At 42.3% G+C, this 142,162-nt stretch overlaps 2 protein-coding genes and 1 long non-coding RNA gene across 3 annotated transcripts; 1 reads left to right on the forward strand and 2 right to left on the reverse strand.

The window, feature by feature from the left end:
* Positions 1-1,483: 1,483 nt before the first annotated feature.
* On the reverse strand, positions 1,484-5,953 carry LOC115593818 (serine/threonine-protein kinase pim-1-like). The gene is made up of 9 exons (XM_030437507.1): positions 5,793-5,953; positions 5,383-5,667; positions 4,329-4,700; positions 4,121-4,215; positions 3,938-3,985; positions 3,641-3,838; positions 2,874-3,054; positions 2,597-2,767; positions 1,484-2,475 (listed from the first exon to the last, which is right to left on the reverse strand). The coding sequence occupies exons 1-9, from the start codon at positions 5,830-5,832 to the stop codon at positions 2,384-2,386; spliced, it is 1,482 nt and encodes a 493-aa protein (XP_030293367.1). The 5' UTR covers positions 5,833-5,953; the 3' UTR covers positions 1,484-2,383.
* A 4,597-nt stretch (positions 5,954-10,550) lies between these two features.
* Positions 10,551-86,922, reverse strand: LOC115593816 (polypeptide N-acetylgalactosaminyltransferase 10-like). Its single transcript, XM_030437505.1, has 14 exons — positions 86,654-86,922; positions 65,712-65,814; positions 61,174-61,312; positions 57,586-57,752; positions 34,940-35,125; positions 31,542-31,725; positions 25,726-25,843; positions 19,379-19,486; positions 16,125-16,346; positions 13,317-13,433; positions 12,803-12,952; positions 11,428-11,661; positions 11,097-11,255; positions 10,551-11,001 (listed from the first exon to the last, which is right to left on the reverse strand). The coding sequence occupies exons 1-12, from the start codon at positions 86,810-86,812 to the stop codon at positions 11,497-11,499; spliced, it is 1,818 nt and encodes a 605-aa protein (XP_030293365.1). The 5' UTR covers positions 86,813-86,922; the 3' UTR covers positions 10,551-11,001; positions 11,097-11,255; positions 11,428-11,496.
* Positions 86,923-88,114: 1,192 nt separating this feature from the next.
* On the forward strand, positions 88,115-112,211 carry LOC115594555 (uncharacterized). Its single transcript, XR_003986516.1, has 3 exons — positions 88,115-88,314; positions 88,788-88,829; positions 110,229-112,211. It is a non-coding gene; the product is annotated as an uncharacterized LOC115594555 (long non-coding RNA).
* Positions 112,212-142,162: the final 29,951 nt, after the last annotated feature.

A 142,162-nucleotide genomic window follows, 5' to 3' on the forward strand; every position in this document is an offset into this window, starting at 1 on the left:
CTGGAGCCAAGTCCCGAGTGGTACAGTGCTGGAGCGGAAAGCATGTGTGATAATTCAGAAAATATTATAAACCTTTGTTTCACGATCATCTGAATGTATTAGCTCTGGATGACATTGATCTTCAGCTCTTATCCAATTTGGATTTGATTCTTTTAGAACTTTAACTCCGGACTTGATTTTTTACAGAGTTATTTACTTGATTAACTGTTACGCAACTTTTTTCAAAGAACAAAATGCTCTTTGGTAATCTGACAGCCAAAAATCTGCAATATTTGGTGTGCTGTGAAAGACTACAGCTGTAAAGAGGTGATAGAAGATAGAAGAGGCTTCTCAGGATTCTCAGAGTGTCGCACCACTTTGAATCTCTTTCTCCTTCACTGTCGATGGGAGTGAAAATGACTCATCTTACTCACCTCAGGTTCTTTCACAAAGACTATGTTGGTGGTACATGTGCATCATTAGCTGCTTAATTCTCCCCTGTGTTCACCGGGTGGTCTCTAATTGTGTCTTTATGCTGCTTGGTTCCTATCTACATTAGGTTTTCTCCAATGAGAGCTGCTTCCTATTGCAACCTAAAGTGCCCTCAGAGTGGAGATTGAACCAAAGCCGTAAGAGTTGTGGGTTTTACAGTTGAACAATAACCTGACGCTCTCCTTATAGGTCTGCAAAAACCGAGAGGCATCTGCAAATTCAGGTGATTTCTCTCTTTAGGTTCATCACTACAAGTGAGCCCTTTCACATTTTCAGTGTTATTGTCTTGTCACACTGTTAAATCCTGTGATGAACATGATAATCATCAGCTGTCTGTCCATCTTTGAAACCCACTGTCCCATACAGAAGGAGGAAACTCTAGATTGCTTAACATGAGCGTGGCTCTCAAGATTGACTCAGGGCCCCAGAGTGCTTTATGCACTCATTTTTGATTCTATTAACCAACTATACACTGCATTATCTATGTTCATTGTCTATTTGTTACTGTTACTGTATGTAAAACAGAGTCAACTCCTAGTATCCTTTCAGGTATAGTGGTCCTTTAGAATATTTTGGCATTAAGAGACGATTTAATTGTTCCCTCGCAGAAAGGCCTTGAGGTCAGATGGCGGTTCTCCTTGCAGAGTTTCCACAATTCCTCTAGTAGCGTTTCTTCTTGGTCTGACTGACACATGTTGCTAATAGCATTTAAGCTAGTGTTAGCAGGGCAAGATGGTCTGCATTGTTTATCGTCTTTTTCCTTTGAAATGTCTTGTCTGTTAGAGCCTCTATGTCTCGCAGACGAAGTAGAAGTTTTAATAGTTACGCTGTTTTTATTTTTTATCTGACAGTGCTCCGTTTTTATGCTGTTCTGAAAATCTTGATTATTCAAAACTATAATGTCAAAAACTTATCTTGCATGCCTTCCACTGTAATGGAAACAAAAGCCTGGAGGTAGATAAAAACCCTTATATTGACAACTCAGCAATGCAATGAGAAAAAGAGTCAGAAGAGTTCTCTATGGTCATTTAAATTAATTCATTTGGCGACATATTGGGCTTTATGAGACCATATCAGCAGCGGCTCCTGACCCAGCCCAAGCTCTCTATGGAGATGAGGTAAAACTCCCTGGAAGGAAGAAACCTCAGGAAAGGCACTTCAAAAAGAGATCCCCTCTCCTCGGATGGCTGGGTGTTGTACAGGACCTGCAGGTGGGAAAAAAAAGGCAGATCAGAGACGTATCTATAACCACTTGCCCTTGAAAGGTAAGCAGGGAGACTAGGGGCAGTTTAGAGGCCAAAACTAACCCAATGTGCATGTTTTTGAACTGTGGGAGGAAACCGGAGCACCCGGTGTAAACCCACGCAGGCACGGGGAGAATATGCAAACTCCACACAGGAAGGCCCTGAACAGTCGCCCGCCAGAGCCTTCCTGCTGTGGCTCAACAGTGCTAACCACTGTGCCACCGTGCTGCCCTCAATATGTACATATACATTTTTTTTAAAAGTCTCATCTAGTTAGCCCAGTTAGATGACTCCAACTATCATCCCTCCTGTAATGTAAAGGAGAGGAGCATTAGTACTTGTATGGCGTGTATGTGTGTGTGGATTTGACTTATACCACTTTTGGGACACACACCAAACTAATGCCTAGCTTCCATATACATTTGTAGGTAGATCCGTAATACCTACGGATAAGTGTCCAACGCGATGAAATGCGTTTCATTACGGATGGACAGAAACTACCTGTTTGTCATTGGGAGAAAGGCTAATTCTGTCTGTTTTTTGCCACCCTGTCCTGTGGAACATGAGGTTGGAGCACTACAGGGTAAAGTCTCTAGGGTTGGAGTCGGGGATAGGAGTAAGGGCTGTATCAGGGTCAGGGTGTGTGAGTATGTGTGTGTGTGTGTGGTTTAGTTAAGCCATGGGTGAAGCCGGAGCTGATCCAGGGTCGGGCGCTGCTTTGGAGCCTTGGTCAAACAACTTTGCAAGAAATCCTGGCAGTCTGGAGAGAAAGCAGTACAAGAAAGGTGAATCTGACGGCTACAGCGATACATCGGAATGCGAAATGACATCAACAGATTTGTGTCTGCTGATAAGTGTGCATATGAGCATGTTTCTCTTACCTTTGGACAGCTCATTTTTGATTCTCAGCTTCTTTCTTAGGAACTTGGTGGTCTCAAAAGCTACTCCGTGTAACGAGTCAAACAGGACCACTCCCATCTGCCACACCGTGGAGGTGCCGGCCCTGTAGGTGTAATGACTCTTCCACTCTGGTGGGACGTGATCAGTGGTGCCTAAAGTGTGCACGCATATAAAAAACATAAGGATGAGGAAAGGCTCTATTTAAAGTCACAGCTAGGTAAATTAGTGAAGAATATAAGCAGGAGCTCGAGATCTTACCATAGAATACGCGGTAAAGTGATCCTTTCTTGACAAAACAGCCAAGTCCAAAGTCAATGAGGCGAACACGCGGGACATCCGAGCCAGTCTCAATCAGGATATTTTCCACCTTGATGTCCCGGTGGAAGACGTGTCTCTCCTCAAGATCTTTCGCTGCATCAACCAACTGTTTCAGTATGATCTGTGGACGGAAAAAGAGAGGTGAGGATCTCTGAGATGGTATTTTGACATTTTTGTATTGCTGTAACTCAAAGCAAGAAGTGTAAGATGCAAAGTTTATAACCCCTAAATTCAGATCCTCTGGCACTGAAATACTGATGGTTGTAATAAGAGTTTTCTTTTCCAAACCAGTTTGTTCTAATTGCCTTCAATGCTTGTTTTTTTGCTCCATCAGAAGTCTTCCCAGAGATATCAACTTGTTCCCAAATTTCAGCAATTACTTTGGTGAGTGCAATCTTATTGAATTCAATAAGAATGAGAACCGAAAACAAGCAAAACAAGACCTTCTTTTCAAACAAAGATCCCTCTTTAACTGCACACTGAACTCTTTTCCACTCCAGGAGTTCAAACCATAATCTGGAGCTTTCCATAACTAAAAGTTTTAAGAAAATAAATGGCTTAAGATCCATGTTGCCTTCAGTTTCCACCATGCATTTATACATAATTAATAAAGATAGCACTGCTTTGAATACCAGGGCAAAATGGAGTGCTCAATGTTGATCATGTAATGGTAATGGCTCCATTACAAGGATGCTCCTGCAGCTTACCTTGGCCTTTTCCTCCGACAGGGAGCCTCCGTTGACCTCGATGTAATCAGAGAGATCTATGGCAGGGACTGGTCTCTCCATCACCAGGACCAGCTCCAGGTCAAGATCATACCAGTCGAGCAGTGAAACGGGCGCTGAAGTCCCCTCGAGTTTCATCATGATGGCCACTTCCACAGAGAGCTGCTTCCCGTTCTTGTCCTGAAACGTCACGACCAAATAGGGGATGAAAAATTGAAGCTCCACAGATTCATAGATAACCATAATCCATCTATAAAATACTCATACTCATACTCATACCACATGTTTGCACAGCACCATGTCCTTTGGAATGTATTTAATGGCAACCTTCAAGACACAAATAAGACTTTGGTTAGGGTGAGGGTTAGGGTTAGGTATGTATGTTTTAGCGTGCGTGAATTGGTTTAAGAATGTGTGTGTGTGTGTGTGCGTGTGTGTGTCTGTGTCTGTGTGTACACTCACAGGTAATTGATCTGCTCTGCGATAGCCGGCAAACACAGATCCACAGCCTCCTGCTCCGAGCAGATCCTGCTGTTGGTATTTGGCCTGAAATTCATCTACAAAGACAAACACACATATGTTGTTTAACAACCTTTGTAAAGGAACATAAATTGCATATTACCAAAGCTCTAACAATGCCAAAAGCCCACATAAATTACTACCATCTGACCTCTTAGTGCATCTTCTCTCAAATCCTGTTTGCTCTCCTTTATGGTCTGCTTTACAGTCTTATTTGTGGTCTCCTTTGTGATCCCCTTTTTAGTCTCCTTTACGGTCTCCTTTATGGTCTCCTTTTTTGTCTCCTTTATGGTCTTCTTTTTGGTCTCCTTTTTGATCTCTTTTTTGATCTCCTTTATGATCTCCTTTTTGGTCGCCTTCGTGATCACCTTTACGGTTTCCTTCTTAGTCTCCGTTCTGGTCACCTTCAGGTATGATCTCCTCGTTCGCATACCGTGTGGTCCAGCTCCAGCAGCAATAGCCTTCCTCTTGCTCGCATCATCCTGAGATGTGTTGTAGCTGTCAGACAGGTTGCTGCTGCTCTCTACAGATGAGAAAAACCCAGAGGAACATCAGCTTACGGACAGTCAAAGTCTACCTTTGTTCAGCGCCTTTCAAAATTAAACATATTATTCATTTATGCTCAACCATCTCTGAGTTTGTGCTGATATTAAAAATACATATTTTAACCCAAAGCTGTCGTGCTGTGTCCATTTAGATTGTTTTGGTGGGAGTTCCAAAGTTGGACTTTGCTTGCGGCAGTCAACGCGCCAGAAAAATCACATTTAAAAAAAGTCATCGGCAACATCTCTCTCCAGAAATTAGGACCCCTTTTTTCAAGATAATCCACAGACCTCGTTGTGAGCAGTTGTGTGTAAAACCTATTTTCTTTATTCTGAATGACATTCACCAATAAAGAAGACTATTTAATTTAAGTTGTATAAGCTAAAAAGATTGAACAACTTGGAATTATTATTCTACCTGACTTGACATTCACCTCCATTGAACTGAGATGAAAGCAAATGTCTCAAAGACAGACCCAACTCATGTCTGGACACAAAAATCCTAAACTATCGGTCACTGGATAGCACTAGAGTTAAGTGAGAATTTGTTTTCTCTGGTTCATTTAGTCGAAGTAAAGTCGGTTTAGATCAAAATGCAAATACCCCAGTTAATTGACATTTCTATGCTTTAAAGGATCCTAAAAAATTGAACAATCAACTTACCACCGCTGGTGTCCGCTGAGGAGGACGATGATTCCTTGACATCCTCGTATAAGATCCTCTTTCTCTTTCTTGATGGCTGTCCTTCCCGGTCTTCTCTGAGATTCCTCTCCGATAATCTGCTGCAGAGATTCTCCTCGTGATAGTTTTGCGGTCCAGGTTCAGACACTTTTGTCCTTTTCCTGGGGGACGTCTCATCAGAACTGGCCTTCCTTTTAGTTCTTTTAGTCCTTCCTCTGCCATCCTCTGCAGGCAATTCATTTTGCTGTGTCATGCTGTTATTACTCTCTAGAAATTAGAAAAAAGACAGGGGACATCAATTTGTTGTGAATTTTCACTTAATGCCAGAAATTTCCCTTTAAAAAAACATCTCACAATAAAGACTCTGATCACATAGAACATTTCTCACTTACCCCTATCTTTCCTAACAGCTGGAGAACGGTGTGTGTTCATCTTCCGTACGGATTCTTTGCTAATGAGGGTGCTAAAGTAGTTTTCAGATTCGATAACTTCACAAAAAACAAGTGAGTGTTGATCCAACAGGTGTCTTGAGTGACTGAGCTGTCCTTAGTGGGTGTGCTCTTATGGTCTGGAGAATGGAACACGGTTGCCGGGGCTCACATAGCAACGGCTGCTTTGATGGAAGATGTAAGGTGTTTAAAATTCTTCTGAAATATTTGTTGATTTTTAAATTTTTTAGTTTTTAATTGATTTATACCAAGGTCTACAGAGACAATATCATCATTCACAGGGCTTAATATCCCCACCTATAAGTGCCTTTATGTCAATAACATTTAAACAGAGGTGAATACAACCAAGTTAAAATGGATGATACCTTTGCCATGGCCCAACAGTCCCCTTTAAGTCCACTTGTAATTAGATATGTAACAGTCACTATTACAAGAAAAACAATGCAGATGAAATCTAATTCTCAATTGGTTCATAAAAGGTATGAAACAAAATAACTAGAAAAATAAATTGCATTTCCTGCGGAAATACAGTGTGAATGCTGATGGCTGAAGTAATTTTGTAAAAATGGCTGAATATACTGGATAATACTTGCCTGAAATAAATGAAACTATAATGCTTTGCACTACACTTTTTCCATGCAGATATTATAAAAAAAAACATTTGAATGTAATGCTGTAAAACTGAACAATGCCACAAAGGTTTGCCGGTTTATGATTCTCAGCAACTGATAGTTAAGAGTTGACTGTTAAACTATCAAAAGTTGTAATATAATAACTTTTAATATCTTAGACCACCATTGATAGTGGATATATTCATCTTGGTTTCTTTTTTTTTTATCAATACTTATTGTTTAGCTGGTAAAATGTCAATAAAATGACAATATTTTTATATTTCAAAGCATCACTGTGTAATTTTGGCCACTAATAAGCGCATGGCAGCAAACTCTCCCAGGAAACAATGAATCAAGACGTTTCAAGAAAATCGGCTTTAAGCAACAAAAGTCTATTTGCTGTGTAGACTGACTTGCAGACTTTAAAATGACAGGTGGCAAAAAACATTAGAAATGTCTAACTACAGAAGAGGCATCAACTGTCAACTGTGATCTGAACGCCTCTAAATATAAGCTTAATTTACATTCACGTTTTAGGCGGCTAGTTAACTTTGACTGGCACATTTTGACAGTGACATGAACATTGACTAAAGGCTAATTGGAATACATAAATTCCATATGCTGATAAAAAATAATTGATGATTAATTGATGAGCCTATTTGTAGTCATTGTTATAGTAGATTGCAGTGAGTGCAGTTATTCTTGCCACAGAACGTTAGCCAACCAGCTAAAGTAAGAAAGCTAAGTTATATCAGCCTAAAGCTAGCTTGTGGAGAAGCGATGGCAAGTCTTCAATAAAATTCACTGCCTGGACTGTTTTTTTCACAACTGTAATCTTCACGTAGCGTTACAAAGATTGTTTCATTTTGCACTACGAACCGGTTTCGTGTACAACATAATTTGACAGACCGGGGGGCGTGCGTGTGATTCCGCGGTAATAAAATTATAGCAGTTGTCCACTCACCGTCCCCGCAGCTGCAGTTCAGCCACTTTAACAGCCAACTTCAATACAGTTGTCTACCTCCCTCTTCTTCCATCTCATCTTTGGGCCTTTTCCTTTTTTCTTTGCAAAGTAGCTCTCCGAAGACGTTTGTTTTCCACTCATCTCAGCTAGCTTGATTTTTTTAGGGTATACTGGTCCGTGACTGAAACAGGTACGTGTCAAGCGCGCCAAGAGGAACGGACAGATGTTGTTAAAAGAGAATCTGTTTTTCAAAATAAAACAACTATCCGAGTATGATCGTCAATATAACGGAAACAAAATCACGTATTTATTCTTTCTCTGCGGCCCGGTGGTTGGGGACCACTGATTTAAACTGTACGAACTGCACATAATCAAGATAAAGATTTTTGTCCTCAACAAGTCATCTAAAATGGATGAGACAGCTGATAGAAGACATTTTGTGTGTCGATACTAATTTCCCCTTGCATTTGGTGAGGATTGTTCAAGTGCAGTAGCTATATGCATTTTTCAGCAATTATTTTTGCTGATAAAATATGAGCCCATAAAAAGCACAAGATAAGCCATTGCAACAATGAAAATCAATGTGATGTATTGCATTAGTCTGCAATAAATCCAGCATTTGTGTAAAACAGCCATTCTATACATTATCCCGCTTATTACATGGCTACTTGCCAACACAAACAAAAAACTTAACAAAGTGTGTCTTTTTACAATTTATTTGTTACCATTCATAGTGTTTTTCAGCAGAGAAATATAGTTCGCCAAACCGACAACAAAGACGACAAAGACATTCTTTAGAACACAGCAGAGAAAATGTCTGCTGAGATTCAAGTCCTCTAACCAGTCTTTTAAAACTGACATGGCCCATACCGTGCTCTTTTTTTGTGTTCAGTTTGTGTTGATCCTCTTCAATTTTATCAATGTCTCTGTCATCCAAAACTTTGTGCCGTTTCGCTTCTCCCTCTTTGCTGCTTTCCTCTCTTTTTCTTTTCTTGACCGGTGACGACAACTCAGCCTTTTGCCAAGACTCGAAATCAGAGTATTTTCCAAAAATATTAAAGTTAATGCGAAACTCATCCATACTAGTGGCCGAGGAGTACTTTTTTTCCGATACGAAGTAGACTACAGGTTAGCTGACGTCGCTTAGCGACCGAATACGCTGGGGTGAAAAGTGACCGGACTACTTGCGGAGCAAAGATTTTAGAGTGCGCAGTGCTACGAAATACGTGAATCAGAGGCAAAAAGGCCACTTTCATTGACAACGGTCAAATATGCTTAGCAACGGTCAATTATACGAAAATAATTGACCGCCGAACGTTGGGAAGGCCCATTCAAGTGAATGGAGCATTCTATAGCATTAACTATGTAATGTAATAAGGGTTAATATACACCAGTGACACTCAAGTCCAACAAAAGTTTGATGATTGATGACTATATTTTTGACTTATGGACTGCTAGAATAAAAAAAACAACAACTCCTCGAGCAGTAGACTTTCTATCACCAATAAGCTTTTTGCTTTTTGGCGGTGATGTTTTCACGGTGACTCATCGGGCACCAATATGGTGGAGCAATTTTATATATTTTCAAGGGGGAAGATTCCTCTCACGTTTAGAGAAAAACCTGAAAATCCTGGTGCATGAGATCCTGCAGACCCGCCATCGTCCGCTCGATGTTCAGGAGCTCACTCCGAGTGATAGCAGCCTCTAGATATATAAGTGAGTTCCTGCGCTGTCAAAATTATTGAAAAAACATTTTTCAGAGTGTGAAAATTCACATGAATGACCTCAGAGTTGGAGAAAATGTTGGCACAACACATCTTGTCATGCATTTGTCTAAAATGTGTCTTTTTTCTTTTCTAATCTCTCATTTGAGTCGCTCCTCGTTTGCTCTTGCTGAGTCTTTCTGTATCTGAATGAAGGGATGAAGGACAGACAGTGTGGTATGCTGAGCAGATTGTAAAACCAGTTGAGGCAAGTAGTGATGTGTGATTCTGGGAAGAATAAATAAAATTGACTTGACACGAAAAAAAAAAAAAAAAACCTTTCTGGTGAGTAACTGATGTCATAAAAGGAGACATCTTCTCATTAAGTGCTGCACCATCTTTCTACGTCCTTTATGTTTACTTTTGAAAAGTAAAACTCTTTCACTGAATGGATGAAGTCAACAGGGTTCATCAAGACGCCTCCTAATGGGGTCTTCGCTGTCAAATAACAGCCGCCATGTACGGCTCTTTCTTTGGATCTCAGGAAAGATGTTTGGACTTTTTCTTCTATTCAATGTAATGATAAAGCACAAAGATGCGTTTTTCTGTTTTTCAACCTTGAAAAAAAAATAAAAAATTCTTTTACACATTAGGTGAGTGAGTGCAACCCATACTGATAGCTTTAAGTCTAAGAAAAAAAAAGCTGAAAATCCTGGTGCATGAGATCCTGCAGACCCGCCATCGTCCGCTCCATGTTCAGGAGTTGACTCTGAGTGAAAGCAGCCTCTAGATATATGAGTGAGTTCCTGCGCTGTCAAAATTATTGAAAAAACATTTTTCTGACTGTGAAGATTCACATGAATGTCCTCAGAGTAGGAGAAAATGGTGGCACATAAATTGCCAAGTTGACGTGTAATAATGCTGAAACATGGCGGACGACAGTAAACACTGGCCTGGCGGAAAGAAACCTTTAACGCCTCGTGTTGTAGAGTCGTTGTATCGTTTCCTTTACGCTCCCTTGTCACTCAAATCCTGGAGACAGCTGTCAATGTGTTGTTGTACTGTAGTTGACCTTGTAAAATTGGAAGCACTTACATTCGCTGTCTGTACCTTTGCACCAATGTGGAAAGGTGATCCTGGTTGTAATGAAATTAAATGTAAAATGCTGCCGCCATGTAAAAAAAGAAGCCCTTTTAAAATACGCTTGCAACTGCAAGTTACACGCTGGAACAAAACACTCAGTTTTACTTTGCATTCAGTTCTCACATGTAGAATATCCCTACTAAAGAAACATATTTCCCACAATACTTTAAGGAATATATTTAATCAAAGTGTGAAGGTGTTTTACCTGTAACTCGTGAGATGGCACAAAACACTCCAAGCATTGAAGTGAAAAACTTGAGACAGCATCATGAGACAGAAGGAGACTTGTGTCATTACGTCACTTTATTACTCAGTAGAAAAATATATGTACTATGTATATTTACACTTTAAAGATAATTTTGTACAGGATTTTTGATCCGTCAGTAAAAGGCAAATCCTTGCAATGCATCAGCGCACTGTACAGAAATAATGTTTTCTTAACAGCTCCCAAAAAAGTCCAACATACGGCGTTGTCAGCATATTGTGTTTTGGTACCTCAGATGAACAGATACAGCAGGTTATTTTCCCATCGCTGGAATTGATAAGGCAACAGTTGAAAAAGACATGAAGGTAAGAGGCAAAAAGGGGAGAGAATCCGTTGAATCCAGCAGAGTTTGTTTGGCAGATTTAAACTGACAACGAAAGGCAGGAGCGTCTTGGCATTCTTCAAAGTTCTTGACGTCCAAGCTTCAGTCTGTAAGAGCTTCAGATTTCACCGCGATTCTCCCTCCCTGCGAAAGAACAACATAGGCAGGGTGAATTAAATCGGCGTTTTGAAGAAAAGCAAACTTCAGTCGCTGCTCAGGCTGGCATGTCTTTTGTTTACCTCCGTCCTCATCACGAGCTCACGCTGTACGATTGGATTCCGGATGTTGTCGTGTGGTCCGACCAACTCTTCAGCTCTCACAGCCAGCGCACTGGATCACTGCTGTACCACGGGGGAATGTTTTCACAAGCAGCACGTTTTTCACTTGTTGCTCTTTATCTGGACAACAGAGGAACAGCGGCCAAGTCAGTGGACAGCTTACAGCAGCTCAGACAAAGCGAGGTTTGTTCTATTAATATAATAATGCCACGATGCATTTGACATCAAATTAAGGCCCAATTCTGTTCCTGACAAAACAGGCTAAAATTAACATGAGTACTGTATTATTCACCTCATCAAAGGTGACCATTGGTTCATGATCTGTTTCTTTGGAAGACGCCGAAGTCACCGTCCAGTGGCCTCAGTTGGCGCCCTGGTTGAAGTGATCCAGCACGGTGGAGTTGGTTCTCTCAAACAGCCACTGCTGGCTGAGAGAGGACGGGTCGCACGTGTTCATGAAGACCCGCCGCTCGCTCGGGCTGCTGTCGATACAGCTGTTACTGACCGGGTGATACAGACTCTTGTCCTGCAGGAAACGGAGTAAAGAGACATTGGAGACATTTTCTTCTTGATACAAGTTTACACTCTTGATAAAGAATAAGAAAGAACAAAAAAAAACGATTTCACACTTATTTCTAAAACCTGATCATTTTGAATTTGACAAGAATCTGCATGGGGAAATGTCATGAGGTCAAGATTTAACTTATACATTTTCCATTTTGTGCCAAAAGTCCATTTAAAAGGTTCCCTCCTGATTCCTGATTATCATGGACAAAAAAAAAAACATTCTAAGTTGGATTTGATTTGGATGTCTTTGCATCTCACTCTACAGTCTTCAAAAACCAACACATCTCGTCATGCATTTGTCTAAAATGTGTCTTTTTTTCTTTTCTAATCTCTCATTTGAGTCGCTCCTCGTTTGCTCTTGCTGAGTCTTTCTGTATCTGAATGAAGGGATGAAGGACAGACAGTGTGGTATGCTGAGCAGATTGTAAAACCAGTTGAGGCAAATAGTGATGTCTGTTTCTGGGAAGAATAAATAAAATTGACTTGACATGAGAAAAAAAACAAAACCTTTCTGGTGAGTAACTGATGTCATAAAAGGAGACATCTTTTCATTAAGTGCTGCACCATCTTTCTGCGTCCTTTATGTTTACTTTTGAAAAGTAAAACTCTTTCACTGAATGGATGAAGTCAACAGGGTTCATCAAGACGCCTCCTAATGGGGTCTTCGCTTTCAAATAACAGCCGCCATGTACGGCTCTTTCTTTGGATCTCAGGAAAGATGTTTGGACTTTTTCTTCTATTCAATGTAATGATAAAGCACAAGGATGCGTTTTTTCTGTTTTTCAACCTTGGAAAAAAAAATAAAATGTCTTTCATACATTAGGTGAGCGAGTAGCCTTAAGTCTAAGAAAAGTCTGTGTTTTATACCGTGCAACGTCTGTGCATGCATCCCTCAATACTCCCTCAAATTCATTTCATTAGATTTTCAACAGATGGTCACCGTTATGTTAAAATGAATCATAATTTGCCTCAGATGATGACGCCGACCAGAGAAATCAAAACAGCAGCGCAACCGTACGGCTGAAAAGAGGAAGCAGCCGCAAAGACCGCCACTTTCTACACGTCGTGAGCTCCCAACTCTCCGCTTTCCGCCACCGTACCTTCCTGTAGCGCCACAGCTGGTTCCCCTTCATGCCGTGACAGTCGTACAGGGTGACGAGGCTGTTGTGGGACACGGCATCGAAGCACACCTTCCTCGTGTGCATGGGGTCGCCCACCCGGATATCCTCCCTCCAGCCGAACGTTAACACCTGCAGAGAGGGTGCCGACTTTAACACGCATCGCACCTTTAAACCTCCTCCTGCTCTTCCTGAAGTTTCTATCATTTTTGTGCCATCAAAGAGTTTCAATGTGGAGCCCTCCTTTTTCAGATTCAGGGTACGAGGCAAATGTAAAACCGTAAATGTACGGTTATGAAACAACTGGCTGATGGGAAAACCATTAACCTCTGTTTGAGCAGGGTCATGTGTCACGCTCCTTTCAGATGAAACATATTCAGCACAGCACTCCAGCCATAAAGCATGAAGGCGGTGTTGTACAAAAGACCTCCCACGTGGGGCTATTGAGAGCTCAGGGTGACATTTTACTGGAGAAAATGTGACGGATGACCCTCACCTGTCCATGACTCCAGGCCACCTCGCCCCGTCCTTTCACGCAGCTCTCCAGGCGGATGGGGCTCCCGGACACAAAGTGTTTGATCTCCATGCACATCCCGCTCCCCACGTTCCTTATCTACAGAACACGCACATTAAAAAAAAAAAAAAGGACATGGAGTCACAAAAACAGGGAGTCTTTGACAGTTGAAGTGCATGCCCCATCAGATATTGCATAATTCATGGCCGGATGAAAAGCCTTCAAGAGCTGCAAATCTGAAATCGTATGTATTGTGACCTAGATTTAAATTTCTGTTGCTTGCGACTGTACAACTTATTTGTCCACCCTGGCCTACTGTAGACAAATGGCCGTGCAACAATGCAGAATGAGCATTTCAGGCTGCATCCAAATCTCCACCCTCCTCCTCAGTCTTCAGGCTTTGTGACGTGATGCGTTCACTGTCATCACAAGTGTGTGAGACTGCAAGGCAAATATATAAGCTACTGAAGGGCGGGCCTAAAGAATACACTAATGCAATATATCTCATTACCTCTGTAACCTTTACTCCCACATATTTCTGTATAATGATGTGCTTATTATGAATATTATTTCTGGCCTCCACGATTCAAGTAAGGTCTTGTTTTACACATTCATTATAAGTTGTACAACGTTCACGACCGTATCAGGATGAATGTTGCATAAGTAAATCAGTAAAGTCTGCAGAAAGTCCACTTGAGAGCCCCTGTGGACTGGATAAATTGTGGGTTTGGACCGCCCTCAAGACTCTCCATCTTCCTGCGAAGTCTGCCGGTCTACAAGCGCGCTGAAGTGCGGACAATTTGAACGCAACCTTTAATTTACAGAGCGATTTAATCTAAGGACACGAAGCTGCGATGATTCTTTCTTTCAGGCAATTATACACTAACATTACATACATGCTGAACACTACATTTCTGCCCATAAATCCAACACGCTGGACCTTTACTGCACATCTGAACAGCTCCATTTCATATCGGTTGGCTGTTTGATCCCACAGCAGTTCAGTGTTTTCGGTTTGTCCCCTTGGCGTGCACCCCATGCAGGAGGAGAAGCCAAAACACCCTGTTATTGCCAACATGTTTCATCATGGTTTCTGTTCTGTTGCTTCCACTGGGGATTACGATCTCCAGCTCCGTGCACACACCTCCCAGATATTTGACGTATTAAAAATGAAACACCAGTCTGAGCTTTGGAAGCTGAAATCGGTGTTGAATTGAACATGACATTGTCACCTTTGTATCAAGATCCCTTTATAACATCATTCAGTGTTGGTGCTACGTACACATCGCCGCACAACTTGTTCCAATCCACTCGATCCATTGTCTTGGCACATAATGTAGCCTTGAATATGATTCATACGGGCAATTTTATCAATGATTATACAATTGCGATGCATGACCCATTGACACACGCATAGATCTGTGAATGCTGTGCTCCCATGCCTGGGTTCTGAATATATTAATGATAATATCACAAAGAATGGCTCATTTCAACCTGTTTCGTTGAGTTGTTGAAGGAGCCTTCAGGCAATATAGAAGTTTTTCAGAGACTTTGAGAGGAAACGGAAACCGCTGACATTCAAACAAAGGATGGAAACACTGTTTAAACATTGGTTAAGGAGCTGAAGAGCAGTCGCTTTTTTTCAATTCCCGCTCCTCTTCCTTTGATAATTTTATTCCTCTCACTTTTCTTTCAACAGTTTTCATTATTTCTTATATAAAAAGTAGGTAGGACCTTTATAAGTGGGTGAAACTCGAGTTCATCACCTTTTTTTTTTATCAGATTTCTTCGTTCTTCCGTGCGCCTGTCAGTCAGGTGTGAATCAGAGCACATACACTACATCTCTGAAATGATTAAATGCGCTGGGCGAATAACTTTTGGTTTTCTGATGTGGTTCAAGATATAACATCAAAGTTCTGTGCATTAAAATGTCTAAAAATACAAGACCTTTCTTATCCATATATTTTTGAGTTGTGTTTTTACATTTTCCCGAAACTGTCTCGGGGGAGAGAGCCAGAGAGTGAGGACGGACGTATATCATGTGACATATCATGCATAAACTGTCAAACCATCAGCTTGTGTGTGAATATTTGTGCTGTAATCATGTCACAGTGTTTCCACAACCAGCAAAGCAGATTCCACCAATTAGCAGTTGGACCATGGGATAATTTGTGTTACTTTATTTAACATTCACTTTGCACTAGCGAGCGGTGTTTTTTTATGTTTTCAACTTAAGTCGATTACTAAACTCAGCACTCAGCAGAGACTCTGGTGCTCTCTCTTCTTCTTCCCGTCTCCTCTCTGTAACGTGACGTTCATGAAGTAAAGTACATTTCGGGGGTCAACATCACAGAACACAAACACCCGACGATGGAGGTCATCTCCGCGGACCACTGCCGCAGTCAGGTTGATAAACAGGAGTGAAGATACATCCACTGTTGAACCCCAAAAGTTAAAAAGTCATCTCTGAGCTCTCCGCCTGTCGGTAAACTGCTCCAGATCGGAGCAGAAACATTCAGGACTCCAGGTGTTTATTCCTCCAGAAGGTCCGGCTCCCATCGGTGCATTCAAAAACCAAGGTCTGATCCATGTAGCATCATTTTTGTATTGACAAGTAAGAATAATATAACAAGGTAACATGTTTTTTTGCTGTTTGTTTACTGTTGTTATGGGTGCACATAAACATTTTCAAATCTGTGTATAACTCTCATATCTTCTGTCGAAATGCGAATCTATGACGGACCTAATCTCCCCACACTTATCAAAACAATTCCATGAACCGGTCCTTACCTCTCCCCACGCTGCAGCGGGAGGCTCCACCGGCGGGTAGTGTTTGGGCAGATCCCAGGCCACCTCGCTCATGAACCACTTGAAGTTCTTGCAGTTGAGGCGGTTCCTCAGCTCCTTCTGGGCCGTCATGTCTCCCGCCGACAGGTGGCGGTACTCGGGTCGACGCTGGTAGACGTACTCGGCGTATTCGTCCATCCACACCTCCGCCACGCGCTTCAGATTCTGAAAGCAAATTCAAGGAAAGAGGCTCAGCCGGATAGTCTCGTCCAGCTTGCATTTGTTAAGTCTCCCAGAATGCCTATGAGCCTCCGTCAAATAAACACAATATCCCGCACTCAGTTGCTGGCAGTGAGGGTGATCTTGTTGAACCACGATGGACCAGTGTGTGAACGTGAACGTGAACATTGTCTGTTGGTAGTGCCACAGATTGATCTCAGCCAGCAAGAGCATCAAGATTTACCAAACACAAAAGCAACACGATCTTGATCTCCATGAACGCCGTTTCAGTTGGAGTGCTGAAGCTCCTCAGTAAAAAGAGAGAAAGGTAAAAACCACGATAATGAAACCGCCATTTCGATTACGCGCAGAGAACAGGGACGTTTATGCAAACTCCCTCCTTTATCTGCACAATCAGGCCGATTCAGAGCCATCAGCATTCCTCCGAGGTCCTGTTTAAAGACTGCTGGTGTGAATAAAAAATCAAACAAAGGACGGCGCCTTTTCAAACGCACACTGATCCAAACCGAGCCAGCTTTCAGGCTGAGGCAGAGGCATACATAATCAATGGGCGCTCAGCTTCTCACCAGGTGATTTAGCGCTTTGGACAATTTCTCATTCCATGTAGGCACTTTTGAAGAATACAAGGAACAAAGAATCTTAAGCTCATTCCTCAAAGTAACACCTGCAAAGACTATAAGTCGCAGGTAGCGGATAGGCTGCGTTGTGCTGCCTCTCGTCCGGTGGTCCTTTTGTTGGTGGAGGCTGAGCTGACTGTAAAGTGCCCCAGTGCATAGAGGAGAAAGAGGAGAGTACTTAGTGGAGGACGCGGGAAACAAAAATGCTGCAATTTGTTATACTGCACCACTTAAAGACCAGCAACGATGACGCTCGGGTGCGTGTAACTGTACAGTGTGTGTGTGTGTGTGTGTGCATGTGGTGTTTATGTGGGTTTGTCTATTTATGAGCCTGTGCCTATCAAGACAGAAGTTCACCCACTCTTCCTCGTTAGCCGATGCATTCAGTCACACACAGTGCTGTCACAGTTCAAGGACGCACAAGTTGTTTTCCTGTGTGCGTTTGTGTGTGTCGGCGTGTGCATGTATATGCAGGAAACAGACGACAACTCTCCGTCCTCCTGTGGCTTAATATTTCCAGAGCTGAAATTCATTCAAGCCATATTTCAAGTGAGCAGGAAAGCAAAACATGCTTTTGTTTTTACCGTGATTTAAATGCTGGGGAGCCCGATGTGTAATTACTACCGAATACTAATAAAGTTAAACCAGTTTGGCTTATAAGATGTCATTTTGCAACAGCGTAATTGGATTTTGCTTCACTTATTGGTTGTTTAATCAAGAAATGTGACTAATAAGAGCTTTTTTTAAAGAGCGATGCAATTAAGAGGAACTACTGATGTAGTATATATATACGATGCGATGTGTTGTCGTCCTGGAGGAGCTCTGCAGTTCCAGTAAAAGCCGAATGAAGCAGTCGAGTAACATCTCACAGGGAGGTTTATGTTGCTCCAGATTTAAGTAATTTGATACTGACTGCTGTATATCACATGTTCCCACCTGTCTGTGTGTGTCAGGCGTTCTCATCCATTTTTGGATAATTGTGACAAAAGGGACAATATTGGAATGCATAACAGGAAGTGGAAGATCCCGTGGAATGTCTGAACCTTTGTGGTATTAGTTTTGACTGTCACAAGGGTCACAATTCTCCTGTGTTTCAAAAAACGCCTCTTTGATTTAGCACAACTGGTTTCTGGCACCGTGCAGCCTGTACTGTACTTTTGTGCCTCGTCCTCAGTGAGTGACACGAGTTTTGTAAAATCTGCCAAATCAACCTTTCTGTACATATCGCGGTGGTCGCAACGACATCACTCATCAACATAAAAATGTTATTGCAGCGAACTTCACTTATTTGTTATTTACATTATTTAACAGTCACCAGAAAGCAGGACACAGATCCTTGAAACTTATTTTTTTTTTCTGGACCCTCAGTCGTTGAAGTGCATTATGAAGATGCTGGTATATTCTTAGATCCATCCGACTGTAGCGGACATGGAATATAAAACTAATAGTCGTTGCTTTTTAATTAAGTGGTTTCCGGTCACATTTTGTACAGTGTTATATACAGGGCTCGTACACTTTTTTCAAGGTCAAATTCAAGCACTTCTCAAGCACTTTTAAGGTTTCATTTTAAAGATTTTCCAGCACCTTATTGCTGGGGTGAAATACGTATCTAAGGGAATATATATACTTGTGATTTTTTTTCTTCACTTTTTATCACAGCTATGTACATTGTATCATGCTGTAAACATCTAAAATCATATTTTATAACAGCAAAAACTTCAGAAATTAATTATCCAGTCTGATCCCAATTTTGTGAAAGACACAGAGTTATAATGTCAAGCACTTTCAAGCACTTAAACTAAAATCCAAGCACTTTTCAGACCTTGAAAACACAACATTGAAATCCAAGCACTTTCAAGGATTTCAAGCACCCGTACGAACCCTGTATATAGTCCCAGTGTGGATCTTTGTGTGGTCTGGGTTTTGGCCTGTCTTCGTCCCATGATGCAACACTCTTTGTCTGATCAACCCAAACTGACACTGCTGTCGTTTGATTTATCCAGACCGCTGTCTGACATGTATTTGTCCTTTCTGATCTGTGGTTCACTCACTTCCCTCGCTGTGCATCAAACACTGTTTCTGGTGGAGCTCACAGGACCGGTGGACAGCAGATGTACAATCTGTACGTGATTACAGCGCATATGATCTGCCTTTGAACAGCAAAAACAGATCTATTATTCTCTGATCGGACCCGCTGTCAGTCTCACTGATTCCTATTTACTTCCAATATCATGTAATTCATTGTTGTGTTGCGACTCCGATGTGACACAGGTGATGTGACAGCACAGTCCTGACACTGAACCCCTGTGTCAGACTGCTGAAGAATACAGAAAATCCGTGACTGATCTGCTGCATTGTGCTTCGCCATGAACCGTAAAGGCACACGGCGTGAAGAATTACCTTTGCCAGGCTGATCCCACCGGGGACCTTGTAGGGGACGTACTTCCTGTAGATGTGTCCTACCCTGGAGCAAGGGATGTCCTCCATCCGACCACCGCACATCCACACCTGCAGAGAGACACACACACAGAGAGAGAGAGGGAGAGGGTTACTTTAAAGGATGAATCTCTTTTGCATTTAGAAGCTTTTGTCTGTCTTAACATTCAAAGGCAGAAAAGTTGTGGGAAGGTGAAGTAAGGAGACGATCAAGGAGATGAGCAGGAGGCTGATGATTAGGGGGAAAAAAGAGGCATGAAGTGCGATGGTTCTAACAGGCTTAGAAATCCTCTGAGACTAAGAGGAGAAAGGAGTGGATGCAGAGGGAAAGGCAATAAAGAGGAAATGGCAGAAAAGTGGGGGAAGAAGAGAAGACACCAACAGCTTATTATGGTACGACGGTGACCCGACTTCACCTGAGCAGCGGTGTCAGTCAGAGACAAACCGAGCTGCTCGGTTAACTCATTAGCACGGTTTCTTTAAACAACTGCTAAATCTTTCCAGGAAAATAAGGTGAGCCGTCCTTTGAAATCCTGAACTCGCAGGAGATTTAAACACACTGTGAGGCGCCCTAATGTGCCTGTGTTAAATGAAAATAAACCTTCCTTCATAGCGGTTGCATCTCTTTTTTTTTTCCCCCTGCCCCTGTCTATCTCACATAACAGAGCAGCGGCTCCTCATTTTTAATCCCTCAACTATAATGAATACAACAGTCATGATTCTCTTTCTTGGCTCGCCGTGTTGAAAAATAAACCTCGAGAAGGAACGGGAGGCGCTGAGGAGGATGTGGAAGAAAGGGGAAGACTTAGAGACAGCAGGCGAGATGGAAAAAAGAGGTTTTTGTTTTGAAGACAATGGCAAAATGAAAAGAGGGGGGAAATGAAAAGCTGGATTTAAACATGAAAACAAACAAGCCAAGTACGGGGAAGAAAGAAAGCGCGGGCTTCTAAATTATTTCTGTTAGGTCCTTTAATATTCTGCTGTTTGACGGTGAGAGGCAGGCTGAAGCTGCTGAGACAAGACGATCGGGACATGAAATCCTCATACGTGACTCAAGGCTGTAAACAGACAGTGGCAGAAAGGCAGTTCGGCCTGCTATGACCTGACTTCATGCTACAGTATCCGTACTGTTACAGGAACAACTCACCGCAGGGGAATAATTTCAAGCACCAACGGACATTCAGCGATTAAACCATCCAGACGTAACCAGCCAACCAAGTCCTCATGACCCCGTGTTGACATCATTGTCACTGCAGCACAACCTCCGTCTCTCTGGTCTGCTGCAGATGACTCAGGTCCCGCGAGTATACACAGCTCAGCTGATGGAGAAAAACTGCCGAACAACACAATTCACTCCAGCTGCGTGAATAAAACATGGCTGCAAGACAAAAACCCAGTATCGACTGAAAGTGCAACCAAAGCTGGAGTTGTTTTCTATTGGTGCTCTTTCGATAAATAAAACAGAAATGCAAACCGTTCAGTATGAAGTGTGTGTCAGTGGCTCCGGTCATGTGTTTGCTGCCAGTACACGAATAACAATGGCGCAACCAAAGGCCGGCAGCCATAAATGTCCAGACGCAACATGGACTTAATGTTTTTAATGTTACTATCGGCTCCCACATCAATCTTTAAACAACAGATACATATACAGTATCAACCAGGGGGGTGAACTATTTCACCAGGGCATGAAGATAACCCAGTACAGCACCTGCAGTTACAGTATCTCGCTTGTTCTACAAAAATCTACAGACAGTAAATCAATCAAATGCATTGCACCAGCTCAAGGGGCGTACACAAACATCAGTATGCAGGGGTCGCCAACAAAGTATTCTAGAGCAAAACTCCAAGCAAGTCAGAACCACACACACACACAACACCAGCAGAGCATTATTCACTCTCAAACACAGATCCACACAATGCTGCACCAGAAACAGAGATACTATCAACTCTATCTGTGGCTCAGGGGTAGAGCCAGCGTCTTGTTATCGGAAGGGCACTGGTTCGATTCCCATCGTCTGCATGTCCTCGGGCAGAAACCCCAAACTGCTCCTGATGTGCTGGTCGGTACCTTGCATGGCACCATCAGTGTATGAATGTATGCATGAATTACCGTAAGGTGCTTTGGACAAAAGCACCTGCTAAATGCCCTAAATGTAAATGTATGGAGTCACATATGTAGGCCTACATCTGGCCAACAGTAAAGGATTAACTCATCCAATAATCCACATTTAGTCCAAGAGAAACAATAAATCAACGACTGACTAAAAAGCTTAAGTTGGAGTCGCTCCTATCTTTTCAAAAAAGTGAGGCAAAAGACTTCTGACGTAGAATTAATGCAGTCTCATACAGAAACACTGAGGGTACCCTGCTGGAAAAATCAGCATAGCATAAGTCACCAGCAAGACCGGCATATGTTGTGTTTTGGTGCTGGTCTATGCTGGTTTTTCCAGCAGAGTAACCAGGTATGGCTCGTAAATGAGCCAGTTAGCTAGCTATGTACATTAATCTACACTGTCTATACCGCGACCCAGGTGAACTTGGCCTTGAAGTGACGGGAGTGAAAACACGAGTTCTGCAGGAATGAGTCCTAAAACCCAGACCACCAGCAATTTTGCACATCCAGTTTTTGAATGTTTTTTTTTGGTTCCAGTTGAGTTATTTCCTGTTGAAAGCGTCTCACATTTTGTTCGCTTGTTCACTTTTGTGCGTTTGTCTTTTTGCTACCTTTTATTACCGTTCAACTGTGTTCAATTTGTCAATCAGTCCCAGAGTCTCGAAGTTTAGCGTCTCCCCTCATTCTGTTCCTCAGTCCTGTCTCTGTTCTTGGGTGTTGCGTATTAGTTTGCGCTCTGTGTTCCTCGTGTTAACCTGGTTTGTAGTTTAGTGTTTGGCTCTTTATTTCTTGAGTTCAGCTTGGTGATTGCAGCTTATGTTTTGTTCCTGCCGCAGCCTGTTTCTCTCTGTGTCTGCATTTGGTTCCTTAACAAAAGAGATGTTCACGTTTCCCATTCTGTTGTTTTAACCTCTTTTCCCCAAATCTCCCCTGTAGCTTGAACCATGAGATGGTTTACATTTATATTTTATTTGCACTAATCATACAGTTAGTTTTCTTTGGCCATAGGGTGTTTGATCCCAGTGCATTATCATGGGAGCACCAGCAATATTCTGAATTCTACAGCAATTATTAAAAAAATTCTTCTTTATGTATGCTTTAATAAAAGTTCTCCTCTGCCAACTGTTTGCCAGTTACCTAACTTTTACTTGGAATAAGTCCATCCATGGAGGTTTAATTATTTCTGCCTCCAGAGCAGCTCTGTCTCTGGGAAATGTTTGCATAACTGGAACCCCAATCTGCCGGAGCAATAAAAGGAAAATCTGCCATCAGCTTTAAGCCTCGCACTGTCCTCTCTCTCTCTGTATGAGGGGTCATATTGCCTCTCTGTGCCTGAATGTGCTGACATTATTTCGCTGTGTGAGCTGGAAATGCCTGATGTTCTCACACCAGTGCGACCAGGATGGAGCTTTAGACCGACTGTACCAGTGGATGAAGTGATTGTGTTTCACATGCGAGCAGGGCCTGGCTGTCTGTGGGAGCAGCAGTTTGGTCGTAGGGATTAGTATGAGAGCCCGTTAATCTTCTCACCTCAGGAGACTGGCAGTCTGCGCTGTATCAGCTAATGGGGATCTTAATAAAAGGGAAACTAAATTGAATATCTCAGGGAATAAAGTAGACTTAAGAGGCACAGCTAGGCACACGCCGATAGCAAAATTTAATAGTATGATAATCTCAGCCAAAATAATAACCTTGGTACGGGATATTATCTCAGTAATTACTTAAATCAGATGAAAAGCGTCAAAACAGTATTAAAACATAAGAGGTCCTCGTGCCGGGCTGAGCCCTCGGTCGTGACCGGGTAAGTCGAGGTCTGTCACTCAAAGATTTCAATGTCAGACATCGTCACCTTTTTGCCCCAAATCCCTCACACTTCAGGGTAAAGGTGGAATAACAACTCTGCATCACGATGTGTAACGGTGCTGTCGCAAACGCCTCTGATGTAGGAGCTGATTTACAGGCAGAAGTGTCAAACAATCTTATATCTTAAAAAAGATTTTTTTTTGGCAACAGGGGCCAGTGCCCCCGTAACTCTGAGTCTGGACCCCCCTGTGGCCCCCCCTACAGGGAGTCTGCATCAGTAAAGATTTTGTTTTGAAGGGAAAGGCAGAAATAAAGTGTCTCAGCAGTTTACTACCCAATCAAAATTGCTGAAATTGTAAACACTGTTTTGTCTGAATGAGGGATTTATCTTTTTTTCCAGGTTGTATGTGCCCCCTAACAAAAAAGGCGGCCCCAACCCTGGCTCCCCTATTAAAACTGGTCTAGAACCGCCACTGCCATTACAGCTCGTTATGTCAGCAGTTAATGGAAGCTAATGTCCTATGTACTTCAGGCGAAAGCTATGGATGATAGCTAGACAAGCGCAAATATGTGTGAGTTTCTCAAAGCAATGGCAGACGAGTGGGGAATAGAGAAACACGCCCTGGTTCTCGTCACCAACAATGCTTCTAACATGAGTCCGGCTGCTGAGCTTGGCAGCTTTCTTTCAACAGTGAAACACTACATTTGAAACAAATTAAAACATAATAATTTTGATATTACAGTTACACTATACAATATTGAAGGCGCTGTGAGGTGTTACTCAAAAGATAAGTAAAATAATTCAGCAGCTGACTGATGTTAAATGGAAGATCAATAATCGTTAATAATTGAAAATCGAATCGATAATCGTTAATAATCGAAAATCGATTTGTAATCGAATCGAGACTTCAATAATCGGAATCGAATCGGGAAATTGGGCCGATGAACCACCCCTAACGTCAAGTCAACTTACATGATGTCTGTGCCATTTTCAATCACAGCCAGCATCAGAACAACCAGCCCACCCTCATCAGAAAATCAACAAATAGGTCGACTGTGAAAGCAGCTTATAAAGTGACCTCTAGTGACTGTGAATTATTTCAGAGGCAAAGGAGTGCAGTAAGGTGTAGTAGTATAAAGAGAAACAAAATATTACTATATAGAGGAGGTCAGGTTGGACGGTCAGGTTACCAACTGTTCGCATCCAGTGTGGATCCAAAGGTTAACTGTGAGCTACTTTAACTTACTAACGTAGTAAAGATACGTCACGTGAATAACAGAACTTAAGTTACAGAGATAAGGCAGATGTTTAAACCGAAACCACAATGTTTGTCTGAACCTCACCAAACTGTGAGTGTATGATGAAGGTCCGGTACGCCTGCAATGCAACTGTACTTTTGTTTCAGGGATGGTGAGTTATTGATTTGGGCGTCACTGGCAGTGGACCTATTCGTCGTTTATGTATGATGGCTTAAAAATGTGTTTACCTGTCACATCCGTCATATCACATAATTACAAGTTAGTATATATGTATAAGCTGCTTTTCATGTAAGTATGTGGAGCGGACGGTCAGCTAGGGGATATTGTTGCCAAGCCAGGGACCACTGTTCAAGACTGCATTTCAACATTTGAGCTGTTGGGACGTTTTCCAGCCATGTTTGTAGCGACAGGAGCAGGTATTTTAAGCAAAAACAGTATCTTTTGTGTTGTATTTTTTGTGTCTAAACAGAGCATAAGAGACATTTTCCTCTTAATCGTGGTTGCGCCGAAACCTACATTGTCAACATTTATTTTGTCGATTGGGTTCAATGGAGCCATATGAACATTTTCTGATCTAAAGCCCCAGCCAGGACACCACAATATTGTTTGTCACTGTCTTTAAATAGCTGTCAAGACAACAGTTAAACTATTTCATATGTCTGTAGTCTGATCTGCCGTTTTGCTAGGTTTAGGCACAAAAACTCAGAAAGATTGTGGTCATGGTTAATAGAAAACACAGTGAGGAAAAAGAAAGAAGAACATCCTTTCTCTATTTTCTCAAACTGCCCCTGCCTCCGTCTGTCAGTGGCTGTGACACTGAACCTGGAGGGATCCAGTCAGACGGGACCATTAATAACAGAGCAGGACTCTCAAAGACAAAAAAAAGAGAATGTCCTTGTTGTTTTAAAGAAATAAGGTCGTCCTGAGCGTAGATATTCATGATGCTCTCATGAGAATGTGACTGAAGCCAGAAGAAAAGGGTATGATGCCATTTCTTGGAAACAACATTAATTATCAAGGTGATATTTAATTAAAATGATGTGGGCGATCCTGAATAAAGACAAAGGGCTGAAAATGTGGCAGAAGGTGGCTCGTTACAGGAAATACAAGTGCAGCAAATTCCAAACATTTTTACCTTGAAGGAGATCTCGTACTGTTCTCCTCCCCAGATCTCCAGACCCGTGTCATATCCTCCCAGCTCCCAGAACCACTTCCTGTCCACAGCGAACAGTCCTCCTGCCATCACCGGTGACCTGTAGGACACACAGAACACACCGACTCACTGCTTGCAGAACATTTTTGTACAACCGCTTTAAACAAAACCATTCCCAGGAAGAGCTGCAGCGTTTATTTTTGTCTTCGCACCTGCAATGAAAGATTTACGCGCTTATTCACCAAAAAATGCGAGTTGTTGCACATCGTTCAGCTCTTAAGGGACGACAGATGGAGATGGAGAAACCAAGGTAACAACCACGAATCATCAATGGAAACATCAAAATATATAAAACATGAACTTTCTGTTCATCAAGAGAGAACTAAGATTACAGACCTGACGATTTGTGTTGGAAACGTCCGATTTCCTTTATGTGTCAAAACACTGTGGATGAAGCTTTTTCGCAAAGCTAAATATAACACACGTGTAAATGGGGTTTGAAGTAAAGCACCGCTTTGAGCATGGTGTGAAATAAAAAAAATGATTAATACACTGAAACGTATGCTTCTACCAATTAGTCAGAAGAAGAATTAGTAGATTATTATTATTAGAAATAGTCGGACTGGAAATTTTGAAAAATGTTTCATGAATATGAAAGAACAGAGAGATGTGAATGTTTCCCAATGACTGAAATGGTTGAAAAAGGAAAATCTCCAATAGACACTTTTCACGTTAACTGGGTCTATATCCACTAACTCAAATTCAACCTGAGAGCACACCGCTGATGAAACATTGGAATTTATTTACTGCCAAAAAGGATCAAAATGAATCACTCACAGGAGTTTCTCATATCACTCCTGAAGCAAAAATCTATTTCTACAAAGCATTTACATGACTTCTGTTTTGCTCCGCTGCCTCTTGAAAGCTCCGCTGGAAGTAACAAATAGGGGCTATATTAGCAAAGTGACAATTGTTGAAACAAATTGAAGATATTGAGCGAAGGTGGAAAAGTGGGTTATGCTGTAGAAGCGTACCCGCCAACTGATATTTGCAGGATTCTCCCAGTTCTTTCTCCTGCTGTGCTCCCCATTGGTAATTTATCCCGTCAATCTCCTGATCTTATAATTCGTGTGTGTCGTGGTGCCTGGAAACCAAACCCAGAGGTTGCCATGCAACATGCAGACGACCCGGCCGGATGTGCGTCTCATCACTGCACTCACTCGAGCCCTCCACTGGCTGAAACAGGTCCCAGGAAGAAGAAATAAGCTTCCACTTTCCCCTTTAATGACATTTTTCCTCCTGTCTCACTTGCTCGTCCTCTTGCCTCCACTCTGCAGACTGTAGTCCTGCATCATTTTACTGTTCTGCACTTCTTTAACGGTCCACCTGCCAATGATGGCACCTGAAAACACCCACATAAACACTTAAAGTATGTATACAACGGGGAACAAGGGGTGTCGCTCAGGTTTGGGAGCGGGGAGCATAAAAATCCACCGAGACGTTTTAGTGACTCACTGCAGATCTGCTGTCTGCTGTGATGCAGCTGGAGACTGTACATCAGTATGCGGGGATGCTTTCTATCGTCCAGAGGTAGAAGTTAGCCAGCAGTTTTGAGGGAAGATGGGGTTTTAAAGGTTGGCCATTCTATAGCCCCTGACAATCTCCATCGTTTACACTGGAAGGTATGCAGCAGTGGTTGGAGGGGCTTGGAGTTGTTTAGTATGACTCTGGGTCACAAGACTACAGCTGCTGTTCAAACATGAGAAAGCAATAAGCCTTCCGGGGCCACCTTATTAAAAACTGCAGGATAACAAAGTTGCAATGAGAACGAAAAAAAAAAATCAGAATAAGAACAAGCAATCTACGAACAGTAAGTCAGAGTTCATGCATTCGTGGTGGCACTTTTTCTTACCAGATAATGAAAGTGCTCTGAACAGCGCCAAACCAATTAACCTACTACAGAGCACTGTGGCTTCTGTCTGCTGTGACGGGCTCCTCGCTGCTGAGTGCAGGGCTTGTTAGCTGTTGTATTTGCTGATTGTAGCTGCAGCACACCTGAGGCAGAAAAATAAGGCCAGCAGGTGCAGACACGCATTTCTGTTCGATGTCTTGCAAGGAACAAACATTCTCCACCACGGGGCCTCACTTTAACCCCATAAATGTGACTCTGATGTTGGCAATCAATCAACAGCTCTTTTCATCCTCGAAAAAGAAATGTTTTGTTCCTAAGTGCAGAAATATCACAATCGCACTCGCGGGTCGTCACTGTTACGAGCTTTTCATCAGAAAGTCGGCGGCAGGCGGGCAGCCAGCAGGTAGTCTGCTCTCGCCAAAGTCGTCCCCGAGGAGGATCAATTAAAGGCAAACAGGGCAGCTACTGTACAGTCAGCGGTGAGAAACACTCTGGGGCTTCGCACGCCTCGTGAGCGGTGAGCACAGATGCGAGTCCCGCGGTGATAACAGGCCACTTTCTGCAGTGTTCCTTCTCCAAGGGTGAAAAGGATGAAATGAAACCGGCAGTGATTAAACAAACCTCTGTGCTCCTCTCTAACACCTTTTTTTTTTTTTTTTATTCTCACTCGTGAAGCTTTGTTTGCAGTGCATGTTGTTAGTTTCTCAATTAAAGTAAAAACTATTTGTGCGCAGTGATGAATATATTTATGTTTGGCGTGCCCTCTGTGGGCACTGTGTGCTGTATATTCAATATATGCTGATAAAAGACAAGTAAACATGATGTGGACAAAAGTATGTGGACATCTGAAGAGTAAACTCTGCTGCAAGAAAAGCCTCCACTCTTCTGGACTGACTCGCAAGATCTTAGAACGTGGCTGCGGTCAAGTTTGGCCTCTGATGTTGGGTGATTAGGATCGGACTCACTGCTGGTATTCCAGTTCAGTCAAAGTCGTTGGATGGGTTGAGGTCATGGCTCTGTGCAGGCCAGTCCACTTCTTCCTCTGCAAGCCATTTCTTTATAGATCTTGCTTTGTGCACGGGGGCAGAGGTTGATATAGTAGCAAGAGAACTGTACTCAAGTAACAGTTTTGTTGACTTTGCCAGAGAAAAAAAAAAAAAAGCCTAAATAAAAATGGGTCTTAATCTGTACCAGTATCAAATTGAGCACAAATGTTCAGTTTGAAACAGAACAGAAGAATAGATTGAATTAACATTTCAGCTTTCGTGCGTCGTCTTAATTAGGAATGTTCATATTGCAAATAAACACCTCATCGTGCCGGTTCGATCACCCTTGGAATTATATTACAGTCCAGTGTGAATGCAGAGAAAAAAAAAACAGACTTTAGCTGGAGACAGGAAGCGATGAGGAGCAGGCGAAGGACCTTTTGAGACATTTAATGTAATGTTTGTCTGCAACTCTGCGTTTGTAAGTCTACAATGTGCACGTTGAAATACTGATAACGGAAAAAAAAAACATCACAAAAGGGCATTTGGCACCTGTGTAGGTGTTACAGTGGGCCTGTAAGTAGGAGAAGCACTGAGCACCATGTTTAATTCATGTGTTGACACAGTCTCTACGGTCGGAAGAGCACTGCAGTGCACCAGTGAAGTGGCTGCTCAGGCGGGTTCGCCTGGTGTACGAGCACTTGGGATTTCCCCCCTGCAGGGCTCTCAGTAGAAAAGTGAAAAAGGCATGAAAGAGGGAATGGCATGAAATTTGAAAGACCACCACCCACACGATGAAACCGAATGACTTCAGTGCTCCCCTGACTCTTCCTTTAGCGCTATCAGCTGGTCCCGATGACACTTCTTTGGTGAAATATCTCAACTATGTCTAACAATCTCTTTGATGATTATGCGCACTAAAGGTTTCCAGACAATGAATCCAGATGATGCTCAGTGGAGGTTCAATCAGGAAGACTATCTCAATGTTTAACCTAATTGCTCTTTAAGCCCCTTTTTCAATTAAGTCTCTCCACATGAAGTTACTTTGTTGATCCCCTGACTATCCTCTTAGCGTCACCATGAGATTCACATATGTGTTGTGTTTTTTTTTTTTTTTTCAGTAAAGTGTCTCAACAACTATTGGACTGATCGCTGTAACATTTGGTACGCACATTTCTGTCAGACGCAAAGAAGAATTGTGGTAACTACGATGATCCATTGACTTTGCATCTAGCGCCACCATCAGGTCGACATCCCAATGTATGCAAAACTTTAGTTTATCACCAAATACCTACAAAACAAATATGACCACCAATGTCAGCTGTGCTATGTAAGGTTAGTTTGGTATCTGTTTTTTCCAGTCTGGTCACGTGTATGAGCTTCAAGTAGTTTGATGTTGTGCCAACAGAGAGAACTAGCAGCATGTGGCTAGTTAGCAAGAGCCTCGGGGATAGTAGATTAGCTCAACACCAGAGGTGCTTCTTATGTCTTGTCATGTTGTACTAGAAGTGAGAGTTGTGCACACAGCGTCACTATACTAGTCAGAATGAAGTCCACAAGAGAAAACTCTCGTCAGTAACGAGTTGGTGCAGGTTATGCTCATTTTGATCTGCGGCTCCCGTTTGCCCTGTTAAAGTAACTGCATCATGCTGTTAACACTTCCTGAATCTGTTTCAAATTAAAGCCCTCAGGCAACCCTTTGTTTCTTAACAAACCCTGTTACTGTGAGACATTAGCAGGGTTCATGACTACATAACTACTTGAATCGCTGCTACCATCTTCTCTCCAGTGTCACTCAGGTGAAAAGCTTTGGAAGAAAAGTTAAGTAGAAACACGACATGTAGCAGTTGCCCTCATGGACTGTACTGCTGCAACACTCTCATTCATGGGCTCTCATTATGTTACTCTTGGGAGCGGCTGAGTCTTGTGCGACACATAGTGTTGGAATTCGTTATCGCCAATCTAGTTTTTGTCCCTTTGATTTTATAATTGGCCCAGCGGTGTATTTACTCCTAATCAACAAATATAAGCATTCATATCTGGCTAAACTAAGATGGTGGTTAGGGTGAATATTAAACCTGCTCAACATCATGATTTTAATATTGCTGTTTTAGCCTGCTGAGAGCTAGCATTCAGCTCTTAGCACGGTTGTGCTATAGGGGAAACTTCAAACAGCAGCTACAAGTCTGATGGTGTGAAGAGCATCGCCACATTTCTTAGTATTAGGCACGTCGGGACACATGCACCCATTTTGTTTATGTAAACTTATGCTGAAACACATCAATATGTAAAAAATCCTATATCCTCCTAATCCTCCTATATTCCAGCGTCCACACGCCTCAACTGACAATCGCTCCTCTGCTCCCGTTACCGCATTGTGACAACTGTTTCTGTCAGATACCAACTGACATGCATAAAATGATGCAAAGCTAAAATATATGTTGTACCCATTGTGTGTTGCACCAAGGAGCATGAACTCCTCCAGAGGTTGACATATTAAGTCCGGACAGTTAGAATTAAATTGGTAAATTAAGCCATTTTACAAGGAAAACACTAACAGAAACATCAAGACAAAGAGCTGTGTGAATTCATCAAACAGAAGCCTTTAACAGATCTGAAGGGAAGATGATGCAGAATTAAAGCCTGTTTGAGAAGCATGTAAACAAAAGATGCCATAATTAAACTCAACCGGGCGTCTTGGCGTGTCGCTCTGTTTCGTCCAAAACAAAAATGCAGCTCTTATCATGATCAGTGAGTTAAAGAAAAACTTTAAAACTCTAAGGATGACATTGAAAACAAACAGCGTGAATGTTAATCTTCTCTTCAAGGAAAGAAAGTCAACTCTTCAAAGTGCAGATTCATCTTCAAGTTCGATGCAGTGAAAGTGTGTTGTGACTCACTCGAAGGGTTCGATGGGGTCGTCCCCCTGCAGCTCTGGAGGGATGGGGATCCGTTTGTAGTACATTTCCCAGTCAAACGCCCCTCGCATGGCGTCCCCCGCCTGAGTGTCGTAGCCGAAGTTGTCGTGGTCGATGACGTCGATCATCGGACACACGATTGTCTTCCTGTTCTGGGCGATTCGGTCTGAGAGACACAGAGAGAGGCAGATGTTTGATTGTTCCTCAGCTTTTCAGTGAAGAACCACAGAAAACAAAAAAAACAATCTTTTTATAACTGCAGGATTTAGATTTTGTATACTGTGTGTAGGAGTGTGTCCCTCAGGTAAAGAAGGAAGCGAAGAATATCTGTGTGTGTGTGTGTGTGTGTGTGTGTGTGTACTCTCTCTACTGAAGAAGGGTTGCAAGTGTGTTGACGCAGGTCACTCACTGACAACAAGTTTGACAAGCACCTGATGTAACGGCTCGTCTCCACTGCTCACCGTCAGAAACGGTCCTGCTGCAGCTTTTCTGCACGACTTATTTTTGGAGCGAACTGGAATTTTATGATACACCTTTTAAATAATTGCTAGAGTCAAAATGTTTTTGCCATCATTTTTCAGTTTGAAGTTTAGAAATCGACTTGTTTTGATCTACTTCCCCCACTCTGAATATATTCTTTCTATGGCAATGCGAGCCTGGTCTGCACGCTCATCTGTAACACAAAGTATGCACATGTTCAAGGTCATTTATGAGTGAGGGTGCAGCGCTGTAGATGGCATACAGATTAAGTCAACGTGTGATTTAAGTCATTACAGATTATCATATCGTTGTCATTTCAATGCCGATGTGCGAACCTGTATGTGTCAAAACTGCAACTAGGTCAGTGGCCTTAAAGGAGAACCTCGTGGATTTAAACATGCAGCTTCATTGTTCAAGCTACCCTTGACTTGCCAGTACCGAAGACGCGAACAAATTTGGTCCAACCATTACAGAGCTCCGTGAACGGAGATGTAGCATTGAACGCTAACAGCATGAGGTCAGAACTTTACACTGTGTTTTAAGCGTCTTAACATGCTCCACATCTCACACCAAAAGGTATGCAACATCAGCAGACACCTTAGCAACACAGCACTGTAGCATGTATGACTCAAACTGAATAAAAAAGTAGTTAAAACAGTGTGTTTGTGCAAGGAGCTACTTACCTGTTTGTTGACATCCGTGTGTTCCGGTAGCTAGACCAAACTAGCATATCCATCGAGTGTGCACTTAACAGGCTTAACAGGCTATTGTAAGGCTCATGGCTCATGACAGGCTGTAACATGGACATGTACATTATGAACATAAACACGAAAATGCTGGATTACGTTTCCGTCTCCGCCAGTGAGGGAGTAAGTGCACGCTCGACGGATTGACTAGTTTGGTCTAGCTACCGGAAGACGCCGATGTCAACGAACAGGTAGGTAGCTCCTTGCACAAACACACTGTTTTAACTACTTTTTTATTCAGTTTGAGTCATACACGCTACAGTGCTGTGTTGAAAGGTGTCTGCTGATGTTGCATAACTTTTGGTGTGAGATGTGGAGCATGTTAAGACGCTTAAAACACAGTGTACAGTTCTGACCCCATGCTGTTAGCGTTCAATGCTAAATCTCCGTTCACGGAGCTCTGTAATGGCTGGACCAAATTTGTTCGCTTCTTCGGTATTGGCAAGTCAAGGGTAGCTTGAGCAATGAAGCTGCATGTTTAAATCGACCAAAGTTCTCCTTAAGCTTCAAACTATGTGGCTCTACCTACCGCGAAGGGCTCAAGTTAGCAATAATATGTTATATCCAACTTTCAGTTTGATACTCGACTTTTGGACTGCTACTGACGTTGTCAAGTGGTTGCAGTTTGGTTTGGGTTAGGTCAAAATAACTACGCTGAGTCTTGTAACGTAGGTTACATAAGTGACGTAACTGAGGTCACAAAACGCAAGTGACGGTAAGGTAAATAGGACGTGAAGTCTGGTCCCATCCAACCAGCCTCCCCGACTTGGACTTTAACTTTATACTCCTGCAGGGACGTTTCAAGAAGTCACACTAGAGCCGTACCTTCAGTGTCAAACTTAGAAGTGCGGGGTCGCGAACCAGGCTGCTGTATTTGACAGCAGAGTGAGAACAGGCTGAATGTCACGTATCATTTTTCAGCCTCCACACCTTCTCTCCTTTATTAACACTCCAACGTTCCACCGCGCTGTAATGAACACAGCGACAGCCTGTGTTTGTTCTACTCACAGGCACACACACATTACGTTTCCAGCTACTGTGGGAACAGCTTGACATGGAGGCAACGTGGGTCATAAAGTTTGTTGTGAAATGTTTCCATGTGGGACGGCGCCATGCTGGGAGACAGAGCTGAACATGGCTCCTTAATGGAAAAAGGGTAATTGAGAAAGTGAGACTGTTTGTGAGCAAGTCCATCAGCCAGAAGATGAGGTGCTCAGTCTCACAGCAGGGGTGCTGAGTGAGTGTGTGTGTGTGTGTGTGTGTGTGTGTGTGTGTGTGTGTGTGTGTGTGTGTGTGTGTGTGTGTGTGTGAGTGTGTGTGCTCTGCCACTTCAGCTATGAAGGCCCTCTGCAGTCCACTCAGTCATACACTACTACTAATACTCAGATTGAACAGGTTTTCCCTGTGATTTGTCAGTCCGCTGTATGTTCCGTCGATATTCGGTAAACCATCGCCCGACCTTGTATTTCTATTTTGAATCGCTTTGCTCCAGCAACATGTCTGTCATTTCTAGCTTGTTAAAGGTTTTATCGTGCACCTGATACTCGTCAGAGGGATCTTTGTCTCTTCCTGCACTTTCGGCAACAGTGCTTTGTTCCCTTTTTTTCTAAAACCTTAGTGCAAAATAACATCTATTTGTAAAGGCGACCTTCTGCAGCCTAAAAGCATAAAAGTCCACTCAAAAACAGAGTAGTCCACTCAGTCATCTGACTCTACCAAAAAGTTGGTGCAATTTAGTTTGGCCCAGACAGAAATGCTACAGATGCATTTTATGAGAATCCTGAAAGTGTTGAAATATCACCGACTGTTGCACAACAGGAACACAGCCAGCCGGTGTAATCTGTGAGGTTTTCAGTGAAACTCACAGGAACTATGTGCTTCTGAACGTCTCAAAAGCCAAAAAAAAAAAAATAAAAAGTAGAAAAATGAAAACGGACAAAAAAGCAGCCACTCCAGCTTCATGAAAGACCTTAGTTTTTTAGTTTTGTTTTGAAAGTGAGGACACTTCTTAACTCCTATTTAATGGTTGAGGTAAAGTTTAATGGGTTGTGGTTAGGGCCATTGGCTTGGTAATGTGTTATGTTAGCGAGGGCCCTCACAAGTAAAGACATACAAAAATGTGTGTGTGTGTGTGTGTGTGTGTGTGTTCCTCACCCAGCAGCGGAGGCAGCCAGTTGACGTTGGCCTCACAGTGGGAGTCCAGGAAGGTGATGACTTCTCCTTTAGCGGCGCCGGCACCCAGCAGGCGTGTCCTGATCAGCCCCTCCCTCTTCTTGGTCCTCAGGATGCGAACCTTCGGAAACCGCACCATGTACTCCTCCAGCGCCACCTTTAGGTGCTCTGCAGAGAAGGTGAGATGAATCAGTACCAGTGGTCTTGGTTTACCAAAAATACAGAGAATCAACCAACATGGAAGGGACTTTCAATCACACTGATATCCAAACATTTCTCCCTGAGAAATTAACAAAAGAAATCCTGGATCTGTCCCTTTAACTGGATCCAGGGAAAGTGACTGGGTTCCATTCTTGGCTGAGATTTAGTAGTTTTTGTGTTATACTGCTGACCAACCAACCAACCGACCGACTATTCATTATCCTACTACACATTCTTGTACCAATCCCAACATATACCATTTGAACCTGTCAACCCCAGAAAGCCCTGCAGGTCTCCCTTCTAGCTGAACCGTAAAAAGTAAAGCAGACCTGTAGCACATGCTGACCCACAGGTTTGTCCTGATCATCCGGGTCAGTTGGACCAACATTTCATTTTGTTTGGGCCTCATGCTCTTTGTGGCCGCTACTGTAATTCAAAGATCTCCTCGAAGATGAAAGACTTTGTTTGTTATGTGATCTAGACGAGGCCTCCGGTTCATTTTTAAATGTATGACCATGAAAACACTTGAGAGATGTTCTGGAGATAACTTTCTTCAAGGCAGGTTTTAGCAGACCTATTAAATGGCCTTTAGCGCTGAGTCGTAGGTTACATTCAGACAGGTATGTTTAACTTAAAAGCCAACGCGGGGGTGTGTATCTAAAGCCGATGCTTTTGTGAAAATGGCGAGGACTTATCGTGTCTCAATTAAAGAGGATGTCGCGGCTTCCTCTGATTTTTTTTTGAGGGTATGTGAAAATTGGATTTTTCTCACCCAAACCTCGTTCTTGAGGATAAGACCGCGAGCCCTGAGTGCTCTCAGTGGTTTGAATAGAAATCATTCGTGAAGCAGTCAAAACATGAAATGTAACTCTGACAGGTTCTTTAGAAAAAGCCACAGTGCTGCCTGTTGACGGGAGCCGAGGAGAGAGAGAGAGCGGAGGCTGTGAGGAGTTGAAAAGTTGACCTTTTAACTCCATCCGCTGGAAACTTTATTTACTTTCATGCCAATCGCAACTCCGGCTGAGCTGACAGCGAGGAAGAGAAACACAGAGAGAGAGAGAGAGAGAGAGAGGCTACCTCCTGAATACACATGTTGACGCACAACAGCAAAAGGAAAAATAACTTTTAATTCTTTTCTTTGTGTGAAAGTGTGAGGGAGGGAGAGCGATAACGGCCAGACAATCTTCAAAATTACAGGGAAGAGACAGGGATGGAACCAAAAAATGAATATTCCTCAACGTCAGGCCTTCTTGTCTCCATCCTCACTCCCTTCTGTTCCGTCTGTTTTTTTCTATCTGGATCCGCTGCGAATAAAACTGTATTTTGTTGTCACAGAGAACATAAAACACCTTTTACAGAATGAAGAACGGTCAGATCTACGAGCAACAGGGAGGATGTTTCTGTCTGCTTGTTGTCTGCTTATGAGATGTAACACTTGCTTCTGCCTTTGACGGACCCACTGCTTCCCTCTCACATGTCACTTATCTTCTCCGGTGTGCTGACGAGGTTGTCGAACGTCTGTTTTCAGACCCCCTCCATTTCAAGCTGGCTACTTCACATGTATTAGGACAGTAATGTAAATATTTTGAAACGGAAATTGATTTTGGGTTTCCACCAAACCCCAAAATGTTTCGATGGAAACGGGAAGTCAAGTCAGGAGGTCGTTCTCTCAGTGAGTCTGGTTGTTATTTTTTGAAAAGGTCGTCGATCGATGCGACCACCACGAGCGTAATATTCTGGCTCGTCCGCATCGTGAAAAGCACTGCTGCATTAGCTTCTATCAGTCCCTGTTTGCACTGTAACCATGGATGCACACACTGGGTGACTTTTGATGCGAAGGGAAAAAAAGTCAAAGTGATGTCTAAACAGGTTTATCCCCGACGGGCTTCAAAGTGGCACTGATCAAAGCGGTATTTGTACAACATCTCTGCGCTCTGATTCCACTGAGTTATGACTCAGGTCTGATTTTTGAAGCAAAATACATGAGACGTGTGCTTACAGCTAACGTGTGATTGTTTGGGGAAACGGCTGCTGTACTTCTCTCTCTGTACAACCTTTGTTTTTAACCACGGCATGCATGAGGATGCAGGTTTAAGTGTTGGAAACTGAAACAAGGCCTCAGTGCAGCAATCAGTTCTGCAAATACCCATCCAATACCTCATCCTAATCCCTCCCGAGATGAGTGTTTGTTTGAAGCCATGAACCTTTTTCGTCCTTTTCTATCTCCCTCTTTATCACCCCATCAAAAGTCTCCTAAATCTAATCTTCCCATCACCAGTTTTCAGATTTCTGTGGTGTCTTTGTCTCTCCTTCTCAAGATTCCAAATTCCAGTGAAGGTCAGCCATTTTTATTGTCTGTTTTTTGTGTGTTTACTGTGTTGCTCAGCAGGCTGACCTACGCGCTGTTAAGTGTGACATTGCAACAAGTGCGGAATGTCTCTGCGAGGTCGGCATCGGACTGCGAGGAAAAGGCGAGCAGTCCTCCTCGCGTGCTCCCGCAATAAACTCATGAAAGACTGACCGATAGGAGCCTGACTCTGGCTCTTTATAAACGCTCACCCAACACAAAGTGACGCTTACATCATCCTGCTAATGACAGGAAGCTAGAAAAATTAATGAGCGAACATTAGCCCCGCGTGTGAAGAGAGCGTGTATGAGGGGAGGTTCGGGGGGGGGGGGGGGGGAGTAAGATCAGAGCATTTAATTATGATTGGTTAATTTTCGCTGAATAAATTGCATTATAGCTCATAGTGTTTACAGACAGCAAGGAGGCAATTAATCACGCTAATGAGAGCGAGCTGATGTCGGCAAACACATTAGTCTTTATTAGGATGTGAAGCGGAGGAGATTGGGGGGCTAAGGCATCATGGATGTCGGGGGTCATTTTGAAGCGGGGAGCGAAGGGTTTGGTGGAAAATCAACCTTAACTCCCAGCGTACCATCCATCCCGTTCTGTTTGTCTACCTCCCTCTACTCCTTCACTCGCTTATTTCTCCTGCGGACGGTGCTGGAGCCGCCCAGCATCTTTCATCTGCTCACACGGGGCCTAACTCAAACACGAATTAGCGGTTAGCAGATGAAAAGCACGGCAGCCGGCCTCAGGCTCATGTCAAAGTGTCTGTGTGTATTTAAAATGGCATTGATAAAACGTACATGTGCTTGTAGCTTCTGCTTGTTGTCCCACTTTCATGCACGGCGTGTGGAACTACACACAGGAGTAGTAAGTCAATTCAGGTTTTCACGACTTCACAGAACCTTAACTGCGAATTCTTCCCCCTTAGCATGTCGTTTATACATGTGGGACCAACTCCTTTATATAAATTGAATTTCAGCTATTAAAACACTGATTCATTGAAATTGGATGATTTAGAACATTTAGAATATAGAGGCAAAGTCACGCTCCTTCTGGGGTCTTATCACATGAAAAATATATGGCCTGTGGAAGTGAATGGTGGGACACAGATGATCTTTTGATCCCGTTTGAAATGCGTCACGAATTATACACATGATGTTTTTTGAAAGAGATGATTTTTCAACTTGAGAAAATAGCAGTGTGACACAAAACTAATGGAATTAGGGCCGTGAAAATATATAATTAGACATGATCACACACCCACCAGTCAGTTAAGCGATGCTGTCTCATCTAACGTTCACCACAACCCATTACTGAAACCTTTTAGCGCTGGACCCGTATATTAGCTAGCTCGCGGAAATGACTATCCATTCACGTGACTGCAGTTGTCATTATGGCCATGTTTTATCATGGTTTTCACCTTTTTTAAGACCTTTTTTGTGTCGAGGGCGACGGCCATGTTGATGCTGGGAACGTATGTTGAGTAAGACGATAAAGTTCGCTGTTTAACACCAAACAAATCATATTCTACTATCTACACAACAAACTGAGACTTTCTTCACTTGCAAAATTATCTTAAAATGACAATCGTGTAAAAATGTTTAAAAAGAAATCATCAGTCTTTCCCCATTGACATCAACATCACCCTATGAAAAAAAAGTAATAAAATCTTTATGAATTAAATGTAATACAAGACTTATGTATTGAATATGTGAACATGTCTAACCCTGACATGAGCTGATTGCAACAGATCAACACAACCTTGCACACGATCATGCACACACGCACATGCACACACACACACACACACACACTTTTCCACCACAAACACCTCCAGCGATATCCTCCCTAATGCATTTTTTTAAAGAATTCAATTAGCGTTGACACAGAGGGGATCCAACATGGCACGCTGAGCTCTGTTTCCAGGGTGGTGGATTAATCCCAAAATGCTTTGGCACACCACCAAGGACTGAAGCTGCTTGTTTATTCCCTCAGCAAAATATCCCAACGGCCCTTTGAACTCCATCAGTTCACTATCAATTTTCTTCCTGTGCCAACTTGAATTTTTGCTGCTATTGTTAAAGAAAAGGGTCCTCAAGGGGAAGGACTGTGCTGCTTTGTCAGGGACAGGAAGTACAAGAACGTTGGGGACGTCTATGAAATCAAGCTGCAGCATACTTGCAGATAAACTACAGATTTGGTATTGTTTCTTCTACAGTCCAGTAACATCACACTGATGCTGATGAGACGACACTTCTAAACTCCCTCACATGAGGCAGCAACACATTTTAACCCGACGTGGGTAACTGTCACAGTTCCATGCAGCCCTGAAGACCTCGTATGCGACTGCTTTTAATTCAGTCTTGACACTCTGCTGCAAGCCTTCTCAGTAGGTGCTAAAGGTTACAAGTTGAGGAAGCCAACAGGATGACATCGTCTGCAAAAGCACAGATGTGGTCCTGAGCAACCAAACTGACGCCTGTCACTCTTTTGCTATGACAAAGACAAAAATCACAAACACACTCACGACAATACCTTAGAAAAAGTCCGGCATGTTAATGTTTTAAAAAACGAGAACTAGAACTTCATCAAGTATCATTTCACTCTCTCTCAAAATGAGGGGGCGAAAAGCTGAACTGTCAGTGATACATGTTGATCACGGCAGGAACAGATTTAATCAAGAAAGAATATTAATAGACTTCTTTGTGTACACACAGATAGCATTTAACTTGAGTGAGCTAACCTTCACCTGACACTGTGAGATAATAACAGTATATTTGAGACATGCCACCAACAGAATCACAAGAGAGATTGAGAAGCAGACAGTTTTCTATAAAAGAAAAAGTGAATTGAAGAATGCTGTCCTTCCAGAACACTGCAAGTTACTGGCTTTTTGTGAGACAGGATCTTTGATTACCGGTTGCCCTTGTACTGGAAAAGGCATAGAGTATGTAGTCCAAGGAACAATGACGAGACCTTTACAGGTCTGAACTAAGCGGGGAGACATGGTGGAACATCTTAGCTGTTATGAGTAGTTGTATTGTCCAAGTTTCAGCTCTCTTTGAAAAGAATTCTGCAGCCAAACGACCAAAAACATGTATCACACTTGATACAGAGCCAGGTTGAAGCCAGCCTTGCAAGCGTTAATCTCTGATAAGCTCCAGACATTGACAGTCTGTGGGGGCAGAAAGTCAGATTGTGTTCTCCAACTTCTCTACTCTGATCCTCTGATGTGTGCAAAACAAATAAGATGTGACATCTATCTGAAAAGCGCTGAAAACCAAGAGATGCTGCCCCAGATCATGTCAGAATGTAATCTCTATTACAGAGTCCAGAGTTCACACTTCAGATCAGTCGACATAATTAATTTCCCTCTGTTTGCTGATTTTTCTAAATACTTGGTCCACTGGGAGCTGTATGTGTAGTGAGTCTGGAGCTTTGGATGGTTTTCTAAAATGCTCCATGGAGTTAAAGCTGGTGTTTTCTAGTTATGAAATGCTACAAACCTTTCATAACGTCAAAGCCTAAATACGGAGATGATACATCATTCTTCATCAACTCATTTGCCCGCAGCACATTTTGCTAAACTTCCCAACATGAGGACAAAGGTTGTTAAAATTCAACTTGACCCTGGATGTTACACTGACACTAACATAGCAACATGTTTGTCTACAATAAACATTTTTATAATTGAGAATATGAATGTTATGTTCTATCAACCTGGTATCACGCCCAATCGTGTAACAGATAAGCCGGTCCACCATGTCAGTGTTGTGTTTGACCTCGCTTGACCATGAAAACAAAACATTTTCATTCAGTCTGTACTGGAAGTCAACAAGGAGTTATTTTAACTTACTAACATCGCATACATTACGTAAATGCAATTACGCAGGTGATGTAGGTTCTTTTGGAATTGAAGTTATATAAGTAACATACAGCAATCTTAATCCAAACCACAAAGTTTCCTGAACCTGTTGCCTAAACCTAACCAAATGGTGAGGGTACAACAAAGGTATGTTTGTCGCTGGTACGCTGCGACAGTCATGTATATCATTTTGGGATCATTACGGAGGATGTGTGGTCTTATTAAATTGTCAAGTTATCAATAACAAACATGCAACATTCAGTTACACTTTCAAAATAAAGGCTCCAAAAACTACTAGATTAAATTTAGGAAAACCTTGTTTTTTTCTTCACAGAACCACCTTTTTAAAATAATCACAATCAACTACCTCCTTCTCAGAGGACTTCAACTGGGTTGCCTGGGTGAACGTGCTATGAATGAGCCACTCCCTCCCATTGTGGGCTTTCTGCATTTGACAATGAGTTTGCAACATTACTGACTTACCACACTGCTGCACCCTGCACTGGATTTATGGTTGATTATGAAGGCAGCATTACATAAATTCAATTCAGCTCAATTCAGTTTTGTTTCCTCGTCAAATATCTATTGAAATGTTTTGTAACAGATTCAGAATTATTTTCCATGATGAAAAAACATTAAAAAGGTAAGGTCAGATCAGAGTAAGTAGTACATTTTCTGAGCTGCTTTTAAATGAAGTTTGAATTTTCTTTAAAAAAAACGTAATGTAGAGGCTAACATATACAATAACAAAGCTACAGTGGATGTTCTTTACTTTGCCCTAACACGGTACATGTGACTCATTTGGCCCTCACCTCATCAGAAAGACGTTTGGATCGATCAGCTCCCACTGACTGCTCAACATCTCTAAATGGCAACACTTAATTAGCTCCTTTTGTCCTCCGTTGTCTGTCTCCCTCTCAACCTCCCTCTTCATATCACCCTCTCCCTCGTCTCTCCGTCACACTTCAGTGAGCACCATTACCTCATTATCTCCCTACACCCTCAGTCACACACACAAACACACATACACACACTGACATGAATGAATAAACATGCTGAACCGTGTTCAGTCTTTCTGCATTGCAGCCTGTCTCTCCCCCTTCGCACTCGCCTCCATCGCTGCCTGTCCCACAAATCGTCTTCTATCTCCTCATCTCCGTCGCTTTCTCTCCCCACCTCTCCATCATGCAGATGGTTGTGCTGTTGGTGTCGATAAGACTGTTCCAAGTGGCTCTGCACTGCTGACAGCAGCTCTGTCAGGGAGCCAAAGCAACTAAACATTAATACATCTGCCCTGAAATTAAATTGGTCCATTAAGTGCTGATTAGAAACTCTGTTTAAACTGTTTTTGAAACATGTATGTTTATTTTCAGCTCAGTTGCCAGGATAGAGTGTTATCATGTAACGGTTCTGCAGACCACTAGGTATCGTAGTGACATGGCAACGAAATGTGCCTTATCATATCCACATTACATCTTTACCAGACTTTAATGTTGGGAGGTGCAGAGGACAGCCAAGCCAGTGACTGCAATTTCCAGTCTGCATTTCAGCATTTGTAAGTGTGAGACCCACTGGTTCTACTGGTAAGATTGTTATAGTATTTGCAATGAATATTGATAGTCCACAAAGGATAATTCTGATGAAGCAACGCCCTGTACCTATGACCTTCCACCACAACCAGGCAAACATTTCTCCCTGATCAAACAGATTTGACACAACTTGCAGAGGGTGTTCTTGGTCTCCAGAGGATGCATCCAGATGGATTTGGTCCTTTTATTACATTTCCTCTGTGGTTGCCACAGGGAAGGTTAACGAAAGGCCAAGGTTTTAAACTGCACTTTGAAAAATGTAATCTTAAAGGTCATTCCCAGAGGATGAACCCTCTCCATTTTAGACAGTCAAAATGAGATGCCCTACCTCACCCATTAAATATTTATAGAAGAATAAACAGATCATTTTGAGGTTCACATTGAAGGATAAAGCCTTGATAACAGTGATCTTATGGTCTTGCTTCTCCCGCCTCCCGAAGAAATATGATCATTTTAGCCAAACTGATGCTAAAAAAACAACTGATTTATCACATTGTTGTTGGCTGTTGATTTCACCCCAGTTAATTTGGCAATTATCTTGTCCAATCTCAAGATAAAATATGGAATCTTTATGTCGTTTTTGTTCTGTGTTATGTTCAGCAGCTTGATGTCAATGCTAGATCCAGAAGAAAATGCAAAACAGTAGGGCCTGAACAATGAGAACCCAAATACAACAGGATAAAAAAAGGCACCAATATCTGAAAATAAAAAAATAAAAGTGCTGTTGCAAAAATGTCCGTGGCTTCAGTCCACACGGAGCTGTGGTTGGCAGCACTGTGCACCAGCATTGGCAGGGGTAACAATTTCCCTTTCGAATACAATGACATATTTCTACACAATTAGCAGTGGACCTTTTGTTATCAGCCCTGTGGTGGCTCCAGGTTGGAAGCTTTGCTGATGCCTGCTGGGAGCTGTGCCGTTTGAGTGCCAAGCTGCCTCTATACCTTACTGAAAATACATCAAGTCACTCTGCATAAGAGCATCGCACAGGGTGCTCCTTATTTGGAATGAAGTATTGCAGCCGTTTGTTCAACTGATCCCATCAGGGAGCGGAAAGCAGGAAAGTAATTGGATGATCAATCTGCCAATGGCAGGTTTCCATCACAGAGTGGCTGATAGTGCAGAGTGCCACTGTACACCCACTGAGTAAATATAGTGCTGTGCCACTGGCTGTGATAACATGACACAAGTCCTTTTTAATTCTAAATAAAAGTCAATGTTATTGACGAGTGCAACAACAATATTAACACAAGCGCTGAACAAAATAATGGAGAGTTTTCGCCTAAATCTTATGTTTCACCATGGTCACTGAAGAATCTGGATTGAGTATTTGGCAATGTGAGCTCTGAAGCTCTTGTTTGATCAGGGTTTATTACTGTTGTATTAATAAAGAACCCTTAGCACCATGATCCAGAGTTTCCTAGATCAAAGTTAATATCAGTTTACCAAAAATGGTTGCCAATATTATACAACCATGGCAAGAAGATGCCCATTTTTATTTGATAGTCATGAAAAGGAAAGGGTAGTGAATCAACATATACTGGCAGATAATGATAGCCCTTGAAGGGCAGTCTTGTGTGAATAGATTTGTTCATACACATTACAAGTGATTTTAGAGAAGTTGTAACTTGACCTATTTTCTCATGTTTAGATTTTGCCCTTAGGTCGGGTTGGGTCTCTTTAAAAAATGTCATAACCGGTTTAATATGAGGCTTAATACTCAACCCGTAATATCGAATGTCACCAGTGGCTGTCGCACGTGACTCAGCTGCTCCCAATAAGAACATATTGAGACCCCATGAATGACTGCAGCACTACAGTCTATCATGCCAACTGTAACAAAAACTATTTAACGTAACTCCTATTATTTTAAAGTTTAACATCAAAATAACAAATAAAAAAGACCTCAGCTGAGTGAACATGGAGAAAAGACTAACGATGAAAGCTCGGACCAGACTGGCAAAACTGGAAACCCATCCGACTATACTTAGATACAGCACCAATACATTTTTTGCGTGGTCTAGACCTGTTGTGTGGTTATGTATACCCATTTCACACTGGCAAAACACCCCTAAACATCTGTTTTCAGTCAGTGTGTACAATTGACATTTAGTCCCGGGTTTTTACCGGCTCTAGCTCTGATTGGTGGTGATGAAAAACACAACACCCTGGTGAACAATCTTATTCTCATGACGTGTACTGAAGCCAAGGCAACTGGTTTGATGCGGTCTTCCCATTGGTCTCAGTTCAAGCAGCACCTGGACATTGTTCAGTTGAGTTTCAAAGAGAGACTGGTTTGTCACTGGCTGCTGTGCCGCTACACAAGCCTTGCCAGCTGCCTGATCCTTACTGCACATATACAGCTCTCAACAGAGATGTGAAAGAAGCAGGATGTGTCACTCTCTAGCAAATTCCTTCATCAGCGCCGGAAAATATGATGTCTCTAAATCAGAATGTTACGGATTAAAACAACTTTAACGTCATCTGGTAGCATCAGTTCTACATCATTTTCTGGTTAGCTGGTATTATCACAGTACTGTGTTATTGTAATTGTAATAAATAAATGATGCATTCTGCTGGCATGGCAAAGAAAAAATCCAACTTAAGGGATGAAAACAACATCAAACAACTCACTACAGACTTATACCAACTGTCAGCTGTAATCACAGAATAGCCCGCAGCAGACTTTCCAAATCAAGTGCAGTAGGAAATGTGTTAAAGAAACCAGTATTATCTCTTAATACTGTCTATAAAATATGCATGAGTCAAGACAAGGACAGTGTTTATGTATTTAAGCACTTGGCAGCACTTGTAAAAGCAAAGTTAACACACAGACTTACTCGAAGGCTTAAGCTCTAAATTAAGAGAAAGCCTTCTTTTCAGACGTTGTATTCCTCCACAGTTTTCAGAGAACAGTCACGAGTGGATTAAACACCAACACAAAAAAGCAAACCAACTATTTGGCAACTCATTTCAAACCTTTGAAGCCCCACTGCGGCATGGCCAGGGGAAATGAATGAATAACACCTTTCCCTGCATCATTAACTCCTGTCAGACTCCCGAACAAAGCCCCGCACTGCCCTACTGGGGCTGTTTATGTGCCAGTAGACCCAAGCTGTGGGCGTATACCGGCCAGCTCCCAGGTGTCAAGGTGTGAATGTGTACGACTCTCCCCCACAGCTATGGCTGTAAACGATGTGTTTGTTGCAAACTGGAATTCATTAATAAGTCCCAAAGTGAGTGTTCATGTGGTGTCATAACCCTGGTTGTGATAATGTGGAGGTGAAAGAAACTAAATTCCACCTATTGTTTTACCACAATGTTTGACACTCCTCTACCACCGGCACAGAAGTTGTAGGTTGGAGTGTGACTTTGATGTTTTTGGGCGTATAAAGCACTGGATTAAAATCAGATCAGCTGATTCAGTGTCTCAGTTTAAAAAGCTTTTAAAACACTTCTATACAGACAAGATTTAGATAGTATTCATTCAATACAAAATGTTATTTTGGTTTGTACTCTCTATGCCATTGTATTTCATAAAGCACCTTATAACTAATTTACTGAGCCCAGCGTTCACATTATGTTTCTCATATGTTGCTTCTTGCTTAAAGTCACGCTGGATTTTGAAAATATTTAACCAATATTTAATGACAATGTTTACCTAATTTCAAGCAACCATCATAACCATGGAAACAATAATTATCCTTAGGGGGAGTTTTTGTCCCTGCTGCCAGATCTAAGTTTAAAAAAAAAAAAAAAAGCTTTTTTTTCTTTCAAATGTGCCTGTTAGTACAGTAATTAGCTTTGTATTATGACTTCCATGAGTCAGTTAGTGTCAGGTGTTGTGTTATTTTTATAAGTGTAATCCAAGGTTCTGTCTTTCCATATATATATATTTTATTTTATTTTTTCCTTCTTCTTTCGGTCACTACTGTGTGTTAACAATGGGGTTTAATTCAATCTTAAATTAGGCGGTTGAGGTAAAGTTTCAGAACAAGCCAGGAGAGGATTGTAAAGGGAAACAAAATGTGACAGTGAACGTTCAGCAGATTCATTGATTACGAGCAGTATTTGGCACTGAGCAGATTGCAGATGCTTGGATATAAACATTTCCTTCTGGTGGCATTGTACCGAGATTCAAGATTCAAGTCTTTAATCTCACTGTGTGCGACAATGAAACAGCGAGGCGTCTCCCCGAGCTGCATAGTGCAGAATACGAGAGGATAGTTGCAGTAAAATAGTCACTGTAAAGTGGATACCAAAGAATATATTTTCTTCTAAGATTAAAATGGGCTTTGATCGTCAACACTTACAGGATGGCAGCTGTACTCAGAGCAGTTGCAGTGGATTTTAACAACAACACAGTTTTACTGTGAAAAAATTAGGATTTAAAAAATCTTCAGAATCTTGAAAGCACGAAAAGCTGTTTAGCGCCATGTATCTAGGTTGACTTCCATTTGTTACAAACAACAATACAATCATCTAACTGTGTTATAGTGACAAATGCAAGTTGCACATTTGGCCATTTAGTAAATAGACCAGCTGGTATTCAGCTTTACAGCAGAGCTTTGACGCCGTGCCAAATGTAGCAGAATTAGCAATTTATTGGCAAAGCGTTGAGCTTAAGGAAGTTACTGAACACACAACAATTATTTGAGAAGTTTCCCTGGATGTTTTGGTATTTTATTCCTGTGAAAATGGGTCCAAATCAAAATCCATGCTGGAAATCCGAGCTGACTACAGTTGCAGGAGTGGGGGCAGAGGTGAGGTTTAACGATATAAGCACTGAGTCCCTGCAGTGACTGAACTCATCCTAGTGGATCTGTGAGTCTCAGATTTAGGAGCTCTGTCGATCTGATCCAGGGAAAAGCTGACACGATGGAGCATATGAGGTTCCAGGAGGTACATCCTGCAACACACACACACACTCTTACAAGCGTTTCCCTCTCCTCGCCTCCCATGCACTATTTTTTCTCTCCCCTGATGTGCAGAAGAAGGAGGCGGCTTTCTGTCCTTTTTCTGTACGAGTTAGAGCTGCTTTCCCTGTCCTGTCTGGCCATGAATCCGTGAAATGACTTGCGCTCCACCAGCAGAATTCATTGCTCACGCTCATCCGCCAATGTTAAGCTGCCAGACACACACAACCGTTTACCCAGCTTTACACAGCGGAGAGGAGGCTACGGGAGTCAGTCTATTGTAATAATCACATTAGTAGAGTTAGGCTATGCTCACATATTCATGTCAACCTGATAATGTGATGACATTAGGGTTAGAGTAAGGGTTAACTCCTTTAAAGATATAACATGTTGGGATTCGGCATCAAACTGTTCTACAACGACTCAACCTCTGTTGTATCTTGTGTTAAGCTGTGTACTCACATCATCCCAAACATTTCCAACAGTGTTCAAACCGGAGAAATTCACAGAAATGTACTCTTGTGTTTGTTTGCATTACTCATGCAGTGTTTATCTGCCCCAAACAGCCAGTTTGCCTTATTGTATGCTAGCAGTAAGCTAATGTTAGCGAGCGACGGCACACACTGAGGGTGTCTCATGGTCCCGCCATTTCAGCTTCACTCTGTTAAGTGTTTTTTTTGTGTTTTCTGGGGTTTGCTGGCGTCTTTTGCTGCACTCCTCTCCCATTACCGGTATTTCACAAGCCCGTCAGCTTACACCTCTCTCCACCGGCACTTTAACCCCGACATTAGTTTAGTTTGTATTTAAATCTTTGTCAAATCATCGGCTGTGTTTCCAAGGTGTTCCTTGTGTCCTTCTGCCGGAAGATAAATCCACTTGTTAATCCCAAAACTTTAAAAGTAATCCCTGAGCTCTCCTCCCAGCCCTCCACACAAAACGTGGCGAACATCTAGAAGAGAGCCCTCGAACAGCAGAACTCACACATTGTAAGACTTAAAACTGATAAGATTTCATCTAGAAATTGAAGGTCACTAATAAATAATAGTCAAAAAAGGTTGTGGACGGCACTGGTCTTCTATATCTACAAAAGATCAGTTAAGTTAGCAATGCCACACATTTTAAGCTTACCTTTATCCAGTCATCCTTTATTCTGTTCTTCTCGCTAATGTGTGACGGACGGACAGATCCAACCGAAAACAGCAGACAGTTATGAAAACCGAGATTTCCTCTGACTTTAAATTAACCAATTTGCAAGTGAGGTCAGGTCCCGGTTTCTATGGTGAATGCCTTGAAGTTATGTAAACCTTCCTTGTTACCTGCTTGATATACTGACACCCAACTCATGTCAGCTCCGCCATTCATCCAATATTAAACGCCACATTAAGACAGCTTTATGTTTAAGCAGCAGAACGCTTCAAAGAGAAGTGAAATAAATGGAGGCAGTCGGTGTAAATCCGTGCAGCTACTGTTAGAGAGGCGCTATTTATGTCTCGGCAGCACGGTGGGATTGAGATATTTCTCGAATAAACCAATTTTCCACATCTATCGTAATGTGATATCAAATCTGGAAATGGCACATTCAGGAGACACATTGTATATCTGTGGATTTACTTTTTTTTTACTTCTCATATTGTAAATAGATGTGGGGCAAAGAAACGAGGGATGAGAGTGGGAACCGGGAGATATAAAAGAGCCGTTGTCAGCTCTGATAGCAACACTTGCTCACTGTGTGTAGCTCGGTGTCACGCTCGAGCTGCTGGCTGTAAATCAGAGCTGCCTCCCGGTCAGATGTGGTAACCGAGTGTGAGGGAGGCAGCATCAGAGCGAGGGATAAACAGGGAGGCAAAGACTGAATGCTGAGTGTCACGGTGAACTGACCCCAGCTGAAATTGTAATTAAAGAAATATGAGGGGAAGTGTGAAAAAGGGAGGACTGAGCGGCATTTATTATTTACTTTATAATAAAACCGAAGGGCTGTCGCATGTTGGAGAGGAAGGACAAGACGGTTTTGGTGCAACATCTGCAATCTGCCGCACAGGGTTAATTAAGAGAATACAAAGAAAATGAAGATGCTGCCCACAGTTCTCACACTGTGATCATACAGCAGGGGGTTAATTCATGGAAATCCTTGTTTTAGAAGAAACAGTTTGGGTTATTTGGAAAGTACCCGTGGCAAATAATGACAGTGACACAATCTCCAGCCCGCATCTAACTAAACTAAACCTAGAATGGAAATGTCACTGAGATGCAGGATGGAGATTAGAACCATCCATTATGCTTGTCACATACTGCTTTGATCAGCTGAGTTGCCCGTGGCGACGTACCAGACCAAACTTGTGGTATTACAGTAGGAATCATATGTGACTTATTGTCACACGGGCCAATCATTGACGGTGACAAACAAACCCCTCAACTATGGAAAGGTCGTAAAGTGACCTTCCACTGTTTTTCAGAAGAAGCAAAAAAAGAAATCGGAAAAGAAGAGCTACATGTGTGAGTAGAGAGAGAGAGATGGATGGATGGGTCAGTGAACGGAGGGACGAGAGGTTTCTCCCACAGCCACTTTTCCCACCATACCTTCAGGGCTCCTGTTGCTATGATACGTCCCCGGCATCATTGCCACCTGACAAACAGGATTTGTCATCTGCCGCTCGCTGTGAAACAGACGGCAGCTAAACCTGAAGTCAGCGACCGAACACATTTTTCTTTTCTTGGCAGGAATTTGGTAAATAAAGAGTTTTTCATATCACATGTTAAAAGTCGAAATCAATCACAGATGCCCTGCTTTATATTTCACCTACAAATCAGTATCAGGCCTAACGATGGCAAGAAAAAACATACATTTTAATTGTATTTTAGAGTTTCTAACTTCCCGGAAAACGATACTGGAGCGTATTCTAATTTTGCAACGAATAAAGGTTCTCTTAATTTTCATGACGCGGCCATGGATAGACGGAAAGACGGCCACGGCAGAGCGGAGGCTGCGTCTCACAGATTGACAACAACTTGTGTATCCACTGTTATGGGTGGGAACATTATGGCGTTCTGGACAGACAGCTTTACTTGTCGCTAAAGTAACTGCTAACTATTGTTAACCAGCAGTCTGCCAGCAGTACGTCCATCCCAGTCTGGCCGTGTTCACTGGGAGCTGCCGTTCTGGGCACAGTCAGTGGAACTAGCTCCGTAGCATATCGCCATAACACATTTAACTCTGTTCACTGAAATAGTAATCAACATCTGTGACATCAGCCGTGTCCTGTGTACTTTAATATGAGTGTTATAAATAGAATAATTAAATGATGAGCCTGGGGGTGGTGACGGTGGCGTTAAAGCAGACAAGGCAGAGAATCTTGCGATGCAATGAGAAGGGATCACCCCTCTTACAACCAAGAGGCCTGAATCCAGTCTACTGCTAACGGCCACACAGTCAGCGCCAATACAGGAAGGAAACCGTTATTTGTGCAAGACTGCAGAGACGAAGGATAGCGAGCTCGGCGGCTCCCTACAGAGGTCGAACTGCAGCAGCATCAATACAGTGATTACTGTCGCCTCTGAGCACCTATAGAAAGGTAAAGAAAGATCACAGGATGAGGCGTCGAGAGCCTCTTCAACCTCAACTGGAGGATATTATGTATGAAAGAGCTCCGGCTGAAAGGCACTGCTGACCCTGTAGAGATCAGCAATCAATGCACGCTATACATGCTATACACATACGTGCTCATTTATACCTATAGTAGGTAAACCAACTAGTCAAACCAACAACCTGCAGCTTTCTCAGGGATCTTTTATCACCTGTCTCTGATCATCAGTCCCTGTATTTAGTCGGTGTGTTTCCCTCTTCCAGCGGTCACTTCGTCTGCATTTGCTTCCTTTCGCCTTTTCAGTTTGTCTTTGGTTTACTTCTTTAATTGCATTTGAAGCCCTTTTTGCAAACCAAATGCCAGGAAAATAGTGAAAATACATCCATAATGTCCCGAAGCTCAAGGTGACATTTTCTGATTGACTATCTTGTCCATCCGACAGCCCTCAAAACCAAAGTTATTGAATTTTGCAATAATTTTAAACAGAAAATTTAGTTGTTTCTTTTTTATAAATGACTTAAATTGACCATGAGTTGATTGGGCAAGATAATAATTTTCCGTCAACCGATCGATCAAATAATCACTGTGTTGTTTCTGGACCTCCTCACATCTTTATCAATCAAATTTAGTCCATGAACAACTTAACAACACATCTCTGCAGTTTGGATTTAAACAGACATGGGGAATAAATGAATGAGGAGCGACATGAACGGGCAGTGAGGGGAACAGCTGCTTCATCTCAGCTTACTGTGTGTAAACAGATACAAACACCCACAGCAGGTTGATGCTGCAGAGAGCCGCTGATATGGAAAATAAACTTTGGGCAACACTGGAGGGGGGTCCTTTAACGGCCACATTAATAAAAACTGGAGGTCATTTCTATAATTACAACACGTGTAATCTTACTCACCTTGGAGGCAAACTTCGCAATGTCGGGAAAAAAAAAAAAGTGCCTCATCATGAGTTAATTTGCCCCGGGTTAACGGTTACAAGCAGTTCTGATGCATAATGAAGTGTTCTAAATATAACGGGGCATTAGTATGACCGTAGGCTCTGTGGATGTTAAACAGAGCGAGGTAACTCGGCGTCAGCAGAACTGCCTGGGAGGCCTCCTCGTCTGTGTGTCTGTCTCTGTGTGTGACTCACACATCGATTATGTTTTGTGAATAATAATTGGATCCCGAGCTGCTGAAGAATCATCATGTTTTATGTCAGCCGTCAGTGAAGAGGAGGTCGCGGCACAGCGCCACACAAAAAGCCACATTAAGCGCTGGTTTTTGTGAATGTTTGTGGTTAAGTTTGATTAGCTGTATTAGGCTAAATTAACGTATGTGTGTACTCTGTACCTAAACATGCAGTCCATGAACTGTATTCATTCCCACACTTTGACTTTCCAGCGCTGATGTGACAGAAGTTCGACCATGTAGAAGTGAGGTCAGAAGACGGTGCTCCCGCTCAATAAACTGACAAAGCGTACACGCTCATGTCGTAGTTTCCGGATCAATTCTGACCTGCGGAACATGTCCATTATAATGTAACATTTAAAGGACAAATTATGGACGTATGAGGCATTTAAGTCGATGTCAGAGGCGGGAAATGTCGAGGTGAACTTCCCCACTTCCAACCTCGAAGTGTTCTCAGGTGCACGATGTCAAAAGTTAACAAAAACTTGGCTGACCATCACAAAATGATGGTCAAAAACATCATCATATCTTAATATTCCATTTGTGAGCCTAATACGAATACTGTCCACTACAGATACTTCCTACCTCCTCCTCACGAGTGCTGCCACTGTTGTGTGATGTCAGACAGCTGCTCCCTCGTGAAGTTCTGGGTGGGTGGACTGAAGTTACAAGGAGCAATTACGACTGTAAGTGGCTTTAAATTGTACTTCTCTCAGTAAGAGGTCGAACATTTCAATTGTCCGGAACGCAGCGTTAGCCCGGCGTGTACTGACCGCGGATTTCACGAGGATTTATAGCATCATAGTCGAGGTAAAACCTGAAAATTGATTAATGAATTTTTAAAAAATACAAAAAAAAAATCTACAAAAACAAACAGCAACTGAACTAAAGTTGGAAGACAGATCCAAATGGACCCATTAAAGAAATTGCTGATGAGTTGCCTCCGTTTGTCCGAGGTCTTGTTTCTATAGCTCCTACTAACAAACAATTACACCTACACATAACGTGTGTTACATCTCAAGGTCTCGTCTACATATTACATGTGTTATATGTAGTGATCGCCTCCACCGCCAATCCGTCTTCTGCTCAGGTCGAAGGTGGACTAAACTACGCTGTTATGTATGTGACGTCTCCAGATTTCCTCAGATTCACTCTACTCTTTCCACTTCAACAGGTCAGCGTGCTGTTGTGTGTATGCATTGTCTTCTACTGTTTGTGTTTGCAGGAATCTTTAGGTACGTGATTTGTGTTTTAGGGCCCTTTTGTTTTCACAGCGTATTGATTAAAACCTCTGTGGTTATTTTTACGGGCTGTGTTCCCGCCCTGTAGCGAACACTACATTCACTTTGGTGGGAGAGGACTAAATCCTAATCTCCTCTGGTCGATTTTGAAGTAAGCCACAGCTACAGCGAGACACAAAAAATACAAATACACAGACTTATTCACACCCACATACAGCCGATCCATTTTCCTCCTCTTTCCACATTCTTACAGGAAATTATTTCTCAGCTTGCTAAATGAATGTGTGAACCAGAATGAAGCAGCAAGCTGTAAATCTGAACCACACTTTACAATAAATCACTTTTTCTCTCTTCTATAACACACTTGCTCGTTAATTTATTTCACAAGGGTTCAATGCCGAGCATTGATTTGTGGGACTCTGCACAGAAACTGTTCCGGATTATTCTCCCCGACACCGTAATACCAGCTACTCAACCAAAGACCAGAACTGATTGAAGTTCACTTTGTCCTCATGTCTCCGAAGCCTTAATTACAGCCGGGCTCATTTCTTATCAAAGGACAGTGCCACTGAGAGGAAGTGTTAGAGCAGACGGCCTGCGGAGGTTAAATCCCTCTCCTGCAGCTGTGTAATGTTCTCCCATCCATCCTGACGACAGAGGGCTCGGACCCGGCCCGGGTTCCAGGCTATTTTCACACCACCGAGTTGTTCTTTACTTCCACCCCGCGGGGCCTCGTGGCGCTGGAGGGGGCGGGATGATGTAAGAAAAAGACGGTTTCCTGTGTTCTCCGTCTGAATCATTACGGAAAAAGTTCACTTAATTGGGAGTTTGTCAGGGATTCATTTGCATCAATAGTGCGACACAAGCTCATACAGTTACGTTAATATATATTTTGATATCTATTGACTGGACTTTAGTTTGTGCATATCTAGATATATTAATGTTTGTTTTTTAATTGACCTTGCAACAGGTCATTTCCTATAAGTTCCTCCTTTTCTTTTAAAGTGGAATTGCCTGAAGAAGACCTGTTTTCTTCAAACTACAAAACAGTGGGATATCGATATTACGTTGACCAAGTGTCTTAAGGCACTGAGTAGAGCACAAATAGCTACCAATCCCCTTTTCTACTCATTCACTCATAGATACCAGCCACCTAAATAAGCCTGATAACTGTTTATATTCCTCAAGAAAATAACTGTAATGTCCAACAATGCCCTGTCTTGCAATGTTATTTGCCAAGACCCGATTTCCATCCAATTTTTTTATGGAAATCCAGTCAGTAGCAGTGTTTCCCCACCATTCAATGTGGGGAGCAGCGCACGTCGGCCGGCACAACGCCTAATGATACATGTGATCGGGAGGAAGATAAGTAAAAGAATATTACTCCTTTAGTTCAGTCGAAATTGACGATCTTCTGTGCTGTGCTACAGCACAACACGCACAGCGGCTCACTGCTGCCACTGTTACAACCATAGACATATGCATTGCATTATTCACGAGGACGTGGTGTCTGGAACATCTTTAGTGGATTTTTTTTTTTAGAATCTGTACAAACTTAACAAGATCGTTCGACTGTGAATTCTGTGGTTCTTAAATCTAGATTTTCGCCTTTTTTTTTTGTCTCCACTTTGTCTCTTAAAACGCTGCTCAGCCTCGGCAGCTGTGGGAGGGTTCTGGTCTCTGAGCTCTGATGGGTGTTAACCTCTAAATGAGTCTGAGGCGGCGGAACATCTCATTACCGTGGAGACGAGAGGTAAACACATCCTTCAACGAGGGACCGTGACAGGGAGCACTAATTAACAAGGAATTAAACACTTTCTTAAGAGGGGCTGGTGAAAAGAGAGTGAGAGGGAACGCAACACACAGACAGGTGCACGCAGGCGCACATGCACAAACACACACACACACACACAGACACACAAAGCTATACAACAATGGAAGGGAGAGGTTTGCTGTGAGGAGTCGCAAACAAAACCAAACCCGCACAGACCAGTCTTTTTGTTTAAAAAGAAAAATACAATTATGCTCCCATCATTCCTGTGCAAATTGGGCCGCCATCGTTAAATGACCACTTACTGCAGTCCTCAGCATCAGGAGACATGCTGCTAAAGCAAAGACGTGAGCCGCATCTGCCGACATCTTGATTGTCTCCGGGCTCTTTCCTCCGAAACTTTACTCGCTGGAAAATATCCGACTGGGCCGAGAAGTCGTTTTCTGTAGCTTGTGTGCATCCACGTCGGCCCTTGGTGGGTGATTCTGCTACTTAAAGAAGTTGTGGTCCAGAGAAGTCGAATTTTGCATTTACTTTCCCAACACTGGTTGTAACAGCAGGGACGGAGTTTTGACATCTGAACTTGTGACTTCCTGAGATTGTGTCTCGATGGTTTGTAGCCAGAAAGACATTCCGCCCTTGTAGAAACTGATTCTCATACTGCAAAATGACTTATTCATGACCATATATATATATACCCTCTTAATACAACCCAATACAAACAGGCTGGGAGAACACAAATAACGAGTTTTAGGGTTACCTGAGTTGTTGCTGAGCCCTCATTAAGACACTGAAGGTGTTTTGCCAGCTAAGCAGATAACTGGCAGTCTGCTTGTCAAGTTACTTGATGTAGTTAAGCCTGAGCAGATGCGAGGTAGATGCAGGTCGAGCCAATCTGTTGCGTGTGTGCTCTTTGCTCGGGCGGAGGAAGAATTAGAAGACAGTTTAAAGGTGTTTGATGGTTGCTGGCAGCTGATGCCAGCCCTTGATACGATCTGTGAGCTGCGACTTGCTTTTGTGTGCCAATAAAGACTGTGAGCTAAAACTTGTAGGCCTTGAGCCCATTCATCCAAGGCTTTTTTAAAGTTTTGCCTTGGTACTTTTTGGTTACAACTTATTGATCACAAGTCTGACTTCCAAAGAGCACCTGTAACGCTGCTTGTAATCTTTCGACAGGCCTCGCTTTAAGGAAAAGATCTGACTTTGCATCACCGTGAATAAACCTTACCTTCACCTGAGAGAACAAATGCAGCACTCGCTGGACAAGTCGGGTCAAAGCATGATGTTTCATTAAAAAGAAATTCGCATTGAGGTTCCTGCAAGAGGCTTAATTTGTATCTAATCTTTATAATATGTAGTTTAACCACAAGCTGACAGAGAGAGACCAGAGTGTCATAATTCCCAGACGTCAAATGACTGGGCTGGTTTTCAGTTGCTGAGTTTAGCCTTGTTCTTTTTGGAGGTTTTCCCATGTTAATATAACAGAAACACAGCCTGCACAGGGTTGGTTGGCTTTATGAGGCTGAGTGTAAGGAGGTCAGAGACGGACTGAGGATTGTTTAAAAACCCTCCCGGATGAAGAGTTCAGGAGCTCAGAGGCTTCAAAAGAGTTTTGTAAGCCACGATTCTCAACCCCTGGTCAGTGTGTCTCTGCTGTCGATCGATAACTTCACTTACCGACAACCGGTCTTTCTTTTTCATTGGTCGGACTCTCTTCAAGTGGTCTGACTGAGAACTTTACATTCAATATTTACCATGTTTTGTTGCATACTTGGGGATAAGAAAAGAAAAATGGCACCAAAAGATATCAAATAAGGCAACAATTAACCATAAAACAAATTTAGGTTATTGACTTCATTGACAGATGCACCATTTAGTTTAGTGGTGTGTGTGTGTGTGTGTGTGTGTGTGTGTGTGTCCTCCGTACCTTTGTCGCTGAAGTCGTCGACCAGGATGACCTCTGCTATGAGCTGTGGAGGAGAGCGGTTGAGCACGCTGTGAACGGTCCTCAGCAGCGACGACCAGCCCTCGTTGTGGAACGGGATGATGATGCTGGTGTTGGGCAGCTTCTCCGCGTACAGCTTCTGTTTACAGCTACACACAGACATACAGCGCTCAATACCATCCCTGATCTAGTTTTTGATCTCTGTTGTTGATGGAAGGAAGAAAGCGTCCAAGTCACATCCGTCATTTCTTTGTTTTGGTTAGATCTCGGGTCACCGAGGTCACGTATGGATCCAGAGCTCAGATAGATTTTGTTTGTGCCGACTGGAGGACACATCGTCTCTGAAACCATTAATCAGCCCATTTTCTATCATTTGTTGCTGTGGTGAAAATTGTATTTGCTTGCCTCTCAGAGAGAAATAAAAACAATTTAAAAACCCAATTACATTTCGTGCTCGCATCCACATAAATCACTGGTTCAAATTGTCTCCTTGTGCGTTGCATTAAGCACAGATGATCATTTTCTCGGGGAAAACAAAATGTTTTGTCGGCCAAGAATTTCAGTTGATGTTAAAAGGGATGGCGTAAAATCACATGAGGGCAATCATCTGTCGAAAAAAAAAACAAATCTTTGCTGTCTGCTGGCAGGACAGTATTGTTAGTCAGTGCTTTTTGGAACCATTACAACCGCCATTAAAGAATCACTTATATGGGTGTTAGGAGATATTACACCAAACACAGTACACAAACAATTACATTCACATGTTTTCTGATGACACAGCTATACTTGTTGGCAACCGATGCCTAGAAGAACAGCTCCTTCCCCCGGCGGGGCGAGAGTTGAGCGGGTAATAACGCACAAAGTACTTCTGTGTTCATTTTGATTCTCAGATACAATGGGCTCATCGTGTGGAGAACGTTATTTCCAGGATCAATTAGCGTCTGTGTTTTCTGCAAAGGCCCAGGGTCCTCCGAGTGGATACAAGCTTTTATGATGTTGTTTCTCAAGGCAGTCACTGAATCTTTTATTCAGCACGGCGTCACGACATGTTTTGGTAACAGGTCCGGTTAACTCAGACCACGACTCTGCTCCACGGCTGCCTCCGTGTTCTGCTCCGGAGATGAGTAAGGAGACAGTGAGGAACTAAAGCCTTAAAAACAAACTATAATAAAAAACTTTTAGAATGAAAGTAAACATACTATATACAGTAATTGTCCTTGTATGTAGAGAAAACAGTTTCTTTTACTCAAAACAGCACTTCCATAGTTTCTATTTGGACAAAAAAGAAGCAGCAACTTATAAAAATTCATCTCGCGGCCGCTGAACGGAGCTCAGTGCAGCTGCGTGCAGTGACACCTCTGGCATGTTCGTCCTGCACCAGAGACGCCTTTAATTTGATTATTTGCAGCACATACAGCTGTTATCAGCCGCAGACACGTGCTCCGATGGCGGGTTACAGCGATCACCTTGCACATGATCGTCGTAGCAAGCGGGCGGGAGCCTTGCAGAGGAGCTAATCACGGGAAGAGAGTCGTGTTCCCTCACTGATGGTGGGAGAGAGAGAGACAGAGAGTGAGAGAGGGAGAGAGAGCGCGTGCAGTGAACTGTGTCAGTCGATCAATGTCTGTGTTGAACATCAGCCGCCGTGTTATTCATTCAAATATGAACGCTGGGAGACAGGCAGCAGAGTGATCGACAGGCAGTCGGTTGGTTACTCTTAACAAACCCTGTCCAATTCCACAGGGGATGTAGGTTTGTGTGTGCGTGTGTGTGTGTGTGTGTGTTTGCTCCAATTAAATCTTGTCAGCGTGCAAAAATCGAATGTGTCAGTCGCAGGTCTGGGGCCGGTTTCCTCTGAGGCACAGACAACATGCCAATCATCAAGAGGCAGCCGCTGCCCACTGGGAGCACCGGGTGAAGGAAGTCATGGTGGAGGGGGGCGGGCGGCGTCTGGCCAGCGGGGAGTGCAAGTGTGTCCGTCTGATTGGTCGCAGCAGGGCGACAGGTGTCTGGCAGCGACGGGGGCTACATCAGTCCTCAACATGGTTTGTTTATTTCGCCTATTTACATGCTAATAATTCAATTACAGTCACACTAGAACACGACTGTGATTACAGCGGCTGTCATGTCAACATGTCAGCTGTCACACTTAAAGACAGCATCAGCAGATGAGAGCGCGGACATATCAATTATTTCCTTTTGCTCTTATATGCATACTGGAATACCTGACAAAAGATGGCCGTGGCACCAGGTAATAAAAAATGCTCATGAGTCATTTCAGAAGGCAGTCATGAGACATTAATTCTGTCATTTAGTTTGGAGGACTTTCCATACACATACAGAAATTTCAACCAATAGTGAACACAATGAAACTTCCAGGTCGATGACTTACATTAAGACAACGTTCTTTTTAAGTTTTGAAGATGAAATTATATGTTTAAATATGTCAATTGTAACTGCATTATGTTACCAATAATACCCTAATTTTCATAGATTGCTAGAACAGAAATCTAAACTTGTTTTATTTCGTGGGCATATTAGATTCAACGTTGTGTTAATACGTCAACGTATCAGATACAACGGCTGGGAGAAGGCGGCCCTAAAACCAGGATTCATATAGTTGCATGTGTCTACATCAGTCAGCTGTAGAACTGAAAAGGCCCAAAAAAAAAAAAAACTAGCTAACTATGTGTAAATGTTTTGAGATGCTGCATAGAGCACCTGTCAGTCAAGACGCGTCCTGGCAGGAGATGTATGAGGTCGACGAAGGCCTGTTTTCATAAACTATGAATAAAAGGCTCTGAGGACAGAGAGGCACACAGGAAGCGTTCTAAGCTGCTTTCCACATGAAAGGGAAGGGAAGGTCAAGTGTCACAGAAAAGTTCTTGTCAGGATAAAGAAAAGCTGTGATTAAAGGCCTTCTGCAGTGTCATCCTGAAATTGGAAAGGCGCGCACGGTTCACAGGAGTCTGGACAGGCGCTGGTTTCTGACAGTGAAATTCTAAATCTTAAAAAGAAAAAAAAAAGGTTTAGAGGTTGTTGGTTGCAGCGGCAGTAATCCTCGACAAATACTGAACCAAACGTGTCTGTGACCAGCTGCTGCCACCAATGTGAATACACAGAGACTCATAACTTCAGCTTCTCACTGAGTGAAGTTACAGTATTTACTTTACCACCAGATCAGGTTTAATCATAACTCTGAATATCACAGAGTTGATTGCAGGGATTGAAAAGACACGTTTGTGCAACTTCTATTATTACTACCATTACTTCTACTACTTTCAACGTGTTTCTTCATCTTGGCTCTGCATTTTCACCAGCTTCACTAGAGAATTGGAGAACTGACCTAAAAGAGATGCTGGCAGAAGACTAAAAGACACATCATGAGTGGAACATATGAATGAACATCTCTGAATTAAAATGTTGCATTCTTGCAATCTACCGAAATAATACAAATGTCTGGTGAAGTGTAACTCTGCCGCCGAGTCGGTGCTTTCAGTGTTGACTGGACATCACGCAGTACTTATGTGCAAGTACAAACACACACATACACACAGATACAGGACTCACTTTGGATGGCGGATGTCAGGGAGGGAGCGGTTGAGGGAGATCCGGTTGCTGATGTAAATGTTGAAGCCGTTCTCCCTGTAGGCCTGGTCCACCCGGTCCGTTTCTGTCAGAGGGAACGGCTTCCCCTGCTCACCGTTACCTGCGTCAAACACACACACACACACATCGAGGTCTGTAAGAAACACTAACTCTTCAACAGTATTTTATAAGCAAATTTAGACTCCAAAGTTAGGTATAGTGGGGGAACTAGGTTTGGAGCCTTGTGAGGCTTGCTGGAAGATTTTATAGTATAGTAGAGCAATCTGTTGCAGGCCAACTAGAAAGCTATGTATATGGGATGAACCAGGCAGACTACAGGCTGTTCAAGTCTGTGTTTTGCCATTTATAAGTGTGAATTACTGGATATTTTTAAGGAAACCTCCCAGTCCAAGCACTATATTTTGGACAGGTAGGCGGACCATCTACAGCCGTGTTTGCAACAACACAACCAGGTGTTTTTAACGAGAACTCAAGTCACTTCCAGCCAAGTTTGTGCTGAGTGAAACAGGCATTTTAAGCCAAAACATGATGTTTTTTCCAACCCTACCCAAACAAGTTGTTGTGCCTAAACCTGACTCACCTAATGAACCTAAAGAAATGTTGCAGCATAAAGAAAGTTTGAACTTATCGATGCTTTTTCAGAACGTACCTTGCTAACAATTATCTTGGGCTGTATAAAGACCAATGGGCCGATGATTTGTGGATTGAACCAAACCTGCGTTCATTCATTCAGCATGATGACATATGAATGTAGTACTGAGAATTATGTTGTATATAATTTGAAATGAAAAGATCCCTTTGTCCCAAGCTGATCTATTTCACAAATGTGCTGTTCGACTGATATCAAAAATGAGCTCCAATTTCTTTGCTACCTTTTATACTTGGAACATCGTTTAGTGGGCTGAAAGAAAAAAACACAGATATCGATCGTGTAAATATGGATGCTACACAAATATTGAGTCAGCTGGTCACACATGAAGAAGAAATGATTAGCTCGCTACTTGAGAGAGAAAACAAACCTCTTTAATCAGTGTAAATGTTGGTTATGCAGCAGTTTTTTTTTCAGTGAACAGCTCATTTTAAATTCATATGTTACTACATATTTGTATGGTCTGATATAATATGTTACGTGGAAGCACACAGAAGTAGTTTATAATATGGTAATCTTACTTTAAGCTTCACCCGACAGATAAAGCTGTTAGCTTCCATGTATGACACCCGATCGCAGAAAAAATAACAAATCTGAGCTCATTTCAGGAGAGTGCATCAAATAACAGCGTGCGGCATGTTTCATTAGCCACTCACCAATGCACTCCACACAAACACACAGAGATGCGTACGTGAGGCTGATCTATAGTCAAAGGAGAGCCTCAAATTAAAGTGCGCTGCCTTGTTCCATTAGGCAGAAATGATCCGTCTATATTCCTGAAGGTAATAACTGTGGAGAATAACTCCTCACTTTAATGGCTCATTTCAGAGATAAACTCTTCGACTTAATGTTGTACCTTTTTTTTTTTTTCCAGCATAATAAACCAGTTGTATAGATCACTTAAATCATGTTTTCTAGCCCTCCTCAGGCAAATATGAACCAAACATTTTTTTGAAAAATGGCTTACAGGATTTTTTCTGACTGAATTACAGATTTCCTCAGTGAATTAAGCGGCATCTGTAATCCCTCTCTGAAAACACACATTTCCTTCGCTGCTGGAGCTCTCATCATTTTGGACCGTGTACGCACATTTATATGAGCACACATTTCAACCCCTCATCAGTTTTGGGATGCACTGAGGTCTGAATGCCGCTCTGAAGCAGTGGGGGTCGCATGTGCTGAGTATTTTTTCAGAGATTTGGGCGCCGAGACCGACTCCCACGCTCTGTTTATGCGCTTAAGCCATTCAAACTCAGTCTGCTAAAACATGCAAACACAAGCTGTGTCTCAAATTCATTTGACGTATTTCTCAGCAGGTTTCGAGTGTGAAGTGTTTTCTGATTAACGTCTAACGGCACAAGTGTGTCATTTTGTGTTATAAATCAAATGAAACACAGCTATCAAGTTACAAAGTGGGCGGTGACGCTGGTTCAAGAAGTTTTTTTCCAAATCTGAATTCCAATTTGATCATCATTTATTTTATTTTTTTTATATGTGATTGTCAGTGTTTCTCAGCGTACTTACACATGACTGTCTTGGATGATTCATCAGTAATTTTGGTTTATATTATGGCTTTTTCAACTGTTTCTGAGAGATAATACTTTGCTTTCCTTAATTTAGCGTGGCAAATTTAGCGCGGGGGGCAGGAGGGCAGTTGCCCCCCCCCTCGTGGCCCAATTGTTGAAAAACGCGCGCTAAAGTGCCCTCCTGGGAGCCAAAACGTTTGCTAAAGTGCCTTCTTGGGAGCCAAAAAAGCGTGCCAAGGTGCCCTCTTGGTTAGTAAAACACACTAAACTGCCCCCTTGGCTGGTTAAAACATGATAAACTGCCCTCTTGGGGGCCAAAACAAGAGTGCCCTCTTGGGAGCCAAAACGCGTGATAAAGTGCCCTCTTGGGAGCCAAAACGTGCATTAAAGTGCCCTTCTTTTCGCCACTGCCCTTCAAAAAGTCTGTGCATGCCACTGCATTTAAATGTAATGAAATGCATGCCGTGCCCTAACTCAGCACTTAATATTATACCACCAAAACTTCATAATTTCTTTTACTATTGGATTTGTGTAAAACAACATGGACAAAAAGGTGTTTTGGGAGGTCAGAGTGACCTTGACCTTTGGCCACCCAATTTTAGTCAATTCATTCTTGAGTCATTGTGGGTGTTCGTACCAAATTTAAAGAAAGTCCCTCAGGGCATTCTTGAGATATAACATTCGCAATATTGGGACAGGCAGATGGACATTCAACTCGACAACATAATGCCTCTGGCCACAGTTATCACATAACATACAAGCATACAAGCATACATACAAAAAATAAGAAATCAATAAATCACCATGTAAGGGACTGCCTGGGGGTAAAAACTGTAAAATGTTGAAGGCGGCTGGTTGAGGTTCTGATGGTCTGTTAGTGTCTGCCTGAGGTGAGGAGTGTGAACATTATAATAATCTTTTTTATTGGTGACTCAACAAGGCGCTCCTTCACATGCACACGGTAGAAATGCTTTATTTGTAAGTCACCTATCTGTGAGTCACCTATCACTGTCAGCTGACAAGATGAATGAGACACTTACTTCTGGAACAAGTGGAGCCTTAAATAGCTCCCCTTGTTTCGCAACAATGCTCTCTAAATTTGGTTCCCTCAATGGTGCTCAAAAAAAAAAAAAAATGTTCTGTATGATCTTGTGGAGCAGCACAAACGAACATACTGTAGATTTCTTTTTTCTTTATGCCACAGTTTTGTTTCTTTAGGTTAAATTTTCTCTTCTCGCCGTGCTCATGCTCTGGTTGGGTTTAGGCACAAAACACATTTAGTTAGGTTTCAGAAAAGTCTACTTTTTAGCTTAAAAGACCTATTTTGCTCACCACAAATGTGGCGGGAGATGTTCCAAGTTCTTGTTAAAGACACTGTTTTGCCACAAGCACGGTTGAAGATGCTGCAAAGTCTTGTTAAGACACCCGGTTTGGTCGCCATGAACAGGACTGCAGTTGTCCCAAGGTCTCATTACAGACACATGGTTTTGTCACGACAGACACCACAGTAGACGGCCTGACTTTTAGAGAAAAATACATTGTTTTGTTCGCCACAAACACGACTCGAAACTGTGCTTAAAAATATGCTGCGGTTTCACAATTACAAAAGCCTAAGCATGGACTTGATCCGTTGTCATTGGCCCTGACGCCTCCAAGGTTTTGCAGATATCATCACTGTATGCAGCCTATGACACAAACGCATTTTAACGTATCTGTGGCTTGCTAACTTTTCCTCCTTTTTTTCTCCATTTTAGAAAGCATCCTCAAACAGATGTCAACTGAGCGATGTCACTCTGTCTTTGATGATGTGATATGTATGATAGACACTTAACATGTCCATGTTTTGCAGAAACAAACAATGGTAACATTTATTATGACAGCTAGTCTGTTTAGAGTCTCAAACCCCACTGCTACTCTCTCACAAATCAGCTCAATTTCCACTTAAGTACAACCTAATACCAAACAAAAGCCTGTTAAATCTGTTGCATTTGTAGTAAAAAGGCAGAGGTATGTTTCCCATTCGAGGCCTGGAGCTGAATCAATACTTATTGTAGAAGATTAACTGTGTTTAATTATGAACTCAGAACTATACACAGAGAATTGATCCACACTGCCTCAGAGAGAGAGAGAAATCCACTTGGTAGGAATTAAGAAACCAAAAAAAGACAAGGCTGAACTGCAGTGTGTGTGTGTGTGTGTGTGTGTGTGTGTGTGTGTGTGTGTGTGTGTGTGTGTGTGTCTGACCATATGCTGAAACAGAGCAGATGTTCTCAACAAACACCGGCCAAACAAAACAGCAGCATCAGCAGAGAGTCTGGACGAACCTGAGCGAGCGGCGTCCCTCCTCATCGCCTCGTAGTCGTGCCAGTCTGTCCGCCGCACGCCGTCCAGGCCCACCTGGGCGACCCTCCTCATCTGGTTCAACCCCTGCAGGAGCACACGGACAAAAGAAAATACAAACCATTAAGGCTTCCATCATGTCTTTATAATGGCTGTTGACTGTTAATTTGTGGAAATATACCATCGACCAAACACTCCAAAGTTTAGTCAGATCACATTATCTGGATATTAAGGTGTTAGAGCACGAGAAGCACCGGTGAAAACTTGAAGTATTGATGAAAATTAAGAACATTATTCTTTTATATTAGAGTTCTGAGTTATCTTGTGATGTTCCCTTGAAAGAAAACATCCTGATCCCAGGTAGTAAAATGTCTAAGAGAATATACTGTCACTGTCTTTGATATTAAAAAGTATCAATACAGGAAGACACCTGGATAATATAAACTTTATCCATGAGTGTTATCTATTCGAATTTTTTAATTCAACTGCCTGAATAAAAGATATAGCTCACAGTTGTAGATAAAAAAAAAAAGTCATCTTCCTCCTCGCTGTCAGTCAAAATCTGCAGGAGTGTCACTTTTCTTCCAGAAGTGTGCTGCTGACAGCCGGGCTACACACACATTTTATTTGTATGACATCTAGAAAATTCAATTCAATTCACATTCAATTTCACTGCCGTTAAGCACATGCACACACACACACACACACACACCCTCATCACCACAAGCTATTATTCTCTGCTCAGCATTAAAATGCAAAAAAAGCAGCCATTTATGAAATTCTCTGCGCTTGGAAATGACTTTCAGTGACTCAAGATATTATAGGATCGCTGCACAACGGTAAATTAATTAGCTCCATGGGAGGATACAATTAGTGGAATGTTGTTAATACAAATGACACGTCTGACTGCACAGAATGCTATTAACCAGGCCGTTAGCTGATACCACAGTACAGTCAAACAAACCACCGTGGCGAGCGATGAAAATGTGCGTGTTCATGTGAGTGTGTTCGTTCCTGCAGGAGCTGCTTCCAGCCTGTGACATTTCAGATATCATCCAATCCTGTATAAAACCAGAGTAAGATACTATGTCCACATCCCATAATACACTCTAATTGTATACAGTATATACTATATGCTGATCGTAATATTATACTGGTGTCTGAAGTGTTTTTCCAGTCAGCACATCTCCCTGTTTTACGATTAATACACTGACTGCACAATTCTGAAGTGTTGGATGGAAAACATTTAGTCAATGGTGCAAGTAACTAAATCAATTTACTCTGAGGTACTTTGACTTTACTTGAGGATTTCCAACAGTTTATTCAATAACCCAAAGTTTCAAACTCTGAGACACATGAAGGGGTTATGCGGTCAAGATAGCGGTTTTTTGACTGTTATCAACTTTATCAAACTGCTGTGGTTTGGTTAGGTTTAGGCACAAAAGCTACTTGGTAAGGTTTAGAAAATGATCAGACTGTGGGTTAAAAAAACAGCGCTCAGTCTCGTGACCTACACATGACATTACTCACTAACGTAAGTCACGACACATAAGTAAATTACTCACTTATACGTTACATCATTTATATCAAATATATCCTGACTTCAACAATTCGCTCTCAATAAGAGCACAAATAAGAGGCAAACCTCAAAAGCAAAGCCGAGCGTAAGATGTATTTTACGAATAAAGCATGTCAGAGTCATGTTTACCCTCAACTGTTGTATTCATTTAACTTCTGCAAAATGAGAATACACGCAACAATAAACACAACCGCAACAGGCAAACAAATTAAAATCAATTAATTCCTACGTATGTCAGCATCAGGAAAAGTAGTAGTTTGAAGAATTGCTGTAAGTTACAGCAGGATTTGTGTTTTCTAATGCCTGCTCTGGTGCACCCAGGTCAGTGAGTTCAACCACTCTCTGCCTCTCCAAGTTCAATTAATTGTGGAAACTCAGTCACCTGCCCTGACCTGTTCTGTGTCACCTACCACTAGCTAATTCTTCTGATTGGTGGTATCAGCAATGTGGTCATTTATAAATGATTTGTACGAGGAGGTCATTGAACATGAGCAGCAGAGTCCTGCGAGCTGAAATGAAGGATAGAGATTTATTCAGCATTGATTGCAGTCTGCAAGAACAACAGCTTACCTCAAAAGAATCGGCCTTGAAATGAGAGCCAAAGGTTGCCATCCTTTTATGTTGTTGTTAAACCTTTTAAGTTTTCTATTATCAGGTGAAGTGTTAGTACAACTGCCCTACAAGTTCATCCTTCTCTCCTCTCTTCTTGCATCATATTTCCTCTCAGTGTGTCACACTGGATCTGACGCGAAGCGAGAGTTCTTCTGTGTATTTCCGTGAAAAAGGAAGTGACTGTGCCAGCAGATGTAGAGGACCTTCCAGGGAACAAACAGCCGGGGGAATTTAACTCCCAGAAAAGCTGTCGTAATCACTCACCACTAATATGCACGAAATGAGACTGGACACCACATTAACCCAGCATTCTAGTGGAACATCCATTTCCTCCCCACCATAGAGGCACATTCATTTTCATTCAATTCATTTCACTCCAATTGAATTCAGTTCAATTCAGTTTTTCCTGTCATTCTGCATCACAGCAGTGCACAGCTAAAGGGAGAACTTTTTCTCTTGAGATTACAGTGGAAATCAAACGAGAGCTGATGAATATCAAGAAAATGCAGAACAAGAAATCCTGAAGCTTAATCGAAACCTCTCCACCAAAACTGTGCAGCACCTGACCTCCATTCATGCCCAGATTTGGAGGGCGGTTGCAAAGCCAGGTCTGATTATGCACATTGACCAAATCAGATCAATTTACAACGTCGATGTTTCGGTCTCAGTTGGGTATCAATTACAACATATCAATTACCAGAACTAGAATTTTATCTCAAACATACAGGAATCAATCATACAGCAGTAAATAAATGTATTGTTGAAAAGGTACAAACAAACCTTTTAACAAACCGAACCCTTATTTCTCTTGTGTGTCACAACGCCTCAACTACAGTAAGGGTTGTATAATGGAATATATATAAAAAGTCATAAAAAACCTGAAACTATTCACCACCTCAGCTCCACTGATGAAGACAGGTGAGTCTTTGCCTCCTTTTTTTTAGTTAGAATCAACAATCGGCTCCATGTTTTTTTCTGATGTTGAACAGTAGATTGTTCTCTGTGCACCACTCTGCTAGACTGACTCCCAAAATGAGCTCTCTGGACAATGATGCAGGTGTCATCTGCAAATGTCCCAACAGAGTTATCTTAATTTCTTAATGAGTGCAGTCATGGGTGTACAGTATGAACAGGAGGGGGCTGAGCACACAGCCCTGGGGTGCTCCGGTGCTGAGCAGCTGAGTGAAGGAGGTGCGACTGCCAATCCGAACTGTCTGGGGGTCTGTTTGTGAGGAAGTGAAGAAATATCCAGTTGCGGGGTTTTGTACTCAAGCCCAGAGTGCTAGTTTCCCAATACAATCAGTTTCATGGGGGAGAATGTCTTAAAGGCAGAGCTGAACTAAAAAAACAGCATTCTGATGTTGTTATTTTCAAGGTATGCGAAGACTGAGTGGAGGGCAATGGATATGGCCACCTCACTAAACAAAAGTTACCTTACCATTTCTCATCTGCTCAAACACTTGACACAAATCCAATTCAACAAGGCAGGTGCTCCAGGAAGTCAAATAAAAGAGTAAATTTACACTTCTGTGGGCATGTATTGTGTTGCATCAACCAGATCAACAATACCCACCTCATAAAAGAAGGTGTAAGTGGCACTTGCATTATACAAATAGGTAAAAACAAACAGTCAGCACAGCCATCTTTAGCGTTGTCTTTGTGCTTCCTCTGCCTCCCCGCTGTGTGCTCTGCTGCTTCCTTCCTAATGGCCATCATCACAGGACGAGACTTCACGCTGCCACAAACAAATTTCTGCTCCGGGCACTTTTCTACTCCGTTTCCATCAATATTCAAGGTGCAGCACAAACTAGCTAATAGGGCATGACAGGAGCTACACAGTCAGCCACGCAGCCCATGTTTTATCTCCATCAACTGTTCAATCATTAATTACAAAGCAGTGAGTCAGGTGAGTGACTGGCCTCGATGGAAATTCATATTTTTTTCGGGAAAAACACTCAGCTCAAGGCCGAGATAGAGAGAGAGGGAAAGAGAAAGAGAGGGGGAGAGGGAAGTGGACAATCTCACCTGTGTGAGTGATCACTAATTAACTTTCATGTAGCCTTTTAACAGCCTATTCATCTATTCATCTAATGTTTGCTGCTCACAAAGTATTTGTCCCGGGGTGGGGATAAACATTATGAAGTACACAATGAAGTCTCTTTATGGATTTGTGTGTGTGTGTGTATGTGTGTGTGTGTGTGTGTGTGTTAAAAAGAAAGTGACATACTGCCAAAACGCAGACTGGGTTTGTCTCTTTCAGCACCACGGACAGAGAAAGGACTATTTTTACAACTCTGTGTCCTCCAGACAGTGATTGTCCGATCATAGTTTGTAACCATTACTAGGCTTGGCGGTTTGGAGGATCATAACTTCCCATACTTCAAAACCTTTTGAAGACAGCAGCTGGCATTTAAAGGGAAAGTGAACGATTCTGGAGAAGGATAATGGTTGGTGAGCCTCATTTCCAGGTCATCAAATACAACTCAGCAATGAGACTCAACAGTCAATCTTTCCGTATTGGACAACGAAGCAAACTACATTGATTGCAAATCAGAAAGCAATTAAATTCTATAAACAAACATGATTTCAAATGTGCTGAAAAAATGTAACTGTTATCCATAAGCAGAACTAGCCTCAGTAACAGAGTATCAGTATCAGTTTTCAAGGCTTAAGAAGTGTTAGCCAAGTGGGCTAAGCTAATAGTGTTAGTAACAGGCTATTCACAAAAGTCGCTAAGCTAGATCTTAATGATTGAATCACATGCTGCACCACTCACTCTCAGAAAGAGGATTAGTTAATCCTGTTAACATGGAAAACATCCGTTCCAGTAAAGTGATGCCAGTTATTACTTATTGAACTTTACTTAATATATCGTGTTGGCAGCGTGTTAATCAATCAAAGTGATTTTTCATTTTCAAAGCCTGGAACATTATGAAGTCACCTTGAAGGGGTATTGTCACCAACTAATGAAGCCTCCATTAGCTTTAAGCTAGCTAACTCCAGCTGATAAAATGGGCCGTTGGGAGTTTCCTTTTCACCTGACAATATTTGCAGAAGTTACCTACAAATGAGAATCCTGCTGAAGTTTAGTTCACCTGTCGCCATAGTCAATATAAACTGCACAGGTAACATTCAGGAAGAGAAAGCTTGACGGGTGAAGCAACAGTAACTAGGTCTGGTGGAGCTGAGCGAACAATCAGCAACGCTTGAGTGTTAAAAATCTACCCTGTTGCACATTTTTCAACTCTTCTTCTGACCTCTTATTCTCAGCATGTCTGCCGGCCATTTTGTGCCGTCTCTCACTGGTTTCTGTAAATGTCTTACCACCTCACACCTGACCGAACTTGAAAAGGTCTTTAACACCTCAGGAACCAATGAAAGCCACAATGAATTGAAATGCCATGCTAACCTCTGAGGCATCACCTTTTTCTGAAAAGAGTCACCTTAGCCTGCTCTTTTCTCCAGTGGATGTACGGCGGAACAAGGGAGAAAACTTTCTCTCCTGAGAAAAGAGTGAGTGCAAAAGTGCCAGCGACCTCTGAGGTCTCACTTGTACCTTTTACATTTTCCATTCAAGCACTGTGGAGGCAGCTGAAGCCAGTTCAACACGGTCAGTCTCTCTGAATATATACCCCAGGGACACTGATTCTATTGTTCTCTGTACTTTATTTATCATATTTTTTTAAGCATTCCTCACTGTTACGCTTTATTACAGAAGAGTGAAGAGTATAACCAAACTGCCAAGTCAGCGATGTACTTTAAATGACAAAAGTACAACACTGAACAAGTTTGTGATTCTATTTGTGAAAGAGGAGATGCACAGTGTATGGTGGTGTTCAGAGTATAAGCCACAGCTGGCGCTATCTCCAGAGAACTGTCCACAAAGTGAAGCTCTGATTTCCTCTCGGCCTTGACATGACTTTACACTAAGTCGTTTTGTATCAGTCGTAAGTGGCATTAATAATACCTGAGATCCTGTCGGTTCAACGTCCAGCAGGAAAGCATGCAAGATGTATTCACTGACTGTACAAGTCTAATGAATACTGTATACACATTTTTTAGTATATCATTAAATTTATATTAGATTTGGCGCAGACATTCATTATCAACTATCAAATTTTTATCCTTGGCCCACGGGTCACACGCTTTTGCAAAATCACGTTTGAATTTCTTCAACTTTTTTTGATGAAATATGATTTATAATAATATTTCACCATTTCATTAGGTATGTTTTCCATCATACATGACTTATCACCCTTTTATCTTGTGCTAAAAAACATAAGACAGACTCTTCTCTCTTGGGGATAAATACTTTTGATTTAGGGAACAACGACGCGCCTTTTCCTCATCAAGCCCTCGTAATTAAACAATTAAACGTGTTGTTTGTTCACGCCTCTCTTGGATCAGCACGGCGCCATCATTTGTCTGTTCCTTCTAAAACTGCTACAAATTGTTGTTTTATTAAAAAAAAGAGCATTGTGGTGTGAAAGGTTTGGTTGGGTTCCGACGCAACAACGACACGGTTAGGATAGAGAAGAGATCATGGGTTTGTGTAGAAGTAAATACTTAAATAAAAACACTGTGGTTAAAATGGTCATCAGCTCAGTTTCTCGTTTGCTCCTGTCATAATTACTATGGCGACTAAAGAGCTTTATCACATGAACAGACGCACATTTTGTCACTGGTACCTGCCGTATGTGGCCAATGGTTGATCCTACATCCAGGACATGGTCACACCAAACGCCCCAGCCTGTCCACCTTGCTTGTTTGATGAAGTTGATGAACATTTGGGTTGTATTTGTATGATTAAACACACTTATTGTAGTCGCTTTGGATGAAATCAACTGCTAAATCAGTGGGATGAAAGGTTTTGGCGTGGTTTCTGAAACAACTGGAACCACCCACAGCAAAAAAACTAAACTATTTCTTGTCATTATCTGTGTTTACACTGAGATAATTTGGCTATTTATCAAATTGTGACACTGTTGCACAACAAATCAGAGAAAGAAAGTTTAAAAAAAATGGTTTAAAGGAAAACAGTTCTCGTTGCGAAAGCTGCTTGATATCTTTTTGACAGAAGCTGACGACTCACAATCCAAAGCAGCTCCAAAGGTTGTTGCACTTCTGCACGGCAGGATTTCTTTCTTCTTTGCAGCAACCAGCTCCGGAACAGACAACACTTTGTTTGTCTCCACCTGCTTTCCAATCAGTTATACTGAACAAAGAGGAGAGTGAACAAGGTGAGATAGAGGACTACTATTGGACTGGCTCTGTTTGGCATGGAGGAGAAGCCGGTATTACCAGCAGTGCAGAAAGTCTGATAAGAACAGAGAAGCCCATTCATTCTCGGAGGAGGATGAATCAGACCACCTTGGGTCAATACTTCCCTTTTCTGTTTCCTCTCCTCCTGCTGAGTGAGAAAAGGAAGCTTTTTCTGCTCTTTTTTCTTCCCCTTCCTGTTCTGTCAGATCATAGACAGATCCACCTCCAGCCCCAGAGACACAATTACCTGTCTTTTCTTTTCCACCTCATCCCCCTGCTTCACCTCCTCCTCAAACTTCAGACACTTCACAGACAAGTCAATCTGTGCTGGAGGCCCACAAATCCCTGTCTGCCTCTTCTAAGAACGAGAAACTTCAGCCTGCACTAACTGACCCACTCCTGCTTCAGTGCAGTGAGAGGCCAGGCCAGAGAGAAGTTTCAGGACAATTCATTAATATTCATTCACAACTCTGGCCAGAAAATGTTCTGTTTGCCGTGTAGAAAATCAGAAGAAGAATCAGTCATTGGTTTTATTATTTTGCCAAGAGATGGCAGAAGAAGTCCACAGAAGCTGAAATACACCAACATACTTTAATCTTTAAAAGTTGCTATGGCTAACAATTGTCAGCAAAGAATTATCTGCTTCCATTAAAGTCAGTCCCTACTATGTATCTCACCTAAATCTGTTTCATTACTTTTAGATCTTGCTGCACCTTTTCATACAGATTACGTAAGGGATAATGGCCGACGAGGTGTTCATTAACAGAAATGAATCGGACGACGCGGAGGCGTGAACCGCAAAAGTTCCGCGAAGTCCGATTCATTTCTGTTAATGGACACCTCGAAGGGCATTATCCCGTTTATACCATGGCCACTTGCCAAAGAAAAGAAATTCGGACCATTAATTTACATTTTCATGCGTTTTACAATCAAAATATAACGTTTTTCACAAGCCATAACTTAGTTTCCCTGGTAACGCCTGAGGGTTTGACTAATACCTGGAACACTCATTACTCTCCCGTAAGATTCTTACGCAACGGAAGCGTTGTTCACTCCTCCAGTAAATAGGACAGACCTTAGATCCGACTTGGCAACTGGAGATATTCTAGTCCGCTCAGCGATGAGCCAGAAAGCTAACGCTATGCTAGCAAGATTCAAGTCAATAACATTGCATACGGTTGACAAACAGTAAATATAATTTGACAGTATGCTAGCTAACATGAATAGCTAGCTAACCAGTCATGTCATTGTCCCCAAATCAATAGCAAGATTTCCACGAACAAATGACCCGCCGTGTGTAACGTTACTGTGGCCGCAGCCTGAAGCAGAGAGCTGAACAGCGAACGGGATGTGAGATTATTTGCATATCAGTAAGTTTAGAGGGGAAGTGAACTTTCTGCAGCTTGTGTGTTACAGTCGCCACCCTGTGGTGTTCAGAGGATAAGACACTGAAAGACTGAAAGACTGCACTCAGTGCTGGAAATAAAATATTCAGATTTGATAAGCCAGCTAGCTCATTGATTTACAGCGGTGAACAGTCAATTTGACTGGAACTACTTAGTAGGTGTCCGTATATCACTTTTTAACCTACACCCTGCAGCCAATCAGAATCGAGTATTCACCCAGACCATGGTATAACATGTGATCTTAATCGAACATCTTTAGCACTGGGTTGGTTGTTGGGGTACAGCTTCAGATTGTTTTTTATTGTATCTCTCTACAACTATGTGGCCATTGATGATTTTGGACCCTTCATTGTTCCTATGGAGTACCTCAGGGCTCAGTCCTCCACCCTTTTGTATTCCCTAACTATATGTTACCTCTCAGTCAAATCTTTTTAAAGGTAACAACACAAGTGTAGAAATTTCAGTATTGTCTTTGGTCAAACTTTTTTTTTTTTTTAAATCACTCATTCAATGTGCTTACTGCAACTTTGTAATTTCTTGAAATTTAGATAATATTGAAACTGTCAAAGATGCTTTCTGTACACCCTGCTTGGATTACTGTAACTGACTGTATTCTCCTGTCACTTAATACAACATTTCTGAACGTCAGCTAGTTAAAATTTCTGCAGCAAGCCTAACCATGCAGATCCTCCAAAAGAGCTCGAGAGTTAGATATTCCTAAGTCGAGGTTAAAAATCAGGGGAGATCGAGGCCTTTTGGAGTCAGGTCCCCATAACTGTGGACAACTCAGTCTCCAGGGAAAATGTGCAATATCTGTCATAACACATTCTCAGTACATGTTAATTGTATGACTTTCATATGAGAAGGTGGAGGACAAGTGTGAAACCACAGGATAATTTTTAGGACAATTTCCAGCCGTGTTTCTGGTGACAGAACCGGTTGTTTTTTTAACGAGACCTCTGGACATCTCCAGCCTTGCTTGTGGCAGCCAAAACACTTTTTTTCCTTAACCCAAATGAAATGGTTTTGTGCTTTTTTTTAGCTTTAGTTTTGCAGAAATGTACTTTGCCAACAGTTATTCTGGTAACTGGGTTGTATGTGTAACTGGTCAGTCCTGCATTTTGATCTGTTTTTAATGTTTTAGTAAATCACATATTACTGGTTTATTACTGTGCGAATCCTAATGGTGTAATCTGCCAATGCCTCTCTTTATTTCTGTCTTTGTAAAGCACTTGTTTATGAAAACTGCTACATAAAAATATAATTACCTTTATCACTAAACATTCTACTAGGCAGAGCAATAATATCAGCCCACGTGACTCATTAAACATACATAATGAGTCAGCTTCTGTGGATTCCTTCTGCCATAATGTTGGACGACACCTTCAGAGAAGCAGCACATATGAACGCTCTTCTGGGCTAAACTGGCCTGTTCTTTTGTAGATGCAAATCCCTCTAGACATCTGCTCTCCATCCTGTCTGAGCCAGACGTGAGCTCGAGGCGGAGGACCTCCACCCGGATGCTCCCGCAGCGAGGCACTCTAAACCCCCCTCAATGAGGAGCTCAGCGAGGCCACTGCACAGTCCATTATCTCCCAAAAGGAGTCATTATCAGGAGTCCTGCTGAGAGGGAGAGGGCAGGCAGAGAACCGGAGAGAGGCCTGAACTGGTGGAGTCCTCCGCCTCCTGCGCTCTCGCACTCTCTGCTCACAGACTGATGGATCGTGATGTGGACACCGGTGTCACAAAATGTTTGGACCACCTGCTGCTTCCGTGAAACGGCCAGAGATATGTCCAGACGTCAAGCCAAGTCAGTTTTATTTATGTATCCCAGAATCACAAACCAGAATGCACCTCAAGGGGGTTTTGCAATCTGTGCAGCAAATAACACCCTCCATCTGTGGACCTTTAGTTTAGACAAAGAGGGTGTCGAGATGAAGGATCCTGCTCCCTGCAAGTTCAACTATTAAATCACAGTAATGAGCTCAAGGATGCGACACAAGGACATTGCAGGGTGTGTTGTTGTTGTTGCTGTTGTTGTTTTTCCCTTAATAACACCGACAGCAATGAAAAAGTGCCACGAGGCAGTCAAAGTGCAGCTGTTCTGCTAAAAAAAAAAAGGTGCCGCACCCACTGGCTTTTTTTTTTTTTTTTTTTTTGGCAGCCCTTCTAGCGAAAGGTCTAACTTTCCAGAAGATGTCACATCCAACACTGTTTTTTTTTTTTTTTATCTCTTTCTGTCAATTACAAGAGAGGAAGAGGTTTCATGTTTTTGTACCAACAAGGACATATAGAGAGAAACTCCTTGTTGCAAAATGTGAATTGTGGTGTTCGTGTCATGGTCCTGTCATTTCAGTGTCATTTTTATTTATGTCTTGTGTGTTTTCTGGGGTTTTGTGGTGTCTTTTGTTGTTTCCCCGTTGTGTTCCTGCGCTCGTCACCAGCCTGATTTTCCCCTTCACACCTGTCTAACATCTGTCTCATTAGCTCTTCCCTGTTCCTAATGTTTTTTTTTTTCCCAGCCCATCATCTCCATCCCCACTGCCTGTTTCTCCCACTCATTGCCCTCACCTTTGTTTTCTCCACCTCTCTCCACCTGCACCTCACCTCTCGTTAGCTTATTCTGTACCCCGTCTTTAGGATAACACTTCATTCACTGCACTTCCTGCCTGCCGTCCTCCTCCTCTTTGTCCAGCTCCTCTGCACGCTCAATACAGTTCAGATCAGATTTCCACTACATTATCATGACGGCTAAACACCTTTACGATTACGCTATTTTCACTATCTCTAGAGATTTTTTTTTAAATGTCAGTCAAATTGATCTTTAACTTGGTTGACTGCATTTTGTGCCCCTCTTTTTGGCAAACAGGAGTGTTGGGATGTGGAAAGAGAGACTGTAACCATGACAGTAAAAACATTTTTGATAAAAAAAGCATACAAAGAGAACAAGAACACTTAATGAATAGCGGAGAGGAAACCACATGAACTAATACAGGAAAAATCGACGAGGCGTGACATCTGCACTGGATTATTATCAAGGCTATCGTCAAATATCTGTGTACGGGCGCGACCCAACTTTCAACACCGTCAATTCACCTCAAGGCTAGAGTCTGCTTGATATTCAATAAGTGTTTTATAACTTGTATCTGTTGACACAAATATAAACTGGCACACAAATGAAAGGCGAAGAAGACGGTCAAGGACACACTCGCCGAGCGGCACAACTCTAAGAGGGCAAACACACAGTCGGATGTGTTTGTGCACAAATAAAAAGAAAGGACCGCACTAACACACACACACCGAGGAGGGCGAGCTGCACACAAACACACCTCCAGCTGACAGCGGGCCTGCTATCACCTGCTGACAGACTGCACAGAGCGCCCAAACAGCTTAAAGGTTATTAATAACACTTGTTGGCGGATACGGAGCAGGAAACATGCAAATATCTGAGTTTACACTCAAATTACTGCTGCTGCACACTTTGATACACATTCCCACAGTTCCGCTTACAGACGGTTTGAGCTTTAAAAGCCTGCGGGCGGAATACTGCGAGGCTGACCTGAAGGTTCAGAGCGGTAGAGCTTCCTTCCTTGAACTTTTAAACGCACTGATTAAACTCAATGCTGAAGGACCGTGTTTTGAAGGTTTCATACGGGTACAATACGAAGAGAGGCTGAGACGAACTGTCCGTCCGACTGAACAACAGAAAGCTCTCATGTGTAGCCCGTCTGAGCCGCAGAGGGACGCTGCATTGTGTCAACTGGGCGCAAGGACAAGCGACAACGAGATGACAGTATTATTCGTGCTTATTATTAGAAGCCGCTTTCCACTATTTTCAAAAAGCACAATTCAGTTTCCCTTTATTGTGTCGGGGTCAGAGCGTGTGAGCGGAGCGGAGCGGCGAGAAATTCCGCTCCCCGCTTACGCGGGTGTTCGCTCCTTCGCTCCTTTGCTCCATCGCTCGAAGTTAAACCAGACAGCTCTGCTCAAAGACCGCTCTCCGCTCACCTAAAACTTCATTCAGCTCCGGTGAAATCGCTCCACGCTCGCTCAAATTTAAAAGAAGGAGCAATTCCTGACGTTGCACCTATATGACCTGTCTGTTTGCTTTTCAAATATTTTACAAACTCCATCTCTCAACAAATGACCTCCTTGAAGGCACACGTGAGTCTGTGTGGACTTGCGCATGCCCTAGACTCGTGGAGAGCGGTATCGGAGCGGAACTGGAGCGAAACGGAACCATCGCTCTGGCCTTTGGATTAAAACCCGCTCTGCGCTCCGACTATATTTCGCATGCTCCGCTCCCCGCACGCTCCGCTCCGCTCACATGCCCTGGTCGGGGTCAGGGTATTTGTGCCTCTCAGAACCTCAGCACATTAGAACCATCTGGGACGCTACAAGGCTTCACAGAAAAACGCTGGTTGAACAGAGCCTCCAAGTCAACCTCAAGGAGAACAACAAGGTGCACACTGCCTTCCCTGCCAACAAAGACTCGCACAAACACACATCACGAGCTATAAGCATGTTGTGATGGACCTGCAGGATCACAGCCTCCCGCTGGCACCGGTCCAAACCCAGCCGAGCTGCTCAAATAAGCTCTTTATTATCACGTCTGAGGGGGACGAGGACAGGGGAACGACGGGATGGAAATAGTGCACGGTGGCAATTAAGTGCTGAGCCGTTGTGCTGCCAGCTCAAAGAGAAGCTTCCCGTCTGTTCCCAGCGAGAGGCGAAGCCGACAGAGAGGCCGCAGCGCTCTGAGCCGGCTGCACAGGCCAGCAGACTTCAGTAACGCACAAAGCTTTTTAGAGGACTCATTTTAACTCCACGCTGGAGAAATCTGCGTTTTCATCCCCGCGAGTTTAGGACGTGCGAAAGGGGACGTCTTTCACTTCACACGCAGAGCTGGACGCGATTCAGCTTCACAGTGAATCAGCTTTTTTTTTTGTGGAAACGTGTTGTGTATTTCTTCAGGGGATGTGTTCCATTATTGCTGTTCTCTCAGAGTACGACATTTGGAAACATGTCCACCGCTGCAATATATCTAGAGTAGCGGATCAACAAAGTTCACTCTCTGCCTCCTGATTTGTTTAATGACACAAATGTTTTTCTTACATGGTGTATTTTTTTGTTGTTTAGACCTGAATAATACATACGGCAGATCAGAAAAAAAAACACTGTCCTCCCAAAAACAAAATCCAAAATCTGTTTACGCGGACATAAGAGAGACCTCGAGCAGCTGTAGGAATCCTGAGTATAATCTCTGTAAACTGACCCAAACCTCGGCCGTACAGCAACACCAGATCTGCTTTTTTTCGCTATTGCACCAGTGAATATTTCAAAGGTTTCAAGACACCAGCAAGACCAGCATATGTTGTGTTTTGGTGCTGGTCTATGCTGGTTCCCAGACAGTTTTTTTTATTTTTTATTTTTTTTGTGCAAGTCCTTGTGTGAGCACTTCTCCTTTGCCAGGATAATTCACCCACCTGACAGGTGTTGCATATCAAGGTGCTGGTTAACCAGCATGATTAGTGCGCAGGTGTGCCGTGGACTGCTCTCAGTAAAACACCTACCACGACTAAACAACTGATTTTAACAAACCTGTGCTCCAAATTTGACAGATATGATGATTTTGTGTCTCACATCTTTAAATTCGGCTCGAGCGTTCAGTTTATAACTCTTGTCGAGTGTCGCTGAGAAGGAGGGAAGTTACAAATGATGTATTTTGCCGTTGTTGCGATGATGACCTCGACCAACTGCGTCCCTTGCGTCAGTGTCATAGTTCGAGGGCTGCAAGTGAAGCTCAGAGTCACATGACAGGAAGTAGCAGTGGCAGTCCTGTCTGTCTGTCATCGTCCCTGCTTGGTGCTTCTTAGCTCTACTCAACGTGGGGCGACTACGGGACAATGTGGCGGACACTGACTCACCTAATCCTCCCTCAGCATCCCTCCATCCTGTACATCTCCCCATCTGCAGCAGACTGACTCGGCTCTGACTGACCGGAGTCGTGCTGCGTTGTGCCGAGGAGCCGGAGAGATGGGTCACTCCCTCCCTCCGCCCCGGCGATCAATGCTCAGTATGCTTAAGAGGAGCAAATAAATTGGTTGAACACAAAGAGCTGTCAGTGTGCTGCTGAAAGGCATTTAGCCGCACCGCTGTGTGCAATGTAGCCCGAGGCCATTTTCCTTTAAGTAAGAGCAGCTAAAAAAGGAAAAAAGAAGCTTTTTGCTTCCTCGCTTCTCACCTCGTCTCACAGCAAAACTTGGGGAAAATCTAATATTCGCAACATTATTATAAAAACAGCTCAGCTCTCGCACTGAATGCAGGAGAAGCGCTGCTGCGGGGCTCCATTCAGGCTGAAACGCGGAACAATTTCACACTTCTGGCTACATCTTAATCAGCCGACGGCTTCATTTCACTGATTGTGGGGTGTGGCGAGAAGTTCAACGTGCTCAACAATGAGAGCTTTTCATTCAGCTAATTATTCTTCCTCCCATCCTCGCTCCTCCATCCTGCAGCTCGATCCCACAAATCAGTTGAGGTCCAATTTCCTTGAATGAATCTCGGAGGAGATGAAGGAACGCGGAGAGAGGGCGGCCTCGGACGGAGACAGAGCCACAGGTGTCCCATCAGTCCGGTCGGTTCCGTCGGTGGTCTGATCTGATGGGTCAGCGAAAGGGATCCTGCTGACTATTCAAAAAGCAGACAATAGATCTACAACCGGTTATGCAACAGCAGTCGATACTAAATCATTTCTTCACATTAGCTGAGATGCCGTTCTTGGTGAGCGATGGCATCGCTCTCAAAACGACACGGAAGTGAGCGAGGACGTCTCACTTAGTAAATGCGTTTCCTCAATCCTTGAATCTCCCGCTCGCGTCTTCCTTTCACATTCCCAGTTGAGGGGGACGCACAGGAGGCTTCCTTTATGAGCCCACACTATTCAATCAGGCTTCTCAGGCTGATCGGCCCCGGCTCACCATTTTTTGCAGCGATGGTTTCAGGGTCTGTTCTATTTTCTCCACGCCGCAAGCAACCCTGGCAAGAAAATCCACTGATGATCTATTATAGTTCCAGAAATGATGTATTAAATGTGATATAAACGACCTGATTCTGATAACGGATGAAAAACATCCCACGCTTGCCGTCCTCTCCTTTCTTTTTCTCTCAGACTATTAAAACTTGCGTTAAAAAAAATAAGTTCATCAGCAACTCTCAGACAAACTGTGTCCCTCTCACTCCCTCTTACGTATTTTCAGTCTACGTAGAGCAGCTTTGTGCGAGGCGGTCACGCTCTCTCCAACCTCAACGTCCGCTGCAACATTTGCGTAGAAGGAATACTTCATTAAAACAAAATGTACAAAATAAGAACCCAGACGAGAGAAGGTGTGAGTTTCGCGAACCGCTTGGTTAGGGTCGGGAAAACGCCATGTTGTGTCTTAACATACCGGCTGGTTCTGTCAGCACAAACACAGCTGGAAATGTCCTGAATGGCAGTTTAATGTTGCTGCAAATATGACTGGCAATTGTTCCAGTTCTCCTTTTAAAATATCCTGCGGTGCGAGCAATTCAGATGTTGAAACGTCGTGGTCACTTGCTCAAAAATACAAAGTGGTTCGACACGCGGAAACGTTGACACGCAGTCTCAAACTGACGTCACTTGGTTCGGCAGATCGTTGTTTTGCGGATACATTTCTAAACGCCGGGCTTCAGAGCGTTGGAAGACGATGCATTTATCAATGACGGAGACTCTATGAGTTCCTGAACACGCCGAGCATGTGGGTCACTGGCGGATTAAGGAGTGGATTAAGCTGCAGGAGTAGTCTGACGAGTTTCAACGGATGTTTTCGGAAACTTTTTTGACACTCATCTGGCATGACAGGATGTTGTTGTTGGAATTCGTCGTACCTGCTGCGAATCCAGACCGACCCGCTGCCGGAGTTCGAGGGAGAATCGCAAATTGCAAAAATTCCTGGAGCTAAAAATGCTCCGGGGCAAAAAGCAGCAGAAAAAAAAAAAAGTGGTGAAAAAAAGTGCAACCATAAAAAACAAGTGCAGAAAAAAAGCCTCCTGCCTGAATTCCCCGCGGTGAATACATCTTTAAACAACATATTTATGAATGCCGCTCATTTATATTCCATTTCATCTAGCGCATCGGCGGCGGAGTTTTGTGCGTGAACGCGACCGCAGCTCATTCTGTTTGTATTTAATCCACTCTGATCTTATTCTGGTGGTTTAAGCGCTGTGACGTCTACAAGGCGAAGCAGCAGACAGAAAAACCAACCAGGGGAACAAAATATCCGCTCCAAATGTCTCTAACAAGACTTATGTGGGAAAAAGGCTGAATGGGATGAGGGTATTGATTTTTATCTACTTGAGTGAAGCCATAACAGCCCACAGGGAGCACTCAAACACAGAACACAAACACACATATTGTTTCTTCCCTTTTTCTCATTTCTCTCTCGTTTCATTCGTCTTCTGCTATTAAAAGTTTACAAGTGAAGAGAAAGAAAAAAACAAAACAGAGCGGGGAGATGAATGCTCGCGGTCTCCAGCCGCGTAAAAGAGGTTTAGTGTTGTATCAGAAGCTAAAAAAAAAACCAAACTGACAAATGTTAGCCTGGTGTGTAACCAATTTCCTACTTCACAACAATGACCAAGTCCAACCACTCAACATCCTCTGCTAGCTCCAATAAATACAACTTAACAGCTTCACAATGTGGTGTCAAGGTAATGAAATGCGAAATGAAAAAGATATTCACTGCTCCGGTTTTTCAATTTTCCTCCAGCCGATACAATCAATAACACGGTCGTCTTGATTCTGCCTGAAGGCTTTCAAGCCATTTTATTATACTCTGGTGTTGAAGCTGCTTGAACTCTCTTCTCTCATTTGAATCTACAGTACACAGTCCAGTTACGAGTGAACCTTGAATATCCATCACGTACACGCTAATGCTGGCGGAACCGCTTTCTGCATCTTTTCAATGGACTGAGCGCAAACTGTCCTCAAACTTTGGTGTTACGTTGGCGGTTTTGAACCTTTATATTGTGATTTAAGTCTTGTTTGTATATAAAGAAGCGTTGAAATAAGAAGAAGAAGAATTAAATAAATGCTTGTTAGTTTGTGGAACGATCGTGTTCATGCTTCAGCGTCGACTAAGAGCGACCATCGATGTGAAAAGTCATCGCGCCGTGATCTCATCCCAACATGGACGTCGTTGATGTTAAAAAAAGGCCTCCTGACTTCATTCCTCCTGCAGTTATTACTTCTGATGCTGCTGGAGGCTTTATCACTCAGACGTGAATGAAAAAGCTCTCACAGTCTCAAATATTTTCCCCCCAAAACATTGCATCAATCGGGCCCGGGAGAATTCTCTTCTGCAGCTCGAGTCTAATTACCAGAGATCCATCCATCACAGCGTCTGTATCAGGTGTGATCATGTTTTTCTCTCAGCAGTCTTCTGCACAGCCGGCGTACAAAGACGTAATAACACCGCTCGAAAAGGAGGCGACGCAGCATTCCGTCCTGTGTAAACCAGCTACGAAGCAAAACCCTCCGAATCAAACAACAGAATGTGATTTTTGTAATTAGCTCCACGGCGACATCAGTTGTCACAAATCGCTGTTATAAAATGATTAAGCTTTGGTTAAATTACAAACTTTCATCCAAAGCACTTCGCAATTTGCATCCTATTCACACAGCGGCGGCAGTGCGACGCCGTGCCAGCTGCTGGCCCGACCGCCGGGACTAATTTGAGGCTCAAAGTTTGGCCTGAAGAACATTTTGTCGCGCGGCGCAGGGGAGGAGCAAGGATTAAAACTGCCAAACCTGCAATTAGCCGACGACCCGCTCCACCTCCTCTCCAGCCACTTTGTTTGACTTCCTCTGCAGACGGCCGCGTTCAAAAATCACTTCATTCTTTTCACTTTGTTTCGTGAAAATCCTCCAGGAGTCTATAACCGCTACTGAAACACGATAAATACAAATATGATCTCACTCTCTTACCGTTCCAATTGTACGGAGAAACGAAAGACATATTACACAATTAGCCTTTTACGCAGTTGAGATCTCGGGGGATATTAAAAGCAATCTACGGGAAACGTTCTCTCCGGATGTTAAATGAAATTTGTTGCCCCCTTACGAAGCACCTGAGAGAACAACCGCAATGCAATTTCAATTTCTACGACACATAATAGTGCGGCACAAAGGTGTTCTTAGGAACGACTCTCATATTGGATAAATCAATATAAAACGAGCGAAAGGCTGTGGCTTTACTGATTGGCAGTGAGGAATGTTTTTTTTCCTTCTCCCGAAGATGCTGAATGCATTTCTTTACGAAACGGAGAAAACTTCTTGCATCAGGATCGAGCCTTGAAGACCTTAAATCAATCAGTCAGTTGTAGGCCTTATCAATCAATATGTCTCATCTGCTCGGCTCTGAGGGGGTACGCTGGCTGAATGACCCGCCTCCAGTGGTGTCCTTTTCATTTTAGACTGCTGAATCTGCATCCGGTCGCTCAGGCAAACTGAGACGGCGCAGCTCTTTATCATATTCAGCTCGTTTTAAAGTGCAACAAGTGGCTGTTTCACACTTCGGCTGCGAGTCAGAGTTGGCGTTTCTTCTCACACACATACAGTATAAAACAGACACCTGGCGACAACCTGCCGATGATGTCAGCGACCCCCAACCACCCCACCCACCCCGCCAGATGTGATATAAGGGTGTAAGAACGATGAATCACTGACGGTGGTTGAATCAGAGCATTCTTCTGCTGCAGGGAGACGCCGAAACACATCCAGTGGGCTGTAACATCCCAGTGATGGAACATCGATTTCTGCAGACTATCTGGAAGCTCTCTGCTCACTTTTAAACACCAACGACTGATCACGCACACGCGGTGCTCGAACCCCGACAAATATCCTCCACAACTCCTCCAACACTCGTAACTCGCGGCATCCTGAAAGTGCCAAAGTGAAAAAGAGGTATTCTTTTTTTATCAGAACTCGCTCACACACTTTGACTCACAGACAAACCAACAGAATCCAAATCTATTGTAAGGAGCATTGCATCACCGGCACAGTCAGAATGTAACACAAAAACTACTCTCCAGTCTAAAATAAGTCTGTTTTTTTTTCCTTTTTTCCCCCCCACAACTATCTGGCAACCCCCAAGTCATGACACAGTGGATTATACTCCCAGAATCTGGCTGCGGGGTTTTACTGTATTACAGTCGGTCCAGCAAAACAACCAGTCTGAAGTCTTGAGTTCGGGATGTGATAGAACTGCGATGGCCGTCTCTGGTTATCATCGATATTTCAGATCAATTAACCCCCTCAATCAATACTGCAAATAACCAGGGGCGGGCTTAGTTGATCCCCATGGCAACAGCTTCAGACCTGATGTTGGGAGGCTGTGCAGGAGCAGCCAAATGAAAGAGTTTACAGCCCGCTCCTCACGCAGGAGCATCAGAGATACTGAGACTAATTCAGCACACCCGGCAGCGACAGCTCACCCTGAGCGGAGCAGAACCCGTCAGCACAACTATAACACTCTCAACTCCTCACATTTTAATCGCCTCCAGCTGCTGGGGGGGAAAAAAAAAAAAGAAAAAATGTCCCAAATGCTTCTTTAATCCCTCCCAGAATTACACCACGAGTTATAGAAGAAGCAAGTAAACAACCGAGCTGTGATGAGTGAGTGACTGACAGCTCCGCGGCTCTCTGTGAGCTCAGCTCTCCAAACAAAGGGCGCCTGTCTGGGCTGAGCGCTCTCCGTGGTGCTGAACCCGCACTGACGCAGGAACAGCCTCCTTTAAAACACCTCTGCAGGTCTCACACTGTCCTTAATGTCACTTCTGAAGTCGCCTGGGTGAATGTCATGAATGTGTCGGGTGTCTCTGTGTTTGTCGAGTCCTGAGCAGAGGACAGTTGATTCAATTTAGAATAAAACAGGAAGATAAATCAGAAGAAAATGCGCTGCGAATGTGCGTTTTTTTGGTTTTTTTTTTCCTCAAGACAGCCTAAAGAGGACAGACAGCAGTTTGAGAGACGGGATCACACCCTGACCTGTATCTGGAGGATGCCGCCCGGTCCGTCCACTGTGCCGGGCGAGCTGTCGAACACTCGGTCCCGGTACAAAGACCACAGCCCGACGTTGGGGAAGAAGAGCAGAGCCGCTATGAGCAGCCCGGCGACCTGCAGCAGCCTCTTGTCCTTCCGCCTCATGTCTCCGGGAGGACGCGTGTGATCAGCGGCGGCGACGACCTGCGAGTCCAGACTCTCCGCCTCACCGAGCGGAGACAACTTTCACTGTGAGCCGGAGGACGGGCTGGTTTCAAGGCGGCTAAAGTACCGCGACAGACGCGACATCCGGTCATGACTTTCAGAATAAAACCTCATAGACTCTTGCTGCTTTAGTCTACTCCAAACCACTGGAAGCTGCCTATCACACTGCTCTTAGGTTGGTGTATCAAAGAGGTTACAGTCAGCTTTTGGGTTTTTTTCCTTTCCTTTATTGTGCATGTTAAAGGTAAAAAGCCCAAAGTCCACGGGACCAATGGGAGTTACTCTCTCCCACAGGAAACGCTGCTCCTGGAGTGCCTGAAGCACCTGGTCGAGCCTTTGCTTCCGTAACTTATGTGCTTCACAATGTAACATCTGTTATATAAACGTATATTTCTATATATGTATTTAACAATATATCGATGCAGTCAGTCAGCAGATGTACTGCTGTAGAGGCGTTATTTTAGATCACACTACCTTGTTCTGCATGACTCTCCCTACTCTGCCTGGTGAAGACGGACACTAAATGTCTGACGAAAATATAAGAAAATACAAACAAAAAACTGGTCAAGTGCATCACATAATTATTTATTTATTTTTTACTAATCCAGAAAGCAGACAACATGATTTAAAATAAGAAGTACAGAATCCAAAGATCAATAGATTCAAATGAAACATAAAAACAATGAAAAAAAATAACCTGTAACGAACTAAAATGTCTAAATCCTCCAAGCAGTATGTACTGACCATGTGAACAGCATAACATTTTTGATATATATAATGACTTACATATAAGTGTAAAATAAAACAAAGCAAATCTGCCGTACAGAAAGACCAAAGTCATGTAGAAGACCACACAACACAGCAGGCGGCTTTAAGACCACAGCCTCCAAAATGTCCTACCCAGCTGTGGAGGATGCAAACACCCCTAAATGCTGTAAATTAGAGCTTAGCTGGCACGAAAACCCTTGACCAAATTACACAGCGTGAACACTCAGTGCATCATGTGTATTTAGACAGTAGGAAGTCACAAAGACAATGTCTACAATTTGAAGGGACCCATACTGTCAGTCAGGGTTCTGTGCAGCTCCCATTGTGTAGACGTTTCTCACCTTTAGGCAGACTTTTAAAATGTTTTCTTTTATGTTTTTTCATTGAATTCATCGGATGTTTTACACGTACTGCATATCAGTACATTTATTATGCATTTAACCTTCTCTCTTGCAAAAAAAAAACAACCTAGAATTGATGCTTTTGTTTTGAAGGACACATCAACTTACTTCCTGAGAATTTCTGATCCTCTCCCTCAAGCTTGATGCAGTGTCTCAGTGTGAAAGAAGACTTGGAGGAGCAAACTTCTCTCTGAAATTGGTGCTTGCTTGAGCTCAACATGTTCCAGTAAATCCCAGTACAGAAGGTAGACAACACAGAGAAAAGAAAAGCGGGTGAGTTAATATTCCGGCTCCAGACTGATGTAAACCATTAAAGCCTGAGGGATTATCATGGCAGACATTTTTTTGTTTTCCCCTAAAACATGGGTTCAATTTCACCCCATCCGAGAACCCACTGCTTTCCATTAAACGATGGACTCTTTGAGCGTTTATAAAACACGGTAACCTTATGGAGAAATCACAAATAAAAGGCTAAAACGCAAATTAAGTATGTGTAGAAATGTGTTGACCTTGCATGGTTTAGTAGTGATGTATAGGTAAACTGCTAGACGCTGTGACATCACTATGGGATGGATGTAGTCAGAGGTCAAACAACCGTGTACGCAGAATAACACTCCTATCCAGCCTGGTGTTGAGGTGCTCTTTTAAAGGGAAACTGGAACGGACCAGTCGCGACAGTCATTTCGTTGCTGTCCTCATCTCAGAGTCTCTTTGTATTCACTCCTTTTTTTTTCATCTCTCTACAGAGAGCTGGAACTCTTTCTCAGATATCTCTCCATGCTGCCCTGGTGAGCATTTTGTTACATTTCTCTCTCTTGCCCTCTTCCACCGCCTCCCTTCCCTTTTTTCCTCTTGTGCAATTTCTCTCACGGCTACACTTGCAGACAGGGAATATAATTACTGCATTGTAAAGTGCATTGTCACTGTGATCCATACTCCTTACTTAATTAACACCACTGATGCTTGACTCTACTCGCTGCGCGTGAGCTTTTCGCCGTGTATTATTCCAAGTGGAAAGCCAGCAGAAGGTAAGTGTCTGCAGTGCCCTTGAGCAAGAAACCCTATCGCTGATCTCTTTTTTTAAAGGTTACAGTCTGAACTATTTTCCCCAGACGATCACAAACTCAGCAAACTCTGCTTCTGGCATTGATCTACAGGAGCCCACACTGAAATATTTATTCGTTTTTATTCCCGCCCGATACTTCTAATGTAGAAATAAGCCTGCAGATGACCTGTAACTGCCCCTACTGGCTGGAAAATACAAAGGGCCTACACTATATGCCTAAAATATCAAATTTAACAACAATCCGTCAGTATGTTTACATGCACAGCTTAGTCGGATTACAGCCATAGTTCGACTATGCCACTCAATCTGACAACTGCAATTGTCCGAGTATACATGCCTGTGAGAAAATCGAATTATTGGCCGGAGCATGTCATACCCCGGTACGCTAGGTGGTGCTGTACCCATTTCAACTAGTGGTAACAGAGCCACCTCCAGCTGACCTCATTACGTCACCATCAACAACAAACTCTGCCTCAGCATTCGAGGAAAGATGGTGTACGAAGAGTGACACGAAGCTACATATTTGTACATTTCGGTTATTTTCGGAGGAAAGACGCCACCACCGCAGTCCTTCTACTTCTGGCTCACGGCCCCGGGAAAAAAATCTCGAGCCTGCGCAGAACGCAGAAATCCGATCCGATCTGATGGAACGTATACATGCAGGAGTAATGCGACTATCAATCGAATAATCTAGGTGTTTTAATCCAACTATGAGGAATCCGATCCGGTCCGATTTGAGTCAGACTAAGGTGTATACATGCATCTTAAAGATCCGATCATAGTCGGACTAACACAGTAATTCGGTTTTCTCGAGTGTCATGCAAACGCACTGACTGAGAATGCACTCGCCACATGTTATGTATCCAGTCGCCCGTCAAAAAAAGGCCATTTTGTGACCTCAATATTCTCCAGCCTGAGAGAAACATCGGATTTGGATTCACTATTGAGACACCCAGACGCTTCGCTGGCGGGTTGCCAAAACCTTGTAAACGCTTCTTAGCAGGAATATGTCTTTGTTTGTTGCATATGTCTGCCTGATGTGGTTTTTAATCGTGAAATGGTTTTCATGAATGAAATCACAAGAATCCAAGCCGTCTAATGACATATGGCATGTTTGTCCAGAGGTGTGTTTGTATTGTTGTGCGAAGGAACCGGACGGCCATCGGAAAACAACGAGGAGAGAAAACGAGCTTCGCGCTCTCTCCCGGTCAAACGCTCTTTTCTCTTTTACGCCGTTATGAAAGTGCCTCACAAAACGTCTCCTCATTTGTCTGTGTTTCTGTTGTTCCTGTTAAAAAGTCTTGATGGAAACGTCGTGTTTACGACCTGTAGGAGCAGGTTTTACAGCTCAGCTCATCGAGACAGGATGACGCTTCAGTAATTGCTTATCAGGGGAGTCACGGCCCGGCCCGTTCTGGATGAGCCCTGCTAATGGCGTTCGGCACAGAGGAGTGAATCATCGCTCTGCCATCACGAGGATATTAATACAGGCAGTTCCTCTGCTTTGATGCTCCGCGAATTACCTTGATTTTTTTCTCTCTTTCCAACCTTTTTCAAATCCATACTGAGCCCGTGACACGAGCAGGAGCAGTTATAAAGCTTAAATCCCCACCACATTCAGAGGGTTGCGGGGTTCATCCATAATTCATGCGGGAGGACGCTGAACAGATTGAATTGTCACAACTCCGGCTGGTACAGATGGAGAGAACGGGAGAGGAATGAGCTGTTCCCTCTCTCTCTCTCTCTCTCAGAGCGTCCAGAGCAGGATTAGCAGGGGCGAGAGATTCCAACTCATCCTGGGTTCAAGCCCACTCTTTAAAAAATATGGCTAATCTTCATTTAACCCAAAGTCATTCTCACTCCATATATGCAGGCCTGTCAGATACAAGGGTTAGAGGAGATTAGGGAGATGCTTGACTTGGTTTAGACACGAGGATTTGTTCACTGAGTGTCAGAGGTTAGAGAGAAGAGGCAAATCAACTGCCACTAGAAACAATAAAGAGTCAGCGGGCAGTTTGAGGTTAAGAAGATGAGGTCAGCGTTTAACAGACTACGCAGCGATGTGAGTGAAAATTGCTTTTGCAAAACTTCATTTATGTCGATCGACAAGCAAAATGAAATGCAGCCGCCACCAAATCAACCCAGTCGACAGAATGAATCTTGGTTTACACGTTGGAACGTTTCATTTCTGTCCGTCAGATTTTCAGTTCGCCGTGCTAATGGTCTGGTCGGATTAAGGCACAAGAACCACTCGGTTAGGGTTCGGAAAAAGATGTTGTTTTGGCTTTAAAATATCCAGTTTTGTTTTCGAAAAATGCGTGAAATTAAAAAAAGGAGGTGTCTCCGGTTCTGCTGAATCGACTTTATTCATTTGCTTTTAAACGTTCCATAATGAGTCCATCAGTGTTGATAAAAGTGGAGGCAATTTATCAGATGAGACATGCAGCTTCCTTTTTCACAGATGCAGTAGACCTGCAAACGCACTTTAATGTGCACAGCTGGTGGAGTTAGCCTTCAAAGTTCTATCATGAAGAATGGGAAAGCCGACTGCTGTGACTGTCCACTTTTTCCTCCATTGTGTGTGAAGTTTGTTTTCACAGTTATGTTAAGTGGATGCTTGATATCTTCGTGCAGCTGGTTGTCTCCAGGCAGTCGATCCTGCACGTCAGATGGCTTTTGCATGAAGTAAAATCTCTGTGAAGCTGGGTGACTTCTCAAAAGTAGCTGTTACGATCGCAATCATTCGCATCCTGTCACATCTCCAGTATCTGAGTCTGTATGCGGCCATGGGGGGTTTTGTAATTAAGGATTTATTGACAACAGAAATTTATCCAGTTCTTGAGACAACAGCTAACAATTTTTTTTTAATAAGACATGACAGCACACGCCTGGTGTTAAGTTTGTAGTATACTGGCGCTAAATGCTGCATTGTCTTTCATTATGTCCATTTTGTGTCCGTTGTCAAGGAGACACAGATTTTTGCACTGGGATCAATTACAGGACTGTCTATACACACACACACACACACACACACACACACACACACACACATATATATATATACCTTAGTATTATTTCATTATGCCTACAGGTCTGAGACTGGAAGCTGGTGTGATTAGATTGTGAAGAAGCTTCTTTTTGTACCAACGAATAAAAACACATTGAGATGCTGCTTACATCATCACATTTACAGGGTTTTCTTTTGTAATAGTGCGTGTGAGATCATCGCAACACCTGAAATTATAAATACGCTTCGTTAACCTGCGCCATGTGCAAAATTATTTCTGTTCCTGCTTAACGCCACAATGCTGGTTTTAATTGAGCTGAACTGTGATTAGCTGAACATTACTGCTGGCATCGTTTTCCCGGAGACGTAACAGATGAATGTGTGCAATTATTTTTGCTCCAGCAGCTTCGGCCAAAACTCCCATCTCACCTTTCTGTAAATGGGAAACTGAAATTGTCCCTGTGGAGAATTAAGGATGATTCTCTCTGCCTCGCAGCATGAAATGACCATAATATACACTATCTGTGGGGATTTGATAAGGGTGTTGATCGAAAGCAATGACTCAAAAATCTGCTCCAGGTGGTAATTCATCCGCTCTCCATTCAGCCTCACTGCTCAGCCTGCAGACCCCGTCCTATTGTCAGGACGAATCAATGAGGCAGGGGGGCTACAAAATGCAATTTATTATCGATTGATCTCTTAATTATTATTTGGAATGACCGTCTAGTGAATAAAATGTCAACGAATGGTGAAAAATGCATACCGCAATTTCCAAACTCCCGAGATAATACCTTCAAATCAAATGTCTTCAACGTCCTACTAACAAGGCGGGAACCTGAAGGCATCCAACATGGAAATGATAAACATTCAAGAAGTTGGAACCCCGAAATATTTGGTGCTTTTGCTTGAAACAAGAACGTGAACTTCTAAAACCTTGTGAACGTAAAACAAAGCAGAATGTACTGATGACCTGTTGTCACAGTTTGGCCAAACGGACATCAAGCATCTCTGAGTGACGGACCAGTCTGACTTAAACCGACAAGACCAGAACTACTCAACCTTCTTTTAACCATGAGGGTTTAGAAAGAGAAGAGACTTCACACAGCTCAAACAGAGAGTGAGACACACAGGAGGAAGAAGATCAGCACAGAGGACAGAAAATCAATCAGTAACTAAAAGATAAAGATAAAAAGGGGGTCTGGAACCTCATTCCACCAATATAACTATCAACATATCATTTTAAATGATGTACAAAATGGTATAATGCATTGAAAAAACAAAACCCCCCTTCATATGCCTTACAGTGGTTTGGTCCACTGGCGACCAACCCCGCACCCCCACACACATTAACGTTTGCAAAAGTTAATCTAAAACAAAAGATTGGTCCGACACTTTTATTTACTTCTGCTCGACAGAATAAAACACATTTACAGTTCCAACCGGACTGCGTTTTGTTCGGTCCATTACCCCACAGATGAATCTTGTGCTCCAACACGGCCACAATATTGACACCTTGTTAACGCGCTGGTACCATCGTAAAAGTACCATAATTTAGTTTTAGCAATCAAAGTTTCATCTGTATACATTTAATACAACAGTAACTTCAGTGTCCCCTTCAGGAACGGCTCTTTTTTGAGAATTTTGTTTATCCCCCTTCAACAGTGGAACGATGCACACACCTTTGGGGTTGTATGACGTGTGTATAATGATTGATTTAAGTACATCAAGTTAAGTGCAAGACATTTGGAGTTTCTGGCCCCCATTTTCAAATGTCAGAGATGGCAAATTTGTGACTCTAAACACCCTCAGAATCAGCTGGACATGTTACAGGTTAATATTGACTCGAAGCCCCGGGGTTTGTGCACGCCTTCCAGCACACACTGTTACGTTTTAATGATTGTGCAGTGATGCTATTCAAATGCTGTATTACTGCCGGTGGTAAGCGCATTCAAGGTGGGAAAAAAATGCATTTAATCACTAATATAGCCCATAGCTGGAAAAAAACTCCCATAATAAAATCCCTATGCTGCCTTTGCTTTCTTTCTTCTGGTGATAAAGAGGCAGCAGGAACACTCTATACACAATTTATGTGTGAAAGTGCCCTTTCTTAATGCCAGCAAAGGTCAAGAAGTGGTAATTCAGCAGTGAAATTACCGTTGCACACGGCAATACGCAGTGAAATAATATCAGGCATGACTGGTAGGCTGAGGGGAGGAGTGGAACCGATGCTGAATTGTTTTATGGTTCCACTTCTCATCTGACGCTTTCTATATAATTGCACAGCTTTTCTGGCTAAATCTGTAACAGAGCAATCTATCATATGAGAGAGCAATGTGGAGAGTTCAGGAAGGGAGAATCATCCCCAAAGAGGAAGCCATCAAACCTCTACAGGCTCCAAACAGGGCTACTCGGTGTGAAACTGAGTACCTATCTAACTCTTCAGATCCATTCTAAACAAGCTGAAGTTGTCCTGTGAGTCAGCCAACAAAGGAAGCATCAAACAGCTGGATATTTTTATCAAGCGCAGGACATTTTCCAGCCGAGTCTGAAGCAACAAAACCGGATATTTGTGATGAGCGTCGGGACATGTACGCCGCTGTTTGTAGCAAATAAACAGGCATTTTAAGCCAATACGCAATCTTTGCTATCTAAACCTAACGCTAACATACGCAGGGTGGTTACAACACTGAGAACGGATCATCGAGAAATGTAAAGATACAACAAATCCACGCTTTGCAGAAGAATAGTTTGCCAAGATTTATTATGGGGATTGGGTTGCAGGATCACCCTCCAGTATTATGACGCCATTATTTCTGGAATCAACTACACAAGGGAACAAACGTATACACAGTACAGACAATATGGATTCAACTATGTGTGAAGTGAAGTGTCCTGACTGTCAATATCATTTCATATGTTGTGTTTGGACCAAGGACTCCCTTGAAGGCAGTATTGACAGCGAGCGGATCGAGTATTGAACTGAATCTCCTGCTAATTAGTTTCCTTTTTGTTGACATTGCAATGCCACTGGACTTGTTTGGAAAGCCTTATTTCCCAGTGCTCGGGAGTGAAAAATTATTGAGTTATCTTACGTTTTCCATTCAGTGTTGGGGGGGAAAAAAGATTACAAAAATGATTATACATTAGTGCGGATATGAGAAGACATTGAAGAGTAATACATTACCCAAACGCCCCCATTTAGCGCTTGTTTTGTTCATGAGACACTAAAACGGGACTGAAAGCAGATAAATGGACGTTTACATGTGTTTATTTATGCATTTGTCAGGTCAGCGTATCTGTATCTCAGCTACCCAATGAGGATTCTCCTTCATCAAAGAAATATGATTATTGACACATTTTACGCAGATGATATTCAATTATCTATACCCTGCCTGATATCACTAAACGACTTTCTGTGCGCCATCACTATGTATTTTTTGCTCATATTGTGCAGAGACGGCGTGTCTTCTATGCCAAATCTCACAGAGCAAAGAATCCATGTTTTTGGTTTTCTTGACGCAGTGCAAAGAATCACAAAGCAGCAGAGTTTTTCCATGTCAGAGTGCAGCAAACCGCTTCCCCCGTCTTTTAAACTAAAACAACATGTCAAATTACTGTTCTGCAACCTTTACGTCCTCATATCCTTTTGGAGGATAAGAACAGATGACCGCCAGAGTGATGTAGAGTTACTGCAACATGTATCCAGTATACATGTCGCGTACCTGTGCGTACCTTCCTGCAACGCATACGTGACCAGGGTTGCCAGGTCGGCTGTGTTGGTCAGCATGTCTTTACAATGGTTGTCTGCGCTGCGTTAAATGACACGCGAAAAGCTTAAAATGCATAAACGTGGTGCGCGAATGTCTTGTGATGTGCTATTATACACCATCCCATGAGATCACATTGCTGAACCTGATACTCGTTTTAGTCGCCTTCATGCTCAACCCTAATAACATACCTATTATCATACTGAATGAAGCACATACGAGCAAATCCCCACAGAGCATAATGACACATTTTGCACTATATACATGAATAAACTTGGGTCAAAACCTTTAAACGCATATTGAGTTTTTTAGCTCCATCCTACCAGCTAACTAGTCCCTCTCCTCTGAGGGTTGTCACTATGCTTTGTTGGTAATTAAGGAAAACCACAACATGAGGCAGGCTGCGGGGAAACAGAACCATGCCAGTTTACAACGCTGTATCATGCCACAACTCCTGGAAGCAACACATGAACGTCACAGATTAAAATCACATTCGTCACATTTAAATTCATTCATTTATTCTTTTTTCAGGAACTAAAAGTCTTCCAGGCCGACATCATCATGAAAACACCAGCCCTCCGTATTGTGGTGTGTTCCCGCCAAATCAAACATTTTCCACGCAAAGGCTCCTTCTGTGTTGACAATAATGGAGTGTGCTCTCTTTGTGTATAAATTAATTATGTGCCATCAGTATTCCCTCAGACTCGTGGTGTAAACTGGCAGAGAAAGAAAGATTAGGCTGTTACATTCCCAGGGCTGTTCCTGGACTGTAAATCTGTCTCCTCTGGTTCCGCAGTATCCCTCATTTTAACTCTCCCTGTGTTTGTTTGTTTATTTACCCTGACAGCTTGTCATATACCGATCCCTCCCCGAGTAACTTCTGCTGCCTAGAAGACTGTCTAGTCCCAGCTGCGCGACGATACAGGACCCGTTATCCCGAATTGATAGTCTGCTGAGTCCATTCCCCGACTTCTGTTGCCTGTTGTTGGTTGTTTTGTTGCCCCCCCCCCCGTGTGTCAGTTCTGACCCCCGAGCAGTTCATAACTTGCTGTAGAAATCGCTGACCTCAGGTTTGTTGGCAGACTTGTTGTTTGCTTACATGATTGTGTGATTCAGAAGTCGCATTTCTGACTTCTTCTGTGCACCAAAGGCTCAGCCCCTCTCTCTTTCTTTTGCACAAGATTCCCAAAAATCTCATAAATTATACCAGTTTGAGTTTTGTCCGCGGGTTATACAAGCATGAGCTCATGTTTCAGTGGGGTTTGTTGTTTTTGATACTCTCGGTGTTTACACTGACTACCTTTTGCGAGAGAGTCTGTTTCTTTAGCCAAGTATTGCAGAAGTTGTAAATGAGTCTCTTTTGCGCCCCAGGTGTAAAACAGGTCGAACAGGCCGACTTCCAGAGGAGCTCGTTCCCTCTCAGCATGAAATTCTCTCCTGAAAGTTTGTCTGTCTTGGAAGTTGTCTTTGTCTTTTCTTCCTCCTCTGCCAACGAAATCGAAATATTCTCAAACAGTCAACAGAAACTGAATGAGAACATCACCAGCCACATCATTCAACATGTTCAATCATACTGACTTATGACTACTCAGTACTGATTACATGAGCACTCAGTACTCGTGGGTCATCTCATCTACATTTCATTTTGAGCTTAACAATACACCTGGAAAGTTCCCATTATGTGTCCCAAGGACCCAGTTTAACTGACATCACACAGTCATTGGCTGGTTGCACACATGAGTCCGTATACAACCTTTTAAAATTGATATATATCTAATTGCTGAGACTATTAGCAACCATATCTTTTCAAAACCGACCGAACGCACCTTGAACTCCAGAAGAAAAGGAGATGGGTTTCTGTTTCTCGGCTAAAAAGGATTCATTGAATCATCATTTTAGCGTAAAACATATCAGTAACCACGCTGCAATGTATTCACGTATCTTCTGAAGTGGAGCCTCAACCGAAGAATCTACTGTGTACTTGTACAACCAGAGTGGCAATGCACATCTTAAATCTTGAATACAAGTATTGATGCACCAGCTATCGAACAGGGGCTACTCTTACATCCCTTCACTAAAGCAGCAGCCATTTGCATGTTCCCGGCTCAACGCTGAGACCTTTTCCTGCGTTAACTCACTCATAAGCAGCGGATCTCGAGTCGGACGCGACGGCTTCATCTGAATCCAGTAAGAACAAAAGTGAAAGCATCTGCATGCACCCAACAACATCGCTCTGCTGCCACTTCGCAGCTCTGCCTTTCTCTACTTTTAACTCTCTAAATGCATCGTTCTCCATTTTCAAAATCATAACCATGAATAAAATACAGTACTTCCTCCCCCGCAACTCCTATACTTTGATCTTTTTCCATCTCTATCTCTTGTCCGTCTCCATTTCCGCTGTTTTTTTCTCTTCCCGCTGCTTCGTCAACCACTCTGAGCGACGATCACACCCAGCCAGCCAAATGTATTCATTTCCCCGCAATCCAAACACCTTCATAAAGCCTCCCCATCTTCTGTAAACACAGCCAGCCCGGCCACTTTTCTTCTCATTTTCTGACTTATTTTCTCCCAACTGCTCCCTTTATAACTTCATCAGCCTCTAAATGACTTTGCCTACCAGGGAAAGATGAAAGTATGGAAAGCAGTTTTGAGCGAGGTGACCTTCACAGATGAAAGATGAGGAACGCTGTGTGTAAATGGCCACACAGGTGATTTTGCATTTTATCTTATTAACTCGCCACATTTTCCAAAGCACATATTTGAGGATTAATTATCCACGTGTCATCCCCCTCTGGTTCCCATCACTACACCTGTCGGGCTCGCGGTCTCGCATGCGCAGTTTACGTTAATAACAGTGACATGACTTTTATGAGAGCGCTGTTAACGGACAAAACATGCGGTCGATTACATACGTGATATTTTTCACGATAGCAACATTGCCTCGTACTTCAAACAACTGAATAGGTCAATTGCCAGCGACCCCCAAAATAACATGACTGCACCAGATGTAGCCACCGTTTGGTTTAGACACCAGTTTGGTTTCATTCCTTCAGCTGACTCCCTCTTTTGGTGCTGTAATAATTCATATAGCCACTAGAAGTCGCTGTTGAACGCGCCTGATAGAAACCAGGGGTTACAGTGTAGGTAGTCCTTTAGTCGGTATTATCTAACATAACCTGTTTGACTGCTAATCTTACACATTTGGTCAAGCAAGACAGATGTTTGACATTGCATCGAGACATTTGTGCTTTATTATTGTGTTCTGGAGAACTATAAGGAGAAATTCAGAAGTCTGACTCAAACTCAAAAATGAAAAACACCTTTCTCGTGGCATTTTCCTCCATAGAAGTGTTTGGCAGACGTGGCGAGTTTAGTGAGGGTTGCTTGAGCATCAGCTTCTCCAAATCCATTTGAGAGCAGAACTGTTAACTGTTAAACACTAAATGTTTATAGCAGTAGCACTCCCTAGGAACATCTTCCAGGCAGCGGGAAACTACTATAAAGTAGAAGTTCAGCCGTTAACTTCATTTAATGTATTTATTGAATGTTCACAGTAAATCCTCAGAACAAAGTAAGCCAACCGAATGCTTCTTCTTCTTCTTCTTCCAAGTCATGCTGGGTTAGGTTAGTGATGTAGGAAACAAGCTAGTTAGCCTGACATGCTAACATCAGAGCAAATGAATACACTGTCAGAACTGCTCCTTACACTGTGACAGATCTGCCAGATCCAACTGAGATTACTAAGATATTATTGGACAATCGCTGTTTTGGTGAGTGGTTTAGCAAACAGCCAGTTTCTTGCTATTTAAATTATTCATCATGCATTTATAAATTGAGATGGATTAGCACGTCAAAAATAATGCAAAAAACATTAAATATGCCTTTTTAAGCTTAGACTTACTGTATCTAAAATTTAAATGTAAACCAGTCTGGAGGCTCTGTATGCCTTCGCCAAGAAGCAAAGAGAGGATACAAGAGTGTCTCTTACATTCAGACTTTATAAGTCAGCAGCGGGCAGACTGAGGGAATAAAAAGATGAGAAATCAGATCAGATCATACTGCACAGCCACACCTCAGTGCTCCAGCACTAGCAGCGCCTTGTCTTTGTAATCGAATGGACATACTTGATATTTTCAAGTCAAAGAGAATGGAGTGTGTTCAGCTTGAGCTTCCATCTATTATTCATTTAAGTCAAATAATGCAGGACCTCATCCAACACTCGGGATGCCTGCGGGGCCAAATGCTGGGACGGCAGCTACGTTTCCATCTGAATGACCAAAGTGAAACAACTTGCAGGAAAAGTTGTGCAACATAAAGTGAATGTTAATTAAATGTGTTTTTTCTCTGAGCTCATGTGAAATACATCTACTGCATTTCTGGGGTAAAATCACAGGCTGTCGGATTCATTGCAGAATCGTGGTTTGATGTTCGAGAACGTCGCAGGGTTTTTCGCAGAACATTTTTTCAAATTGCCATAAACTATTTGTCACGCTGATCAGACTGTGATTAAGTCATTTGTTGGGGTGTTTATCTCTCCTTCTGACACCAACAACACATTTTCAGTCAGAATCAACAGTCTGATTTCTCTGAGAAACAAATATGAAACAATCAGTAAGTCTATAATGTTTGAGTCTGCTTTGTCGTGAACCAACTGTAGAGATTGTGTAATTTTCTTTACACGTTCGTCTCAATCTTCACAATAAATGTTTGATCGACATTTCAGCGAACCACAGATACGTCAAACATTTACATTTCTTTATGTTGCACCTTAACGTTTCTATAGATAAACTTTTTCAGTTAAGGTTAGGGTTAAAAATGTGTTTTGCTTTAAAATACCTGGTTTTGTTGCCATAAACACAGCTGGAATTTGTCCCAAGCTTTCCTGATGTAACGCGGTTGCGAGCTCTGCAGCTTTCAAGTGTAGCTGTATCTCCCTTCGAAAAGTTAAGTGTCAGCATTTTATACTCAGTGGGTCTACTTTCTAATGAGGATTTGAGTTTTGGAAATGTTCGTGTCAGCCATTGTACTTTAATCTTAATTAATTATTTAGTTATCAGTAATTACACATTCAAATTCCAGCTGTCACTTATGAAAAACGCCTTCTGACAGGATGCACGTTCGCTTCAGTAGTAGAAGATGATGTTCATGCTGGAATCTCCTGTTGATTAAAAAAAGGTCAAACAGGCTCGATCGCCCACAGTGAGTCTAAAGTGTCTATTATATTTTTAGAATTGAAATGAGTCCCTGTCTTCTACCACCCAGGAAGTTATTCATACATTGTCACACTTTTGCAACTTTCCAGATTGATTTCTTTAAAACCCAAAGTGAATTTGATTTACATAGCTGGTGTTTGTGCTGGTGCTGGCGTGTGACTGTGTTTGTTCTCCGGCTGTCAAACGTGTCCGACAAAGCGACTGGGACGTCGGGCGACAGAGCTTTTTTAAATGACAGCCGGTTGTGTGCATGACGTGAACCCTCGCTGGGCGGATGAAACTGAAAGCTCACAGCTCGAGCCGGCTGAAGGGAGAAAAAACAGATCAGATGACATGTTTTTTTTGGGAAAGTAAAACAAATCGGAGATTCATCTGTGATTCCTGCGGCTTCAGTCAAGGTTTTGAGTCAATGCTGTTGTGTTTAATCTGTAAATCTGTTATTCGCCGATTGCTTTTCATCACTTTCTCTGCGTCTTTATCCGCTTTACAAATGGATTTTCTGAATCATTTCAGTGATTATACATTCGTACTAACGGCAGTACTAAAGCAATGTGGTTTTATTTCTTCAGCCGTGCGATTCTGTGTTGTTTCACTTTGAAAAAGAAACAAGAAGAACTGGTGTGAAATTTGAACAGATCTCCCTGTGAGTCCTGCTTCTCTTTCTGACTGAGGCTGTGAGTGACTCAAGGTTTCTGCTGTTATGCATCTTCTTCTGCGTTTCCTCAGATCCTCCTCATATACATTAAGCAGAGACAGAGATGTGAACGACTCAGGCGCAGGCAGATACGGTTCAAAATTAAATTCATGAATGTGGGATTTTTTATTTTTTTTACTTCCCCCATTCCATCTTTTTCTTTTTGCCTTTATTTCCCTGCTGACTTTTCTGTCATGAAAGCCATGCAAAGCGATCGTTTCCATATTGATTGACCGAGAAAGATATACAGATCGCTGCCTTAACTGCTTATTCCAGCAGCTTTCATGCTGCGAGCGGAGAACAGGCTGGAATGCTAGTTTATGCATTTGATGCTGCAGACGCAGGAATCCCGAGAGCCTCAAGAGATATCATCCGGGGGAAAACACATTCCCGGTATTTGTGATCTTCTGTATTTACCTCTGATGTGAATGGTAATCGAGTATGTTGGTGAAAGATGGACATACAGTGAGTCTCCTTGCACAAATAATTCAAAAGGCAGTTACTCGCTTCAGTGCTGCCAACTGTGCAGTGACATTTGAGGGAAAACGGTGCTTTGAAAAACGATAATCTCTTCTTTAAAGTTTGTGTTGCTGTGTTTGAAAAAGAGAAAAAAAAAACATCTCAGTGTTTTTTGTATTTGGTATCTTTCTAAAAGAGCTGATTTCAAAGACAAAGTAAAAAAAAAAAAAGATTATTAATGAAGGAAAATGGAGCGATAACTTTTCTTTTCTAACATCAGACAAACTACCTCAGATTAACTTGTCTCACTTCTTTTAAGCTACGCATATTCATATTTTGTCATTACCAATGTGTGACTCTAGAAACTGTTTGGAAAAGGGCACATCCTTCAGAAATAAAATACTTGGCTGTCTTTCAACCTCAGACTCGTGTAAGGAGACGAAGTCTGTGGCAGAAACAAAACGCCAAATGAAAGCTGCTTTTTTCCTGAATATCCAATAATTTGTGAATTACCTAAACAACTACGTAACAGCTAAATCACCAAAACCCTGGAGATGTCCAACTTATTTCTGTTTCTGCTTACACTCTGGTTTGGTTTAGTCAACAAATCCACTTGGTAAGGGTTAAGAACAAACTGTGATTCGGCTTCAAATTCCAAACACAGCTGGACATTTCCAGTGCTTTGTTAAAAACATCTGCAAAACACGGCTTGAAATTCTCCGGAAACGACTTTAAATATTGTGTTGGTGTGGACATATCAATGATGAACACAGACGTTAATGCTTACATTTCATCCCGGTGTCTGAGATGTTTAAAAAGCTGGAAAATCTGAGAGCAAAATCTCGTCATTGGGTTGTGAACATACGGGCTCTGTGTGTGGGCATCCGCGTACCTCCAGTTTGTTGGAAACCATCTTCCAAGTAGACTGTAAACAGAAATACTACATGTCCGTGGTGACTACAGTTGTCAGTGTACACGTCACTTTGGGATTTTTATTCAGGCCCTGAGACCCCGATTGGCCCAAAACATCAATTATTGTAGATTTAAACGAGCTTAACCCGCTTTAAGGCCTGCAGCAGGGAAAGGTCTCATGATCAGCTTATGCATAAATCCCGAACAGTGTTACAAATGAGGCTCTAATGCACTATGCTACTTCCCACACACACATACACACACACACCATGCCATTCATTACACATTAGAGGAGAAATGCGCTGCTGTATCAATAGATTTGGCTCCGGCCAGTCAGCAATCAACTTATTGATGATACAGTAGATTATTGCAGCTGATTAATGAGCTGCCCTTACACAGTGTGTCTCGTGTCCTAACTCGCCACATACATTACATAGATTAGTGACGCCAGTTTGGCCTCTAGCTGAGCTCCATTGGCAGCCCGGACAACGGAGCGTTCACTGTCGGCCCACACTGTATCAATGCATCCGACCGAGAGCGGGCAGAAATCAAGTAATTGATAATACATTAGACCGCTGGATGATTCAGCTTCTGTTCCATTCATTACACGAAGCAGTCAGAGTGACACGACCGGACCGGATTCACCGGGAGATTGATTCTAAATACGAGTTGACACCTGAGAGGAAATATTCTTGTCAGCCTGCAGCGGGAGAGTGTGAGTCCTTTGTTCCCCTGTTCAATATTCTGTTAACACACATTAACCCTCCTATTGTGTTCTGGTCGAAACCTGTAACCTGAATACTGGGGGCACCTTGGAAACATAGGACCGTCTCCGCAGTGTGAATTTACAAGGAGGGTGTAAAGAAAGCTCTTCAGATATTCAAGATATGAGACAGTGAATCTCACACTGATAGAATAAACAAGATAACGAGTTGTTGTGCTCAACAGATGATCAGTTCGCGATTTGCTTTCAGCTTATTGTGAGTGCAGTTTTTCATAAAAACTATTAGCTGGAATTGAAGTTTGGAAATGTAAAATAAACCAAAAGTGGAGCGGTGGAAAGGTTTGCAAGGGATTAAAACGAAATTGTCTTTGTCGATTTGTAAGAAAAATTGTCCTTTAGAAATAGAGTTTTTTTGGCGCCAAATTTTCCGGATAACTTGTAGAAAGTATCTGCTTTTTTTGCCGCTGACGTGGCTTGAAAATGTCCCAGCGTCCTGTATCCAATGGTTACACGCTGACAAATGTTAAACAGCCGTCTTCTTCTCACCTGCCACACCAAACCGACCCTTTCCCTCCTCCTCATGGGAAAGTTTGCTCATATTCATGTCAATCCAACTGCTATGACATGTATTATAAAAACAGGTCATTTTAAGGCTTATAAACAACATAAGCTGTAGCCTGTCGGGGACGACGGTCTCAACATGATACAATGGCCAACATGTGTCTCACAGTGGATTGACAACAAACTGCAGGACTGACAAAGGAAGTGATTTCTACCCGAGACATGAAGAGCACTTCATCACTTTGAACGAACAACGTGGAGCCGCTCAAAATGACAGAGGGGGCAAATCACAGACAGCACTCGACTTCCAACAGCTGTACCCCCTTCAGTAAAATGCAAAAAATGAACCTTTGATGGAGCTGCACAGAAATGTGAAGGCAGATTGTCAAGTGACTTATGAAAGGACTCAAAATACACCACTCTTTCGCACTTTGTTTTTTCCGTATTGATTAACATCTTGATTACAGTCAGATGTGTTTGTGCTCCCCTTTCATTTCTGTCGATAACGTACAACAGAATCCGTCACTATCAGACTTCTCCTCCGGTGTAAGAGAAGTGTGTTTATACCTTTTTTCCCGTGTGTACATGTGTCTCCCTTCCCCCACGCTTTGAGCCAGTTTTCTGACTCTTTGTGTGTGAACCTCTGCTTGTGTTTGTACTGTACAACCTGTGTCTTTGTTCCAGTGCATGTTAGCATCCATTTTATACTGCACGTGTGTGTTAGTCACACAGTGTGTAATCTGGCGAGGGCATGCAGGAGTGCAGGTGCTGCTGCATGTGTGTGTGTGTGTGTGTGTGTGTGTGTGTCTGTGACCTGGTCTGTTTGTGCGCTGTGATAAAAGGCCAGCTGCCCACCTCAGCTCTCTGCCATATGGAGTCAGACCAAGGCTGCTCCTGGACGGAGAGATTAGAGAATAAATGACTGATAACTGGGAGCCAGAGGGGCTCTGAGAGCAGAGAGACGAATCGCAAACCTTCAGCCACTAAAGGCAGAAATAAGTGAAAGTGGAGAGGTAATAGACAGACAGCGATTGGGTCGGTGTTGCATCAGCAAAACTGCATTGTGAGTATATAATTATGCATTGACATGGAGGCTGCAAATAACAAGCTTCCCTCCAGAGTCCAGGACTTATGCAAATGTGTATTTGATACATTAAAAACTGTATCGTGTAGAACACTCAAAGCAACAACGTCAAATTGATTTGGATAGCATAATTTATGTGAATAAACTGTGAAAAAAAAAAAAAAACATTAGACCCAATTAACTGTAGCCATTTACAGTGAAGCATTTAAATAAATGTTTGAAAGAGTAAATTATGCAATAGCTTACGTTCACTGGCTAAGCTAACATGTTCATGTGGTGACAAATGTACAGGACCAGTGCTAGCTTTGTCTGTTTTGGGCTACTGTAGAAACATAGAAGAGGACTCATTCCCTCTGTAGATATAAAAAGGCTCATCCTCATTCAGATTCTTAGTTTCAGATGATGATACACTCATGAAAACACATTTCCACAGATTTTATTCCACCAGTAGATCCCCTAAATCCCACACACTGGCCCTTTAAACTGCACAGCTCCATGCCTCTGCAGCTGGCAGCGACAAATGAGCTGGTGGCACATCAAGATGTCCGGGCGATAGACACCTTCAAGGTAAAATAAGAACACATTTTACACAGAGCTGAGAATGTATTCAAACTAGTAAATCGCTCAGTAGAGCAGCGTACCTCCGCCAAGGCCATCCATGCATTATTCACTGAGAAATTAACGAAAATGTTGGAAAACACTCTTAAAGGAGGTTAAATAAAAGTCCTTGATCCGGGTAAAGTTAGTTGGATCTAATCTGGGTCAGGAACCATCCTCTACCCAAGTTCTGTAGAAATCCGTCCTGTAGCTTTGATGTAATCCTGCTGACAAACCAACCAACCAGCAAACAAGTGGACAGGTGCGAAGACATCCAGTAAACTTGAAGCATGCTGCATCCATCTTCTGCAGCTCTTATCCAGCAGCTGCAGTGGGAGTAATGTTTGCTAATTTAGCCAATGTATTCATCTTATATTCGCAGAACATTTAGCGGCTTGTGTCCAGGTGGAGGATGTCCTCCACAAGTCAAACAAACCCGTCAGGGAGGTCCTGATAATCCTGAACAAGGCAGCACTGCACATCACAGTGTGGTCAGTCACTCAGGTTCATATGATTGTAACAATGGTAAAGTTCAAATTTCAGGGAGGGCAGGAAATCTTCTTGAGGTGATTTTTTTCCGACTCGACAGAAACAACATCTGAATTTGTGCATGCTGCATGCTCTGGGCGACACAATTTTATTTTTATTTTTGCATAAAAGCTTTTATTTTGTGTGCCAAATATTTTTTCTGTGTGTGGCTGTTACTGCTTCTTTTTGCTGTTGTCTCTAAAGAGGTATGGAGTCATTCTTTACACTTGATTTGGACATTCTGGTATCTCCACAACCTCATTGTGATCCGTTTTACTCATTTTTTATTTGTAAGCTGTGCTGTTCTTCCCTTTCATGCTCTATGAGTCCTTCAGCCTCCGTATTTCTTGGCTTTTCTTGCCAATTCTCTGCAAAACAACTACTCTCCTCTTCATGGCTGCGAAGACTTTCTTCCCAGTTCAAGTGAAAATCAAAAATCCACCTTAAAAATTATGCACAGTAAAAAAAAAGTAAAAAGTTCAAACTCCTGGATGTGGCCCTGGTTATTTTTTAATTCATGTTTTTTTTTTTTTTTTCTTCTCCAGCACGTGTCACTCCTCCAGGACACACATCCGTGCTCGCAAGGGCAACACAATCTTAAACAGAGACTCATCTTTAAAACTTAGGGCAAAACATGTGTTCTTACCCTGGCGTAATAGTCAAGTATGAAATTACTGAAAGCATCTACTTTCTCTCTCGCTGATATGTTGCTAAGACAACATCGATGAAGGATCCCCAATAGAGTAAATGTTTATATGGATATATGGATTACTGTGCAGGCTTTCTAAACTGTATTCTTTTCTCTTGGTTGCATTTTCACTTCATATATATAAAGATACACAATGGTCATTAGTCGTCTATCGATGGGTAAATGACGAACATGGTTGTTGCTATGGATACTGTTCACTGTATAGCGTCCATACTCTGATCCCCATGGAGCTCTCTGCGGTGTTTCTTTACATTCTCTGTCTTGTGAGAACGATGTGATATAACGGCTGTATATCTCGTTAACCACTTCTATGTCTCCTGCAGTGAGCCGGGAGGTGATCGACGTGGATGACGAACAGAAAGGTCGCAGCGTGTTTGGATGATATTAAAAGGAGAGAGTTGCTGTGAACCGCAATTTCTGTTCGACAGATTTTTATTTCATAGATTTATCTCGTGTTAGTCTTTCAAGGCATATTTTTTATTGAAAGTTACAGCCCGTTTTTTATGACCTACAACATCCCAAATGGGTCCATGCTTATTTTTATTTTTTTGTTACAGGCTGCAATTATACAAAGTGGTCTGAAGCTCCAGGAGACTCAATCCCCATTTGGAGCCGAGTTCTTAAACATATTTCTGGTTTGTCACTCGTTCCAACGTTGTGCTCTACAGAAAAGCCTGCATCATTATTTTGGTAATACTTGTCCTGATCTCCAAGGACCCTTGAGTTTAAAGTTTGGCTGTCAGCTCGTCGTCCATTTTCTTCCAATAAACACTAATTCACATCCACTTTCCCTTAATTTTGTCGGTATTTGTGAAAGTTTCCAAAGAGCCGACGACAGGGGAAAAATAGAAACTATCTCTCTCTCTCTCTCTCTAAGGCTGAATCCAAATTCCACCCCTACTTCAATCCTATGTACCGTGGTATCTTCACTTTTAACACTTTGTATGAAAGTATGTGGTCACATTGTTTGAGTCCTACATATCTACTTCCAAATGGGTATACATGAGCTCCTTAAACAGCACAATGAAAGACATAAATTGGCGGAACTTCAATGCATCTGAAAGACGGTCATTCTTGACTTTCTAAATCCCGTCTGAGGATCAAGTGAAAGCTCAGCTGAAGTTCTTTCAGGAAAAATCAGGGACTGTTGCAGGCCAGATGGCGACATCCATCCAAGAATGTATTTTTCATTAAAACATTTTGTCATAGCTAGGGTACTGGTCTTTAATTGTTACGAGATTCTGTTTTTGTTAAACGTTATTATGTTGGCCTTCAAGCTACAGATTGGCTGGCAATCAACGAGCACTTGGCTGAGCATCGACGTTTTAGAGCCAAGCAAAAGATTTGTTTGTCTGCGACGACAAAACATTATTCTTGTTTTATTGTTTCATTTTTGCAATATAGCAAGGGCTGCACATTACGCCGGAAAGCATTACTTTAATTGGCCCATCGTAGAGAGATGTATGAGTGGGCGGGCGCCTCTGTTGGTCTCTGTCATAATGGAATGGACACATCTTTCCAGACTCACCAGATTGCAGGATTTAAGTGGCTGCTATTCTCCTGCTGATACGTAAAAAGGTTCATTTAACCGATACTGAGCGTTTGTTTTCTCATTTCCTCCTGTGTCATCTCTGATTGGTGGATCCAAAATAACCTGCCAGTATACGCCTATTTTAGTGTGTTTTTTTTTCTGAGAGATTGCACTTTGAATTTCAGCCATCATTATAAAGCCAGTCCCAGGGCAGGTCTGAGGCGTTCGCAGGAGGTTTTAAATGTATTTTACATGTTTTATACATTTTGTATGTCCCACACATGAGAAAGGCAGCGCATGCTGTGGATCACACTTCAATGGATGCTTCCAGCTGGCCACCAGAATGTAAGCATCAGTGGAGTGTGTGTCTGAATCCCAAATGACTTTATAGTGCACTGTAAATTTGTTTTGGGCAGTTGTGCTTCCATTCGACAGCAGCAGCAGAGACACGGGCAGAAAATGTGTGGAGAGAGAAGAGTAGGACATGCAGCAAAGTTCTGCTGGTATCGAATCCTGGAGGTTGTGTTTTTACAGCAATATTCACAAAGGATATTTTAAAAGTAATCTAAGCAGAAAGTCACCGTGCATCTACAAGATTCTGGTTCGGAGGCTGGAGAAGAACCTTCTGTTTGTTTAGTTTTTGGTTCATTAATGCTGATTTATGTGAAATCAATCTTCAATTATGTGAAGTCATATTTTTGTAAAAAGGAAAAAAAAAATTTAAAACTGACCAAAAACATAGAAGCTTTAATCCAGGTTTTAACATTGGAAATAAAATGATGTATGTTTATTGGGATGTCCTCACTGTCCGCCAATGTTGTATTGAGCTGAACTTATTGGATGTAATTTTTCTATTTATTCTTCTCGCTAACCAGAGCTATTCACAGTTCCTTCTCATTATAAGCTCCCATTTGTAAAAAAGATTTCTGATCTCAACCCTAAACTCTACACTTTGGGTTTGTACGGTTGTAGGCCATTTGTGACTGGGTCGTAGTAGGTTTACAGATTTTCCAGCCTCTCCTGTGCTCATTAGTAATCCTAATAGTCTTATGTCTTCCAAAGATAATCCAAAGTGCACAGGAGAAAAAAAATAATAACCTGTGAGTCACGAAACGCCAAAACGGTCAATGATAAATAATGACTTTTCTGTTTCTTCTCCTGTCTTCCCATTTTCATCGTAACAAATCAGATGGCTTGACCTTTTCAGGCCTCTCGAAACTTTTCAGATGGAACAGCCTGAGATAGGAACATCACTCTCTGGTTGAACTGCTCGCACCTCATCGATCTGTTATCTGTGAGAAAGGTGCCACGAGTCAACATTGCTTCTTATTTCAGGGGCACGAGCCAAATCGGTTGGAAACCAGGAGCTCATCGCACCAAATGTACGACACGCAGGCTGGGATTTGGAACGTGAAATCATTCTGCTCTTGTTCATTTTAAAACATTACAGAAATAAAAAACCAGTGACATCAAGTCCTTGCAACCGATGCATGAAAGTGCAAAACCCATGCAGGACATGAAAATGTATCTTCAATTTGTGAAAGCTGACATCGGCATCGTTTGTGATTTGCATTTGTAAAACAGGCCCGGGTGCTGTAAGAGATCCCATGATTAACTTTTACAGGCTTGAGTCCATTTTATTTGAGCTGTGGTGCAAAAATAGAGCTAAAGACAGTTTGAGCGTGAGCTTCCTCTCTCTAAGCTGTTGACATTAGCACAGAAATATACTTTGACTCACTTATAAATATTCTATTTGAAATAAACAATGGATTAAATTCAGCCGGCAAACAGATTTAGGTCCTCTCGAGAAGCACTCAATTCATTTTAACATTACAGCGCGTCATTACGGACCCACAGGGTGAACCTAATTTCACAGCCTTTCCCATTTACAGTTCAGAGACAAAACTGCACGCCTGGACTCAGAGAAGATACGGACTGACCTTCATTACTCAGCAAAACCACAAAATAACCTTCCCGCTACAGTAATAACCCATCCGAGCTCAGCCGACAGAACTCAAGTCTTTTAAAACGGTGCAAGGATCGGCTCTGGACCGACTCAGCGACTTTGAATTCACATTCAGACTCTGCAGGACCGCCGGGAGGAATCCGCTACTTTTGAAAAAGAACAACGGGCCAATCTGAACGAGACAGAATGAAAGTCATTCCCTCGTGGGGTGTAACCTCTCTCCAAAATGTCGTGCATGCATCTTTCATGCCGTGTTACACCCAACAGTATGTGGCACAGATTAGGTCCACCGCTTCTATGCAAGGACTGCAGGTGGTGAATATGTATGAGTGTATGCCAGAGTGAGCATGTCTGTGTGCGTCTGCCAGAGTGAAGAATTCACTTCCAAAAGGCAATTTTGGCCTCCTCGTTCTGACTTTCACGAGTATCTATGAAACCATTTCTGGAAGTTTTTTCCGAAAGAAATTCAAAATTAAGCGCGTTCGCTTTAACATGTTAGTTTGAAGTTGATGTTTTATACGGATGCTGGTATTAAGGTGCCGCCGATTTCTACTGTTTGAGAATGAATAACAAGCTGTTTGAATCGTGCCAAATTTATAAACACTTTACACAAAACCCGGTAGAAGAACCAGGTATTCCAGGCCAGAGCACAATCTTTTCCTGACCCTACAGCAGCAAAAAAGTTGATGCTGATGGAAGTTATTTTCAAATGCAGCTCACTACTTCCTGAAATGGCACTGAATATCTCCACTGGACAAAAATGGTGAGGTGAAACTCCTCAGGAGTGGGATGAAACATGACGGACATGATCGGATGAAAAGTCCTGAACTAGTGCCTGTACTGAGAGACACCTGATCCTCAGCAGTATGAAACCAAGCAGAACATGTGCAATTTGATGTTTTCAATACTGCAATACACAATGGAATGGTTTATTTATTCATTTTCCTGCTGCTCAGGTTCAGTGCTCGGTTATCTGCGCTCAGGATGGCAGAGCAATTTAAAAAAAAAAAATCTTAAGTGAGGCTTAAAGCTGATGTATGCTGTTCTGTTGTTGTTGTTGTTGTTCTCTATTGTGGAAATTGAATTTGAAGACTGTGAAAGTCAGATCGTTTGTCACAGCCAAGTGTGACATTAAAATTATTATGTGCTGCAGTTTATGATCAGTAATAAATGTTGTGTGTAAATATTGATACAAACATATTTTTGTTTATTATGTCATTTGTATCAGGGGGCTTCTTGACGAGTTTTCTTTGTAATGTTTGCTGATGTTGGCTTTGATAAAGTGTAAATCATGTTTTTACAGTACGCCTACTGATTCAGCATGAAGTGACTGCGACATGTTCAACACACTCAAGTTGGCAAAAGTCATTTAATTTTGAAATAAAACTTGAGAAAAGGAGATTTACATTTTTTTCCAAGGAGATATTCTTGGCTCAGTCCCAATGGGAAGGTGAAGACGGGGCCATTTTAGTAGGCCAGGTCTATTTTGGGTTATGGGAAATGGTGAGAACAATGTTTCTCCAATTTTTCATCTGACTAACAGATGGAGAGGGGGGACGTTGGGGGCAGAGAGGGAGGAGAAAAAAAGAGGAGGACTGGGGGTGGAAAAGAAGAGAAATCGAGGGCACTGGAGCTCATCCACCATGCATCATGCTCAACAGCAAAGGGTTGGTTACAGAGTGGGAGGGAAGGAGGCCTCGGGTTCACCGATGCTCAGCGCGGCGTGGATGTACGTTCACTGGCAGGAAAAAAATACAATCAGCAGAGTCGACAGGCGAAAGAGTCGGCTTACAGAACATCCTCAGTGTTCCGTCCGCCTCCAAAATATGTATATGCGACTCTTTCAACAGCAGAATGAGGCTGAGAGGCGAGAGAAGGAAGTCATCTGCAGCGTGGAAATACAGTCTGACCTTCACAGTCACCTTCGGGTCTGCATACATATGGAAATAATTGAGTTGTTTTCAAGTGGGGAAAAGGCTTCAACGTGACGGAGAGTCCCAACGAGAAAAGCTTTTCTTTGAAGTCCTCATCATCATGCGTGGATGCGACTTCCAGCAGAGTTGTGACTGTTTCAGAGCAACCTGTTTTCAAAGACAAACATTAGGAAAAGTCGGGAGGCAGTGATGTTCGGTTTAAGAGTTCTAGATATCCGCTAGTGCTCTTTAGTTTGTTTGGTGTTTTTGTTCTCAACCCAGTCGCCAGAATAAATGTTGACAACATGTCCAGACTTTATGTTGCAACTTTCTGTTTCTTTAGGTTGAATTTTGCTATTTTATCGTGTGCTTATGGTCTGGTTAGGTTTCAGAACAAAAACCATTTGGCCAGATGATGTTTTGGTTTAATATACCTGGTTTTGCGACCACAAACACGGCTGTACAATGTCTACTTAAAAATATCCAGTAATTTAAACACTTACAAATGTTGAAACACTGTCTTGAACAGTGGTCTCTGGCTGTCTGACCAACCCTTGCATCACCTCATATATATGTGATAATAGTACAAATATAGTAAGTATACATGGCATTTGTAATATATCTGGGGTTCATTGAAACATGATGCCAACATTTATAATCACACTACGCCACAACTTGAAGTCGGTAAACATAAAAGATTGTGTTTATGTTAAGGTGGACTCGACTAACTACATGCAACAAAGAATTGTAGCTCACAGTGGTGAACACATATAAAATTATAATTTCGGCGCTCTTCATTCTTTGAGCCTGTTTTAGTTCATTGTCTTGGATTTACGGCATATTAACATTTGGTGTTCTCGGTGTTTTTGTTTGTTTTAATCAAGATTTAATCACATGTTTGACGCAGTATTTATAGTATCAAATTTACCCAATGATATATCAAGCAGCGCAGTCACATGAATACAATGTTGGCGATGATACATTTAAAGTTGTGTGCTTGACCTCGGGGTGTGATGAGAAGTGCCGCCAAGCCAGAGACCACTGTTCAAGACAGCGTTTCAACATCGTAGGCCTGAAAGCACTGGTTATTTCTTAACAAGACGCTGGCCCATTTCCAGCTGTATTTGTAGTGACTTGACCAGTTAATTTAAGCAGAAACATGATCTTTTCTTAAAAAAATAATTGATGATTGAACCTAAAGAAATGTAAAAGTGCAGCATAAACAAATATGAATTTAAGCGATCCATGGTTGGCAGAAACGTACATTTCCAGCATTTATTCTGGTGATTGAGTTGTATTTAATAGAGATGGAAACAGATGGATACAGTTGTCACTACAATAATCATTAATATAAAAATATCAAGAAGTCTCTAAATGACGCCACAGAATTTGTAAAATCATTTTTAGAATATTGTATAAAGGGGAAAGGACTTGCAAGTTCTGTACAGTGGGCCATAAAGAGAGACGGGGAAGGAAGTCAGAGAGAGAACGAGGCAAAGAAGGATGAAGATGAGAGAAAGGAGCGAACGAGTGGATTTGAAGAGGGATGGGATGCAAGAAAATGAACTGAGGAAGTGAAGACTTCTAAAAAGTAAAAAGGGAGAAACATCTGCTGGAACTGCAGCAGGGAGCGTTTCATTCCCATCTTCAGATTTCTCTTTAGTTTGTTGTGAAGGTTACGTCCTGTCTCACTATATGCACATGTGCGTCAGTCATGTTCCATTTTTAGCACCGACGCTGTTTTTGATTAATTCAGCTCTTGTCTTTTTCACAGCTCAAAAGAAAATCAGAGGATAATGAAATGCTTTCGGGGGGCTGTGTTTACAAGCGGTGTGCTGTTATTTTTCTGATAGATGTCAGATCTTGTTGCAGATGCAATATGTCAGTTGTTTGTGTGCAGTTAAGCAGCAGAGAGTTCAACAGGTTCGGTAGCAATTTCCTGCACAGTTGTTATTATTTTCCTGTCTGCTGAGAGAAGTCTGTTTTTAACTGCTTTCAAACTGAACTTTAATACTGACCGAGGCTGAAATCTGACCTCATGTGTTCGATTTCAGTTTGGTTTTGAATCATGGTTACTCATTAGAAACACAATACCACTCTGATCTGACTGAACATGATGATATGTTGACACTGTATGCTGACACTGAATATTTCATATGCAGAATGTGTTCATGACTTCCATTAACCCAGTAAGGTTAATAAATGTTGCAAACTTTATTTTACATTTCTATATGTTGCAGCTTAACATGTCTTGAAGGGATATTCCGGTGTAAGTTTAATCCATGGTCTAAATCACTGTGAAACTGTGTTAGACTCCCTCTCGAGAGATCAAGTTAGCAGACCGCTAATTTACGGAGTTTTATCAACCTCAGAAACGACCGCACGACAACAATACACTGCAGTAAATGGATCCAAATATAAACCGCCACCAAAAAGCCACAAATAATGCTCAGAACAGCACCAAACTTCAGCAACAGTACAAATAGGGTCTCAGCACATACTCTGGGGCATCTAACATCCGTTGGTTTAGCTGGATTTCTATTATGAAGCTAAAAACAGATTTCGACTCTCCTCCATCAGCTTCCGGGTCGGGGAAGTCCCGACGCGACGATTACCGAGTGCGGTTAGAAATGCTTAATTCCGTTCTTTTCCCTGTCTGCTCTCGATAATAACTGTTATAAACTGGCAGGTAAGACACATATAAACTTTGATTGCTTTTCCATGGAATCATAATCATACATTTTCATCCATGAGCCGCGGAACTCTACTGCACTCGGTAATCGACTCGTCGGGACTTCCCGTCAACAGGAAGCTGCTGCAGAAGAGTGGTAAATTTTGTCAGCTTTTCGGTACAAATCCAGCTAAGCTAGCAGAGTTTTAATGCCCCGGACTATGTGCTGAGACCCTATTTGTACTGTTGTTGAAGTTCTGTTGGTGCTGTTCTGAGCATTATTTGTGGCTTTTTGGTGGCGGTTTATATTTGGATCCATTTACTGCAGTGTATTGTTGTCGTGCGGTCGTTTCTGAGGTTGATAAAACTCCGTAAATTAACGGTCTGCAAACTTGATCTCTCGAGAGGGAGTCTAACACAGTTTCACGGTGTGTTAGACCATGGATATTAAACTTACACCAGAATATCCCTTAAAGGTTCAGTTTCATGTCGTGACCGGTTTTGTGGCCTCGAACACGGCTGCGAGATGTCCTAGTTAAAAGTTTCCAGTGGTTTCATTCTTACAAATGTTGAAACACCGTCTTGAACAGTGGTCCCTGACTTGGCAGCCGACTCCCCTCGCTGTGACACCACCGCCCTCTGCACACTTCCTGACGTGACAGTCAACCCATCTTCATTTAACCTGAATTTTCTTTTTTTTTTCGTTAGCAAAACTGTAAAAAATGTCAACATTTTCCTCTGGCAACAACTGCTTACAAACTAAATGACAACATATTGTCTGTGTCATTGTCTTCCAAAATGCCATCGCTGGCACCTGCCGAACACAAATTAGTCAGAGCAGTAATTACAAATCACAGTGTTTCGCTTGTTTTCTTTGAAAAGTGGTTTTGCAAGTACTAGATGGAAACTTCCTCAGCTTAAGTGGCTCTGCAGTGCCGTGTAAGACAGTATAATTAAGTATGCATGACTGACATAATAATAACACTTGTTAATACAGGATTAAATCCTTAAATATCCCACTAAATGTTAAGCCTGTGCAGGCTCTTGGCACCGATTGACGGGTGAAGTTTATCTCTTCCTGAAAAAAGTAGAAAAATAACAGTTTGGGAATTTTTTCTTTGAGGAACTTTTCTTGAAGCAAGTTGCGTGAAAAGATCTTCTGCATAATGAAAAACCCTGTGACGACCCAAGACTCTCTGGGGTTTAGGCCTGGCACAGGGATGCTAATTGGTCCCCATCTATCTCTTTCTCTCCTCCCTCCATTAGTGTGTGTGGGACGATAAAGTGCTCCATCACAACGGATTCGGAGGAAGCTGGAGCTTGTGATGAAGCCGCTTCCAGGGAGACAGACAGACGCTCCGTGCGGGGGAAGAGAGCGAAAAGAGCACGAGTGGAATTTGGCAGAGATGTGAGCTGTGATTATAGTGACTCGGACCATATGAGCGCAGGTGCTAAAAACAGGACTCCATATGTGATTTCCGTAGGGGAGGGAAGGTTTTTCCAAAGCTGAGATTTTTCCTTTTTAATTCGCTCTGCATGACCATCGTTGGAGGGAGCCTGAGAATTGTATTCGACGACTGCTTTGTCACTGTAGCGTAGACGACATGCACAGAGCCTGAAACTTATTGTGACACTTTCCACAAAGTTCTGTGGTTTTGACTCGTTGCTGTAGTTCACCAGATTAAAGCATATCTGCATGTTTATCACTGATTGATGATAGAAAGCGCGGTGTGTCCCCAGGCAACTCGCAGCTTTGTTTCAGCCCCACGCTGCCAGGCAAATCTAATCAATTACCACGCCTCTGTGAACAAAAGGCTGTGTAAAAAAAAACAAAAAAAAACAGCTGCTTTCTATTCCACACATCACATGACCACGTGTTGATTTAACTTTCTTTCATCTTTTTTTACATATTGCAAAGTAGCTCCACGGAGCCTAATGAAACGCAGATGGCAAACCGGTTGATAATCTAGATGAAAAAGAAGCAAAATTAGCTGCTGTCGCGAAAGTTATTGATTCTGTACAGTTTTAGAGCGGGGACCATTTGTCATCGCAAAGAGCTTAAATCTCGGCGGACTCTGCACATGTGAGGAACGATGGTGTTGATATAAGCTGCATATTTTCTGCGAGTTATTACATTAGCCGCGCATAAGCAAATCGTGTAAACAGTCTCGTCAGCCATGCAGACTCCGACGCTCCATTTGTTTTCTCAACGCAGCTCTAAAGCAAATCTCTTCCGTCTATTATCTCCTCTGCGGCTGTCTTGCTCACCATGTGTTTACTTCTGCCGCTCGTTCTTGTTCTGGATGACTGTTCGCCGCGGCTGCTTCCGTCTGTGCTCATCAAGGCTCTGATGTACAATTCAGCCTACCCCGTCTCATTTAACCACGGAGCACCCAGAGGCCATGATCTATAACACGGCTGTTGTATTAAAAGCACTCGGTTTTTAAAGAAAATATTGCTAATTTTGTCCGTGATTATCTGTGTGTCATTGAACATTAATAAGAGTGTAGTGGGAGGACCTCTCTGATGAATACTACAACTTGCTAAAAACAGCTGTTAGTGCATGAAATCCTTGTTTATTGAATCAGCACTTCAGCTCATTGATTCATTAAAAAAGGGGAATGTAGACTACTTTCCCTTTATTTTGGCAAGGTTTTGAAATCTTCCAGCAGAGATCACTACTCATAGAAAACAGTGGGGACCATAAAGCACTATTATCAGGCCAAACATCTGCTGTTATTCTTAGCTCCTGAAAATCTGAGAGATAAAATGATTTCACCAGCCAGCTGAAGTATTAGTTCAGCTGGGTTTCAGACCTCTAAGTCAGACATCTCTGAGTTTTTCATTGATTATAATAAACAGACCTAGGTGTCATACAGCACATGTGTGCTCTCATATGCACAGATATTCAAGGCCAGACATATGTCATATAGATATATGTTCACACACATTCAGCCACAGCATCTGTAGGCTACAGACAGCACTCGACACAGGTCTGATGTTGTGATTATTGATTCCTCAGCTGAAGAAACAGCCGAGCCAGTCGGAGCTTTTCAGGAAGGATAAAGCATGTGGTCACCATGTTCCAGCGCCAGAACATAAATATATCTCAAGGTAATGGAGACAGATAAATGGACACAAAAAAAATACACAGGTGCCAATTTCTGTGTATTGATAACAACTGTCCCTTTCAAACATAAAATGAGCTAATCTAATACTTGCTAGTATCAGGAAATACTGGATCTGGTGTTGGTCTTTTTATTTCTCAACACCTGGATCCTGGATCAGCATTGGTTCTGACCAATACTCAAGTTTAAGTATCGATGTCTGCATCAAAAAATAATAAGTGGGATTGGAAGATGGCTTCCAAGTGGGATTGGACGATAGCTTCCACCATGAAGCCATGTTTTATAAACTACTTAAACGTAAGTCATCTGTGTCTCTGAGTTTTCTTCATGTCTCCTGAATGGTCAAGCGGGCCGAAATACCACAACATCCAGTTTAGCTCACAGAGTCATTTTCAGCCTGATGGGAGCATCAAACCAAATTATTCACAAGAGGTTGCTTGTAAGCGTGGTAGTGCTCAAGGGTCATTCCTTAATCTACAGATCAGTCAATAGCAGTTTGAACTTGACAAATGAGGCTTTCAGGGGAAATAAGAGTTAATTTGTTGGGAGAGGTCAATGTTAATGTTGCATCCTCCCTTGTACATTTTTTTTCCTCGCCTCCTTATTAACTTATTCAAATTGTAGTTTAATGACGTCTCTCATGACTTCCAAATGTATTGTGAGATGCAGGCACTAATCAGTGTTGATAATAAATTATAATGTCAACCACTTAATATGCTGATATATTCCCCAAATGGCCCGGGATAATAGATTGAGCCCTTGTGTGTTCTTGCCAAAGATCGCTTGAAAAGTCGCATTAATTACCAGCAATAAATTTGGTTCATAACTTTGATAATGACCTTGCTGCCTGTCTTCTTCTTGCAGGGATCAGTGATCTCAGCCGATAATGTTGTACCTGCTCAGGTATTACAGGATCAGCATAATGCTAATCATTTTATTAGTGCCTCAGGAATATGGTCGGGAATACCTGATTGATTTGAAGTCAAAAAGGTGAGGAGGGAGGAGGTGCTAAAGCAAAACGTGTAGCACAGTGATAAGGCAGCATCATAGCGTTTTGTACAACAGGGTATTTGTTGAATGAATGAACCTAATGTTGAAGACTGTGTTAATTTTTCCCCTGTGGTACCAGTATCTGAAGTTTCATCTGAATTTCTGCCCTAGGGTTTTATCCACCTGCCTCTGCTGAGACAGAGAAAAAAGGACACTTTTGTTTTCACCTCTCCTTTTGAAGGAACTAGTGTAATGCTCGTTCCAAATGTGTCTGTTCAGCTGCTTGGCTTCTGGTATCGGTCATGGCAGCTTTCTTGAGAACTGCTGATTCAAACTACTTCACACACTCCACACTGATTGCAGAGGCTTATCAAAACGTTAAACACTGAAATTAGCTGACGCCTCGCTAAAGATAACCAGTGCAGCCTGGCTCGTAGCTGCTAACTCAGGTTCACTCTCAGCTGTTTCAGAAGTCTTGTTAAGTAGCTGCTGGTATAAAGAAGTTTCCCAATTGTGCTGCTTACTTCCAAAATCTTTTATAATGACTACATACTGAGGGACTTTTATTGTGAAGGTTTTATAGGAAATGTGTTTATCACAAAATTAGACGAGCTTTGTTTTGAGGATTTTGGACAAAAGTGCAGACAAGAAGAGTTTTCACAGACGCTTCTTTGACCACCACTAAATGTTACCATGTCATTAAAGACCTTCAAGTGTTTAGCCCTGTTGTCTGGAGTCAAACCAAGTCAGGCCGAGCCACTACATGTGTTAAAAAAAGGCCCAATACTTTTGGCAGTCCGGACCACCTCAGCTACAGGAAGATCCCCAGTTGAGACCTTAGCCCTTCCCCTGCTTCTGCACAGAGTGGAGTACTTTTTTTTTCTGAATATAGAAACTGATGTTGGTACAAATTGCACCAACTGGCACTGCACACCACTGGGTCCTCAGCAACAAACCCTTCAAGTTTGAAACAGATCGGATGAACAATTGTGGAAATATACAGACCACAGAAAGAAATATTATACAAATAATAATGCTGACAGTTAATGTAACATTATGTTCTCCATGATGGTTTAAGAACAAATTGCACAATTGTGTGCTGTGACCAAGACAACAGAGCATATACATCATTGTACCATCACAGATTTAAAGTTAGGATATCGTGTTTTCATCCACGTACGACAGCAATATACAGACCACAGAAAGAAATATTATACAAATAATAATGCTGACAGTTAATGTAACATTATGTTCTCCATGATGGTTTAAGAACAAATTGCACAATTGTGTGCTGTGACCAAGACAACAGAGCATATACATCATTGTACCATCACAGATTTAAAGTTAGGATATCGTGTTTTCATCCACGTACTTTGGTTGGTTGGTCATTTGTTGGTTGGTCGGTTGGTGGTCGCTAGGTTGTGGTGGTTCGGTTGGATGGTGGTTGTTCAGTTGGTTGGTCGGCCAGTTGGTTGGTGGTCAGTCAGTCGGTTGGTTGTTTGGTTGGTCGGTCGACATTTTTTGCTATTTTAGGTGGCTGGTATCTATTAGTAAATACAATTTGATGCAGACCTGGTGATCTTAAATTATGGTTAAGCAGTAAATTGATGGTTTAAAATTTAGAGTGATACTGTGCTATCAGCTTTGATTAGGCTTGATTGAATTAGAGGAAGCTGTTGGGCCTTGCGCTCTACTGAGAGGCATTCTAGTTCATCCTGCATCACACTTTTATCAAGGCAGACTTTAGACTTCCGCTTCTGCTCCTTTGAGCATGCAGCCAGAGGTACTTTTATTAAAGATATTTTTTCTGTCACAGCATTTTTTGTATGCTGCAATAATAACGTGTCTTATCCCATAAATGAAATGGTAATAAAAATAAGAAGCATATCTCAACAAGGCCAGACTGATGCCAACAACAACAACAACAACAAACTTGATATAGTTATTCATTTACAGACAATATTTTACACATCACGGTAATATTTCCTCGCTGAAATCTTATTTAGTGTGACGTTCATTGTTCTTTCCCCTTGATGGAGACGCCACTATAATACAGGTGTTGTGTTGTTTACAAAATTAGCTGATTGCCAAGTGCCTCCACGAGAGAACATTAAGTCGCAGCGCCGTTCATCACTAATGCATAGCTGAGCTGGTTGAGATGCCCCAAATCAATCATCTAAATGGGACCGTGAAAGCATGGAGCATGCCATTAAATGAGTTGTATCGGCAGCTAGGCTCACTGCTCACCTCAGAGTGTAATCAGCGTCACTGCTGGAAGGGAAAAAACACTTTAACATACAGCATCGTCTTAATCGCTGAACTTTAAACTAGTTTTCAAACTACAAGGTGCAGTGATCTGTCTTGAGTTTCTTTAGGACGTAGGAGTGAATAATATCTTAAACAGACCAAGTGTCGAACCTGTAATTGCATTAACATTCAGATTATTTCATTCATATTCACGACAGCAGCCAAATCAAAATAACATCTTAGATGTTAGACTTTTAGACCACGCAGTCGTCACTGCTATTGTCAGAGCTGCAATCAGCTGTTAACCTTCTGGTTCTGCTGTGCCTGTTGCTGGCTCGGGATGTCTTGTGTTGTCTCCTCAGGTGTAACTGGTCTGGTCTGATTGAGGATAAACCAATAAAGAGAGGGCAGGAAGCTTGGCTTTCTCCTCTTTCCACCGTTCAGCTTGGCAGCGGCAGTTGGTCTAGAGCCTGACTGTGGTTAAACTTTGGTTGTTCTTTTTGTTTATTCCAATAGGGTTAGGGTTATGTGGCGTCCCTATCTTGTTGTCTATCGGCCTTTCGTTTTGTTGTTTGCGTTAATTATAGTTGGTCACTGGTTGCTCATGGTTTGTTTAATACATATCAGGTTTCTTTTTGCTGCAACTCTGACTCCAGTATTTATATTGGACCTCTTTTTTTTGTGGGTTGCCAAAATAAATGTTGGCAATGAACACTGTGCCTATGCTTTGGTTATATTTCTGCGCAAATACCAGCAATAGATAATGTTTCGACTTCAAATATCTGATTTTGAACAGTCTCGTTCCATCTGATTTTGTTGCCACAAATGTTGACGCCAGTTCCTGCGTCAAAAATATCCAGTGGCTTCATACTTAAAAAACTTTGAGAACACTGATATTTAAAACAGCTGCAAGGAACTTTGATGTAGAGTCATTATATTTATATACACTATAGTATATAACATGTTTTTGAAAATGTAATTACCTTGCTCATAGTAGTCAATCTATAAGCACTTGAATAGAGCAAAGGACACTGGTTATTTGTTAGTAATGTCTAAGTTCCACCAAACACAACTTTCATTGTCATTTGGCTGGTTGTAATCTCATCCCAGGACTGTGAGTTGTTCTTTCAAAGGACATGAATGTGAAGCGCTTGTCGGAGCTGTGGGCGTAGACATTGTTTTCCTGGGGTTTGTTTATTTCAGGTTTCTGGTGAAGCAGCAGGCGGGTCAGATCAGGCAGGTAATAATTTGATCAGCCGGAGCCCAAAGCAGCTGTTCTACATGATGGTGTTCTCCAACGGCACAAAACAGCTCCATCTAATTTCTACTGGAGAGGAAGATTATAGAGCGCACCAACACACCAATACCGTGTTTGTGTTCATTCTGGAGGTGGTTTCATTCCTTCCATCTCTGAATACATTACAACATGAGGGTAGTATTTACAAATGTGTCCATTCTATGGCTCCCAAAAGGCTCCACTTTCAGGAGGGAGATGCACAAGTTAACGGAGAAGAAAAGAGTCCAAGGAAGTTTCAATATATTTTGCTTTAGAGCTGAAATTTTAGTCAAAGGAGAAAGATCTTTACTGACCGGATTTTCTTTTTTATTCCAGGTTTTATTTGAGCTAAATCAACAATCTCTCTCTGTTTTCATGATAATAAAATGAAGAAACAAACTGACCTTGAAGGACAAGACAATTTCATACTGTTTTACCTTGTTTATATGTGGCAGACCCTGCCTTTCTAGCTTCAAGCAGCGTTCTGGTGACCTTATTTTCCTTGAATTTCTTCTCCAAAACTACAGAGTTTCCCTTTTAATTATCTTTTCCAAACCCTTTTTCTGGCCTAACCAGACCATTAGCTGCAGTCACAAGATAAAATTACAAATTCATCCTAAAGAAACGTACAGCTTCAACATCTTTGTGGTTTGCAGAAATGTACGCTGCCAACATTTATCCTGGTCCGTGGGTTGGATTCATTTCTGTTAATGTTTTCATTGTAGTCCTGTAGTCCTACTTCAGCGATATGAAAAGGAAGTATTACAACTTTTAGGAAGTGCAGACACTCTCACAAACTGTACATGAAATTTAATATACAGCGCGAGACAACAAAAACCCAGCTAGAACCAAGTGGGTTTAGATAGAGTCAGCTGGCTGTTTCCAGTTTAATGCTACGCTAAGCTAACCATCTCGCTTGCTCTAGCTTCACATTTAGCATCCAAACAAAAGAGTTGTAACAATCTTTTCATCAAGTAAGCAGGAATGTGTGATTAGAAGGGGCTGGTTGAGTTTATAGTGACCAGAGTATACTCTACATACTTTGAAGGAAAATAAAGTGAGGTGCACTCAAGTGGTTGCAATCTGCAACCTCGCCGCCGGATGCTTCTAATTTCTAAATACTGGTACTTTGAGGGAAAGAAGTCAATAGTTATATGTGCCACTATTGATGGGCTACTATTAAGATGAAGAGCTATGAATTTTCCAGAAGACTCCATTTGTTTCTATGTTCAAGAACGTTGAGGGTCCCAAAGGAAAACCTTTTTAATGGGAATTTAGATTTCAGTTCATAACTCGAAAGTTTGATGTTCTCTTGTCATGAATCCAAGTTTAATACAGCACGCTTCGCTGCAGCTGACTGCCTTCTCCCCCACTCCCCTCTGTTAAAGAGAGGAGGGAGGAACGAGGGAGAGGGAGATCAATCACAAGCAGTCAAGTAAAACAAAGTGTCCCCCTGTTGCAGTGGAGCTGCAATGATTGAATCTGACATGTTTTATTATAAGTCGCAGCACTCTGCTCTGCACTTCACCACCAATTAGGAACACCCACCTTTTCAGTCCTGACCTCTACGGGACAAACGTTCCCTGTCTGCACACATTGATGAGATCTGGATCTGACCTGAACTGACCTGAATCTCCGCACTGGACCCTCAGGTCTGACACATCAGTTTTCTGATATGAGGTTGTTGGTCTGCTTGACCTTCACCTCCAGTTTGTAGGCTTTCTGCCTTCTGACCTCAGTCCCACCTAGCTAACAGTCCTCCAGCAGCCTAAAGGAGCTGTAGCCTGGACACCAGCCAGGAATCCTAATTTCCCTAGTGGAGGAAATTAAGTTTGCAAGCAAAAAAGGTCACACAAGCAATCAGCATCCCATGAAAGCACAAGACAACACAATCTCCTGAACAATGTTATTTTGTTTTAAATGGTCAATGAGGTGTTCGATCAACTCTGTTGAAATTTCTTAGACCATTTGTAGTGCATTTAAGTGTTTGGGAGAACTTTTTTTGGCAATGGTAATATATGTCATTAAATAACCAATCATTCCCTTGAAGTACTAGTTAGAGTACTAGATATCTAATAATTGTTTCCTCAAGTAATTTGTATCCTTGAATAATAATATTGTTTTCTCTCTGTCGACAGAGAGAGGCCTGAGTATTCATAGTAATTGCTAAATTAACAAAATAATAAAAATAATAATTATACTGATGATGTTAATAATACAACAGACAAATTGGATGATAAAAGAAAGACAATGAAGCCCATGGGGGATCATTTTCGTCCTTCACAGTGTGGAGTGTGTTAAGAATAAACTCGGAATTTAAAAAACACTCACACAAAAAAACAAGAAAACAAATCCTACTTACCTTCAACTCGCCTTACCCTCATGTTTTCATGAATTATATTTGGCTTGCTTCAACATTAATATAAGTATGTGAATAGTCGAACCATGCTGATCGCGTGGCCTAAACATTTCACCTAGACTCTTCATGCCTGCAAAAGAGGTTGTGTTTTCACCTTTGTCTTGTTTTTGGTGCTTAGTTGGTTGGTTGGTTGGTTGGTTTGTCATCAAGATCGCACAATACTAAGGAACCAAATTGAAGTTTCCACTCAACTTGGATGGAGGATAGGTCTCAGCCCAGAATGGACCCCATTAACTTTTGGTGCTTTTTGTTTATTTCTCAGGAAATAATGACAGAAAATTCATCATTTTGTTTTCCTTTGTATTTTAAAAAACAAAACAATCCAAATATTTAATAATCGTTCAAAACGATGTTTCAGATTGGTTTCTCTGATAAAAAGGGACACTACTTTTATACAATGTTAATTGTCAGTGATCACACCAGATTTTTGCATCCAAATATCGGCAACATCTCTGCATTGGCTGCTGTGGTAATGATGTAGGTGCGATCATCATCTCGTTCTCCAAACAATTACACTGTCAAGATGCAAAACAGAAAATGTATTTCAGCATGACTGTCCACTGAATTTTCCCTGTCTTCTTCCATACCATGTTGCTCGTAGCAGCAGCAGCAGCAGGGATTGTGGATTCAGCCACACTCTGGATCGACATCATCGTTGTGTGTTGCACTTCACATTACACAAAAGACAGTTTAAAATCCAATTTGAGTGTCTGCTGTATATATCTGGCAGCTGTGGCTCAGGGGTAGAGCCAGCGTCTTGTTATAGGGAGGTTGCTCGTTCGATTCCTCTGGTCTGAATGTCAGTGCCCTTGGTCGAGATACTGAACCCCAAACTGCTCCTGATGTGCTGGTCAGCACCTTCCATGGCAGCCACCGCCATCAGTGTATGAATGGATGTGTGAATTACTGTAAGCTGCTTTGGACAACAGCATCTGCTAAACGAAAATCTGATTTAAATTGCATTTCAAACCACCTTAAGATGTGTTTTGGTTCCGATATGTGAAAATCACATTTCATTTGGGCGTTTTCTGTGGCCCAGACTGAAAATTAATCTGGATACAATCTGGATATGCCAAAAACAGCTTAATTTGCAGTCTGGATTCAGCACAAATGTAATCACAGGACAAATAGTCAAAAAGTCAGAGAGAGTTGGTCACCCATCAACTATATACACCTTGTGTACGTTCGTCGGCTGTTAAGGATATGATTAAATGCACATAAAATGTCTTTAAATGTACTGTGAGGTTGCTGGTGGGTATTATCAAAATCTACCATTGCTCAGAGTGTAAGTGGATATCTTACAAACTGTGGTTTTGTTTGTGGTTCTGTGCAGGAGGGGATTCATTAGCAATCCCCAGCAATTATACTAAAAAGGTTTCAAGGTTTAGCAAAGCAGGACGGAGTCATTCCATTTCTAGTCCCAGAGCAGCTCTGGGCATCTCCCTCCTCTTCGCAGTGCTTAGTTTCTTTGTTGTGTTTTTATCCAAACTTCCCAGAGACTCAACAGAACAGAAATAAATGTGTTATATAGCATTTTCTTTCCTCCAGTATCATATGGGGTCATTGTGTCATTTCACGATCCTGGGGTTTGAAACGTTGTGTCAGATGTACAGTATCAGTTTGACATTCCCATAAGTGTCATATCATGTTCACATGACATGTATATGGTGGTGTTATAGCTCCTCTGCCACCCAAAGACCACTGCTTGAGATACAAGTGAAACTACAAGATATATTTAATGAGCAGAAAGGACATTTTCGTGACAGGTATTTTCAGCTATTACGTGATCTTTCCCTGACCCTAACCAAGTTTTTGTGCCTAAACCTAACCAGACCAAAAAGTCACAAAATGAAAATGAAACCTTGAAAGAATGTAACGTTTCGGCAGGTTTGCAGAACCATACATGCATTGCATACTACATTTATTCTGGGTTGGATGAAACCAGCACTGTCCAGACAATACGACATGATTTATAAACGGTCAGGTCGCACAAGGATCGCAGTTGATGGGTCCCACTGTTCTGATTGATCACTGGCATTGCAAGAGTTTTTAAATGTAACTGAAACCTCGTATGGTTGATATTCAACCAACCTAATTGCAGAATAAATGTTGGAAAAATATATTTCTGCAAAAAAGTTCAAACCTTACATTTCTTTATTTTGCAACTTCATTTCTCTATGTGCAATTCTCATTTTTTTCCCCTCTTGTCACACCACTGTACTTACGCTCTGTTAAGATTTAGATTATTGGTAAGGATAAGGAATGTTTTAGCTTAAAATACCTGTCTGGTTGCCGCAAACACAGCTGGAAATTGTTCTGAGGTCTCCTTAAAAATATAATTTGGTGTCACTTGTACAAATGTTGAAAGGCAGACTTGAAGCATTGGTCACTGGCTTGCCAGCCTTGTCATCTGAAACTTCCCCACCATCCTCTTCGGATCTCTTGGGTAATAAACATGAAAGTTGAATGTGATATGACACGTTTTGTATAAATGTCAATATGGTAAGTAGCTGATGACACTTACACATGTGAACATATCTGTGGTTTGCAGAAACGGTTACAGCTAACATTTTATCCTGGATACCGGGCTGCAATCTCGTCGACATTTGCAAGAAAGAAAGTGATAAACATTAGAAATATGCAGATAAATCTCATGGTTGTTGGATGATGAATCAGTAACACACAAATAAATACAAACGTGACATTGGAAAAAGCATAAGGAGGACAGTTATGTTTTCATCATCAAAACCCAAATCAACAGGAGAGGAAAACAAAGCCAGATGAACACATGGCACAAAGAGCTGTGATGGATTGCAGAGAATGCAGCAGCAGATAGAGGCAAAGAGGCTCCAGAGATGAAGATGACAAGGCTGCAGGTTTTCCCTCGCTGTTTTTCTTCTCCTCTGACAAAGTTGTTGACCCTATAATTCTCAGACGTTTTCCGGGTCTTCAGCTCTGTCACTGATGAATGACTTCCTGCGCCTCCATATCCCGAATTTCATCTGAAACTGTTCACAGAAATCAAATTGATCTGCGAAAGCCTTGAAAGCTGCACTCCATTTCCTCAAGAGACATTGTGCCACTGGTGCACATCACAAACACTGGAATGTGTCATGAGAAACTTCCAAGACTTCCTGTCATATCAGGAGCTGAGATGGTTGATGTTTAATTAATGACGAAATTGCGTCTCTGTGCAAGGCTGAGGTTGTCTGTCAGGCAGCACATCTGGAAGAAAAAAAAAAGACAGTGATGGAAAAACCTGCAGCCTTGTCATCTCTGGAGCCTCCTTCTCGCGCTGCACTCTCTGCCATCCATCACTGCTCTTACCACCATGTGTTCATCTGGCTTCGTTCTACTCTCCTGTTGATTTGGGTGATGAAAACACAACTGTCCTCCTTTTGCTTTCTCAAATGTCATAAAACACGTGAGCTGATGCATGTGATTGTGTTAGCAGCAGATGTATTTGTGTGTTTGTGCATCAAGGAAGGTTGACAGTGTGAATGCACACATGAGCATCCGTGTGTGATATGAATACTCAGAGCTGCGTGCACTTCTCTGAACATATGGCGCTGAAGTAAACAAAAGCTAGCAGGCCATATGTCTTCCTGCAGGTGCTGCTCAGTGCTGAAGTGCCTGAAATCCTCCAGATGTCATTTCAGTTCTGCTGATAGTTATTCTCAACTTCATGTCTCTATTTGACTGGTATTGAGCTTAACTTGGATAAAGTGACAGAATGGGGTACTTCGATTTAAAGCCAAAACACACAACTGTACCTTAAAGTCTGTGAGCAATTTTTGTGCAAATGCTCCTCAGTGAACGTAGGGGTTCCACAATCAAACATGTCAGTGAACCAGTCAAGTTAAGAACAATGGGTTGGTGTTGCTGCTGCCTCTCCTATAAAATGTTCTCACTGCTTTTACCCAAGTCTCTGGTTTCCCTGTGGAAAACCATCTGGACATAAGAAGGGTTCTCCTCTTGTTGGACCTTTCAGCTGCCTGTGACACAGACTTATGAAAGACGCATTCATCCAATCCTAACTCGCCATCTCCGCTTGCTTTGAATCCTAACTTGATGGACGATTGTTCAAAGTGGTAAAGCAAGAAGAGGTTTCCAAGCCTCACTGCCTTTCCACTGGGGAACCTCTAAGAACTGTACTTGGCACCCTTCTCTTCTCAATATACAGCACCTCCATTGCTATGCTGATGATACCTAACTCTACCTGTCCTTCCCATCAGATGACCTAACTACCTTGCCACAGGGGTAAAACTTCTAGAAATGTCCTGAAGTCCAGGCATGGAAAAAAATCTGGTGGTAAAGTCACTTCAGTAATGGTTACCAATAGAACTTCCACCAGCTCACCACCTGCCTCACTGGGGTTTAGCACCCTCTTATTTGCTATGATCAGCCGATGAACAACGATCAGTCCTACCATCACAGCAAGGATGTAATTCTCAATCCAACCTCTTCTCCCACATGCTCACCAGGTCAATTAATGCAGCAGAAGACCCTCTGTGTCTTCAAAAATCACATCATCATCACAAAGAGAAGGTGTTAACTATGAGGTTCAAGAGAACTGACATATTGCTGCTCTTTTTGATGTCAGCTGTCAATCTTTGGCTCCTCTTGGGATCAATGTACTCAAAGAAGGTTAGGTGAGGGTTAGGATTAGGGTTAGTGAACTGGATTTCATGTTCCAAGATTGTACCATTAACCTCCTACTTATAAAACTAGCTTTTTCCACGTTCTAAGTTCTTACTTTATGGTTTAAAAAGGCACAATACCACAATGGATTCGACATTCAGTGGATTTTGTGAACCCATCTTGAGTGCTGCCCAACTGCTTTCTACCATGAAAAAGCAAACTACACACTTTTACTAATAACTTTTTGAGTCTGCAGGTGATTTGATGCATACAATTTTTTCACAGTTTTGACCATATAATGATATTTTTCTATTCATCTGGCAGAAGCTCAACATGTTTTCTAGTCAGATGTGCAACTACAAAATTATACACAATCCCTGGTTACCTTGAGAACACCTGTCTTACCTTTGAAAGAAGAGGTAGACTTCTCATTTTGCTTCCATAACTTTTAAAAATGGCCATTCTCACATGAAAAGACTTGGGTTATAGATTAAAAAAAAATGTTCTGAATTAGTCAAAGGCTGTGAATTCTCCTTTGATCAGACAATAAGAAAGAACTGCAATGCTTTGATCAATGGATTAGGTGAACTATAGGTCACACAACTTCTGTACTGCCATTTTTATAATTGATGACATTCACACAATGCCTGTAGGATGGCTCCTTGAGAAACCATTTAATTCCAACATAACAGTAAACACATCCACTTTAATGAAGAGACAGGTGATACAACACAACGCTGGATATGATCAGAACAGATATTATCAGGTCAGATATGAACAGAGAAAACCACTCTCCAGGTGCTGTGAGGAGTGAAATCCCTTCCATTTTCAGCTCCCGATGATGTGCATGAGGCGTAAGTGAATATTCCAGAGCTGAGGTGTTTCACCCTGACTCTGAGATGGCTGTGATTGGAGGGTCTGTCCAAACTGAGGGGGATTTCAAAACTAGCAGAAGGGCGGAGGAGGGAGTGATGGGACACATGCTGCCATCAAATATATTATCTAGAGTCTTTGTGTTTTTGTCATGGAACGACAGGAGCACAATATGTTTGGTGTTGGAGTTCTTACTGTGATGACAACGCTGTAGCTTCGGTGACTGTGTCGTGGTTTGAGGTTTTGGTTTAGCTATTTCCTGTTTTATTGTTGTTGTTCTCTCCTCATGTGTCATGTTTTGCTTTTCACCTCCCCCTCTGTTCTTTTCTTGCTTTTTCTTCCTGTTCAGCCATGTTTTATTTGTTAATTATTCCCTGTCCACTTGAGCTGCTATTTTTCTCTAACTCTTTGTCAGTTAGTCTGTTCCATTTCTCCATGTCAGGCCTGTGTCTCCTGTGCTCCAGAGTGCTTTTTTTGGTTTGTTCTTTATTTAGTTTTTGTACTTTTTTTTTGTACTTCTTTATTCTTGGATTTGCCCCTGCCTGCTCTTTCTGTTTGTGATGAATTTTTTTGTCACTGGACTTTTGATTTTGTATTATTTGGACTTTGGTTTACACCTTTATTTCAATAAAGCTTCCTTTTTGTTTTCATCCGTCCACCTTTCTTTTGGTTGCACACAAAGAGGGCAAAAAAAACAACAACAGATGTTGCCTTGTTTGCGTTTCGAAAACAAAAACATGTTTTCCTTATAGAAATGTTATACCAGGAAGTAAAAAGCAATGCAGTCTCCATCCATCCATCCATCCATCCCTCTCTGCTTACCCAGGGTTGGGTTGCTTGGGCAGCAGGCTTAGTAAGTAGACGTCCCTCTCTTCAGCAACACTTTCCTGCTCCTCCTGGGGCATCCTGAGGCGTTTTCAGGCCAGATGAGATATGTAATCCCTCGGGCGACTTCTGAGTCTGCCCTGGGGTCTCCTCCAAAGAAAGGTGCCCGGGGGGCATTCTAATCAGATGCCTGAACAACCTCAGATGGCTCCTCTTGGTTGTACTCCGAGCTCCCTCTGAATCTCCGAGCTCTTCCACCTATCTTACATCAGCTTTTGGAAGTCATGGCCCCTCTTTCATTTTCTCGAGCCATGGCCACAACAACTGCAAGAAAAAAAGTGTATGGTTGTGGCTGTGCCTCAGGTGGTAGAGCGAGTTGGCCACTAATCACAAAGATGGTTTGATCCAGGCTCTTTCTGTACATGCTGCAATTTATAGTGACATCTATTGCTTATCCGTCTATCTGGGGAGAGGGACTATCTCCTCTGTGGCTCTTTCTCAAGGTTTTTTTTTAAAAACATTTTTTAGTTTGGGGAGTTTCTTCCTTACTTGAGCTGATTGTCTAAAGACGGATTCTAAACCCCTCCAAGGCAGTGGGATTTGTGTTTTTGGGCACCATGATATGATATATTAAATTGGTTTGACCTCACTTGACTTGTGGAATCTTCTCACTTTAGGGAAATCAAGCCAGGAAAACTTCTTTATTATAGGTTCCCTAATCAGTCCTAACATCTCTTGGGACAGATCCTTGGATGACATCGCTGGCGTCCCATTGGAGCTCTTGTCATCTAAGCCAGCATCATCATTCTGATGCTTCAGTTCTGCCTTCAAATGATCTCGATTTCAAAAACAATGTGTTCAGGACCAGCAGCCTCAGGTACATTTTCATTCCTGTAGTTACTGTCATCAAAACCTTCCAGTATGAGGAAAAAGGGCTGCACTACATTTGACAAGATACCCATGTGCCGCAAAAGCATGTAAAGTAAGATAAAGAAACATTTACATTTTTCGTATTTATTCATAGTGACAGTGAGCCAACATGAGGTCAAACAGGACAGGACAACATCGCTCGCTTTAACTTTTATAGAAAATGATTAGGAAAACAATGTTTTTGTTTTTCATTTTGACACCAGAATATTGTTCCAATCACATAATTTGAGCAGTTGCTGCTATAAAATAAATAAATTAGGCTGAATACAGTCCTGGATCAACGGGGTCAAGGCAGAAAATCAAAACAGCCAGACACTGCCAACAGCTCTCTGGTACAGAGAGAATCAAAGTTTGTAGAAGGTCAAATGTGACATTTTCTGCAGGAGGAACTAGCAAAAAGTAACCTCCAAGATCCATTTTAACCAAAAACTCTATCCCTTTATAATTGGGTTCAAACAAACAGACAGAGTCTTGCCGATGGGATGTTTCTCTACCTGTTAGCATTCTCATCATATTCTGAGTTATGCTCAGCTCCTGAGGTCAACTTTTTAGGGAAACATGTGGACTTGTTTAGCTTGCAGCCTGCTTACAAGTGTAGGTACAAGATTTCATGCTTCAGGTTGGTCCGCCTGACATTTTAATCCAACACTGTCACTGCTGTAGCAAAAAAAAAAAAAACAACCCAAAAAAAAAAGCAGAGGTGGAAAAAGTGATAAAGAATGTGACGCCTGAACATCACATCAGCATTCAGAGCAGGAGCCCCCCTCAGGCCGCATTCATAAATATGTTATGAGCGGGGCCTGCTGTTACTATACAGTCCGACAGTAATGGATATCCAGGGTGAAGGGGTTCTTGTGAGAGCAGCATGTAAAGGATGACTGGGCTGGAGTTAGTAACGCACCATTAACTGACTCCTAAGGATGCGCACAGACTGGGAAGTGAGTGAAGCCGAGCCGGTCAGGAAAATCGATGTAAAGCAAATCAGTATACGAGTCTGTGAGGGCGGGAGAGGAGCGTGTTGGCCATATCAGAAACACTTAAACACACAGTGTGCAATAAACACATAGGATTGGTGATGATACGAAACATGTTTGAGTGCGCATGCTGGAAGTGCAAAGACAACAACGTCGTCCATCAGCACAGTATGTATGTTCCTGTATGGAGCTCTGCATTCAAACCTTGTGGTCTGGATGCTATCGAAAAAAACCTGCTGATCATACATGGAACTGTGTGGAATCTGCGTGTTATCATGATATACAGACATCCGTTCTATTGTCCTGTGAGAGTCGGGACGGCGTTTTGACCGATGATCCGTCTGTTCCGGCCAACTGAAGGGCGATTCTGTGCTGAGGTTGTTTCTCATGGCTATAAAAATCTTCCCTTAATAGATTTCCGAAAGTGTTTGTCCTGCAGCTCTTTGAACAACATCTCTGCTCCCTGACAACATCCACAGCGTGTGCCAAATCTGCCAAAAAATTACAATAAAATCTCAATATCTCTGCGCACGTGGAAGAATTCATTAAAACCCTGAGGACTGGCATTTCGTAGCCCCTGTATCCCTCATTGGCACAGCTTGAGCTCCTTTGTCCCGTCTCTCAATTAGATAGGCATAATTGATGAAGGTTCTCAGTCATCCAGGTCACGGCAATTCTAAGTGCTCTATCGTAAGCAATACGATGCAGCGCTCAGAATAAGCATATTTAGGCTCTAATTGGTTTCACTATCTCAGCAGTTCAGTAGTCTGCTAATGACATCTCAACCTGAGGTGTGACGGCATCAGAGAGCTCCTGGCAAAGGAGTTATCATGTGGAAAACTACTGTTTTGTGATGCACGGTAGGTGGTGGAGGGCAAAGTGAATGTGTTTGTGTGGGGAACGAGTGTGTATGAATGAGCGCGAGGCTGTCTGCTGTTTACGGGTGGGCGGTTTTGCGTAAGATTTTGTTTACACAAGCTGTTGCTCCCATGTGGCATTTCTCCTTGCGTAAAAGCTTTCTGAAAATCTCAATGTGTTAAAAGTGCTGCCAAATGAGCAAACACACACTGACAGCGTTTGTCTGCGGCGCCATTCAGCTGCAGGACGCGCCGCGATAAAACAAAGCCGTTACGGCAGATGAGATGCACCCTCGCCAGGATCCATTTGAGTTTTGAGGGTGTGATTTTTCTCATTTGGGGAGTCAGCGGAGCTCTGAGGCAGATGAGAACCTGGAGTTAATATAACGTCCTATCGGGTAGGAATCCAACATCCACTCCGAAAGAAAAATGGACTGATGTATCGATGCACACGCGACTGGTTTTGGTCTTTTCAACGGTATTCCTGTGATTCATTTCAACCGATTGCCATGTACATTAATTGACACTAACAGAGAGAGGCCTCCCAGGTTCTCGGAACAGTTTGACATGAAATAAGACGTTACATAAATTGTCAATGTCATACAAGAGCAGCCACTCAGGGGAGCTTAATGAGAACATCAGAGAAATGAACCCAAGGCTGTAGACGGCGGAGAAATGAAGCATTAAAGTGGTAGGACGTCTCCTGTGTGTGGAGAGGAAAAGACAGCTTTCTTTCAGCTCTCTGAATAAGACAAGGACACTCTCCTTTAATCTTAAAACCCGAGCTTTCGTAGCCGTCTCATCTGCAGCCATCATCCCTGCATGAGTCAACCCAAATAGTCCTGCCATGTTGGAAAGGGCAGCCAGCTCTTTTTTTTTCCCTTTTTTTTTTGAAAGTTTTTCAAATTTTCTTCAGATCAAACTTTAATAGAATTTCAAGTCAGACTTCTGTATTTCACAGGGAATGAGCTAGTGTTATTTTTCCATTTTGCATAGGTCATTAAATACTAATCATCTATACGGGCATTATACATCGCTGCCGCCATTTTCCAAAGCAAGACATCAGTTTTCATGGCGTTTGAAGGATATTAGATACATATCTTGTCTTTGTAAGTTCCCTAACAGGCCCTTACAATTTGCTTTTTGGCATATAATGATAATAACAATAATCTATTACAGTGTGTTCAGCAGGGTTGAGACCTGCTGACTGTGAAGGTCATATCGTACGACTGAGTGAGTCCTCACATCCTGAATAGAAGTGTCTGCATTCATTTCATTCCTCCATCCATTCAGTCAGGTTCTTTTATTTAGTTTGTCATCATATTGGATTCAATCATATTGAATTTATGTCCTCATCATTTACATCCACTAGCAAAGTTCTGTATGTTAATGCAGCAGTGAACCTTTAATGTTGATAAAAGGTACATGAAGGAGCATCCGTGAATCCGTAGCCACATTCACACTGCCTTTTGGATGCGGGGATCCTGCGCCAATTCCCCGCCTCTGTCTTTCGCTCCAGCGATTTGCCTCTGGTGGTGGTATCAGGGCCGCATTATTGGCGAACCGAACCAGTGTGAATGGATAAGCCGGCGGCACGTATCGAGGGCGTGTCGATCTGACAGTCTGATAACTACACAGGTCCCTCACTCAACTAAATACAGAGAAATGTCCCAGATATTTACGTCACACGACCGAACAAAAGTAACGTAGTGACTGTAACTGTCTTTGGCAACTTGTATGAGGAAAAAAACATCACAGATGTACATGGAGAAGCGTCCATCCTCATGTCTGTCCTTCCAACTCTTCCTCACATTTCTGCCAGAAAAACAGGGTCTGTCACCGGAAAAAAACGTTAACTCACCATGTGTTCTCCGTGACGGTCATACCTCCGAGACTTCACTGAACTTTCCCCCAGAGAGTGACGGAGTCAGACAGCTTCCAGTTTACTGATGGCGATTATGGAATTATGGAATTTAGCGCGAAAAAGGTAACTTTGTTACTTTCCAGGATGTTTGGTGAGTCAGGATCTCAATCACAAATATTACAACAGCATCCATATGTTTATAAACTGTCCGCGGGTTTAGATTGACAGGGGAAACACATTGAAAACACACAGATGTGAATCACCATCGGCGGAGAATTGGTGAACTGCCGCTGCAGAGATAATGCGTCTTCTCCTGTGTGAAAGGGGCTCATGTTCACCTTTCAGCAGGCTTCTCCTTCACTGCCTTTGCTAGCATGTTGCTGTGTATCTTGAACCTAAACCTGTACAATTAGAGGTTAAAAAAAAAATCTTTGAAAGTTTTATCAGTGAAGTCTCACAGACATCAGCAGATACGTCTTTGCTGCGGCTCTACCAGGCCTGTCCTGCAGCCATCTTCCCTTCCCGTTTGTCTTATTTTACCTTCTGTCTCCTTTTGTCTGATCACAACATGATCAGTTGTATGCAGGTCATGTTTCCCATTCAAGAACACTTCACTGTCTGGCTCACTTTTGGCTTGTCTGTATGTATTAGGATCGCTGTCCTGCGAGGGATGTGAATGTGAATAACCCCAAATTAAAGATCCAGACAGCAATTTCACCACGTAGCCATTGTCCAGTTTTAAATCTAATGTGCTGAAGACAAAAGAACACAAATCTCTCACAGTTTTGTCTTGACTTGACTGCACTTTAGCGTCCCTGAAGCCTCCTCGAATCCTGGAGCAACAGTCTGAATGCAGGCAACGAAGTCTGTGATGTCAATACACACTCACACATAGTAAACATGTTTACGGTGCTAGACGTGTTTGAAGACTGAGCACAGACTTTATAATTGATTTACCAGCTTCCGTGACCTACATAACAGAATGTTATTGCCATGCAGCTCGTATGGAGCCCATGCTGGATGTTGGCAAGCCCTAAAATAAAGCTCTGTAGCCTGGGACTTCCTCTGACAGCTCATCTTAGACTGATTTATGTAAATTTAACCAGAGCTAAAACCCTCCATTTGAATAGTGGCTTGAATGGTAACTTGCAGTCATTACAGTAATGTCCTCCAGTAACTTCCAGTCTTATTTCACAGGAGAGCGGCACATCCCACCTGTCTGCAAGAAGATGGAGGAAGAGGCTGGTCAATAAATATTTCATGAGTTTCATTATTGCATATTTATAGTGTGTCTGCCACTCAGTAAATCTGTCCGTGCCATGGAACAATCTTTAACCCAACAGCCACAAAGTCGAGCTGTGCAGCGTCGGCGAGGCAGAGTCATCTAATTTAACTGTCCTGCCAAGTGAAGCCCACAAAGCCTTTACCACCAGGGAAACGCCAACAAGGGCAGAATCTTGTTAGCTGATCTACTGCAGTGTGAAGTTTGTCTTTGGGGGCATCAGGACGCTATATATATGCAGCAGAAGAAAAGCCACAGCAAATGAGGGGGATGTACTTTGTAAATCACGATGAGTCTGGGTTTTTATCTGCGGCTGCCTAATGCAGCGCATGTCTAATTGCTCGGCAGGGGAGCGAACGAGAAATTATATGGGCATATAAAAGGGTAAATTGAATGTTAAAGGGAAGGGCTTTGAATGGCTGAGAAAATATGTTTTGAGGTTTAGAAAAGAAAAGGAGATTTATTCCGCACACGCATTGAAGCTGGGGCTGGAAAGGCTGGAGAAGCCACAAACGGCAAAGCTACAGTTTGAAAGTATCCAACTGAAAACATCCCACTCCGTCCCGTCAGGCAGAGCATTGTGTAGGTTTTGGAGAACCGACACTGACTGCTCTGTAGCTCTCGCTGGCCGGCACGGAAATGTGTTAGCATGTGTTGTATCTCAGTCCGGAAAGGGCTACTCGGCATGACAACTGGGTTCGCTTGGCACAGGCGCTGTGTGCTTTGTGCTAATGTTAGCTGCTGTGTTGCTGCCATAGCGGCTCTTATATTTGGCTACAGGGCTGTGTGCTTTTGGCCTCTTGGTTAGCAGCTGACAGACAGTCTGTCACCGCTGCTGCCATTCTCTTGTTCTTTGGGTTAGGGACTTTAGAAGGGCACTATGTAGATTTTTACTATTTACAATATGATGGAGGTAATAATACAAAGTCAGAAATATTTATGGTATTCCGTAAGTGAATAAACAAGCTGTTAAGTCGGACACTGAAGACCTTTCTCTTCTGATAAAAACGTCCTCCCAAAACTACGTACCACATCTTTAAGATGAATAAACAAAGCATAAAATCATATATATTGTTGGAGAACGTTGGAGGTTTATTTCTAACAGTGTCTGCAAACTATCAAGCTACTTTTGAGCATCGGCACGCTATGAGGAGAGAGAAGTAGCGACCCAGGTATCAGAACAGGTGCTGCTAATGTATGTTTCTGCACGCCACATATGTGTTGCAGCTTCGCATTCCTTTACGTTTTATTTTAAAAACGATATTGTTACAACCCTGTGTCTGTGGTCAGCTGAGGTTGAGGAGCACATGACAGTTTGTTAGGGTTAGGATTGTTGGGCTTAACTGGTTCTGTCGCCACGAACACGGCTGTAAAATGTCCCGACGTCTTGATGAATATATCCAGTGGTTGCACACTAAAAATATTGAACCACTGCCTGAACAGTGGTCTTGACAGCATTTCCACCATTTGCAGAGACATCCAGTGTCAACATGTGGCTCTGGCGGCTGGGCAGGAAGTTGCAGTGACAACATCGACGTCATCAAGCATCAACGTGAATTGATGGAACAACCCTGTCTCTGAGAAAATGATGTTCATGTAGATCTAATGTGGAGAATCTTTCTTGTTTCTGTGGCCACATTTAAAATAAGCATTAAAATATATACGTACATAGAGACTTCATTAGACCGCTGAAGTCAAATTTCAATAAAACCTGAAGTACCCGCTGACAGAGAAGCTGAAGTGGAACAGATGTGACGCCTGGTTGGTTTTATTAAACGATGACATCTTGATATTCAAAGCCGTATAGCTGAATAAAAAGAAAGGAACAAAACAGAGTAACTCACTTGTTCTCAGCAGTCCTGGGTTGGATAAAGGATGAATGAGAAATAGCCACATTCTACGTCGAGTAACTCAGTATGAAGCTTTTAAACTGCAGGCTGGAGCTGAGAACATGCGTCAGAGAAATCATTACAGATAACAGAAAAGAAGGGACCGAATTTTTCGGCTTTAATTTAAGGCACTCAACTGTGGTCTGTGAAAGACTCTCATAATGCAGTAAATATTAACTTGCAACAGACTCGGTTGGCTCCATTGAGGCACAAATGCTCAGTGCAAAGAAAAATCATCGACTCCTGACTAAAGGCAATTTTCGTGACGCAGCTTTTCTGCAGTTGAAGAAAGGGCCGTACTTATTTCAGCTTTTAGCACAATTTTATCAACATCCATAAGAGGGAACAAAATGTACTTGTTTGATCCAAAATGTTCAAAATTGGCTTGAAAATTGACCTGAAAGCTTCTCTAGGAGCAGCCATGATGAGAATGAGTGAGAGTCTGCTCTTCTAACTCCAAACAACGACCAATGAAAAACAGGAATATCCTTCATGAAAGGGAAAAGAGGATAGCACCTTCCCCAAATGTCCATCATTCCAAAACTTGAGTGTTTCCATCCAGCAGGGTTATAATGCAGCCTGTGCTACGTGAAAATGAATGAATTTGGGTTGATATTAAAACACACTCGAAACACTCAATCAGGATTCTCTGGGAGAAAAACAATCTCACAGTAAACACCGTCAAGGTTTTTATTCAGAGTCCCTCTGTAGGATTCTTGCATTTCCTCCACATTTTTCTCTTCACTCTCTATTATGTGAACGTATGTAAAACTTCAGTCGTCAAATGGAAACACACAATAGGGTTGGGAAAAAAAAAAGATTTAAACTGATCCACTCTGTTCATTAAATCTGCTTTTTGGATGTTTTTTTTTTGCCATGCAGTTGAGTGATGCTTGTGATCGATTTCATTCAAAGCATAGTCGACCTTTAGAATCAGTTCATTCACAGACATGACTAGATTTTGATGACCTGAACACTTCCATGTCTCTTTCCCAAACACTCCCTACATTTATCAGAAATGCAACGCTTTGAATTCAGACGTTGGGCAAAGATTTATGAACAACAAGATGTATTTCTTATGAACATAATGTGGACAGCATCTGGAAAATGTCTACTAACTGTGCATCAGACAACACCTAGAAGAGACTGTTCAGTTCATACTTTTCCAATCAATAAATTTAGATTTATTGCCAGTGTAACCGAGAGTCTTTAAGGGATGAAAGTAACAAAGAAAATATGATAAAATTAAAGTGATGAGAGAAAGCATGTAAGATTAAAAATGGAGTGATAAATTATGATTAAGATTAAAACACTCATAATATAGAAAACAGAGTCATGTTTAAGCATTCTGCCCATCTTACATTCATCATTCACAATGCAAAAAAATGTCATTTACCAGTGACACACAATTCAGCAAATATGGAGAATAACATTTTCAACATTAAATAAGTACCATCAAAGAAGTTTTAGAAAAATGACTGTCCTCTAAAAGAAAACATTGCAGATTTCTCCCCCACATCAAGGACAGAAGATGATGAGGGGAAAACAACATTCTTACCCCAAAAACTTCACCAACACACAATCAGCCCCACTGACTTTCTCCTGGTCACAACCTTTCCATTCGACCTCATTTGGCCAGCATCATCTCTACTTTCACATCTCGCCTCCAGATGTTGTCTCTCTGCGCCGCATGTCTCAAGGAGCCGTCAGAAGATGTGACCCCAATACCTTCGGCCCAGTCCCCAGCGATCCCAGCCCGCCGCTGTGATGCCTCTGCAGCCATTATTTCCCATTAGTGCCTGACAGCGGGGCTGTTTGTAGCAGTGAGACCCTGTGGAGAATCGGGTCATCACAGCGCCCCCGTCCCTTTGTTAGCACACATTCTGGTCGACCTCACCTGAACCGCTCCCAGGTGCTAGTTTCTCTCCGAGGTCGTCTGAAAACAAGGACACGTAAACCTACATTTGTTGTAAATAGGTTGTTATGACTAAATGCAAATACTACAGAGTGGAGATGAAACTATGTCAATGCAAAACCAAATAACAAATATGTTTTTCCATGAGGGCGAAAGTAGAGGAAAAACTTTGAGCTAAATGCTAATGCCAGTTTGCTAACATTCTCTCTGTGGTTTTTACTCATGTTCACCATAACTGCCATCTTTGTTTAGCGTGTTAGCATGCTAATTATCACCAAGTACAGCTGAGGCTGATCAGGGTGACATATTGTTTTGCAGGTATATTTAATCATAATCTTTTATAGAGTTTAACCTGATGATGATGATGATGTCACACGATGAAAGTTATTCATCATCTGTGTACCATGAACTGTCATTCACCAAACATATTTCACTGGATAACTTGTGACAAGCTGCTGGTGGTAGATAAAAAAAAATTGCAGAATCACCAAGATCATGAAGCACGAATGTATCCAGCCAAATGGATGCTGAGATATTTTTCTGGACCAAAGTGTGTAGTTTTTCTGTTCTGTACAGTGACTTGTACCCTGTGAGCATTTCCCGGGAAAA

The sequence above is a fragment of the Sparus aurata genome, chromosome 13, assembly GCF_900880675.1.
Source record: "Sparus aurata chromosome 13, fSpaAur1.1, whole genome shotgun sequence".
NCBI classification, from domain to species: Eukaryota; Metazoa; Chordata; class Actinopteri; order Spariformes; family Sparidae; genus Sparus; species Sparus aurata.

Bases quoted from the DNA above. Each gene is read 5' to 3' on its own strand.
- LOC115593818 (XM_030437507.1), bottom strand. From the start codon at position 5,832: ATGAACACACACCGTTCTCCAGCTGTTAGGAAAGATAGGG. The intron at 5,668-5,792 runs GTAAGTGAGAAA...TCTAATTTCTAG, and splicing joins AGCTGTTAGGAAAGATAGGG to AGAGTAATAACAGCATGACA. The intron at 4,701-5,382 runs GTAAGTTGATTG...TCTCATCTGTAG, and splicing joins CTCAGCGGACACCAGCGGTG to AGAGCAGCAGCAACCTGTCT.
- LOC115593816 (XM_030437505.1), bottom strand. From the start codon at position 86,812: ATGAGGCGGAAGGACAAGAGGCTGCTGCAGGTCGCCGGGCTGCTCATA. The intron at 61,313-65,711 runs GTTCGTCCAGAC...TGTTTGACGCAG, and splicing joins GAGGGACGCCGCTCGCTCAG to GTAACGGTGAGCAGGGGAAG. The intron at 57,753-61,173 runs GTGAGTCCTGTA...GTCTGTGTGTAG, and splicing joins CCTGACATCCGCCATCCAAA to CTGTAAACAGAAGCTGTACG.